At 45.1% G+C, this 143,826-nt stretch overlaps 7 protein-coding genes, 1 long non-coding RNA gene, 2 other non-coding genes and 4 pseudogenes across 12 annotated transcripts in view; 9 read left to right on the forward strand and 5 right to left on the reverse strand.

Annotated features, from left to right (window-relative positions):
- Window positions 1-10,327: 10,327 nt before the first annotated feature.
- Window positions 10,328-11,495, reverse strand: LOC136466168 (transcription termination factor MTERF4, chloroplastic-like; annotated as a pseudogene).
- Window positions 11,496-11,746: 251 nt separating this feature from the next.
- LOC136464548 (pentatricopeptide repeat-containing protein At1g73400, mitochondrial-like) lies at window positions 11,747-15,822 on the forward strand (annotated as a pseudogene).
- A 1,808-nt stretch (window positions 15,823-17,630) lies between these two features.
- On the forward strand, window positions 17,631-20,462 carry LOC136466169 (rRNA 2'-O-methyltransferase fibrillarin 2-like; annotated as a pseudogene).
- On the forward strand, window positions 18,131-18,205 carry LOC136468296 (small nucleolar RNA snoR60). Its single transcript, XR_010761811.1, has one exon. It is a non-coding gene; the product is annotated as a small nucleolar RNA snoR60 (small nucleolar RNA).
- On the forward strand, window positions 19,025-19,098 carry LOC136468298 (small nucleolar RNA snoR60). Its single transcript, XR_010761812.1, has one exon. It is a non-coding gene; the product is annotated as a small nucleolar RNA snoR60 (small nucleolar RNA).
- Window positions 20,463-36,696: 16,234 nt separating the features above from the next.
- LOC136467783 (F-box protein FBX14-like) lies at window positions 36,697-40,331 on the forward strand. Its single transcript, XM_066466568.1, has 3 exons — window positions 36,697-37,707; window positions 38,328-38,838; window positions 38,935-40,331. The coding sequence occupies exons 1-3, from the start codon at window positions 36,986-36,988 to the stop codon at window positions 39,694-39,696; spliced, it is 1,995 nt and encodes a 664-aa protein (XP_066322665.1). The 5' UTR covers window positions 36,697-36,985; the 3' UTR covers window positions 39,697-40,331.
- Window positions 40,332-49,092: 8,761 nt separating this feature from the next.
- LOC136464550 (SNW/SKI-interacting protein A-like) lies at window positions 49,093-51,311 on the reverse strand. The gene has a single exon (XM_066463495.1). It carries the CDS (start codon window positions 51,175-51,177, stop codon window positions 49,348-49,350), a length of 1,830 nt encoding a protein of 609 aa, XP_066319592.1. The 5' UTR covers window positions 51,178-51,311; the 3' UTR covers window positions 49,093-49,347.
- A 946-nt stretch (window positions 51,312-52,257) lies between these two features.
- LOC136466170 (L10-interacting MYB domain-containing protein-like) lies at window positions 52,258-53,142 on the forward strand (annotated as a pseudogene).
- Window positions 53,143-86,749: 33,607 nt separating this feature from the next.
- LOC136464551 (cyclin-D3-1-like) lies at window positions 86,750-89,320 on the reverse strand. The gene is made up of 6 exons (XM_066463496.1): window positions 88,687-89,320; window positions 88,411-88,497; window positions 88,221-88,319; window positions 87,923-88,124; window positions 87,657-87,778; window positions 86,750-87,490 (listed from the first exon to the last, which is right to left on the reverse strand). The coding sequence occupies exons 1-6, from the start codon at window positions 89,017-89,019 to the stop codon at window positions 87,257-87,259; spliced, it is 1,077 nt and encodes a 358-aa protein (XP_066319593.1). The 5' UTR covers window positions 89,020-89,320; the 3' UTR covers window positions 86,750-87,256.
- Window positions 89,321-116,804: 27,484 nt separating this feature from the next.
- LOC136464552 (uncharacterized) lies at window positions 116,805-118,447 on the forward strand. Its single transcript, XR_010761206.1, has 2 exons — window positions 116,805-117,323; window positions 117,405-118,447. It is a non-coding gene; the product is annotated as an uncharacterized lncRNA (long non-coding RNA).
- A 6,111-nt stretch (window positions 118,448-124,558) lies between these two features.
- Window positions 124,559-127,223, forward strand: LOC136464553 (protein CURVATURE THYLAKOID 1D, chloroplastic-like). 2 transcript variants are annotated; one of them, XM_066463498.1, is made up of 5 exons: window positions 124,559-124,820; window positions 124,897-125,126; window positions 126,511-126,615; window positions 126,703-126,804; window positions 126,909-127,223. In XM_066463498.1, the coding sequence occupies exons 1-5, from the start codon at window positions 124,574-124,576 to the stop codon at window positions 126,963-126,965; spliced, it is 741 nt and encodes a 246-aa protein (XP_066319595.1). In that variant the 5' UTR covers window positions 124,559-124,573; the 3' UTR covers window positions 126,966-127,223. The 2 variants fall into 2 exon arrangements, with proteins under 2 accessions (XP_066319595.1, XP_066319596.1); XM_066463499.1 differs by having other exon boundaries at window positions 126,703-126,774.
- A 744-nt stretch (window positions 127,224-127,967) lies between these two features.
- Window positions 127,968-131,439, reverse strand: LOC136464554 (protein FAR1-RELATED SEQUENCE 9-like). The gene is made up of 6 exons (XM_066463500.1): window positions 131,137-131,439; window positions 130,829-131,060; window positions 129,626-130,748; window positions 129,166-129,546; window positions 128,946-129,007; window positions 127,968-128,859 (listed from the first exon to the last, which is right to left on the reverse strand). The coding sequence occupies exons 3-6, from the start codon at window positions 129,843-129,845 to the stop codon at window positions 128,821-128,823; spliced, it is 702 nt and encodes a 233-aa protein (XP_066319597.1). The 5' UTR covers window positions 129,846-130,748; window positions 130,829-131,060; window positions 131,137-131,439; the 3' UTR covers window positions 127,968-128,820.
- Window positions 131,440-131,585: 146 nt separating this feature from the next.
- On the reverse strand, window positions 131,586-133,923 carry LOC136467784 (uncharacterized). Its single transcript, XM_066466569.1, has 5 exons — window positions 133,634-133,923; window positions 133,360-133,437; window positions 133,062-133,137; window positions 132,010-132,083; window positions 131,586-131,918 (listed from the first exon to the last, which is right to left on the reverse strand). The coding sequence occupies exons 1-5, from the start codon at window positions 133,724-133,726 to the stop codon at window positions 131,847-131,849; spliced, it is 393 nt and encodes a 130-aa protein (XP_066322666.1). The 5' UTR covers window positions 133,727-133,923; the 3' UTR covers window positions 131,586-131,846.
- A 4,676-nt stretch (window positions 133,924-138,599) lies between these two features.
- LOC136467785 (uncharacterized) overlaps window positions 138,600-143,826 on the forward strand; it is an 11,642-nt gene continuing 6,415 nt past the window's right edge. Inside the window, exons 1-10 of one of the 2 annotated variants that reach the window (XM_066466570.1) lie at window positions 138,600-138,796; window positions 138,953-139,041; window positions 139,166-139,864; window positions 140,880-141,058; window positions 141,160-141,234; window positions 141,321-141,455; window positions 142,511-142,629; window positions 142,817-143,113; window positions 143,185-143,272; window positions 143,461-143,566. In XM_066466570.1, the coding sequence (XP_066322667.1) occupies window positions 138,994-139,041; window positions 139,166-139,864; window positions 140,880-141,058; window positions 141,160-141,234; window positions 141,321-141,455; window positions 142,511-142,629; window positions 142,817-143,113; window positions 143,185-143,272; window positions 143,461-143,566 (1,746 nt within the window). In that variant the 5' untranslated portion in view covers window positions 138,600-138,796; window positions 138,953-138,993. The remainder of the gene's footprint in view (window positions 138,797-138,952; window positions 139,042-139,165; window positions 139,865-140,879; window positions 141,059-141,159; window positions 141,235-141,320; window positions 141,456-142,510; window positions 142,630-142,816; window positions 143,114-143,184; window positions 143,273-143,460; window positions 143,567-143,826) is intronic. The other variant, XM_066466571.1, reaches the window with a different exon arrangement.

The raw sequence follows: 143,826 nt of genomic DNA on the forward strand, positions 1-143,826 counted from the left end.
AAAACACGAGATGTGCAGATGCTATTTGTAATTTTGCATAGGAGCAGAAATGTAACCTGCAGGTAGAGATGTTTGAACAGAAGTTGAATTTTCTTCTCTGTATATATGCCCTTTACCAAGTTGTGCACACGTGCTTTACTTTCTAGCCCTGGTCCTTTCTGTTGGAATGCATTTTACTAGATTTGTCATGCGTTTTGCTTCAGAATTAGGGCTCTGCTGCGAACTAACATCGCCTTCATGTTTACCATGTTTTGAATACTTTAGTAGCATAGAGCGAATTTGATGGAGTGAATTCACATGCTCCACCTCAAAACGTACATGATTGATCAAAGTAAGAAATTGTGGGGGTATGGCCCTCGGTATACACAAGACAAGACATGGGCCGCATCATCAAAGGTGGCCCAGCCCATAAGATCAAGGCGTGCACAGCGCTGCTCGGCGTGCACCGTAAGATATTATATAGTACCAAATAGGATACTTTCCTTGTAATCCTATCCCTCTAGAGTATATAAGGAGAGGCAGGGGTCCCCTAGTGGACACGATCGATATATCTCAATTCAATACATCAGAACACAGAATGTAGGTATTACGTCATACTGACGGCTGAATCTGTCTAAATCTTGTGTCTTGGTGCTTGTATTACCATCTCGCTCCTGATCTCGCTCACCTCTACGACAAATCTACCATCGTGGGATACCGCTCGGTGCACTGCCGAACATCTTTTGTCGACAGTTGGTGCGCCAAGTAGGGGTGTGCGCTTGATCCATGGCGAGCCAGATGGACCTCAAATCAACAGCGCATTCTCGTCATCAATCTCGTGGAGATCCATGCCGGTCCACAATGATGATTCATCACTGGCTACATCAGCCCCTGTGACTACAAATTCGATCTCAGAACCGCCTCCGAGGTCACCTTCATCAATAACTCGCCGCCCGCTTCCTTGCTACTAGAGAAGGCGGATCAACAACGACGATCTGATCGCATCCATCGATCAGATCTATTGGAGGCTGCTCGGGAAACTCCAGGGGTTACGCCCCTACCTTTTGGGTTCACCAACGTCGCCGCCACCTTCCAAGATGCCCTAAGGGGCAAATTCATCAACTAGGTCAAAGACGTCCATCCTCTCGCCGACCAGATAGCGTCATACGCCGCCGACCAGTCATTCTGTCTAAAGCTAAGTCATGCTTTAATATTTTTCTAAATATTCTCCAATCTTCGTTAATCACCATGATGTTTCTCCGAGCTATTTTCTCCATATTTGCTCTCCAAACGATTTTCCGAACCCCCGAACAGTCTGTTGATGCTCGGACACCTCTAGAGACGGCCCTGTCTCTGGCTCCTCCCTACACGTGCACGAGCATCTGCCCTCTGCGTTATGGGTGGTCGGCAGCGGCTCCTTAGTGATGCATGTTCCTCCTACACGTGCATGGGCTTCGCGCTCCGCGTTATGGTTAACAAGCTAGCTAGGGCTAGAGACTTAGCTACACAGTAATTGTTCGGGCAGTTTATATTAAATACATCTTCACACCAACTAATCGCCAAGCTACTTACACTATTTCATCGCCATTGCTGATTTTTCTCCGGAGTTCATATATTTGTACATCATGTGCTACCCGTTCTACACATTTGTATTGCAGGATCATCGTCTAGGTGATCGGATCACCTGGTGCTCAGACTTCACCATCGATCAACTGGTCGGACCGCTTGGTCCATGGACTCCATCGCTAACCAGTTGATCGGACTGTTCGCCGGTCGCTTCTACTCAATGCTCACTTCACCGCCGATCAGTTGACCAGACTGTTCGTCGCTCGTGCTTCATCGCCAGATACGTCGGTTACTCCTCGACGCTCGGATTCTTCGTGCTCGAAGACTAAGTGGGCGCACTTCACCTTGCGAACATTGCTAGCGATGTCGGGACTCCTCGCTCCAAGGTGCTCAAACGTCGCCAACGACGCCGAGGACTTCTCGCTCCTCGGTGCTCGGTCATCGCCAATGACGCCAGGGACTCCTCGCTCCTCAATGCTCGGTCATCGCAAGCGACGCTAGGGACTCCTCGCTCCTCGGTGCTCGGACATCGCCAGTGACGCCGGGGACTCCTCTCTCCTTAGTGCTCGGACATCGCCCGCGACGTCGGGGACTCCTCGCTCCTCGGTGCTCGGTCATCGCCAGCGACATCGGGGACTTCTCGCTCCTCGGTGCTCGAACATCGCCAGCGATGCCGGGGACTCCTCGCTCTAAGATGCTCGATCATTGCCAGCGACGCCGGGGACTCCTCGCTTCTCGATGCTCAGACATCGCCAGCGACGCCGGGGGCTCCTCGCTCCTCGATGCTCGATCATCGCCAGTGACGTCGGGGACTCTTGGCTCCTCGGTGCTCGGACATCGCCAGCGACGCCGGGGACTCCTCGATGCTCGGACATCGCCAGCGACGTCGGGACTCCTCGCTCCTTGGTGCTCGGACATCGCCAGCAACGTCGGGGACTCCTCGGTGCTCGGTCATCGCCAGCGACGCCGGGAACTCCTCGCTCCTCGGTGCTCGGTCGTCGCTAGCGACGCCGGGAACTCCTTGCTCCTCGGTGCTCGGACATCGCCAGCGACACCGGGGACTCCTCCCTCCTCGGTGCTCTGACATCGCCAGCAACATCGGGGACTCCTCGCTCCTCGGTGCCTGGTCATCACCAGCGACGCCAGGGACTCCTCGGTGCTCGGTCATCGCCAGCGACGTCGGGGACTCCTCGCTCCACGATGCTTGGACATCGCCAGCGACACCGGGGACTCCTCGCTTCAAGGTGCTCGATCATCGCCAGCGACACCGAGGACTCCTTGCTCCTTGGTGCTCGGACATCGCCAGCGACGCTTTGGACTCCTCGCTCCTCGGTGCTCAATCATCTCCAGCGATGTCGGGGACTCCTCGGTGTTCGGACATCGCTAGCGACGTCAGGGACTCCTCGCTCCTTGGTGCTCGAACATCGCCAGCGACGTCGGGACTCCTCGCTCCTCGGTGCTCGGACATCGCCAGCTACGCCGGGGACTACTCGGTGCTCGGATCTTGCTACGTCTCATTGGTGTGCTATCAAGCTGCTCCATGTTGTTCGGATCAGGGTGCTAATCTTGGGCAGCACGTCTAGGGTCTTGATACGCGCATGTCATACGACGTCAGCAAGCTTTCAGACTTCTTTTTCTTTGACCCTGCTACAAGATTCATTCTTCATCTTCCAGTAGGCTCGGGACTAAGTGGACACACTTCATCTTACGGTGAATGTGTGCATTTCTCATCTCGTGGCTACGCCCGGGGACTGGCTGGCTGCTCGGTTGGTCTTCTACTTTCTGACCCTGGCACCACGTGACTACGTCACCTACTATCAGGCTCGGGGACTAGCTGTGGGGGGTATGGCCCCTGGTATCCACAAGACAATACATGGGCCGCACCATCAGAGGTGGCCCAGCCCACAAGATCAAGGCGTGCACGGCGCTGCTCGGCGCTGCTCGGCGTGCTCCGCAAGATATTGTATAGTACCAAATAAGCTACTTTCCTTGTAACCCTACCCCTCCAGAGTATATAAGAAGAGGCAGAGGTCCCCTAGTGGACACGATCGATACATCTCAATGCAATACATTAGAACACGGGATGTAGGTATTACGTCGTACTGACGACAGAACCTGTCTAAATCTTGTGTCTTGGTGTTTGTATTACCATCTCGCTCCTGATATCGCTCACCTCTACGATAAATCTACCATCGTGGGATACCCCTCGGTAGACTGCCGAGTATCTTTTGTCGATAGAAATACTGCTACTAAGTTCAGCTTGCTCTACATACGGTCGCAAGAAAGAGTTGTTCTTTGTTCAACCATATATGTGTAAGCTTGGATGGGATCCAAATGTTACAATGGCTGAACAATGTGTAAGTGAAGAAAGGCTGCAACCATCGTACGTCAGATACTCAATGTTCTGTGCTCATGGTCCAGAACGAAGCGGAAGTAACTTTGTTAGGTTATCTGTACTCGTCCACCTCTATTTTCATCTCTAAAAAGAAATATTTTATTTTACTTATCGAAATTCTCTACTCTATACCTATTTCTTCCGTACCCATGTTATCTCTATCTCATACTCTATACACACTATTTCATATTTTATTCCCCTCCCTCCCCCTTTCTCTCTCACCAACTCTCTCTCTCTACGCTACCGTGTATAGCTTGCGTGCTGCGCACGCTGAGAGTAGTGCTGCACTGTGCAGCCGGTACGCTACCGGCTACCACGCGCGGTGCCGGGCCGTTTGCAGGTCGCGGTGCGGAAAGCCTTAAAACTTTGTACTCATCTGCTTCTTCTTGCAAGATGGTTTGTTTAAAATTTCCAGTGCTGCCTGAAGTTGTACAGTATGACACCGATTAATACTTAATAGATGGTCTCAATAACAAATGCCAAATTCAGAGTTGATTAGCAAATGCCCGGATATTTCTTTTTCCTCCTCCAGAGTGTCAGCAGTTCCTATAGTCTACTAGAAAAAACTTGAGAGGTCGGCAGGAGAGAAGAAATGGATGTCCTTCTGCCTGACTTTTACGTGCATGCAGACGCAGTGCGAAACAAAAAAAGGGATCAACAATAAACCACACGAAGACGGGGGGAGGGGATGCATACGCTCTAGACGGAGACAGAAAGGCAGGCAGCAGGCAGCGAGCTGGTCAAACCGTTTCAGACAAGGGAGTTAATACAGCTGGTTACAAGTTTACAACACGGCGATGAACTGTTGAATCATGGAAACATGCAGTGAACTTCTTCTGCGGATAAATCATGGAAACATGCAGTGAACTTCTTCTGCGGATAAATCATGGAAGACTTTAAACTCTGGATGGTCCAAGGAATTGGCACTTGTGACAACAACCTACCAGTCGGTATATAGATTACTGCTTTGCTTTAGGATAGGAGGCAGTTTTCTCCCGTTTCAATTTCTCACCGTCATATATACTTTCTTTCTCTTTTTTTTTAATCTGCCCAGTGACATTCAGTTGTTTTGGTCTCTCTTGTCAACTAAATTTTTTCATACACTTATACTGTCATCTAGATATATTTACACTGGCTTATTACTATATTTACAATGATTTCTTCAGTGCAATTTATTGAACACAGTGGTGTAATTTGAGGATAATAAAAATATATGCCATTTTTTTTTAAAAAAAATTACAAATTATTTTTATGGATTGCAGATATTAGAGAAATATATGTCAAATATTTCACAAATTGTTCACCAATCTCAGAACAAATTATAAATTGTTCACAAAATTGCGGTGGGGTCCACCCTCCAACTTTCAGCCTGTTCGTTTGGCTGTGGCTTGTCGTAAACGATCGTAAATTTTCAGTCAAAACGGTATTTTTCTCTCACACAAACCAGCAAATAATACGAACCCGCCAACCGAACGGGCCGCTTATCCCCTCCCTTTCCTTCCCTTCCCCGTGAGCCGCACCCGTCGCGCCTCCTCGTCGCCGGGCACCGGCTATCCTCGTCGCCGGCCGCCGGCCCCGCGCGCCCCGTGCCGCGTCTGCTGGGTCCGCGCGCCCGCCATGGCTGGGGCCGCGAGCTCCGAGCCTGGCGGCGGACTGGGGGCGAAACTGGAGGCGGTGCAGGCAGGCAGCAGAAGGGCGGCGGCGTCGGAGTGTGGGCAGTGCGGTGCCGGGGAAGCGGAAGCCTGCGAGCGTCGGAGTGCGGGCGCTCCGGTGCCGGGGGAGCGGAAGGGGTTAAATACGGGGTAAACGCGGTTACGGGTAAATACGGGGTAAACTTGAGATTTTGCATGGCTGCATGCGTGGATGCTAAAAAATATCTCCTAATCACGCAACTCTCGAGGTTTTGCATCTGTTAATCATGCGGAATAGTATATGGCGTGGCTATTTCACGGCTTCACGCAACAAATATCTCATATTTTTTTATCTAGAAACTAGAAAAGCAAACAAGAAATAGATTTAAGTGAAACAAAACACATGAGGAAGATTGATAGACATGTCAGAGATTTCAATTTCGGTTTTTGATTTTTTTTTTGTCATCCTTGAAATCACTAAAATTAGAAAAAAAAATCATCATTTTATAGACCCAAGAAATATGGTTTTCCTAAAATTTATAGATCTAAACAAAACGAGATTTTTAGAAGAATATGCAACATAAATAATACAAATATGAGTAAGAATCATATATACACAATAAAGCATGCAAAGAAAACGGACCTTAGGCTCATTTACTTTGAATTTTGGTATTGGGTGTCCAACACAACTAAATTGGACTAATGAATTTGCAAGTAATTGATTTGTAGTTCAATAGGGTGCAAGACGTGACTTGGATGAAGGCAACACGATGATTTCATGAACAACACCTTATGCAAGACCCTAAAAGCATAATAGAGGATCCAAGATATCAAGCAAAGTCCAAGCACGAAGATATGAATCAAGCCGGACGTAAGATCGCGAAAAAATGAGCTTGACAGAGGTGACCGGACGAGGCCCATATAGCGACCGGACGCGTCCGATCAAGATGCTCGGCAACAGCAGGCGTCAGCAGCAGCGACCGGACGCTGAGGACTAAAAGTGACCGGACGCGACGATGGCATTGTTCATCATCTCGGCAACACATTCAACACTAACCGGACGCTGGCGGATAATCGACCGGACGCAGGAACTGCAGCGTCCGATCGAGTCCAGAGAGGTTCCAGAGCAGCGACAGCGTGACCAGACTTGTCCGATCAACAGTGACCGGACTCGGCGGTGTGTCCGATCAACATGCGCGCTCCAACGGTCGAGACGACCAGACGCGTCCGGTCAGTAGCAAAAAGCTGGGTTTCGCTCCTAACGGCTACTTTCTCGGTGGGGCTTATAAATAGACACCCAAACCGCCCAGTTGAGAAGTGTAGAGCTAAGGAAACATATCAAGGGTGTTCATACACCTTTTTATTTATCTTCACTTGCATAGTGCTTAGTGATTAGCGTAGGTGCTTTTGCGAAATGCTTAGGTTGATTAAACCACCGCTTATGCTTTGCTCTAGGTTTAGACCTAGTGTTTAGTGAGGTTTGCATATCTCTTACTACTCGGTGCTTGTGCGCACCATTATTGTACATCGGAGGGACTTGTAGTCTTGTGAGATCACACCAACTATGTTTGTGGTGTGGCCGCCACCGTGTACCGGAGAGAACAAAGCCCGCGACGTTTTGGCCGAAAGCTTGATAGTGAAGACGGCGGGGAGCGGTCTAGGAGAGGCTTGCCAGAAGGCACACCAGAGACCCACTTACGCGTGGGGAAGGCCTGGAGCTATCCACGAAGTTATCCGAGCAAGAGCTTGGCCCTTGCGAGGGATTCCTTGCGAGGGGCTCCAACGAGGACTAGGGGAAGCTTGCGTGCTTCTCGATACCTCGGTAAAAATACCAGAGTCGTCGACGGGAGTTTGCATATCTCTACCTTACTCTTTAGCTTCCGCATTTACATTGTTTGCATAACTTATTTTGCGGTAGAGATAGTAACACACTAGCAAAACCGTAGTTGCACATTTAGATAATTTATCTTTTTGCATTAGTTTTGCTAAGGTTAAAAAAAGAGGCTATAGTTAGAAGTAGAGTTTTAAGTTGCCTAATTCAGCCCTCTCTTAGACGTCACAGTCTCTTTCAAAATACATGCACTAAAAGTAATGTGAAATTTTGGACTTTTTTGCCACCCCCGAAATTTAGAAATTTTTGGCAAAATTTTGAACCCAGGGCATGCTAGCATTTAATGAAACGGTATACTCTACCAATTTGTATATTGTACCAGTTTCTTATTCATAATACTAGTATAGTACTAAATTCGTTCTAAATTATAGTCCGTTTGACCTTTTTTTATCATAAGTTTGATCACTCGTCTTATTTAAAAATTTGTGTAAAATATTACTTCTTTTGTTGTGGCTCGCTTTATTAACAAAAGTTCTTAAAAATTACTTAAGTTTGACTATGTTTGTACAATTATTTTTAATAACGAGAAGTTAAATTTGGGGTCAGAAAAGTCAAACGAACTATAATTTGAAAGTATTTAACAAACGCTCAAATGGGATCCTGACGAAAATAGTGGCGCCCTGTTCGTTTGGGCTAGTTTGACTTATAAGCCATGACTAAAAGTATTGTTGACTAGTTTGATGTGAGAGAAAAATACTATTTGTTGACTGATAAGTCATGACTTATAAGTGAGATACGAGCAAACGAACAAACTGTGGGTCGTAGATTTGCATGCACGCATGCATGGAGAACGACCCAGAGTTGGATAAGAATGATTGAAACAATTGTCTACTGACGAATCCACCACTAACCACATTAACTACTTTTGTTTTGAGATTCACAAAGTTCTTTAGTTAGGGAGTACCGGAGCAGAACTCTTTTCATGTGTACACGTGTATATATAGGACATGATCGATGCCGCTATGATGGGCACGTACAACAAAACGCTCCCAACATCCCTGTTCATATATTGGCAACATATGTATATCCTAGTTCCACTAAACTCTGCAAAATTTGCAGATTTAACTTGCACTCCCCCAAGCTTCGCACATTTAGAAATTAGAACCTTGACTTAACATGCACCATTCTCTAGTCCAGATGCCCCGCATCCACAGGACATCCTAAATAGTTCAAAACTCGATTCTTCCCATATTCAACCACAATTAAGCTTATCAGCCTGGCTTATCAGCCATGGTACAATATTTTTCTCTCATAACAAATCAGTGAGCGGTCTTTTTAGCCTAGCTTTTTAGCGAAGCGAACAGGGCACAAAATCGCTGTCAATCTCAAGACATGCATATGAATTCTGGCACTATCATAGCCTGCTTCGAGATACAGTGTTCGGCAAGAGAAGTCGTTTCTTAATTAGTGAGGGCACAAAATCCCTTTGGTCTCAACAAGGACCGAGGGATATGTATCAAGATGACACTTTTTTTTCTTGAACACGCAAAAAAATTGCGTATCATTTTCATTAAGGAGGATGGAGTTATAATTACAAGATGCCTTGCGGCTGGAGCAGAACATCAGAAGCGATTACATGAAAGTTGAACAATCATATGCTTAGCTAAGCGTTAGTCCTAGTTTCCTGGCGCTAAGCTAGCCAACCCGCGTTGGCACCTGCCTCAATCCAGCGCTGAGCCTCTGCATGTATGATCTGGATGTGGTTGAATGCCGTGCTTGCAGCTTCTCTGAAACACCGGGCATTCCTTTCTTTCCAGACGTACCAGGAGACCAACGCGAAGAGGGAATCCATTCCAGCCTTCTGCTCGTCGTTCCTTGTTGAGCGCAGCTGCCTCCACCACCAACAAGTGATGGTTGATTGCTTCTGCTACGGAAGGTTATCTCCGAGCGCTTGGTAGACATAGAACCAGACCTCCCGGGGTATCAAGATGACACTTAACTTTTAACTATAGTTTCAATATCTGCCTTTTCGTTGCCTCATGACAGTCTGAAGTATCTGTTTTCTATTTAAAAATGGCATAAAACTATGATCATTATCGTTTTCATGAGCATTAGTGGTTGGACTGCCGGATGTTCACATGTTTCATGTTTTTTAATTCGAGTCTGTCAGGCAGGAGTCTACTGACTACCAAAGGAGGCATAGCCAAATACCAAATAGCGATATCAACAAACATCCTAAAAATTCACCGAACAAGGACAAATAACCAACTCAATATATATTTCCATGATGAAAGAAACCAAAATTAAAATCGATGCCCAAGCAAAGAAAATGTTAGCAGTTTTCTACTGTAATGCACTGCACACTGCAGAAAGATTGAACTTAGTAATGGGGGATCAGTTTATAGACCTTAACAGAACAGCCAATCCAGTATGTTTTCACTTAGTTCGGATCATTAACCAAAACCAAAAATGAAATAACAGGAAATCCTATAAGGCTATAAGGATACATTCATTTCCCTGTTTTCGTACAACAAAGAGGAATAAGGGAGTTCACTGAGGAGGAATTCAAAGGTGTAAGAGTAACTAATTGACATAAAAGAGGGAGGTTATGCAAGAGTAAGAGTTGTATTCACCAAAAAAGCAAATCAAATTCCAACTAATGACAGTGAGGCCTTGGAATAAATATACTAAAATAGTGGTACTGAATTCATGCCGCAAAACTAGGTGTTCTTTTACAAGGATAAAGTAAATGCATCCACATATGAGATATCTATAGCTAATTTTATTTCAGCACACAAAGGAAGAACTAATTTTATTTCAGCACACAAAGACAGTATCTGTTGCAAGCATTGGTGTGCACCAAGGAACTGCACAATAGTTCGGCAAGAGGCTGTTCAAAGTACAGGCAGAGAAGACCTGGACCGACTAGCTTTGCCTTTGCTTTTCAGTATCCCTAGCATGCTGCTGCCAATGCACCTCATCTTCATGAGGCATTTTCCCAGCACAAGCAGTAGCATAAGCATCTACAAGCCCTGCAATACTCTTGTTGTAAGGATCAATAAACTTCTGGACAAATCTCTTCTCAGTTAAACAAAATAGTATTATAAAAGTCAATGTCTTCCTTCACAGGCCCCTTCGCCTTCAGAATCTTGATGAAATAATGCCTAGGCATCAGCCGCCTCTGCATGCTATAGCCGAGTATTGTTGGCCTATGCAAGATGTACTGAAGCTTCAACCCAACATCCACCTTTAGAAACTTCACTGTGCGACTCAGCTTGCCTTCTGATATCCTTAGAATTTGGGGTGACTTGCACACCATAAGGGCCAGCTCTGCCTCGGAGCATCCAAGAGTCGCCTTCATGACATCCATTTTTGCACCAATGGAGTTGGGACCAACGCAACAGACAGCCCACAGGGCCATCTTGAACATCCCTGTATTGCGCGGCACACCAAGCTTCTCAGCACATGCCACCCTTTCCCTGACATCCTCGGGCTTCATGCATATCAGCATCGCAAACTCCGGAACATTAGAGGCAGTTAGACCGCACTGCTATAGGAATGCTATGTTAGGCTTGACCACATCCTCAAGGTTCCGACCGAGGAGGATCGGATTGATCTTGATGGCGGAGTGCAGCAGATCGAAGCAACCCATGAAGGAGAGATAGAACTGGAGGCGGGGAATCATTTTGGGAGCGATGAAGATGTTGGGGATGATGGCAATGAGGCGGGAGATTTGGGGAGGGGATAGCCCAATGCTGATGAGCTGAGCGAAGCGAGGGGTTAGGGTTTTGTCCACCTTGTAGCAGAGGAGCCGCGGGTACCTGGCGATTCCGCCGGCAATGTCGTCTTTGGCGAGGCCGACGCCTGTGAGAAAGGCGAGGGCGGTGTCGGGTTTGACCGGAGACTTGAGATGGGTGAGCCCCTTGGAGGCCCTGCCCGATTGCGCTGGGGTGAGCCCGCAGGTGGTGACCAGGTATTCCTCAGCGACGATTCAGGCGGGAGACGTGGCGGTGGTGGCGGTAGAGAGGAGGCAGCGGTGGCGAGGGATTGCCGCGCGGATGGAGGACAGGAGATGATGTCGAAGGTGCAGCATCGCGACGGAACGCTGCCTCGCCGGGGAAGAGACGCGCGGACGGCGGGAGAGGTTTTGTCGGCCGGGCAAGTTGGTTTAGAGGGAGGTCATGGTGATAGGTTAGCCCCCGCGGTGGCTGTGGTTTGTGGGCGGGATGTCCAAATTGGTGGTGAACGGCCAACAGGTAGGCTCGTGTCAGGGGTGAAGATGCCGGCCGCTAGCGGGGGCTGCTGCTGCGGTGGCAGCGGTGGCGGGGGAGGGAGTGCCGGAGAGGAAAAAAAGGCTGGTGGGCCGTGTGAACGAAAACTCTCGGTCCACCTGCGCTTCGGTTTTGTCCCCGGCGAAGCCCATCCCCATCCTCGGCTGCCTCCAACCTCCATGATGAACCTCCCTTCCCGGCTCCGCCATCTCCGCCGCCTTCTCGCGGCCACGCCCTTGCCAACCCTCGCCGCCACACACTCCCCCAATCCGCCCTCCTTCCGACCGCTGCACCCCACCCGAATCCTGCCGCCGCGGTTCCATCTACCCAATCTCCCAGTGCGGCGGCTCTTCTCCGTGCACGCCATCCTCCCCACTCACCTCCAGGACGAGCGCTTCGCCACGCTCTCTGATAGGATCTATGATGACGTGATTAAGACGGGGGCGGAATCCAACGAGGGCACGTAGGCCGCGCTCGACGCGTTGGGCGCCGAGCTGACTACCCCCGCTCGTCGCCGACGTGCTGCACCGCCTCCGCTATGAGGAGAAGCTGGCGTCGTCGCCGACGTGCTGCACCGCCTCCGCTATGAGGAGAAGCTGGCGTTCCGGTTCTTCGCCTGGGCGTCCCACCAGGACGGGTACAGCCACGAACCGGCGACTTACAACGACATCATCGACATTCTCTCCGGCACGCGGTACAAGAGCCGCCAGTTCGGTGTCCTCTGCAACGTGCTCGATCACATGAAGCGCCATGGCACGAGGTTGGTGCCTGTTGAGGACCTGCTGGAGATCCTGCGCGCCTACACGGAGAAGCATCTCACGCACATGAGGAAGCTGGCCAAGAAGCGGCGGGTTCGGATGCGTACGCTGCCGGAGACTGACGCGCTCAACGTTCTGCTGGACGCGTTCTGCAAGTGTGGGATGGTCAAGGAAGCAGAGGCGGTGTTTGGCCGCATGAAGAGGAGGTTGCTGGGTAATGCAGAGACATACAGTATCCTGTTCTTTGGGTGGTGTCGGGCGAGGGACCCCAAGAAGGCCATGAAGGTGCTCGAGGAAATGATTCAGATGAAGCACACCCCGGAGAGTTTCACCTACATTGCAGCCATCGAATCTTTTTGCAGTGCTGGATTGGTGTCAGAGGCAAGGGAGCTGTTTGAGTTCATGAGGACTGAGGGGTCAACGATATCATCACCCACAGCCAAGACGTATTCGATTATGATTGTTGCGTTAGCAAAGGCTGACCGGATGGAGGAGTGTTTTGAACTGCTTTCAGATATGAGAAGTTGTGGCTGTATGCCTGATGTGACGACTTATAAAGATTTGATTGAAGGGATGTGCTTGGTGGGTAAACTGGATGCTGCTTATCGTGTGTTGGAGGAGATGGGGGAGAGCTGGATTTCCTCCTGACATTGTGACGTACAATTGCTTTCTTAATGTGCTTTGTAGTCTTCGAAAGGCTGATGATGCACTTGAACTCTGTGAGAGGATGATAGAGGCGCATTGTGAGCCCAGTGTTCATACCTATGATATGCTGATGGTGATGTTCTTGGAGATGGGAGAGGCACATAGAGCATTAGATATATGGCTTGAGATGGACACAAGGGGATGTCAACGTGCTATTGATACCTACGAGATAATGATCGATGGTCTCTTTGATTGCGGAAGAACAGAACATGCAACTGCTCTTCTAGATGAGGTGATAAACCGTGACATGAAACTTTCATACAAGAAGTTTGATGCTATAATGCTGAGGTTATCAGCTGTAGGCGACCTTGGCGCAATACATCGGTTGTCAGAGCATATGAGGAGATTTTACAATGTTGCGATGTCGAGACGATTTGCAATCACTCAGAAGAAGAAGAGCATAGGCCTGAGAAGGAAATGAGTGCCGTGGCAATTCCTGCTGCTGTTTCTTGTTACTGTGGATAATCAGGAGCTTATTCAAAGGTAATTGATGCTGTGTTTTCTCTGATTTTACTGCCAGCTATCCGTGGTAAATATATTAAAAATGTGCTTTGGATTGTGGTCTAGACATGGTATTTAATCTGTTCGTGCAATCTGCAGTGCATCTGAAGTGGCAAAACAAATAGCATATTTCAATCAAGTTCTTCTCTTATGGTATATCTTTTCCTAAACTTGCTGCCCTGTTCCTAAACTTGTTTGTTACCTTGACCTCTTCTCATCCCAAAACTAGTGCAATGCCTGCTAAGAATGCAGTGAAATTGTTTGTACAGAAATACCAATATGAAGTAGGATGCTTTTCTTTTACTATTTGAGACACTAATCTGGGTATGCCATTATTTATATCCTTAATCAGTAGTCCAATATGTGTTTTGCTTACCCTCTCTGATATAAAAATATAAGTGCTTTAGGACATTGAAAGAATTTACAAAGGTGAAACTTTGGCCATCATTTTCCTAAAAAAATATTTTATTTTGAAAGGCAAAATATATTATTATGAAATTTTTTAGCTATTCATTGTCAAACCTAAAAATGTTTGACTTCGGACAAACCTAAAACTACTTATTTTTATGACCGGAGAGAGTACTGAATAGGAAAACTTTTATCAGCGTGTTATAAGGATATTTTACAATTGATTTTACTGGACTGAGTTGAATTGGCTTAGTAGTTGGTTTCTTCAGGACACGGTGTTTTAAAGACGTGTCTGTTTGAATAATTGCTAGTAGCTAGGTGACTCAGTGAGTTCCTGTCACTGATTTTAAGACCTAATCTATGCTGAAAGAAGCACTGCGTTTTTTTATTGGTCACACATCCAGTTCGTCTTCACTAAAATGGGACGGGGTTCCACTTTATTTTGCTTCAAAGAGCATCTTTGTTCTATTAGTAGTGTGCTTTGCATGTAGAGGGTGACAATGACTAAAATTTGGTCGTTTTGACTGGTGGCTAAAGTTGAAGACCTTTTTTTTTAGGGAAAAGTTGAAGACCTAACTGTAATACATTTAGTGTGTGCACTGTAGCTGCATCAAAATTGTGGCTACACTGTCGAACTAAAGATTCCTAACTAGTAAATAGGTTCATGACTACAGCAATGACTTACCTTTTTTTTTTTGAGCTGGACTTCTAATATACAAGTTATAGTATCTAACTATCTATACTCAACACAACACACTCACACCACCACACACGCACACCCCTAGTGCCGAACCAAGAAATTTAGCACACCACTAATATCTGTGTAACACAGCCCAGGGCCCAGTTTGGATGACAAAAAATTTTGCAAAATGGCACTGTAGCAATTTTGTTGTTATTTGATAATTAGTGTCCAATCATAGTCTAATTAGGCTTAAAAGATTCGTCTCGTGGATTTCGTCTAAACTGTGTAATTAGTTTTATTTTTTATTTATATTTAATGCTTCATACATGCGTCTAAAGATTCGATGTGACGGAAAATCTTGAAAAATTTGGCAAAATAAAGTGAACTAAACGGGCTCCAGATTCGACCACTTGTGCGAGTAGGAAGATGGATAGTCGTTTTATACTCTCCAGCTTTCCTCGTGATGTGTAGGTAACAGGTATCGAGTATTTAGTAACTTGATTTTTAATTCTTTAGTGAAACCGTACATTATGCTTCATCGAGCTCAACTAAAGTTCAGGCTGGTGGTACTTCCATACTTGCAGGTGACGGCTACTGGTTATCAACAGACATCTCGGGGCATCGGGCGAAAGCCGCCAAAGGCATATGACCCGCATTGGCTTTGGCTCTCTCTCCTGTCCCTGGTCCATGTTCAGCTGCTGTAACCTAGTACTAGCTATCAAGGGCGCAAACTCAAAAGGCTGTGAGCCTGTGAGGTAGACCTAGGACGGCCATAGCTGTGTACCCTTTGCACCAGCTGAGAACCTGGAACGCACCATGCCAAGAACCCCTGGAATTGAGCTTCGGATCATCGGATGCCATCAAGCGAGCCCAGGTGAAATTCTCTGAAGTCGAGACCTCATGGCAGGGCCCGGCGGAGCGCTTCGGGGTTCGCGGGTTTTCATGAGTCCCGAGGTAAAATATGGCTGGCTCTGACGGAAAAGATCTCTCTCACGGTTCCTGTCCGGCCGTCCATGACGAAATTTTTTGGAAAATGGTACGGTAGCATTTTCGTTGTTATTTGGCAATTAGTGTTTAATCATAGTCTAATTAGGCTTAAAAGATTTGTCTCGTGAATTTCGTCTAAACTGTATAATTAATTTTATTTTTTATTTATATTTAATGCTTCATGCATGCGTTCAAAGATTTGATGTGACGGAAAATCTTAAAAAATTTTACAAAATTTTGAGAACTAAACAGGCACTTTCTTTTGGCAACCCCTGTCTTTGCCATAAGAATCTGTATGCCGAGCGATGCGACATGGAATTTCACAGGAACGGCATAAAATGGTTAGGAGTTTTATAGAAGAATAAATTCGTTTTTACAGGAAAAGTGTAGGAAATAGAAAAAAAAAACTCTTGCATTCCAAAGTGGTTCTATGGCATTTCGTTTTTTGGTAGGACATTTCCTTTCATGGACTCCCTCAGCTAGAAATGTAAAAGCTTTTCGTTAGAACAAGCTTTTGTCCTTTTGACCGATAAAGATCTTACTGGTATGTAGTAGCTTTCATGACATGAAATTGATGTTATTAGATTCATATTTTGAAGCTGTTAATGATTTATGTCTTGTATAAAACATAATATGCCACTAGAATAACTGTTAGTCAAAGGAATAAAATACAGTACGCTGTACTTTTATTTTTTCAGATGGAGTGTATTTTCTGCTGTAACCACAAACAAAAGAAAAGAAAAAGAAAAGACATATCGAGCGCTCTAGAGAAGGAAACATAATCAAGAAACACTTCTGTGTGGTTCACTTTTAGATGAAACAAGCAAGTAAAAAAAGACCCCAAACTAGGCAAACTAGGTGACTAGTGATTTTTATTAAGAAGAAAATATTCACCTATAAATTTAAGTAGAAGGGACTTAGAATCTTAGTGGTTGGTGCAGCTAGACTCACTTCATGAGTCAGGCAACTCAAACGATAACTATTCCGTCCACAGCTGCGACACCAAACCCGCTCACCCCGTCGGTCTGCCTCTGCGATCCTCGCCCGCTTTCCCCGCACGGTACATAAGGAAACCACCATCCCTGCGATTGCCCGGCCGCTTGCCTGCGCGCCCGGCACTGCGCCGCCGTGCACGTGCCGCAGCCGCTGCTCCCACAGCGGCCGCGCCCATGCGCCCACGAAGGCCGCGCCGCCGGGATCCACGACGACCGCGCCGCCGCCCTCGCCGGGATCCATCTTCCCTCCGTCCTCGCTCTGCCCTCGCACTTCTCAGGTCTGCGCTATCGCCCGCGCCATTGTCCTCGCCCGCACCGTCGCCCTCGCCGCGAGAAATTGGGCCGAGGCGCCTGCGACTAATCCTAACCCTATCTCCTCCGTGCAAGGAGCGCACCGCGCCGTCGTCCTCGCCGTGGGAGATTGGGCCGGGGCGCCTATCCGTGCTGCCACACGTCGCCGTCCCCGCCGTGCCATGCTGCTGCGTTGTCATCGCAAGGCCATCCCCGACCTGTGTCGGCGCCTCGCCCATCCTCGATCCGCACCCGACATTCCCTGCTTCTAGGACGGAGCATTGAGAAGAAGGTGCCGCCGCGCGCATGTCAGGTGCTTAGGTCTTCGTTGGACCCTTCGTCGGTGACGAGCACCCAACGGGTATGCTCACCCTTCTCCTCTCTTTATGCTGTGCGAGACCGAGCACCCGAACCCTATCGTCATCTATATTTAGATCTGATCTAATTACAAATGTATGCATGTATCCCTTTCAAAGATATCAGAGGTACATGTGCACGCTCAATGTCCTTTACTGGATCCGCAGCTGTGATTCTGTGTGCTTTGATTTAGTGGACTTGAATATGGTCGAAAGAGCGTGCCTGTGCAAAATGCTTTGCTGTGTCCGAAGGAGAAATGGAAAACCGAGAAAAATGGCTACAGAAAATGTGGCAAGTCCATGTTGCTTTATAATTGTAATAACCATACGTTATTCTGATATATTAAATATCCTAAAATTCCATTGTTCTTATCCTTTTATTCTTATTTATCTATAGGTGCCCAATTTTAACTAGATTGCGCTGCAATGTCTATGTATATTTGAAACGTAAATTCTCATTGTAATAGGGCAGCGTCAGGATAGCAGTATGTGCAAAGAGACAGTGAGGAGTGAGGAGTGAGGAGCGAGGAGCCACCTAGTGTTACATGAAATATATTGGTGTTTCCTATTTTCTCCTTTTATTATTGGATAGATATTGCTTGTGTGTACTATGAATGAGCTGGATATTACTTGTGTGTACTACGAATGAGCTGACCTGTTTTACATAGTCGACTGCCGCGTTTTCAATAATTCTGTATATTGTCAAAGGTCAACTCTTCTGTTTTTGTGTTATTTGTTTCTGTTATCTTGCGACAACATTCTGGGTTTGGAGCTTTGTAAATGATGATCTTACTCGGATTCCCCTTTAGGACATCTAAATGGATGATGCAAATTCGAGTTTCTGATGCCCTCATGCCCAAATGATATGTAGATTGTTTAGTTTCCCTTTCCATTTCTAGGATAAATTACTGGTCTGAATAATTGTAATGTCGTAGTTTCTTAAACTCATCCATTGAGATTCGGTCGTAGGACTGATTTATTTCTATTGTTTGATTGTTTGGGCATTATAGAATGACAATGGAACAAAGGTTGAATACAGGCTTTGGAACCCCTTCCGTTCCAAGTTGGCTGCTGCTGTGCTTGGTGGCATGGACAACATCTGGATTGTAAGTTGATTTGCTTATCTTGAATGTGCAAAAGTTCTATTTGCTTTCTTGTAAGTAGAATATGTGGCGATGTTATAGCTGACAATTTGTTAATACGTTTAGGCTCCTGGTACTCAGGTGCTGTATCTTGGTGCTGCTTCTGGCACAACTGTTTCTCATGTGTCTGATATTGTAGGACCGGTGAGCTCTCTATCACAAAAGTCTCTTACTGATTCTTGGCTTTGTTTAGTTTGTTGTCTTAAGAATTTGGATGCTGTTGCAGGATGGACTGGTCTATGTTGTTGAGTTCTCTCACAAGAGTGGAAGAGACCTCGTCAACATGGCAAAGAAGAGGACCAATGTGATCCCCATTATTGAGGATGCCAGGCACCCGATAAGGTACCGGATGCTGGTTGGCATGGTTGATGTGTATCTTCTATGATGTTGCACAGCCAGACCAGGTATTTCTACCATTTCCTTGCGGCCAGGTGTCTGAATCACTGGACTATCACATTGTTGAATTGAGTGTTGTTTACTTCCCTGCCTTTATGTTCTCTTGATTCTGATTTGGCAATATTGGGCGCAGCAAATGATGAGCATACTAGGATTCCCCGTCAGGACATCAATTGGATGATGCAGATTTGAGTTTCTGATGCCCGTTGTGCTCAATGCCAAACTTTTATCTCTATTACTTTTTTTTGCTATTTCCATTTTCTTTTCGCATTTTCATTTCTTCTATTTGCTTTCTTGATTATGTCACATTTGACGATCCAGCCCTTTTTTATGGTTCAGAATTCATGCTATAGCACATTACTTTTTATTGATTATTGATACATGTTTCTTGATAATCTTATTTGCTATGTTTGTCAACTTGGATTCATTATTTGGAGCCGGTAATGCCCTTCTATGTTAGAATCTTGAATCGGCTTTGTTTTTCACACATTTGTTATTGATCATAAGTTTCATCTTCTGTTTGTTGTCATCTGGTGCCAACTTTGTTGATTTTCTCAATTTATATAATTCCAACTGTGTATCTGATATTTAGGAATCACCTGCCTTTGCCCCGTTTGGACCATTATAGTTTAGAACAGTTTGTTGTTTGGTGGGTTTATAATACTAAATTTCAGTTTTGTTTTTGACATAGAACAGTAATATTGGCAACACTACCTTGATTTGTTCATGCAACTGTGCATTGTCTGGTGCTGTTCAATATGCAGTTAGAATGAATCTGGGGATCCATGGTTATATACTTATATACATACGATTTCTCTTAGCTACACATACACTAGAAATTTCGCAATGTGAGGCAACCCTTTCTGTTGGGGGAAGGAAAATTGTAACACGTGGTTTACAGCTTTTAAACGTTGCGTGATTGTGTTATCCTGCAGGCTAGGATCTTAGCCCTTAATGCTTCATACTTTTTGAAGAATGGTGGCCACTTTGTCATTTCAATTAAGGTACTTTGCAGCTACACAACCAGGAGTTGGTTTTTTCTCATGTTAAAATTCTGTATCATCAGTTTTAGATAGATAATCATGGTCTGCATTGATCTAAACAAGAACAAAATATTTTGCTCAAGCGAATTGTATTGACTCCACCCTGCCCGTTGAGGCCGTGTTTGCTGCTGAAGTGGAGAAGCTCAAGGTGGATCAGTTCAAGCCAACTCCTGGTGACCTTGGAGCCCTACGAGCGTGACCATGCCTGTGTTGTGGGTGGCTACAGGATGCCCAAGAAGCAGAAGGCTACCTCTTAGAGCGGAATCGGTGCTTGTCTTGCCTACCAAAGATGCTATGTTGTATTGCGGTGAAAGAAACTTTGAAGTATTAGGGTTTTATATAGCATCTACTATCTTGACAGACCTGCAGTGATGCTGGTTTAGCTGCAACTGTATCGGCTGTGAGGACCTAATGCAGTGTTGCTGGTTTAACAGCAGTTTTTTTTGGTTGATGCTAAACGTTTGAGCGATCAGCTTGGATTTGTTGCCCTTTGGTTTCCTTGTTACAGACTGAGTTATCTTTCCGGTCTGGGCATAACTTAGGATCCGAGTCGCAATCCTCAGCCTGCTCGAGGATTAAGAGCTGCCACAATGGCTCTTTTTAATCAAGAAGAAGGCACTAAACTCCACTCTAAGTCGGCATTTGATTCATAAAGAAGTGCAAGCTTATCTTTCGCGTATCATATGCATGAAGTGATGCGACAATTGAAGTTGATGTTTTAGTTTTGTATTTAAATTTAGAGTTATATTTTAACTATCTATCTTTCGTGAAGACTTATGTAATATTGATTGAAACATTATGATTACGGTATCTATTTTAGATAACAGTATCACACACGCTCATATATATGTTATCGTGGTATTATATGTTCCTGTTGCAACGCACAAGAAAAGAATGGCCACTGCTGGTGCTAAATTCGACTAATCTTATGTCTCCGGCTTTGAGTGAGCAACGGACGGCGGTGCAGAGTTCACACGCACACGCACCGGCTCAGCTCAAAAAAGCGTTGGCGTGACCTGTGTACGTGTACCTGACACGTTTGGTGCGACTGCGAGCCCCGGCCGGAGCCTCCGCCCGGCCAACCGTCTCGTGCCTGGTGGTCGTGGCCAGCACGGACGCACAGGCCCCGGCTAGAGCTCGCGGTGTGGCTGAACAGTGGCGGCCCGGGGCCCGGGTGCTCCGCATGATTGAGCACTCAACAGTGGCGCGTTGCATGACAGGAGAAGCCATGCTCTGCAATAATGCCTCACCTGTCACTGTATCTTTCAGCAGTTGGCCGTACGAGTAAAGACTTGAGACTATAGATGGCCAACGGGCCGGGCCAACCCGGCACGGCACGGGCCTGTGAAAGCATGGCCCGATAAGAGTCGGGCCGGCATGGCACGCTAGACCCCTGGGCCGTGCCTCACAGGGCCACGGGCCTAGCCTTCAGTCTGGGCATGGCCCTGCCGGGCCGGCTCGAGAAGCACGCCACGGCTAACGGGCCATGCCAGCCCAAGGCCCACTGAGAGAGAGGTGTGGAAGGGCAGGCAGGGGTAGCTACGCCTACGCGAGCCGCAAGGCAGCGGCCGACGGCACGCTCGCACCCGACAGGCCGCAACAGGACGAGGCCGCGTGGGGCTTGGGGGCGTGGAGGAGGCGCTCGAAGCTGCTGCACTTGAAGCTGACCGCCACTGCTTGATGCCGCCATGGAGGATCTATGGAGGTTCGCGAGTGCGACCGTGAGATCCGAGAGGGAGGAGCTAAGTGCGGTCGCATGGGAGGCGGAGCAGGGCCAGCGGTGCTGGGGCGTGGAGGAGGACAGGAGGCGCCGGGAGGAGGCAACGGGGGGCTAGATCCGGTCGCTCGAAGCCGGCTGCCGCGCTCGAGGCCGACGGCGGTGCATGGAGGAGGCCGCAGAGACGAGAGAGAGGCGGGGAAAGCGAGGCAAGCAGGCAGCTGCTTGAGCCGGATTCGACGGCCTCGCAGGCCACGACAGAGCACCCGAGGCACGGAGCCTAGGGCCGGCGCACTCGCTCCTGAGGCGCGGCCGCGAGGAGGGAAGGAGCCGGCAACGCCACCTGCCGGCGAGCGAAGGACGGGGGAGCAAAGTCGTGGGGGAGGGTTCACGGGGGAAGGCGGAGTGCGGCGCTGTCGGCGCAGAAGAGTGGGTGCGGCGCGACCGCGTGGGGAGGGGACTACGCGGGGCGGCGGGGAGGGGGAGGGGACTGCGTGGGGCGGTGAGGAGAGGGAGGGACTGCACGGGGCGAGCGGAGGGGGATGGGAAGGGAGTTAGGGTTCGGCACGCCGTGGGGGGAGGGGACTGCGCGGGATGGCGGGAAGGGGGGGAGGGGACTGCACGGGGCGAGCGGGGAGGGGACTGCATGGGCCGTCGGGGATGGGGCGTGGAGAGGCGGCAGGTCGGGCCGCTAGCGGGCCTCTGGTTCCGGAGCAGGCCGCGCCGTGCCGGCCCACGTGCGTGGGGTAAGGCCCAGACACGCCCCTGCTCCTGTGGGCCATGCTCGCCCGAACCCGCTAGCCGTCAGATCGGGCCGTGCTTGGGCCGGGCCAAAAAAACGAGCCTTGGGCCAGGCCGACGGGCTCGGGCTGCATGGCCAACTATACTCGAGACCTGGTTTTGAATGCTTCCTCCTCGGTCCAAAAGGACGTAGTTTTGGGCTAGGGACCTGTTAATTCTTTAAACAATCAATTAACTTTATAAAAATAATGTCAATATTTATGTCTTTAGATTAAAAATATATTTTATAATCAATCTCATTCGTTCTAGCTTTTTTAGGTACTGCCGTACCTAGATATATATTTCTAGATGTATAATATAATAAAATAAAAGTTATGTGTCTAGAAGTGTTGAACGGCACATAATTTAAATTGAAAGAGTAATATTTATCTAATATCATAAATGTTTGTACTTCTTTTATAGATTTGCTGATTATATTTAAAATTGTTTGATTCTTGGGAAACAAGAATTATATTAAACGGGGAAACAGACATGGTCCATGGATATGCTTTTCTGTGTTGAAAATGGAATACATCGGTGGAGTAGTATTGCTAAGCGGTTCTGAAAAAAAGAATAGTTAGATCTATACCATTACAAATATCGTGTTTTCGACCGATAAAAAAAATATCGTGTTTTCAAAATACGCTACTATTATTCATCATATAGGAACAATGTCATTATAATTTAGTGTCTATTTTAATCGTGTCATTTTACACGTTTCTAGCAAATAGCAACCCTAGACTCAAGTGCAGGCGTATGTATCCCACATATTTTTTTTCTATGGTAAAAAATACCCCATATATTCCTTTCCTCTCCATCTCATCCCCTTCATCTGCTCAGGAAACCATCTCCTTCCTTGCTTTCTTCTCATGGCTAAGCGACGGCCATGATCCCAACCATTACCGCTCTTTGTGGGTGGTTTCCTGCTACTTGTGAGCGCGTGGGGCAGCGAGGCATGGTAGGAACGAGGCTCGTGGAGTGGAGGCAGATGAGCTGGACGAGGCCAACGAGGTGCGAGGATATGATAGGCTTGATGAAAGGTCGAGATGACGACTAAAGGAGGATGAATAGTCATTTCTAAATTCTAATCACGTTGGCTAACCGAAACAACTGCAGAATTAAAACAATTGATCTAGCTAAGACTACATCCTTCTATCTATGTTCTCTAGCGCATTACAAAGATTCTAATTAAGCAACTAAGATGTCGGGCTAGCTAGAGCTCACCTAACAAATTCTAGAAGCAAGGTCACACAAACCTATGCCACTAGTACTTCAAGTAATGAGGGAGCTCCTACATATGCTAGTAAGCAAAAGCACAAAGCCACCTAAGCTCACTAGCAATGCTCAATAACAAGGCAACCAATGTCAAATTAGAAAGCGCAAATACTTAGCTACACAAACTAAGCAATGTGACTAATAAGGTTACACAAACCAAATTAGCCACGCAACGGAGCTACTTCTATGCTACATAATCTAGAAGGTAACTAGCAAGCTACACAAGCTAACTAATTACAAGAGCAACTACACAAACACAATATATATGAAAGTAATTACAAGCTTGTGTAATCAGGATGCAAACCAATGGGAATACAAGGATGACACGATATTTTTTCCGAGGTTCACATGCTTGCCAACACGCTAGTCCCCGTTCAGACAAGCTCCAAGGTTACCGCCGGTCCTCTTGCTAGTGGTGACCCGCAAGTCACACTGTCCCACATGGAGTGCTTACCACAAGCTCTAGCACTTGACCCCGTCGGACCACTTGTCGCCCTTTGCGTCTCACTTTACTAGAGTTGCTCTTCGCGGCTCCCGTAGGGCGAGCACAATGCCCCTCACAAAGCTCTTCTCTGGAGCACCACACAAGCTTCTTACGGGCTTCGACGGAGACCACCACCAAGCCGTCAAGGAGGTAGCAACCTTCAAGAGTAACAAGCACCACCGGCGTGCAACTCGATCACCTAGTGCCACTCGATGCAACATCACGATGCAATAGCATTAGAATCGCTCTCTCACATAATCGAATGATCACTATCAAACATATGTGAGATAGAGGGCTCCCAAGCACTCTCAAGCATGGACACAAAGGGCTCCCAAGCACTCTTAAGCATGGACACAAAGTTCCCCAAGGTGCTTAGCACCAGCCAAGGCTAAGACCACCTTCTATTTATAGCTCATGGACTAAAATAGCCATTACCCCTTCACTGTGCAAATTTAGGGACAACCGGAAGCGCAGTTCATTTGCATCGGACACATCCGGTCGCCTACGTCCAATCATAGCTGACCCACCACATCTCCCATTCAAACTAGCCGTTGCCGCCAATGGCTCTCTAACATGTCCGATCGGATGCGCTATTAGAAAACGACCGGACACTGAGCCATAGCGTCCGGTCGAGTCCACAGAGTTTCCTGGGCTGACCGGACGCGTTCGGTCACTCCGGACCGGACGCTGGAGACGCAGCGTCCGGTTGAGTTGAGAGAGCTCCTAGAGCCACTCTAGGCCGACCGGACGCTCCTAGTGTCCGATCAACTGTTACGCCAAACACCGACACTTGCTGATTCACACCGAACGCGTTCGGTCACTTCTGTCTGACAACCCGAAGTCTAGATAGAATACCGGACACGTTCGGTAGCCACACCGAACGCGTTTGGTCACTCTGTGACCAGCGCGACTAACTCTTTTTCTTCACCAACTTCTTCTCCTTTGCAAATGTGCCAACACCACCAAGTGTACACCATCATGTGTATGTGTGTTAGCATTTTCACAAACATTTTCTAAAGGATTAACCACTCAACTTGCCATGCCACTCAATCCTAGTGACGATGCAAAGTTAGATCACTTGAGTGGCACTAGATGACCGATATGCAAACAAGTTTGTCCCTCTTGATAGTACGGCCATATATCCTAAACTCGATCATCAACTTCTCTACACACCTATGACCAATGAAATAAAATACCCTAGGTTATACCTTTGCCTTGCGTATTCCATTCCATCTCCTCCATTTATTGATGCAACACATGCACCAACCAACCACCAAATGATATGATCCACTTCATATCATCACGTGACCGTATTGGTTCATCGATCTTGACTTCACTTGCTTTTCACCGTTGCCTTCGTCTATTGGCGCCAAGTCTTGCTCAAGCTTCACCGCCATGCGGTCCATCACTCCAAAGCCTCCGACTTGCCCTTCATGTTTGCACCGGTCCATCAAGCCAAGTCATGTCTTGATCTTCGCCACCTTGATCACATGACTCAATGTCATGTCTTATGTGCAATAAACTCCTTCATCATCACATGTGTAAGCTTTGCAACATCTCCGAGCCATTTCCACCTTCATGGCATATGTTGCTCACACACATGTACCTATGGACTAATCACATGTATATCTCATATAAACACAATTAGTTTATCTAGGTTGTCACTCAATTACTAAAACCACACAGGGACCTTTCACTTGATGGGATTGAATTTGTAGCGCATGAGGACGTAGGGGTAGGCGAGGCGGCAGATCTTATCGACCTTTAGGAGAATGGGTTCAAGGATGTCATGGTGGATGAGTTTGAATTGTGGGTTGCTGAGGTGGGGGTGTAACATTGTCCTTGTGTCCCATGAAGTTGTCGACGACGATGACGCTGTCATCATGGGCGAGGAGCTTGAGGAGGTACCGCCACGAGGGATTTTGCTGGTGGCGGTGGTAATGATATTGGTAGCGGAGGAGGGTCCGATGACAAAATGCGGGATGAGGTATATGTAGAGGAAGGAGAAGGATGAGGCTTAGGGGAAGCCAAGGAGGACGGATAAAATCAGCCCTGGGCGTTTGGGTTACCTGATTTTTGTTGGGTTGGGTAATGGAAAACACTACCTAAAATCTCGAGTACCTAAAAATTTAGGTTGGGGTATTCCTGAATTAGTCGTTTACAATACATAAGGGAGAAAATAGGAAATCCAAAAGGGAGGAGCAGGATGCCTAAATCAGGGAAGGTCACTATCGAGCGGGAGCATCATTGGGGCGCGACCACGCTCAGCCTCCTCCAGTGCCACACCTATGGCAGAACCACCTAATCTAATGCCTCCTAGGAGTACTTGTCTTTTATTAGACACTAAGTACTCAAGGGAGAACACTAAATTACTCAGTGCCATCGGGCACACCCTAAGGGAGAACTAGAAAATCCATATTTTTCTATCAGGATCACAAATGAGAGAATAAAACTTACATCATTATTAACCATTTCTTACATCACTTTACATGTAATATTAGAGTATAACATTTATTATTTAGCAGCGGAATCTAATCATATTATCAGAGTTATGAACAATTTAATTTAACAGCAGAATATAACATGTTAAATATCTAGTCATGACATGATGAACGCATTGATATATAAACTATAACATCAGATTATAAAACTTTTATTTAGAAAAAATTTAGTGAGAGTTATAAATGAAAACTATGATCGCAGTGTAAAGGAAATCCTCTCTGAGCCCACCAGAAGGAATCCACACACAAGAGTCAGCTCTAACATCCACTTATCACCTGCAACAGGGGGAAATAAAACCCTGAGTACTCAATTGTACTCAATAAGACTTACCCGATAGGAGAAAAGAAAAGACTCCAAGGATATGCAAGGCTATTTAGCTTGTGGGTTTATTACATCTGCAAGAAGCATTACTAAAAGTGTGTCCTTATATTTGATTTTTATTAGCAGTACATTAGTTCATTATCTAACCATTCTATATAAGCACATGTGCTACTTTTAAGCAGGTGGTAAGCAATCATATTTCCTTTTGCCATCTTTCATCTTCTAGTTTTTACTACGGTGCTAGACACAAAACAAGCCATACCGGATTGTCCGGCGATTCACGAATCAATGCCCCTAGCTAGGTAACCCGAAAACACACACCCCGCTTGTACCCCAGGCATAAGTAGGACCAACCCACTACCCTCATGTCATAGGGTTTAGGTCCCCATCCAAACTAGAACTCCAAGCCCCCGCTCCTAAGTCCCAAACTTAGTGCGGTGCAAGGACCTCCTAACCCCAAAACCACTATGACAGTCGGTCTAGAAAGAGTCGGAACACATGACAAGAGAGTAAGAAGTCTTCCAAGCACCCATACACAAGTATGTGCTCGGGATAATAAATCTATGACTTGCCTTGAGACTTATGCAACGACCGGTCCTTAACCGACATAGACAGAGAAAAATAGTGCAACCAAGCTATGTCCCGTTGCCCGCAGGACACAACCTCTTAAACCCACCAAAACTCAAACCATATCCCTGTCCGGTCACCATTTTTCCTTTCCACCATTTATATTTTTCCAAGTGATAATAATACAGTAATATATTTCCTATATCTCGCGAGTGACAGGTAATCACTCGACTTCTACCGGAGTCCTGTAGTATAGCAATCTACATGATCATGTCATACTAGTAAGACTCATAGGATAAAGATAGATATATGCAAGTGGGTTTCATTCAACTCCTTAAAACTTAATACACAAATATAATTTAAAGTGCAGAAAAGTAGGGGTTATGCACCGAGGCTTGCCTGGGTAAGATTTAATCAGAAGTTAGCTTTCCATCATGGCGACACGATCTCCAAAAGCACCATTCTCTAGCAACTCCCGATGACTCCACGATCCATCGACATCCCTATTATGATGTGTAATGTGATGCAATGCACAGACGTAATTAATCACTGCAATTGTGACTCGTAATATACGATTTACGCCTCTCAAGTTAACAAGCTAGTTCTAACGATGACCGTACTTAGGCTACATATTCATGTTGTCGAATAAGACGTTATTTCCAAACCAATGTTTTAGTTATAAAATTTAAAGGTGTTTCTTAATTTCATTCTATCGATTTAATCTTTGTTCGAAATAGAGCATCATTATCTATCTAGCAAACTAATTATTCTAGAGCTATAAAATTATAGTGAGCAGCTAATAATATTAGTAAGTTATTGTAAAATTTTTAGAGTTAATACTATCACCGATTTATCACGGAAATTCCTACAAGTTTACCTTTTAACAATATTAAGCATGTTAAAATAATTTGAGCAACCCTAAACATACCGAATCTATGCGAACAAAATACACTATTAGATAGATCATGATTTTAGGAACTCAACCAAATTGGTTTGGCATTTTTATGATTCTTCTATGATTTACTATGAATTTTACAAGTTTACCTTAAAAGCTAACTTAGAAACTACTCTACAAATCAAAACGGGCCGGCGTCACAACCTTGGCCCAACGACATGCGCGGGCGGTCTAGGCACGCAGGCGGTGGACGGCCCATAGGCACGTAGGCAGTCCAGCCCACGAGAACAGACCGGCCAGAGGCCTAGGTGGGGCGCGCGGCCCAGGCATAGGCAGGCGGCGTGGACCGGCCCAAGCAGGCGCGGTAGGCCGGCCCAGCTGGGGAACCCTAGGGCGCCATGAGCATTTTGTAAAAACATCCTCAGTCTTCTACCTATTTGGTACTATATTGTTCATATGAGTCATCCAATTCGTAGCAATCACCCTGGAAGCATTCATTCCTTACCCCGGGGTCTCTCTCGTCATCCTCAAAGCAGAGCACAGACGGAAATCACCGACCCGTGGTCAATCCCAGCCGAGGAAGGCACAATGGTGGTAGGAACCCACCGGTGAGGGGCATGGGAGCCCGCGCGACCATGGTCTGGACGCGGCAAGACCCGAACTAGCCCCCGACAGCCTGCCCACGTGAGCCGTGGAAGCGACAAGCCAGCAGTGGCGGCTCTAGCCGAACGGACGCCGACAACGGCGCTCCAATGCAGTGACTACGTAGCAGCGGCGTGCGCACGTGAGGAGGAAGGCACGGGCCGGGGCGGGGCACAGCTCGGCGGCCATGAGCGGCCACGGTAGGAAAGGTGGCACGGCGGCGAAGGAGGCGCTTGAGAGTGACGGCGCCGTGGAGCAGTAGGCCTAGCACGATCGAGGGGCCCGCTCTCGTAGAGAAACCGATGGCAGCAGGCGCAGCCATGGCACGATTGGAGACAGCGCTGCGGGGTAGCGAGCAGGGAGCAGGGAGCACTGGTGGCGTGCGGCAGCAGCGTGGGCTCGGGCGCATGGAAGGCAGCGCGTCGACCAAAAGGGTGGTCTGCTGTTGGGCTTGGAGACAGCAGGGCACCTGGTGCAGGGAGGGGCCGGTGCCGGCAGCGTGAGAGGAGGAGCGAGGAGGGGCACCGGTGCTCACGCGAAAGGCGACGTAGGGCAGCGGTCTAGAGTGGACCAGGGGCTCTCACGCGGGGAGGAGACGAAATGGCTCAGCGGTGGGGCACTGGCACGAGGCAAGCAGAGGAGGGGGCGGTGCCACGGAAGTTGCAGGGTGCTCGAGCGTGCGCGCAAGGAGGGGTGGGCGATGATGGCGCAGTCGGCAGGTGCTCACGCGTGGTACAGCTATGCGCAGCGACTGCGGCCTCTAGTGGTAGAAGCAAGCAGAGAGAGAGTAGAGGTGAGCGTGAGAGCGAGTGGGCATCCACAAGAAGCCGAGGGTAGGGAGCAGCAGCACGTGCGGCCACGACCGGAAGGATGAGAACGGGGTCTACGAGGATCGAACAAGATAAGAGTTGTTGGGCCTGGCGCACGTAGGGGTAGGGCAACGTGGCACGAGCAATTAAGACCAGCTCCGTCGGTGGTGGCCAGCAAAAATCACATACACGGCGACGAGGGCCCGACAACATAGCGCGACGCTCATCAACCGAAATTGATAGATTCCGAGCAAGGGGAACGCACTACCGGTGTCTAGCGGTAGAGCAAGGACGCGGGAGATCATTCATTAACGTGCGTGTCATATCGGCGAGGTAGGCAAGCTGAATGGCCCATGGTATCCTCATCATTATTTGTAAACCCAAAACATCACCTTGACACTCAAACAAGCGTACCAACATATTCACGATGTTCATATCTTGCTACTGATATGATTTTTTTGTTTATATTTTATATTATTTTAGCTTTCAAATATTCATTTTCTAAACAACTTTATGCATTAACAAGCACAACTAAAACTCTAAGGTTTTATTGTTTAGCCAATTTTTACTTTCAATAAATTTTGTTTATAAAAATTGTTTTTCCTGCTTAATCAAAAAAACAAGCCTTTCGCTATTTATTTGCTATTAGGTATTTTTACGCACTAGTCCATACGTCATACTAACTCGTAGAAATAAAACATCTAGGAACTAATTAACCCGTTGTTCATTATAATTCGCCAAAAGTGACACTATTAAATATAAGTTGAATTTTAAAATCCGAGAAAATCGTTTCAGAATTTTTAGGCCTAAATCTCGGTGTTAAACGAGCTTGTAACACTAGAGGTATTACAACACCACGGCCCACGGCACCATTGACCTCGCCTCCACATCAATGAACTCGCCTCCCGCACTGAATCAACGCCTCACACGTGCGCCACCTTTGAGCTACTGCCATGCCTCATGGCCCGTGAATCAAGGGTTGGATCAAGAATTATATTGGGAAATCAAGGGTTGGATCAAGAATTAGATTGGGGATAAGGATTAAGGAGAGAGAGAAAGAGAGAGATTGGGGTTGTGGGAGGGGACCTGGTGCCTGGCGGGTGGAGGTGCCATGCGAGTGTGGCTCCTTCTGAGTCTACGAGGGTTAGCAAGGGGTCAGATGGGAGTGGAAGCTATTTGTTAGGCTGGGCCATACATATCTTATTTCTTGGGCTTTATTTAAATCGGGTTGTTCGGGTACCGGAGATGCATACCCGAATTTCCCAAAATAAGTTTGGGTATCTAGATCTGTCACCCGAAGTAGGACCCGAATTTTCTGGTTCGGGTCTAGATATTTCGGGTTTGGGTATTGGGTATTGGGTTATGTGCCCAGTCTTAAATAAAAATGGCAATGTTTATATAGACAATAAATTATAATAATGTGGTTCAAAAAAAGTTTGCTACAGCGCTAGCTAAACCTTCACTGCTAGTGCCATCAGTGAGGAAGTTTATCTTAGATAACTGCTACACTATCTCGCCATAGTTTGACACACTTTTATCTTAGGCAAGTTTGATCAAGTTGACGAGTGTTTGGTTGGCAACTAAATTTTAGCAAATTTCTTTTAGGCTCCACGTGTCATAGAGCGTGGCTTCAAATTTTCTAGCCACACTTGCATAAGCTTAATTGTGGCAATCTATGGCTATGTATGCTAGTAGTAGCTACTAATAGCGAAGAAAGTGTTAAAAGTGAATGAAAATGAACAATGATTTAGGAACAATTATTTTTTCATTGATTTGTAAAGGGGATTATATACATTTGAGGGGGTGTCTCCAAGAGACAACCGTTCACCAAAGGACAGGCCCCTTGGTGATGAGATTAACTGCTATGCTAATCCTAATCCTAACTGCACATCTAATTGGATGAGATCATCGATGAATTGGTGTCTGTTGGCAGGCACCGTTTCATAACACTCTCCCTTGATCGAATTTTTTTTGAGATCAATGTAGCTGTATGCTTGGATTCCTCGAAAAACCCTATGGAAAAAATCTGAGGAATATGTATGTATAGATATGCTATAAAAACTCCTTTAAACCTTATAGAAAAATAAGGAGAAAATTGCATATATGAGTGTGATTTAAATAAATCATTATGTCATTGGTATCCCATTAAAAACTCCAGTGGAGAAAAAATATAGGAGATACGGCATATAGATTACTCCCCCAAAAACCATTTCAGGAAAAATATGAGGAGCAATATAAAGTGATATGTCGCTAAAACTCTTATAAAAACCTAGTGAGAAAATTAGGAGAAAATATGACGACATATTATTGGTATTGCCTCTTGGATAACTCACATGAAAAACCTTTTTCGGGGAAAACCCATGGTTGAGTTGTGAGGGCAATATGTGTCTTTGATATTTCCCACAAAAACCGCGGTGGAGAAAATTGGAAATATGACACATACTTATGTTAATATTACCTCATTAAAAACTTTAACAAGAAACTTTGTAAGTAAAACTTGTGAAAGAAAAGAGTATAATATGATGCTGATACATGTCAACATTTAGGAGATGTCTCCCTCTGATTCTGGCAAATCTCGAAGTCGCCGCATACCAATTCCATGTACCAATTTTTGAAACACAGAAGTTGGTAAGGACTTAGTAAATAGGTCAGCAAGATTATCACATGACTTGATTTGCAAGATGTTTATTTTCCCGCTTTCTTGTAATTCATGGGGATAAAACAGTTTAGGAACAATATGCTTAGTGATATTGCTCTTTATGTAACATGTTTGCATCTGTGTAACACAAGTGGAATTATTTTCATAGATAATTATAGGTGATTCAAATAAACCAATACCACATGACTGTTGTATGTGGTTAATCATTCTGCGAAGCCATACACATTCTCGTGATGCCTCGTATAGAGCAATAATTTCAGAATGATTAGTAGAGGTCGTTGTCAGAGTCTGCTTAGAAGACTTCCATGAAATAGTTGTATCTCCATGTAGGAATACAAATCCTGTTTGGGATTTTCCGTTATGAGGATCAGATAAGTAACCTGCATCAGTATAATCAATCATACTGGGATCATGATTTTTCTTGAAGAATAAACCAAGATCCTTTATGCCATTAAGGTATATGAGGATACACTTCGCTCCCGTCCAATGATGACGAGTTGGGTCCACACTATGCCTAGCTAGTAAGTTCACTACAAATGTGATATCAGGCCTGGTGCAATTTGTAAGATACATAAGTGCGCCAATGACACTGAGATATGGGATCTCTAGTCCCAATATCTTTTCCTCAATATCCCATGGTCTAAATGCATGTTTTCCTATTTCTAAGGAACGAACAACCATCAAAGTTTTATTAGGGTATGATTTATCCATATTGAATTTCTTCAATATTTTCTGGATATATGCTGATTGATGCACTAAAATCCCTGAAGGGCGGTGCTCAAGTTGTAAGCCTAGGCAATACTCGGTCTTACTCAAATCCTTCATCTCGAATTCCCTCTTTAGATGTTTGCGTGCTTCATCTATATCCTTTGGGCTGCCAATGATATTTAAATCATCAACATACACGGATATAATACAAAATCTCATTCGAGATTTTTTAATGAAAACACATGGGCAATCATCATTGTTAGTGTATCTTTTCTTTAGAAGGAATTTCCTCAGTCGGTTGTACCACATTCGTCCTGACTGTTTCAAGCCATATAATGATTTTTGTAGTTTTACACAATACATGTTGCGATTTATGTTTGGATTCAGAATTTGGATTCCATCGAGAACCTTCATGTATATGTCCGAATCAAGTGACCCATATAGATATGCTGTCACCACATCTATCAACTGCATAGATAGATGATTTTGAACTGCCAATGATATTAAGTATCAGAAAGTAATTCCACTCATTACTGGAGAATAGGTTTCATTGTAATCAATGTTGGGTCTCTGCGTGAACCCTTGTGCTACTAGCCTCGCTTTATATCTCACCACCTCATTGTTCTCGTTTCATTTCTGGACGAAAACCCATTTAAAGCCTACAGGAAAGACTTTGGAAGGTGTAGGTATTGCAGATGTGAATACCCCTCTTCTAGTGAGCGAAGCTATCTTAGCTTGAATTGCTTCTTTCCATTGAGCCCAGTTCGAGCGCTTTTGCACTCTGTCATGGTCTTTGGATCTGGATCATTGAGAAAGATTTCTGCAATTGCTGCGGAGAAGTACATGTCGACAACAGTAGTCTTACAATCGTATAATTCTCTAGAATCTATGTAACTGATGGAAATTTCTTTCACCCCATTATTTGACTCAACATTTCCCAAAACTATGGAGTCAGGGTGTTCCGATATCCTAGGATTAGAATTTGGATGCACCGTTGATCCGGGTTGTGGATTTGGTTCTGATGTTGAATTTTTATCCACTATTGGGCGTTTATCAACTTGAGGTTGGCTTAGATTAACTGATTTGGAGGATTTAGCCCTTGATATCCTCGGATGCTTACTTGTAGCATTATCCTTAGGAGTGGTCGTACTTCTTCCCCTCTTCTTTGAAAGTGGGAGTTGAATGGTTTTTATTGGTACTTCTACTCTTTCGGGCGCATTACGAGCAAGATAAGAGGATTTAGTGACACTCTTATAATCTGTAAATGCTTTTGGCAGGTTATTTGCAATATGTTGCAAGTTTATGATTTTCTGAACTTGTTGTTCAGTCTCTAGAGTACGTGGATCTGAGGGGGGAATGCCTTGGGCATTCCAAATGATTTCCTGGCATTCATTTTGGTACTTGAAATCTCTCCCTAATGCTGGGAAATTGTCCTCATTAAATATACAGTCAGCGTATCGAGCCGTGAATAAGTCCCCTATAAGAGGCTCGAGGTAGTTGATAATTGATGGAGATTGATATACCACATAGGTACCAAGTTTCCTATATGGGCCCATAGAAGTACGCTTAGGCAGTGAGATCGGTACGTATACAGCGCAACCGAATTTTCACAGATGGGAAATATTTGGCATATTCCCACATACTAATTGCAATGGGGAGACAACGTGATATGCAATTGGTCGCAATTGAATTAAGTCAGCAGCGTGTAAGACTGCATGACCCCAACATAAAGTTGGTAGGTTGCAATTTTGTAATAACGGTCTTACAATGAGTTTAATTCTCTTACTAAGAGATTCTGCTAAACCATTTTGTGTATGGACATATGGGACCAGTGACGAAGCCAGAAAAAATTTAGGAGAGGCTGAACAAAAGAATAGAGGCTTTTTTTATCTTCTTTTAACCTTAGCCCCTCCTACCTAATACATGTATGTATAAAATTTTAAGGGGGAACTTAGAAAAACTTCACGTGCTCAGGATGGGTAGGGGGGGGCTAAAGCCCCCGTAGCCCCACCGCTGGCTTCGTCCCTATATGGGACAGAGTGCTAAACTTGAATTCCCAAAGCCATACAATAATCGTTGAAAGTCTTTAAGGAAAATTCAGCAGCATTGTCCATTCGAATTGATTGCATTTGATGTTCAGGATGATGTGCTCTAAGTCTAATAACTTGAGCAATATTTTTTGCAAATGCATGGTTACGTGTGGACAAAAGACACATATGAGACCATCTAGTAGATGCATCTATTAGAACCATGAAGTACCTGAACGGTCCAGACGTTGGTTGTATGGGGCTACAAATATCTCCTCGAATGCGTTCAAGAAATTTTAGTGGCTCATTTTGGATCTTAACAGGCGATGGCCGTACGATCAATTTCCCTGTAGCGCATGAAGTGTACATAAAATCTGAAGATTTTGGGAATTTAGCAGTATTTAACTCATGACCTTTAGAATTGCTGATAATTTTTCGCATCATCACTATACCAGGATGGCCAAGGCGTTCATGCCAAATTTTGAATGTGTCAACATTCTAAAAAATTACCTTGTACGCAACATGCAGTACGGGTTTGATGTATGTGTAGTACAATCTGGATGGAAAAGAGGAAATTTTCTCAACAATTCGTTTGCCATATCCGCTATTTTTAGTAAGAAGGAGAATTTTCTCATTGTTGTCATCACGGGTTTCTATATGGAAACCATTTTGACGGATATCTCTATAACTTAACAATATACGCTTTGAATCGGGATACAATAATGCATACTCAATTGTAATTTGGGTACCCATGGGGAGTATAACAGTGGCACGACCAAAGCCAACTATTGTAGCATCGTGCCCGGCGATTGTCAAAACATTTTCTTGTTTTTTTTGTAAGAGTTTGAAAATATTTATTTTTTCTAAGTATAGAATTAGTGGTACCACTGTCCACTAGGCATAATTCCTTCCCTATCAGATTAACCCCCGTAGAAACGATGGGGGTTCAGGGGTGTCGTCGTCGTTCTCTTTCGCTTGTCCAGAAGAGCAAAAGTACCGATAACGTGTTAAAAGTGAATAAAAATGAACAATAATTTAGGAACAACTGCTTTTTCATTGATCTGTAAAGGGGATTATATATATTTGAGGGATGTCTACAAGAGACGACCGTTTACCAAAGAACAGGCCCATTGGTGATGAGATTAACTGCTATGCTAATCCTAATCTTAACTGCACATCTAATTAGATGAGATCATGGATGAATGGTTGTCTGGCAGGCACCGTTTCGTAACAGAAAGGCCGGTGCTTGCTGCCGAACAGCACCGGCGGGATGGGCGTAATAAGTACTCCCTTAATTACGAGCCTGACACAGAGAAGAAAGAAACAAGCCCATGCTATCACAGGGCTTCGTCTCTCCCCGAGCGTAGCGTAATGGCGTATCCTGCTGTTCCTTTCTCGGACGTCACCGGCCGCCGTTTGCGTCCGCTTTGATCTCCGTTCGTTTCTCTCCAGACGGAGAGGAGAGGAGAGCCCAAACCGAAAGCAGCCAAACAGAAGGAGGCCGAGACCGCGAGGGCGAGAGAATAAAAAGGAGGGGGCTTTCTTTCGATCGCTGCCTGCCTGCGCTGCGCTGCGTCCCAGCACCAGCAGTCCCAGTCCACCTTGCTCGCTCGCTCCCTCGCGCAGATCTAATCATTATTTAATCCTTTTTTCCAGTCTCACATGAGCACTCCCCACTCGCCCTCCACCTCCTCCGTCCCCCACCGCGCCTCCCCTCCCCAGATCCCTGCATCCCTAACCCTAGCTCCCACGGCGTCCTCTGCCTCGCCGTCCTCCTCCTCCGCGTCCGGCATGCGGGACGCGGCGGAGGACGACTCCGACTCGCCGCCGTCGCAGATGTCGGAGGACGACCCCGGCGGAGAGGGCGGCGGCGGGGACAGGTGGAAGCCGGATCTGAGGGGCGGCAACGGCGGGGGCGGGAGGTGGGCGCCGCCGGACCAGGTGCTGGAGAACGTGCTCGAGACCGTGCTCGAGTTCCTCACCGCCGCGCGGGACCGCAACGCCGCCTCGCTCGTCTGCCACTCCTGGTACCGCGCCGAGGCGCAGACGCGCCGCGAGCTCTTCATCGGCAACTGCTACGCCGTCTCGCCGCGACGCGCCGTCGAGCGCTTCGGAGGCCTGCGCGCCGTCGTGCTCAAGGGCAAGCCCCGCTTCGCGGACTTCAGCCTCGTGCCCTACGGCTGGGGCGCCTACGTCTCCCCCTGGGTGGCCGCTCTCGGGCCCGCGTACCCGCGCCTCGAGCGCATCTGCCTCAAGCGGATGACCGTCGCCGATGAAGACCTCGCACTCATCGCCAAGTCCTTCCCCTTCTTCAGGGAGCTCTCGCTCGTGTGCTGCGATGGCTTCAGCACGGTCGGGCTCGCCGTCATCGCCGAGCGCTGCCGGTACGTCGCCCTAGCACCCAGCTTTTGTATGTTTTGCTGCACACGGGCTGTGAATCTAAGCGGCCTTACGGTATCCAGAGGAGTATTTTACCAGCTTTCCTCGCTTTCGGAGGGTATCATACTGATACTATGCCATTCGTGCATTTGTTCAATCCTAGCTGCACCACGCAATTCCGCCTTATTTAATGTGCGCGCGCTTAGCCCTTTACGCTTTTCAGTTTTATTGGTCCGGCCGTGCCATGGATCAGAATCTGATGTCGCCAACCTTTTATGGACGTATTGGTTGGTTTCTGATCGCTACACGCCTTCCTGTGAAATTTACCAGTAAATCGATTATTTATTGTGCTCGACTTTCTAATCACCGGATAGTGACACCTGCTACTGTCACAGCCGAAACTTGCCATGGCAAGTACGCGGAATTCTGCTGCCAAAGTTCAATCTTATTACCCCTTAGGTCCTTGGCAGAACAGTCTCGTTAATTAATCGGTTACACTCAGGTTTGGGGTACTTCCAGTTGCACGCTGTCTGCTCTTCCTTATTGGGGAATAGGAGCACTAATAGCAGCATTTAAGTGTAGTACTGGTATCTCAAGCTCGCGGTTGGTGCTTTTGGTTTTGTAGGCATCTTCGCGTGCTGGATCTGATTGAAGATTACCTTGAGGATGAAGAGGACGAGCTGGTGGATTGGATCTCCAAGTTCTCAGAGTCCAACACCTCTCTGGAGTCACTTGTCTTCGACTGCGTCAGCGTCCCCTTCAACTTTGAGGCCCTGGAGGCACTTGTTGCACGCTCACCGGCTTTGCGCCGGTTGCGTGTCAACCACCATGTGTCAGTAGAGCAGCTGCGCCGTCTCATGGCAAGAGCGCCCCAGCTCACGCACTTTGGAACTGGTGCATTCCGATCTGAGGGTGCCCCCGATGGGGGTTTGGCTGTGACTGAGCTTGCTACATCTTTTGCTGCAGCCAGGTCTCTCGTTTGTCTATCTGGTTTCCGGGAGGTCAATCCACAATATCTCCCAGCGATCTACCCTGTTTGTGCCAAGCTCACCTCACTAAACTTCAGCTTTGCAAACCTAACCGCTGCAGAACTCAAGCCAGTTATTCGCAACTGCACCAATCTTCGCACTTTCTGGGTGAGCCACCTACCAGATTTTCGTTGATGCATATACCGGTTTTTATGTGCGCTGACAACTAAGATATAGGCATTGATGTTCAATTTGTTATTCTAGGTCCTTGATACTGTGGATGATGAAGGCCTACGTGCTGTGGCTGATACATGCTCTGATCTCCGTGAGCTGAGAGTTTTTCCTTTGGATCCCTCTGAAGATTCTGAGGGTTCAGTCTCAGATGTTGGTCTTCAGGCAATCTCAGAAGGCTGCCGGAAGCTAGAATCAATCCTCTACTTTTGCCAGCGGATGACAAATGAAGCAGTAATTGCTATGTCGAAGAACTGTCCTGAGCTTGTAGTGTTCCGCCTCTGTATTATGGGCCGCCACCGCCCTGACCGGATCACTGGGGATCCCATGGATGAAGGTTTTGGCGCAATTGTGATGAACTGCAAGAAACTCACCAGGCTTTCAGTCTCTGGCCTGCTTACTGATAAAGCCTTTGCATACATTGGAAAATATGGGAAGCTAATAAAGACCCTGTCTGTTGCCTTTGCTGGGAATAGTGACATGTCCCTCCAATATGTATTCGAGGGATGCACTAAGTTGCAGAAGCTTGAGGTCAGAGATAGCCCTTTCAGTGACAGGGGGTTGCTCTCAGGAATGAACTACTTCTACAATATGAGGTTCTTGTGGATGAACTCATGCAGGCTAACCATGAGGGGCTGTAAAGATGTAGCTCAGCAAATGCAAAATTTGGTGGTTGAAGTAATTAAGGACCACTCTGAAGATGAAGGGGAGGCTGAGATTGTTGACAAGTTGTACTTGTATCGGTCACTGGCAGGACCGAGGACTGACGCTCCGCCATTTGTTACCCTCTTGTAGGACTGCTATTGGAAGGACAGCCCTGCTGTACCCACGAACATGTTTGTTGTATTATTCCTTATCAAGTTTTGAGAGCCAATGAGGGATGCTTCCTGCGGATGATTTTCAAGTTGCTGCAGGAGCACTCCATGTAAATCAAGTAAGAAGCTGCCGATTATTCTTTCACTTGATCTGGCATGGCCAGCATACAGAGTCTAGGCAGTTGAGAAGCACATCCAGAGCGAGACATCTGATGGCCTCACGGCGCTAGTCTTACAGTATAGCAATGATGGGTAGTGACTGATTGCACAGGAACTGACTGCACACTGACTCCAGTCAGCAGGCTTCGGATGGTTCTTGGCACTCTAGTCTCCAGCTACTTGTATCTTGCCATTTTCCGTTTCATTTTTCTGCTCAGACCAAGGAATGGAAGTGCTGCCTATGTCCGAAGCTTCAATGCTCCACCGGCCATTACTTATGTTTTAGATGATCCAAAACTCGATTCTGCTATTTTTTTCTCCCTTTTTTTCATTGTTTTTAGCACTCATAGGTTATTTTTGTAGACGACCTGTAGACCATTATCCCTTTTCTTCGTCTCCACTCTCTGCTATTTTTAATCAAGAAGCTATTGGAGGAAATTTGGAATTTGATCGGCATTGCTTGGTTTTGCCCCCACTCTGGCTGTGCTTCTTGTCGACTTCACTGTTCCATTGCTTCCCATGATCATACTCCTATATGTCCTAGACCTCGACTGAGACGGCTCTATCGCTAAAATAAACGCCCGTAGCCTGTGTGTTGAAATTGTCATCATAACGATAGGCCCTACCAATGATTTGCTCTGATAGTGGTCGTCGTTGTTTCATGTAGAGCCTCACGACATCAACTGCCCAGTCTGCCCTGATGGCCGTCTGTTTTTATTCTGCTGCTTTTGCCCCCGGCGCCTTTCAGGATCCTGGAGGGGTCGTCATGGCAGAAGCCCCAACACCGCCACCAGCTGACTGGCTGAAGCTGAGAAAGGTAAACAGTAGCAGTAGTTTTCTAACTGATAGTGGTGGTGGGAGTTGGAGTTCCATTGCTGCATGCTGTTGTACACCCTGTTGAGCACCACCATCTTCTTCCATCTGCGTGCTAACCACTAACGTTGCGCTCCAAACCCTAACCCTAACCCTAACCCAGTCGTCACGAATAGTTAAACAAGGATGTGTTGTCTCTTTATCATGGACGAATTCGTTCTTTAGATCTCTGCTGTGCCTGTGCCATCCCGGCTGAGAGTGAGAGCGAGGCTGGCAAGCATGTGGTTTGTTTCCTGGGGTCACTGCACCTCGCATTTGTTTTCTCCAGGATCCAGTTCGATATGCCCGGTTTCTTTTCTTTTATATCATCAGCTGCATCTGGGGCGATCCACCGATCTAGATTGGGGGTTTTCTCTGAGGATTTGAGATCCCTGGCTGGGCTTTATAGATCTCAGGTTCTTTTAAGGGTTTTCCGGTATGATACCACGCCTTGTTTATGCCGCGCATCGTGTCTGTCATTAAGAGGTTGTCGGCTTCCTCACGACGCCGATTAGCCTTGTTTTGTTTCGCTTGTGAGTGCTTTGGGAGAGGCATCTGGTTTGGGAGAATCGGGCTGCCCAAGATACCCTTTCTTTCTTGCCGGCATGAAGCAGCTCGTCACGAACTTGCCTAGAAGGCTAGAACCGGCTACAGATGCGAGATGCCGTGTATGCGTGTGTGCCTAACCGTAAGGGAAGGAAGTTTGGTGCTTGGGATACTGTTAGCCTGTTTGGCAGTTTCCTGCTACAAACAAGTCCCGCGATGTCTTGCTTTTGGCGGTTTGGCCGGCTAGATCGCCAAAATGGTGCAACGTGCTCTGGTTGCTCAGCTTGGGTGCCATTTGTCGTTGTCGACGTGCTACTTCGGTCTCAGATTTCGATTGGCGTCGGCCAATGAAGCTTCAGTAAACGCCGAGGATGTTTGGCTTGGCGCGGCGGCATGCCTGGGTTCTGCATAAATCGAACAGAATTAAGTTGCTGTAGAAAAAAAAACTAATTTTTTTACAGGTGCTAGTGTAATAGTAATTGTAATGACTCATTAGGCCAGTCAATGTATCTACAAATACAAATGAATTTAGCGTATCGTTTATGTGTCTTTTTTATAACAGAATCATCTCACACGGAAGGAACATAATGGTTGCTAGTTGCGTACGAACAACGGGAATCCGATAGAACCCTACCATGGTGATTGGAACGTACGACGTCATCGATTCACCACGGTGGCTAGCCTTCAGTGGACTGGATTTCCTGTGACACAGTCACACAGTAGAGAGTTGCATTCATCCGTACTTTAGTTGCAGTCATAAGTGCTTCCCTCTCCATCCCTATCGCGGGATGCCAATCGGCGCGATTATCTCGGTAAGGCCGATGGGATTTCAGATAAATTTCGTAGGAAATGAGTGTTAATTAAGCAGAGCTAAGCCGTTACGCTGTGATTTGACTAGTCGGGGCCTCCGAAAGAGCACTTCGCAGATATGTACCAATCCATACATGTCATCAAGAAATCTTCAACTTTTCGAAGCACCGGATCGTCTGAACTCAGCGGTCATTTCGTTGGTCCTGTCAACTATATCCCCTATCTTCGATATAGGAGTATTGTACAGTCAGCCTTGCGACGTAACCTCAAGATTACATAAACACAAACGACGACTTTTTTTCTTGTCCACGTGAAATGAAATGAAACCCTTATCCAGAATTCTCTCCGGCTACTTTTCACTCTCCCAAGTCTCAACCCTCGATCAGTCAGTCAATCAACAACCAGACGGTAGGAAAACAGTGTAGGCCACGATCATTTTGTTGGTAAACCCTTTAAAGGTCTACCTGTTACAAGCCAAAAATAATCTTGGCTTCACCCTTGTTCGTCACCTTATCGCTGTCAAATCTGGACACCTCACACACAGGGGTGGCCATGATACTCACGGCTCGCGCCTGAATGCCGCAAAGCCTGAAAAACGTAGCAGCTCGCTGTCTTTCGCCTAGCAGTAGCATCTACCGAGAAAGATGACGAAAAAGAAAATACAGTGAGATCTTGGAACGGGACGAGCTCCCTAACCACGATAAAGGCCCATGCCACAAGCGAAGAAGCTGCCCACGTCCCAATCGCAATCGGCCACGCATCACTGCTCGCCGCTCACCAACGACAAAATTTCGCGCCCGAGTCTCGCAAGATCTCAGTGGCTTTTGACGAATTCTGAGGATGATCTGTGGCTTTCAGAATTGTGATTGCAGCGTCGAATTTCCGGCGGCGAGGCGACGGTCGTTGGATCGGCGCTTGTCGCGTTCAGATCGGAGGACCACGATTTTGCCAGGAGAAAAATGTTTTTCTTCTTGTTCAGCCTGTTTTTTTTACCGTGGTTTGTCGTAAACGATCGTAAATTTCCAGCCGAAACAGTATTTTTCTCTCACACAAACTAGCCAGCAGTACTTCTTCACGAACCAGCAACGATATTAACCAGCCAACCGAACAGGCTGAACCAGTCAACATCTGCTACAGTGTTTTACATGTACTTGAGTAGTGGCGATGCTGAAATCAGTCAACATCTGCTACAGTGTCGATCGATCCTATGCAATTCCTGTCCACTCCTTTGAAAAGCTTGTTTTGAAAGTGGCGGGATGAATATGCACAGTACAGTATAGCTCTTGTGATATATAGCTAGTCTCTGATTGGCGCCACCGTTGCTCCATCAGAGGTCGTGATCAAAGGATCCCTGGAACAATCAATCATGTGAAAAATATCTCGTGGTCGTGGCGCCAAAGGAGACGATTTCTTGTTGGGAAAACAGGCTTACTGTGTGTGATAAAAAAAAGTTCAGGGGTGGTTGATGTACGCAAATACGATAATGCTCCAATTAAGACATCCGGATCGACGGACGCCTCACTCTGCTCACTTCCGCATCCAATCCCTCGTTTCCTCCTCCCTTCCATGCTCGCGCCCCACCCCACCCCGACGCGCGGCCATGGCTGCCTCCCTAGCCGACGGCGGCACCCTCCCCCACCCCGGTGTCCTCACCCACCGGGAGCGTCCAAAGCTCGTGGATCCGGTGGCCTTCTCCCCTACCCGGTGAGATCCATAGAGGTGGCGTGGCAGTATTGCAGGGAGTGGGCCACCCCTCCTCACCCTGGTGCGGCGCCCTCCCCAACCCCAGCGGCGCTGAGCCAAGCCTGGTGCTGGTGGCGCTAGTGCTCGTCCGCAGCCGCTCACCGTCGTCTCCGACCCCGACGATCGGATTCGACCGGCTAAGTCTTCCCCTCCCCTATGTTGCATATGTATGTTTTAAGTGTTTTAGGCGTTTCAGATGTATGTTGCAATTGTTTAATATGGATGTTGCAAAAGTAGATCGGAGATGTTGCACATGTTGCATATGTTGTAATTATTTCAGAGGCATGTTGCAAGCGTATGTTTCGAGTGTTTCAGATGTTTCAGATGTGTGTTTTATCTGTGTTTTCCGGACGCATGTTGCAAGTGTATTTATCTGGATGTTGCATATATTTCACACATACGTTGCATGCATTTTATTTGGATGTAGCGTATGATTGCAATGGTTTCAAGTGTTTTAAGTTTTTTTTTCAAGTGATTCAAAAGCATGTTCCGAGTGTTTCAATTGTCTTCAGACGTATGTTCCAATTGTTGTATTTGGATGTTTCAAAAATAGATCTGGTATTGCATCTCTCCTCCCCACCTTCTGCTGCATTGTCTCGTGTGTCCTCCTTCCGGCGCCGGCAGGACATCCATACGATGTCGCGTCCGGGTCCTTCCGAATCGGAGGCGCCACGCCCTTCCCCCTCTTGTCGCTCGGGCGGCATGGGCCTTGCGTGGAGCGCGCGAAATGGAGTGTAGTGCGTGGCGTCCGTCCGTTCGTCCGGGCGCTAGCAATGTCGACACAAATATGTTCACGAAGAATTATTTGTTTTGTTTGTGATCTGGTTGTTGTTTGGCAGCACGTAAAGAGAAGCTTCCTTCCTTCCTCGCGGAAAAGTGGTAGGGAGAAGAAACAAAAACCGGCAGTGGAATTAGGTGCTCCTCGTCCTAAGGTGCTAGTCATTCTATCACAATTCACATGGCCGGTAGACTTGTAACATGGCAGGGGGCAGCAGATGAGGACAGAGCAAGCCACAGCGTTGATGGCACGAGGGGCTGCTGCCTTCTGACGATTGGAAAGCCAAGTCATCAGTCATCAGTCATCAGGCAGGCAGGCATGGGAGGTAATCACTGGCGCGCACCGATGCCTGCCCTTCGGCCACGCACGACACGTTACACACGTACTACGCCGCGCAGCGGCAGGGCAGGAGCGCGGCGCACGTTGCCGCCGCGGCCCGGTGACTCTGACCCGTCCCGCGATGGTGGCCGAGGCGGCCCTGGTCACGGTCGATCGGTTCATTTCACCGCTAGGGACCCGACCCGTCCGAGCCCCCCCGGCGCTGTGGCCGTGGTCCCGTCCGCCGTCCGTCTCCTCGTGCGCGAGCGAGCCGGCAGGGGGACGACGCGTCGAAACGCCGCGACCCTGGCGTCCACGAGTCGGCGAGGAGGCCGCGGCCCGCGGGGATCTGCCTGCCTGCCTGTGCCTGAGGTTGCGGCGGCGACCGAGCGATCACCGAATCCGGGGCGCGATCTTTGGACGTGCCCGGCGCACGTACGCGGCCCCTGGTTCGTGTGCCGGTTTTTTCCACGCCCTTCTTTAATTTCCATGGCTTTTTGCTTGCTTGACCTCCCCACGTAGGGAGGGATGAGGAGGACCGCGTAGATCCTCCTCGGCGCCTCGCGGTCGTCGTCTCTCTACCTCGCTCGCTCAAATCTTCTTGGGTTGGGTCCATTAGTCTCCTTCCTGATATGCGCCTCTTGACAATAACTGATGACAAGGACTGATACGATCACGACAAAATCCGCGTATGCATGCAATACGTTATGCGTAACGGTCCAACGGAATCGTTCATCTGTGTGGTAATAGGTAGGTACAATGTACAGACTATCCTGAATATTTCAAACTTTGATAAAGTTCGAAAACGAAGGAGCTGGGGCGACTGGTCGGCAGTGCTGAATTTGGCTGTCCTGGCTCCTGAGTCCTGAGAGATTATGAACACTGTCGACGCTGCTGGACTGCACAGTTTAAAGATAACGGATCGATGCGGCCAAAAGCGACGAGGGCGCAGTGGCGTCCTCGTGATCGGAAGCGAGATTGTTAGCATCCGAATCACAGCGAGCAAAGGAGCGAAGGAAACTGAGTGCAGGACAAATTGGGGCCGCCGAGGAGACGGCTCTGGGGTCGCACTGCCTCTATGCGAAATACTGGCCGATTACGCCCCCAAGGCCCAAAACCAACTTGTTCATGAATGAGATCGGAAATGCTATTGCGAAACGAAATATTCTTCTTCTCTCTTTCCGTTTCTTTTGGGTGGTGGCCACTAGTGAAATGTCACACTCGGTTCACAGAAGACTAGATTATGGATGGCAACAGGGATGTACCCGTCAGGTATCGCCGGAACGTTCTCTTCCCCGCTACAGAGAATTCATCCTGCCCCGTCCCCGTTAACTATCTCGGGTATAGATTCTTGCACATCCCCATACCCGTCGGGCATCGGTCGGGTAATAGATACCCGACGGGTACTGCATACCCGATAAACAAGGACACTTGAGTCACAGCTTTGCAATCAGAGACGTTTCTTCTTCACCCGGGTATAAGTGTCGGAGTCTCGGAGATGTCGAGGAGAAGGAGCGAGGTTGCGAGGAGGACGAACAAATGTGGCAGAGAGACCGAACTGAGGAAGCGAGGGACACGAGCGCTCGTGAGGCAGGCGTACTTGTGCTGCTGGCGGAGATGGTGAGAAAAAATTGAACTAGGGTTCCTAGAACACACAAACTATATATATGATTGATCAGATTTAAGCCAAAATACCTATGTTGAGCTTCTTTGGGCCTAATACTCGCATGACATCTCAAATAGTCGGGTTCCCCAACGGGTAATGGAGACGGGTAAACAGGGAACATTCCCGTACCCGCTATACCCGTCAGAGATGAATTCTTGCCCATTTAGATATCCACGGGTAAAGATACGATCCTATCCCCATTTCCTAATGAATCAAATACCCATCGAATATCGGGTATCAGGACCCGTTGCCATCTTGGGACTAGATTCCTGTCGAACAAGCAAAGCATAACCAAGTGCCAGGAAAATCCACGATGGGCCCGATAGTCTTCATCTTGGGACTAGATTCCTGTCGAACAAGCAAAGCATAACCAAGTGCCAGGAAAATCCACGATGGGCCCGATAGTCTTTTCTTCGAGGCGATTTGCTAGCCCATGTCAGACGAGAAGATGCCGGCCCATCTCGAAGCATAGTACAAACGGACTACGGAGGCAGGACTTTCTTTTTAATCGGAGCTCCATAGCTTGATTTTGGCATTGGCAGGATTAAAATCAGGATACCAAGGAACACTTACAGACCGAGGTGTCTTAGAAGAGCCCATCTCGAAACAACGTACCACGGAGGAAAGTTTTTCTTCATATAATCGGACATTCGGACCTTCATTGCTTAACTTTACAGGATTACAATCAGAAATTCAGAGTACAGATATTTTTGTACAGATCGGGGTACCCCTAACCATGGCACAAGAAGCTTGCTTCGCATACAGATGCGCACCCTTATATTACATGAGCGACTAGCAGAAGAAAGTTTATGATTTATAAAATTCCTGTTGAGCTCCATGGTCACCAAGGATTGCAAGGAGGATCTATTTGTTGGAAAACGCAGACTGTAGCGCAATAAAAACTCAGTTATCAAATCAAACAATAAAATAATAGATCTAATTTAACTATTTCGTCCAAAATTTTAGAGTACCCTTTGTTGCAAACTTAAACTTTGATCACAGGGTTCAGATGGCTCGTCCGCAAAGTGGACCAAGCAATCGTGCATACGAGATAAGAGTTGCATTCAGTAATTCACATGGGGAAATGGGTGTCCCAGAATTGCAGCCAACCAATAAATTAGTGTTTTTATCCCACGGCTTATTCGGCTTATCCCATATTCGGCTTGTTCGGCTTCTTTTTTCAGCCGGAACAGTGTTTTTCTCTCACAACAATTCAACCAGAACAATGTTTTTCAGCCAGTTTCAGCTAAAATTTTGCCAGCCGAACGAGGCAGTCTAAGACACATCTTCAGATCTTCCAAATTAGTGTTCATAAGGTCTATATCTGTTTGTACCTGCACGTGGAGCCAGCTGTTGGAGCAGCATTATTATCGCTGTCATCAAATTTGAAGCTGTGGAGAAAGAAAACATGTGTGCATACACGAGACTCTGCTCCAGTAAAATTTGAAGCTGTCATCAAATCTTATTGCAAGCGTGCAGAAACATATATACACTCTACTACAAGATAGCAGTAAGCAAAGTACGCTTTGCCTCGGTTTCAGTCATCTGTTGCTCATGCAAACAGCCAAGCAATGGCCATAGTAGTATAGCAACCTTCCATGCACTCATCGCACAGATGCTCAATTATCAGGAAATTTTAAATTTCTTTTAGAGAAACTAATGAAATTTTAACAATAAATATAGATCGAGCAACTTGATACAGCTCTGTATCAAAAACAAAAAATTATTGCCATAGAAAGGTTTGCTTCTTTGTAAATGAACAAATGTTTACATAAGAATTAGTACAAACGAGGACTCCAAAATTCACAAGGGCAAAAAATAACTAAAATTCAGTAAAAGCTACCTTGAATTATCATAACAGTGAAGTCATTTCTATACAGGCTGCTGGCTGTCACCCTCACAGAATTTGAACTATTGACAATTCCACCCTCAGAATTTTAACCATTGACAATTCATGGACATAAATCCACCCAATCATCTGTGGAATGAGTTAAGGACACTGCAGAAAAACTGAAAACTACCGTGAACCAAAAACTGGAGCATGAGGGACACTCCACACAAACCAAGCACATTGAACTAGGAAATGGAGTGACAGATAACCACAGTTCACATGACACAAAGCAAAATCTCATTGAGTACATCAGTGAACCATGAATATCATCCCCACAATAACAGCAGAAAGAAAGAATCTAATAGGCACCACCAAGAAATTCATAAACGGAATGAGCACCTGTGCAAGCGGTAGAGTCTTACCGCCTGTGACTGGAAGGTCCCGGGTTCGAGTCGCGGTCTCCTCGCATTGCACAGGCGCGGGTAAGGCTTGCCACTAACACCCTTCCCTAGACCCCGCACAGAGCGGGAGCTCTCTGCACTGGGTACGCCCTTTAAAGAGCACCTGTGCAGCAATTCCAGTACCATGGCAACAAATAGACACGTTGAGGCCATCCATATCCCAGAAGGGTAACCGATGAAATCATAGAGCCCAATAACATGTAACATAAAAATTGATGGAACATGTAAACAAAGTTCATAGATCCTATAATAATGAACAGATACAAGCATAGTACAGATACAAGCATAGTACATAGACACCATAGGATCCATATAGTACACTCTTTAGCACAACCATTGAAAGTAGGCACACGAGCTATAACAGCACAGGTGCCACACTCTTTCTTATCAGAGTTCAGCTTCTTATAACATCCTGCTAGAAGATATTTGAGAAAGCATTCAAAACCTGCAGAAGCAGAGCAAATTCCTCAGCGCCCCCTTTCAAAATTAATGCGGGACCTCCCAGATCCACCATCATAATCATCCCTCATTGAGGACCCACCACTCGCCTTCATGGTTCCTCCACCTCCGATCTTCTCCACAGCTTTCTTACCCTTCTTCACCTCAGTCAAGAACTGATCCAGACCGAATGGATCATTTTCTTCCTGCTTATCGAACTCCACAGGCCTGTCTCGCTTGCCAGTCCTCTCTGAAGCACCAGTAAATCCCTTGTCAGGCTTGAACCTCTCAGTCTTCATAACCTTCTCCAACTGCTCATCTGCATCACCATATACATCTGAATCCCCATCCTTCTTAGGCCTGTATAGTGTGGACATCGTGGACTGCGCTGTGAAGAGACCCTTAGAGTAGATGTTGTACTGATCATCTGTGGCAAAACCAGAGTCCATTCCCTTGTCCTGGTTGAACAGCCGCTGGTCATACATGACCTCACCACCTTTTGCACCACCAGTGCTTGCCATACCAAGAGCAATCTTCTCACTGATATCACGATCCCTGTCTCTAGTGATCTTACTCTTCTTGCCCATTGCAGCATCCTTGGCTTCCAGCCTCCTCTCCCTCTCCCTCTCACGTCTGCGCTCCTCACGGATTCTGTCACGCTCAATCCTTGCTTCCCTCTCTTCTCTAGTCTCCCTGCGCTGCTCACGTGGTTCACGTTGTTCACGAGGTTGCTCCATATTCATATCTTCGTCGACAGCCTCAACTGCTCCCCTGCCGCCACCAGCAGGCACACCTGATGGTGCAGGCGGGGCACCAGTCCTCTCCATACGTGCCCTTTGTGCAAGAGCCCTTAGTTCTTGCTCCTTCCTCTCCTTCTCCTTCAGCATAAGTTCCCTCTGAACCTTGGAGCGCATCTGCACTGCCTCCCTCGCCTTCTGCTCTGCCACATACAATGCTTCAGAAAGCTTTGCAAAGTTATCATTGATCTGCACCTCCTGCAGCCCCCTCCCATCAGCCGCCAACCTCTTATCAAGCGGAATCGTGTAACCCTTTGGATTTTTCCAATTTGAAATGCAAGGTGGGATCTTCCAATCCTGCTGATCCTTCACTGTAACCGGCCGTGGCGGCGAGTGCATCACTGGCACAGGTGGTGACCCAGACGCCCGGGGCACACGCTTGTGCTTGAACTTTGGTGGCTCAAGAGGATCCACTGCCATCTCTGACATCCTAATGATCCTCTCCTTTGCACCTGAATTGAAGGCCGCAGATTGCTGGGACGGCTTATACTTGATGAACTTGGACTCAGAATCATGAGTCGGCACATTCTTGGGCTGAGCTGCAGAGAGGCGGACGTTGACAACCTTCTCCAAGGCGGCCTTGGTCCGTTCAGTGGTCTCCTCGATCTTCTTCTGCTCCTCCTCGTCGTCGGACGTCGCCTGGGAATCGGCCGTGGCTATCTTCGGCACGAGGTCGCTATGCTTGGAGTAGACGATCTTTCCTGCGTTCTCCCCTTGCTTGACGACGGCGTCGAAGGCGACGCTGCCGTGCGCGTCGACGGTGAGCGCAAGGATCTTGGACCCGCCCTTATCGTCGCGGCGTCCCATGCCGAGCGGGTACTGCGCGACGTGGATCTCCGGGAAGGCGCCGCCATCCCCGAAGTCCTCCGGCCGTCGCGGCACGAACCCCGTTCGCTTTCCGTACGGCGGCACGGGCCGGGCGGCGGCTGCGGGCCTCGCTGTCTCGGCCGCCTGCGCCGACTCCCCGCCGTAACGCTCCTTGAACCAGGGGTCGCTGCTGTGGTCGTAGAAGGTGGACGCCGACGTCTTGGGCGCCGGTAGGAGATCCTTGAGCGTCGCCATGGAGGCGGCCGCGCGCGCGGCGCGTAAGATCTACGGCTAACTAGGGTTCCGGCGAGTAGCCTGGTGGGGATCGGGGGAATCGGCGAGAAGGAGAAGCTAGGGTTAGATTCTAAATTTGGGGAAAGTGATTAGGGTGTGACTAGGACGGTAGGACAAGGGCAAGGCGGCTACTGGCTGCGTTGGGCTGGGCTTTTTGCCGATTCGAAAAGGCCTGTTTCAGAAGGGAAACCGGTAAGCTCACAGCTAGGCCTGCTAATTTCCTAAAAAAAAAAAGCTAGGCCTGCTAATGGGGCGGGTCGAAGAAACGGGTTCCATGCGCTTGCGGGTCGGGTTGGGTTTATAGAGAAGGCTGGTTGGAGTGGGTCGGTGGAAAAAGACCCGTCGCGCAGCCTTCCGTGAGCCGTCATCCCGTGCTCGCCGTGAGTCCGTGACTGTCACAGGCTCCCACAGCTGACGCGTTCGCGTCGCTTCGTTGCCAGGCAAAACGCAGGGTAATCCCACCAAACGCCTGGCGTCGCGTTCGCTTCTGCTGACCGCGCACCGCCCAAAAGCCATCATTCAGTAGAGCCGCGGGACGCGGCTGTCCTCTCGCTTTCCCAAAACACCAGCTCCTCTCCCCTCCCGTGCGGCCGTGCCCCTGTCGACCTGCTCCGCCGCTAGGGTTAGCGCCGCCGGCGGCGGCTCCCAAGCGTCACCCCGCCCTGGGGCTGCGCCTCCCCGCAGCCGATACACCGACCCACCCCATGCGCCGCCGGCCCGCGCTCCCGAGGACGGTGGCTACACCCACGCCCGCAGGTCAGCCGCTTTCCTTCTTCAATTCCCCTCCGCAGATGCATATATATCTCGGCTTTCGCAATATTGGCTTTGTGTTATGAACGGATGTAATTATTAACTAATTTGTTGAGTAGCAGTACTAGAATAAGTTGAGATCAATCAATCATCAATAAAATAAAGTTTCAACCGAGTTGCAGTACATATCGATGGATATGATTTTTCTCATTGTGCAGCATGTGGGTTAATATTAATATCTCTATATGCCAACACGTTTTCATCTTCATATATGCCCATTGATATTTGTAGATGGAAAAGCCTCTAAAGGTTCAGGCAAAATGGGATGCTTTTGCTGCCAAAGTTTTCAACGACATTTGTGTGGAAGAAGTCCTCGCCAACAATAGACCACAACAGTGCCTGAATCGTGTAGGGTATGCTAATCTTTTAAGAAAGTTCCATGATCGTACTAAGAGGCCATATACAAAAGAGCAAATGAAGAACAGGTGGGATGCACTAAGAAAGAAATATAACCAATGGAAGACTCTAAACATTAGAGCTGCGGGATTGGGGAGGGATCCTATGACTGGATGTATCTCAGCTGGTGCGGATTGGTGGGCAGAACAAAATGCGGTGAGATGTAGTAATTGGCTCTTGTTTTGAGTATACATACAAGTAGTCATTTTTCATGAATTTGGTCTAATGAATGTTTTTATGTACTGTGTTTCTTTCAGGCTATACCAGGTTGTATAATTTTTGAAACTTCACCACTTGAGCATGAGGACTAGATGCAAATCATGTTTGAATCTATTAGAAGTGGTGATGGTGAGGGTGAGGTTTAGAGTGGTGGTGGGGGGTGACACACCAAAGCTTAGATCCACTGCAGATAAGCAGGTTGAGGAAAGAGCAGCTCATTATTCTCCCAAGGGAAACAATAAGAAGAAAAATTTTAGAGATCAAGATGAGATGAAGGCCCCAAGTAAAAATTGAGCAACTTCACAAGTGGTTGATCATGTTAGAGAAGAGATTGCTAATATGTTGTATCAAGTCATTGAGGATGGGGTGGAAGAAGGGAGTGATGAACACTACTATGCCACACACCTTCTTATGAAGAAAGAGTATCGTGATGTGTTCATTACTTTGAAGACACCAAATGGGAGATTGAATTGGCTAAGGAGGGCATGGAAGGATAGGTAGTGGTGTTGTCCAATTAAATAGTATTGTGCATAGGTGGTCGGTCCTTACTTTGTATCTGTTATCAGTATGTAATGTAATGTTGCTTTAGCTTTACCATGTATGGCTATATGGATTGCCTTAGTACAAATGTTTTCTTTATTTACTTTTGTTGGATCGTGTGGCAGATGATGATGAGTATGTCTAGTGCTTCAAGCGATACTGAAGCATGGTTGCATATATTGCTTTCATATTTTATGGGCTCTACTGGTATGAAGAAGGCAGGTCCTAGGAAAACTCCTGTCATGACTCGAATCCAGTGGACTGAGATCCAAACATAAGATCAAGTGAAGTGATATAGCATGTTCAAAATGAGAAGGCCATTTTCCTACACCTTCATGACACCCTAGGACATGATCATGGCTTGAGATCAAGTAGAGGAATTTGTATCAAGGAAGCCTTAATAATGTTTTTTTGGGTACGTGGTGCACCTCAATCTCAGTCAAGTGAAGAATCCACTCACTAGAACTTGTTAGCAGGAAGTTTGTAGAGGTACTTAAATCTGTTATGGGATTGGCTGTTGACTTTTTAAGGGCTAGATGATGGTTGTCTCTTTGGGTCTTGAGTACTATGATCTCCAAGTTTACATGAACAAAACATATGATTAATGACAACATAAAATTGCCACAGCCTTGTCGGTAGGGTTGGATAATGTGTTGGCTCAGCTCGTTTATGAACTCTCGCAAGCCAGGCAACAAAAAACACACAAAACATAATTTGTACATTTATCTAAGCTTTGGAAACAATAATAATGCAAAAACAACTCATCCATAAGTCTTAAATCAAACAAATAAATTAAACCACACTAACATATATAAATGCGACAAAACACCGAAGTACTACACCATACATCCATGGTTCATATTTCATATATCATACCATATATGATGCATCCATTAATGATTATCCATATATCCATTTAAACCAAAGTGATAGTGTCATAGTAAGCCCAGGTCTTCAAGGTCTAGGTCCAACCATCGATCAGCTACAAAGTGCAAGGCATCAAGTCATACATAAACTTTGGCTCGTTAAGCTCTCGAGGCAGCTCATGAGCTGGCTCATTAACTACATAAGTTGAAATGTTGATTCAACTTATTGAAAAATGTAAATGGTCTGAGTCGAGTCGACCCATTAATGAGTCGAGTCAAGCGAGCTATCGAGATGCTAGCTTTTCGTCCAACCCTACTATTTGGTCATAGAATTTGGAGTGAAGTCTCTGGAAATATTCAGCATCATTGATCACTAGGTAAAATAGTATCGATATACTCCATTGCACTGAGATGAGAAGGGCAGGTTTGGTGCAGTGGTGAGAGCTGGCTTACTGAGTCACCAAGTCATGGGATCGAAGCAGCCTCTTCGTAGATTTTACGGGAGGAGGTTTGCCTCGGTTTTTTCCTTCCTTGGACCCCACTCATGTGGGAGCCTCCGACACTAGATCTGCCCTATACTCCATTGCACTGAGCATAAGCAGACAAGTGACAGGACTTATAAAGCACATCTTAGTAGTAATGACAGTAAAAAAACATCTTAACAATGATCAACTTTCTAATCTAATCTCATGAGCCTGATCACTTTGCTGTATATGTCATTATAGCCTGTTAACATGGGGCTGCCTGGTTTAAATCGTGAACCTTGTCACGTTTATTTGTTGTACAAATGGCTCATCCAAACGTACTGTATAGCTCATCTCTAGCTTGGTACTTTTGTAGACTGCACCAGACTCCAAAGCACTATGCATTGACAACTATAGAGGCCACAATAGAGTCAGAGTTAGCGTAGGCTACCATCTCTATACAGCACTTACTGACAGTAAACATCTCTGATGACTTCAGTTGCACCACTCACGTGTCTCAGGCAGTTTTCATGAATCAATTGGAAACTAAGTCTCAGGCAGTTCTCATGAATCAATTGGAAACTAAGTATCTGTTGATACTACTCTCTCAAGTTAACCCTGTCTGGCTGTGTGTGTCTACCTGCCTTATGAACAACAAGTATATGCAATGAATTCTTTCAAGAAGCATGCCTTGCATCTCGCACATGCATTAGCCTTTTCCTTGCCTCTTCTAAACATCACTGAACTTAATTAGGCCCAAGTGCTGCAACTTCTAGAGCTAGCTAGTTAAGCTTTTGGTTGAAGCCCCCATTCAACTTTGTTTGCACCAAACATTCACTGAAGAGACTGGTGCTGAACTAAATCAACTCCCTACATTGCAATTGCTAGAACTGAATTGGTTTGTTCCTTAGACACTATAACATCCCATGATTCTATGTAATAGAGAAAAATCCCAACTTTTTAATTTTTTTGCTTGAATGTTTGTTGCATGTAAATGTTAGGTCAAACCTAAGTCAAATGTTTTCCCTTGCCACCCCAAATTCAAAATCCAAGTTTCAAAACTTTTTGCAACGAATTGCTTGTCATGAAGGTTGGCCACCTACGTGACAAGAGGTGTTTCCAAATAAAATGTTTTGGAGATAAATTAAAACCTTGGTTGAATTCGAGCCGCGCTCGAATTCAACATGCAACCTCTACATAATTTATTATTTCCTAAAACGAAAACCCTAATCCTCTCTTATCTTCTTCAAATTGAGTTTATAATGAATTGTGCACCATGTTTAGTCTAGATGCATGTGTGTTTTGGATCTTCTTTTGTTGTGCTTGGAGGTAGCCCCTTCTCTTAGAAAAACCTAGAGCTAAATAGGAAGACCTTTCCCTTTCCCTGAACCAATCTGGCCCAGCCACAACCGTTGCCTTGCTGCAGCCTACCTCGGCAGCAGCTTTGCTTGGCCTCAACCCCACAAAGCCGAGCAACCACGAGCAACTCCATCCTGTTAGCCCAACTAAGCACTAGTGAAAGGACCTAGGATGCCACCTAGTGGGGGATGAATAGGCGTTTCTGAAAATGAACACCTTTAAATGCAGAAACAATTAGTAAAGGACCAAATAAAGAGTAGTACCACCCCTCACAAGTTAGCCACAGAGTATATAAGGTATAAAGAGTATATCTAGAAGCAACAACACTGTAACACAAAGTTAGAACAGAGAATGAATATATTCGGCACAGGCAGGAAATACTGGACGTGTCTGGTAGGTATACCGAACGTGTCCGGTATGCACATGTTCTGCAGAACAGCCTGACATAGTGATCAATACCGGACGTGTTCGGTATCTATACTGGACGTGTTCAGTATACATAGTTTTAGTGGAACAACCCTAAACTTGCTTCTTTCAGTTTTAGTGTAACAAACGCGAATCACGAAATAGACAATATGCACAAGTGCTCAAGTGGTGGTTTGCTCTCCTTTTCAAATTCTCTCTTAACCCACAAATGGATTTTGCTATTTGGATCACACACTCACTAAGAGAGGGTTTGGGAGAGTTGGCAAGGCTCAAAAACGTGTATAGAAACCAGCATAATCAGCAGCCTCCAAAGATGAAGGCTTGGGGGTATTTATAGCCCCTTGGAAAAACTAGCCGTTTTATAGACGTTGCCATACCGAACAGCATACCGGACACGTCCGGTATGACTTACACTACCCAACGGTAACTAAGTTATAGTGACAATGTGAGGCGTCGGAACTCCCGATGAATGCCAGAACTCCTGACCGTCGGAACTCCCGACTCACGTCGGAACTGCCGACCCTCAGCATATTTGAAAACTCAGTAATTGAGTTGAAGTTTGTGAGGTGTTGAAACTCCCGATGCATGCCGAAACTTTTGACCGTCGGAACTCTCGACTCACGTCGGAACTCCTGGCCCTCAAGGTATTTGAAACTAGCCGTTTGCCTCTGGTCGTCCATAACCAAGACAGTGAACCATCTAAGTCAGTTAAGCATGAGACGTCGGAGCTCCCGACCTATGCCGGAACTCCCGACCGTCGAAACTTCCGACCCACATTGAAACTCCCGATGAATCAACCTGAGAACAATAAGAATTTTAACCTAGCTAGGCACATACCAGACACGTCCGGTATCAATACCGGATAGCCAGACCAGCAAAAACAGATTAGGTCTTTTATCTCTCAAACACTCAAAACTCACATGGGTTGGCTTGAGCACTTATGAAACATTATCTATCAACATGATGCGTCCCTCTTAATAGAACGTCATTCCTATTAACTCAAATTTAAAAGTATAACGAATTTAAGCCTTTTGAGTTGATCTCTTTCAACCGAAGCAGTGTATTCCAATCTTCATCAAGTGAGGGTGCCAACATGTTGATATTGATCTTTTCACTTGAGCATAGCCATCTTGAGCATGTGACTTGATTCCATTCATCAAATTTGAGTAATCTCAAATGTATCAAGTCACTTCCATCAAACACTTCAATAGTGATTTGATCATTCACATTAACATGACCGTCATAGCTTGATTAGTACTTCAACTAAATGCAAGTACTTCTTTCTTCACCCTAGCTAGGTTCTTTGGCCGCCAAGCCATCGCTTGCCCTTCACCCTTGCTTAGTACCTCGAAGCCTTTCCTTGCTATCTTCACCATCTCAAGACATCAAGTCACATCTTGTGTTGAATCAACCATTCATTTGTATTGTTATCTTTTTCATTTTAATTTAGCAAGCTTCAAATATAAGACTATTCCATATGTAATCCTTCATATCTCATTAATTAATTCTTACAAGCTTGCTTTCACACAGTACATGAAAATCCCACAATAAATAAGCCTTTGCATGAATTTCATTTGCATTGTTGTCTTGTGCTTGAACTAGATTGTTTATACAACAACATATCATTTTGGCTTTCATTAAGTACCTGTGAGATAACCTATTATATGTCCACACTTAGCAAATGGGTTAGACCTTTAATCACATTGTCATTCAATCATCCAAAACCCACTCAAGGGCTAGATGCACTTTCAATCTCCCTCTTTTTGATGATTGATGACAACTTAATTAAAACTTACAAAAGAATATAAACATTTAAGCTTTTGGGTTCAATGATTTATGAGAGTCTCCCCCTTAATATGTGCTTATGATTAAAATTCACAAAATGACCTCAAATGTTAATTTCACATACTAAAACATATAGGAGACTCCCCCTAAATCATTGCATCTGTGGGGTGCATGTGTGTGATAAGTAAAACCGTGATGCATATGACAAGATACATCACATAAGAATAAATATAAAGACATCACATCAAATATTTTTATTCTAGCATGCATAGTCCTTATGAAAATAAATATAACACATGTATGTCACACATAACACTCATTACACATTTTCTCAAGTCCACAAGCCACTAATATAATATAAATAAAGATCATGTCTCAAGAGATACATAAATAAAGCAAATAAAACTATCCTAAAGCTTTAATCAGTCTCTCTCCCTCTTTGTCATCTATCACCACAAAGGTCCATCAATGACATACTAAGGACAAAGAGGCTGCAAGCTGTCTCTGAAAGCTATGATTACTCATCATCATCTTCATCTCTACCAGCATCATCATCATCTGAGTGTGTAGCGCCGGCTGGACGAGAACCACCCGCACCATATGGGTCATAGAAGCTACCTGTGAGGTCACTCCACCAGTCTAAAGCATACTCGTCTATAGCACTGGGACGTGGCTGAGAGTGAGTAGGCACCCAAGCCTATAGTGGTAAAGCGACTGGGTGCTCTGGAGCCTATTGTTGCTGCTGTTGTCGTTGAAGGAACTTAGCAAACTTTGCGTCGTACCTGCCCTGCTGCTGCTCCTTAGTCTCAGGCTCACTAGCTGCCTTATCTAATAGTGGAGACCTAGGAGGATCAAGCTCAAGTCTAGAAGCAATTTGCTTCAAAGTCCGAGTATCCTTCCTCCTAGCCTCTCTCTCCTTCCGCTGATAGGTCCGTATGTCCTTGCACATCCCAAAGATAGCACTAAACATCTTGCGAATAGGAGACGAAGGACTGTGGTGATGTGAAGAAGAATGTGAAGGAGCATGTGGTAGAGGAGAAGCTCGTCCAGCTACTACACCACCTGTAGGTGAATCTGCCTCTAGTGCTGCTACTCCTCCTCCTGGTCCTACTGGAGGTACCCTAACCTTAGGCAAGTCTACAACAATCTTTAGAACCTTATGTACCTTATCATACTCAAAGGTATGCCCTATGACCTACTCAATCATGTGCTTGATGTAGGGAGCAAAACCACAGCCCTTGAGGGGCCTCTCTCCCACACTCCTAATCTCTAACCAAATAAAGTCAAACACACTAAATGGTTGAGCATCAGGTGCTATCCTGTGGAGCAAGTTCTTAGAATAATCTGCAATGTTGCCCTTGTCTCCACCCTTGCAGTCAATAGTCTTTCTAAACATCCTATCTAGGTATCTATAAGTTGGGTGAAGACCTAGAACCTTCCCCACTTCTCCTGTCTCACCTCCTGGTGGATACATGTAGGTGAGCTACTCAGGAGGTAACACCTGCTTGGTGTGGATCCTGTCTCTCTAGAGGTCCTCCTCTAAGAAGCCAATAAAAGCTATAAAGGCGTCGTAGTCAACATTGTACCACTAGCCTTCAAGCATCCAATGCATACGCCTTGGCTCCTCTTCCACAAATAGAGTGGCATAAAACTATGCAATGACTTTAGAGTTCTAATCATGCACAAACTCCATGAGCGTGTATACACCTGTGCACTGACAAGTGGCAATAGCATAGTCAACGGAGGACTTCCATAACTCTCTAATATGTTTCTAATCTATCCACTGAGACTTGGCTACCATAGGATTCCTAGCAAGTATCACACTAGTATAATAATCTAGATGGAACATAGTGTGAAAGCGATGATCATACTGAATCCTAGGTAAACCCCTAGGATCAACCTCCTCTGATCTCTTGCTCTCATAGTCATACCCTTTCCTTTGTAGTTGACTCTAACAATATAGTTGGATAAAATAGGAGCATGTACTTCAAGAAGGCCATAGTCCATGCCCTGACCTAGGTGGTGCACTAGCGGTGCCTGCTCCTCCTCCTCTATCTCCTCAGAGCTATCACCATCATCTGACTCTCTGTCTAAGTCTCTTTCAGTGCTCTTCCTTTTCCTATGCTCAAGTCTATAATCCACAATTTCATCACCAGAAGAGGGGCTGCTATCACCATCACCACCCTCTCTATACTGTGGAGCGCCCCTAGTGGCTCTAGAGGGTCTCCTGCTACTGCCCTGCTCCTGCTGACTGAATCTAGGATGCATATCCTACCTTGCCTTCTTGTGTTTCTCCAAAGCTGGATCATGCCTATGCTTGGATCTAGGCTCCTGTCTTTCGCTCATGACTGTTGTCCTATATCCAAAGATATGCAAGGAATTTTAGATACATGCCCAAACAATAGCTTATTTTAGTTGAAATATAGAAATAAGAATAATTATCCTATGCTTTGCAATCACCTCAACCAAACTAGGTCACAAGGTTCACAAAACATAATAGACAATCAAACTTAGTCCTATGAATTAACCATTGAGAAGATTGAAATAAGGGAGCAAAACCTGCTCTGCTGTCCCATACCGGACATACCGGACACGTCCGGTATGAGTAGACAGCAACCCTAACCAGGGTCCTTCGCTCAATCTTCAACCAGTCCAATCTAAACTCTGGGCATTACTTCTAGACAGGTAATGTAGCATCTCTACCGAAGGGATTTAAAAATCATGCCCTAACCACTTAGATCGGATGAGGTCCAGGATTAGGGTACCTTGAGAGAGTGAATGAAGATACTATTGGAAATCCAAGTCCCAGAGCCTTCGATCTTGATGCAAATCTCCTCCAATCCAATCTCCCTCTCTCCTTTTCATGAAGGAAACTTCAAATCGCCAATAAAGGTCAAGGAGAGGTAGCTAGGTTAGTAGGAAAAAGAAAAACCTAACTTGGCCAAAGGGGTACCAGACATTTTTATAATCCCGCTCATACCGGTATGCATACCGGACATGTCCGGTATTTGTGGGCTGGCGTTTCTTTTTCCAAATTTCATTCACTTAATTCCAATCCCCTTCTCTATTATTTCTTGATCCAAAACATGTATGTCCTTGATCCAAATAAGGTGTAATTACTTTTCTTATCCAAATGCCATGAATATCACTTCTCTTTTTCAAATATTTGGCATATATAGATTTTAATTACTTGAGAGAGAGATTATGAGACATAGTAGATTGTGGACTTAAGAAAGCCATGTCATGTGTGATTAGCCAATCAAACAATCAAGGAGAGCTATAATCATCACATGACAAGGCTAGGTCACAAAGACCAAGATTCAAATAGTTTTTCAAATTTACACCACCAACACATGCTAGTTATGGGTTTTGAAAAACATCTCTCCTATGTCACACAAATGCACATTCTAACATATAAAGGGCCTTAATGCACTTACAATGCATGTATATAAACACATACCTTTGCCTTGAGCCCACAAGAATTCCACTTATGATAGTCTTTATGTTGACCTTAATTGTCAAATAATCGTGCTAGACACGAAATCAATTTTTCATCCAAAGGACTACAAAGAATGCTAGATAAATTTGTTAGTCCACAATGGTGCAAAATAGAAACTTAGCTCCCCCTAAATAAATGCTTCAAGTAATTTGAATGACTTTCAACAAGCACTTTTATTCTATTAAGAAATTGGGAGCCAATTTTCCATTTTGACCATAAACCAAATAAATTGCCATATTTAAAATTGAGTTCAAGAGATGCTCACAATCCACTTAGATTTGATAAATCACAAGCTTCTGAGTAAGTTAAGGATATATGAAAATATATGAATCAAAGACTTAGTTGCAATTCAATTAGTGTTCTAGTTCCTGTAATACTAGACACGTCCGGTAGGTGCAGGACAGAAACGATTAATCCGCTGCTTATGATTCTTTGTTTAGCTCTATTATTTATTGTATACCTACATCTCAACAAATGTATTGCTCTACTAGAGAGCTATTAAAAGCACCATATGGCAAACATGATAATTATCAAGTAAAACTAATTAGCCACTTTCAATTTTTCACAAATATGTCTATTTGTGAGTCATTGAGCACAAAATAAATAAAGTGGCTATCCTATAAGGTTTAGGTACTTGTTACCAATGGTGAAGATGAAGTAAATGATATATTCATTAAATTATCTTTGGGTCAACCATATAAGATATTATGATAAGAATTGGTTGATAGATTGAGTGGATATTATCAATTTGCTTGCTCAACCACCCGAAGCCTTCATCTTATCACCAAGTACCTACATCATTAATCTAAGCACACTTTGGTACCCAACTCTTGTTGGGTCCTTTTTAGTTAGTCAACAAGTGCTTAGGCACCCAAATGGCTTTAGCACTAGTTTGTGGTGAACACATCACCTTGCTAGTGCTAACTCCATTTGTGGTCTTCCTAAGCTTATCATTATAAACAAATGTGTTCGGCTTAGGAGCGTTACCATTTGGGCATTCATAGCTTAGATGCCCCTTTCTTCTACAAGCATAGCATATGCGGCCTTTGTTTGCTCTATGCTTCTTTTGCTTGTATGGACATCTATCAACCTTGTGGCCCATCTTATTGCATCCATAGCATCTTCTTGCTGCAACTTGGGCTTTCTTTCTTGCCTATTTGTACATTGGGCATTTCTTGGTAGGATGCCCCAATTTCTTGCTCATGAGACAAGCACTTTGTCCATCACTTTTCTTTTGGTTGGCCAACTTGTTTGAGGCCTTTTGTTTGGCCACTTCACACTTGTCGGCCCAACTCTTATGTGGACATATTGCCCACTCATGTCCATATAATCCACAACCATAGCATAACCTTTTTCCATGTTTCTTGCTCCTGGTTGTATTGGCCTTACTTAAAATACGATTCTTTTGTTGGGTTTTGGAGAAAGCAAGGTTTGAACCCTTCTCAAGCTTCTTCACCATGTTATCACTGTTATCTTGAGAAGGTTGTGCTTTCTCCTTACCCTTCAACCGAATCACATCTTTCTTTAAACTTTTCACCTCTTCTTTGAGCTTTATGTTTTCTACAAGATTTAGCTCAATCGAAGATTAGCTTGCTTGGGGAGCACACTCATTAATACAAGAAATATTTAATTGAGATGGTGTACTAGTGAGTGAATGTGTAAGAGGTTGAGAAAATTTTACTGATGTGATCATAACCTCATGAGCCACCTCAAGCATGATGCTTGATTCTACTACTTCCTCATGAGAGCACTTTAGATGAATATAGTTTGCTTGTAGCACATTATACTTGCTTGATAGTTCATCTAGCCTTGCCTTGAGCTCAAAGTTTTCCTTCTCTAGTTGTGAAACACTAGAAGAGGAGCTAGTAACTAAAGCATGCTCAATTGATAATTTTTCATATCTTTCACTTAGAGCCTTTAGTTCTTCCATCTTGGAGATGAGAAACAATTCTTGCTTTTGAAGTGATTGCTCTTGCTTCTTAATTTCTTCTTCAAGCTCATCATTCTTTTCAACTATCTTCATGATGATGAACTTGTCTTTGCAGTTGAGATGATCAAGGATGTAGTTGTCTTCAACTTCAACATCACTCTCATCTTGATCATCTACTTGTGCTTTCTCCTTTTCTTGATCTTTCTTGTTACTCTTTTTTTTGCTTTTCTTGGCCATGAGACGCAAGTGATGAGTATCATGAGATACTGAGGTTGACTCATCACTTGGTCGCCACCGAGTTTGAGCATTGTTGCAAACAGCTACTTGCTGCTCTGCTGCCTCGGCCATACCAGACACGTCTAGTATGTGCAGGCAGACAGTAAGTCATGCGCTATTTGCACTTCTTGCTTTGGCTCGGCACTCTTGAGGTTTTGTGAGGCTTCTTTGCTACATGAAGACACAATGGACATACTTTCCATTGACTCGATCTCAAGTGCATCATCACATTTGGATTTTCCATATAAATCAAAAAGTCTAGTCCAAATGAGATGAGCACTCTCCGGAGGTGGTTGTCCATTGAAGATTGTCTCATCTTGAACCTCTACACTCAATATACTCAACATGACATTAATAGCTTGAGCATTGAGTTGCACGCATATCTCTTCCTATTTTGACAAATTTTTGTAGTTGCTCCAATCAACTATAGGAAGTGGTATGCTTGCATCCACAATATGCTCAACAAGAGGACTAATATCCCTAAAAGTATTGAGTATATGAATTGACTAAGGTAGAAAGTTAGAACCATCATTTTAGAGAAGCATCGACTCCAACTTGATAGGTGTTGACATCTTTTTCTCACGGCTGTGAAGCTTTAGATGAGAATCTTGCTCTGATACCAATTGAAAGGACCTAGGATGTCGCCTAGAGGGGGGGTGAATAGGCATTTCTAAAAATTAACATCTTTAAATGCGGAAACGATTAGTAAAGGAAACTCTAAATAAAGAGTAGTACCACCCCTCACAAGTTAGCCACAGAGTATACAAGGTATAAAGAGTATATCTAGAAGCAACAACACTGCAACACAAAGTTAGAACAGAGAATAAATATATTTAGCACAGGTAGGAAATACCAGATGTGTCCGGTAGGTATACCGGACGTGTTCGGTATGCACGTGTTTTGTAGAACAGCCTGACATAGTGATCAATACCGGACATATCCGGTATCTATACCGGACGTGTCCGGTATATACGGTTTTAGTGGAACAGCCCTAAACTTGCTTCTTTCGATTTCTAACTTCAAATCAAATTATTAGTACCTACTAGATATGACAATATACACAGATAACCTACATGAGAGCAAGAGCAACACAAATATCGAATGAAATGCAAATTGAGACACGATATTTGTTTTACCGAAGTTCGAACTCATTCGAGTCCTACTCTCTGTTGAGGGGGCTGCGAGCAACCCAGCGAAGGTCAGCCCTAGAGGATACCATGAAGGTCACTCTAGTCAGAGTCTTTTCCAACTCCTTTTCCTTCTTCCACTAGTTGATTCTGAGGCAGCGGAATCAACCGTTACAAATTTTTTGAGGCACACCACAATCTCTCGGGTGCTCTCCGGTGATGCCTAACCGTCTAGGACTGAAGAGTACAAGAGTAACAAATGTGAATCACGAAATAGACAATATGCACAAGTACTCAAGTGGTGGCTTGCTCTCTTTTTCAAATTCTCTCTTAACCCACAAATGGATTTTGCTATTTGGATCACACACTCACTAAGAGAGGGTTTGGGATAGTTCGCAAGGCTCAAAAACATATATAGAAACCAGCAGAATCAACAGCCTCCAAAGGTGGAGGCTTGGGGGTATTTATAGCCCCCTTAGAAAAACTAGTCATTTTATAGCCATTGCCATACCGAACTGGACATGTCCGGTATGACTTACACTGCTCCAACGATAACTAAGTTACAATGACAATGTGAGGTGTCGGAACTCCCGATGAATGCTAGAACTCCCGACCATCAAAACTCCCGACCCTCAGCATATTTGAAAACTCAGTAACTAAGTTGAAGTTTGTGAGGTGTTAGAACCCACGATGCATGCCAGAACTTCTGACCATCGGAACTCTAGACTCACATCAGAACTCCCGACCCTCAAGGTATTTGAAAAGTAGCCATTGGCCTCTGGTCATCCATACCGGACACGTTCGGTATGACTAGGACAGTGAACCATCTAAGTCAGTTAAGCGCAAGACATCGGAACTCCTAACCTATGCCAGAACTCCCAACCGTCGAAACTTCCAATGAACCAACCCGAGAACAATAAGAATTTTAACATGGCTAGGCACATACCGGACATGTCCGGTATTGCCAGACCAGCAAAAACAGATTAGGTCTTTTGTCTCTCAAATACTCAAAACTCACATGGGTTGGCTTGAGCACTTATGAAACATTATCTATCAACATGATGCATCTCTCTTAATAGAACAGTATTTCTATTAACTCAAATTTAAAAGTATAACGAATTTAAACCTTTTGAGTTGATCTCTTTCAACCGAAGCTGTGTATTCCAATCTTCATCAAGTGAGGGTGCCAACATGTTGATATTGATCTTTTCACTTGAGCGTAGCCATCTTGAGCACGTGACTTGATTCCATTCATCAAATTTGAGAATTCCCAAATGTATCAAGTCACTTCCATCAAACACTTCAATAGTGATTTGATCCTTCACGTTAACTTGACCATCATAGCTTGATTAGTACCTCAACTAAATGCAAGTACTTCCTTCTTCACCCTAGCTAGGTTCTTCGGCCGCCAAGCCATCGCTTGCCCTTCATCCTTGCTTAGTACCTCGAAGCCTTTCCTTGCTATCTTCACCATCTTAAGCCATCAAGTCACATCTTGTGTTGAATCAACCATTCATTTGTATTGTTATCTTTTTCATTTCAATTTAGCAAGCTTCAAATATGAGACCATTCCATATGCAATCCCTCATGTCTCATTAATTAATTCTTATGAGCTTGCTTTCACACAGTACATGGAAATCCCACAATAAATAAGCCTTTGCATGAATTCCATTTGCATTGTTGTCTTATGCTTGAACTAGATTGTTTATACAACAACACATCATTTTGGCTTTCATTAAGTACCTATGAGGTAACCTATTACCTATCCACACTTAGCAAACAGGTTAGACCTTTAATCACATTGTCATTCAATCATCCAAAACCCACTCAAGGGCTAGATGCACTTTCAACTAGCGAGCCCAGCCTCCTCTCCTTGGTGCAGGCCCAGCACGAGCACAGCCAAGCCCAGCTCCCCTCTCTGCCTCACATGAGCGGCACACATGCACAAAGAAGCCACCTCCGCTGCATTCTCCTGTACGGCCATCACCATGTCGGCCCCTCCTGCCAGCATCAAGGAAAGCTAGAAGATCATGCCTCCATTTCCCTTCCTTCACGTCACCATCACCTTCTATCTCTCGACTGCGCTCCCCTGCTTTTCCCTATAAAGCAGAGAGCAGCTCGCTAGCCAAATCGCTGTGCCTCAGATGCCCCTTGCGCCCACATCATCGGAGCCCCACGTTGCGCCAAGCCATGACCCATGCCGCAAATTTTGGACGAGCGCCTTGACCGCACCTAGACCAGTGCCACGACCCCTCTCGAGCCCTCTAGAAGCTTCCTGACCCCCTCACCTGCCCGTGCCATAGATGATGGCCATGTGTCTATGAGCACGTGACCCCAATGATCGCCACCATTTCCTGGACGCTCCCTACCCTCGTGAACCCTAGTGAACTGCCTCTAAGAGCTAGGCTGAGCCCTCGCCCTCGCCCTCGCCATCTCCCTCCTGTCCGCTGCCATAGAGTCCCTTCTTCCTCTCTGCCTTCTCCTCCTATCCAAGGATGCCATGGCCGAGATGCCCTGAGGCCACAGCACCACCATGGAGCTCTGGGTTTGCACCGATATAGGGTCGAGATGGTATACTAGAGGGGGGATGAAGAGTCCTTTCTAAAACTTAATTACATCAGCTAACCGAAATAAATACGGAATAAAAACTATCGGTCTAGCTAAGACTACACCCCTCTATATAAGTTCATAAGCACCTTATAAAGATCCTAATTAAGCAACAAAGGTACCAAGCTAGCTAGAGCTCACCCAATCAATTCTAGAGCAAGGTCACACAAACCTATGCACTAGTACTTTGTTAACCAGAGAGCTCCTATACATGCTAGTGATGCAAAAGCACAAAGCTCCTAAGCTCACTAGCAATGCTTAATAACAAGACTACAAAGCCAAATTAGAGAGCGCAAATCACTTAGCTACATAAACTAAGCAATGTGCCTAACAAGGTTACACAAACCAATTTAGTCACACAAGGGAGCTACTTCTATGCTGCACAAGCAAGAAGGTAATTAGCAAGCTACATAAGATAACTACAAGCTTGTGTAAGGGAATTGCAAACCAATGGGAAGACAAGGATGACATGGTGATTTTATCCTGAGGTTCACGTGCTTGCCAACACGCTAGTCCCCGTTGAGACAAGCTCCAAGGTTGTCACCGGTCCTCTTGCTAGTGGTGACCCGCAAGTCATACTCTCCCACGTGGAGTGCTTACCACAAGCTCTAGCACTTGACCTGGCCGAACCATTTATCGCCCTTCGCGTCTCGCTCTACTAGAGTTGCTCTTTGTGGCTCCCGTGGGGTGAGCACAATCCCCCTCACAATCTCTTCTCCGAAGCACCGCATAATCTTCTTTGTGTGCTTCGACAGAGACCACCACCAAGCCATCTAGGAGGTGACAACCTCCAAGAGTAACAAGCACCACTGGCTTGCAACTCGATCACCTAGTGCTACTCAATGCAATCTCACAATGCAACACACTAGGATCACTCACTCGCAATGGATTCGCACTTCTTGCAAACACAAGTGAGTTAGAGGCTTCTCAAACCAAGCACACACAAGGGCAACACATCCCTAAGGTGCTCAACCAGCCAAATGTCTGACCTCCACCTTTATTTATAGCCCCCAAGCCAAATAGAGATGTTGGAGCAAAGCTGCACTTTCTACGAGGGCACTAGACATGACGGTGTGGTCACCGGACATGGAGTGGCAGTGCCCCCCAATGGTTGAATCCAACAGCTAGTTTGACTAGCCGTGGTTATCAAACAGGCGGCGATGGCCTAGATAGGGGGTGGTGGTGCCACTGTGGCCAACACCCCAAAACTCTTCTCTCTAGAAAAATAGGGCGGTGCACCGCCGTCACCATGGCGGTGACCCCCTCACCTCAGCACCAAACTCACCACCCTCTAGAAAAAATGATGATGCCACCGGACAAGACCTGGCGGTGCACTGCCCAGCACATGGTGGTGTACACCATCACGTCTAGTGACAGCCCTTCTGTTGTTGCTCGAAACCAAGTCCAGGTGAGCACCGCCCTAGGGGTGGCGATGCCACTGGACAAGGTACGGCGGTGCCAGCTCTAACCCCTGCTCTCAGCCTCGACTAGCCGGTCACCGCCACTAGGGTGGCAGTGCACTAGATAGGGGGTGGCGGTACCCCTAGGGCAGCACCCCAAGCCTGGTTTTGCCTCCTTTCTTCAACTTTCGACTTCTCCTTTGCAAATATGCTAACACCACCAAGTGATCACCACCTTGTGCTCGTGTGTTAGCTTTTCACAATCATTTTTCCCAAAGGATTTGCACACTTTTTTCAATGCCACTCGATCCTAACACTTATACAAAGTTAGATCGCTCAAGTGGCACTAGATGACCAATATGCAAACAAGTTTCCTCCTCTTAATAGCATGGCCATCTATCCTAAACCCAGTCATGCACTTCTCTACATAACCTTTGACCGGTGAAATAAAATGCCCTACAAATATACCTTTGCCTTGCGCATTACATTGCATCTCCTCCATCATTGATGCAACACATGCACCAACCAATCACTAAATGAAATGATTCACTTCATATCATCATAGGATTGTATTGGTTCATCGATCTTGATCTCACTTGCTTTTCACCATTGCCTTCGTCCATCAGTGCCAAGTCTTGCTCAAGCTTCACCGCCACGCGGTCCATCGCTCCAAAGCCTCCAACTTGCCCTTCACGCTTGCAACTGGTCTATCAAGCCAAGTCTTGTCTTGATCTTCTCCACCTTAGTCACATGACTCAATGTCATGTCTCATATGCAATGAGCTACTTCATCACATGTGTGATCCTTGTAACAAATCCAAGCCATTTTACCTCCATGGAATGTATTACCCACACACATGTACCTATGGACTAATCACCTATGTATCTCATATTTAAACACACTAGTCCACCTATGTTGTCACTCAATTATCAAAACCAAACAAGGACCTTTCAATCTCCCCCTTTTTGGTAATTGATGACAACTCTATAAAGATATGGAAATTAAGCTCATTTCAAGCTAGCACTTCACACAAGTGTAAATTGCTAACTTGATTTGGATGTTATGCTACTTATCCAACATTTAAGCTCCATGTTAAAATTTGGATAAGCACCATAAAACCTGACTTGGTAATGATAACTCCCCCTACATGTGTACTCAAATGGTTTGGTTTCAAGTTTGCACACATGCATAAATATGAAATTTGTGGGAGTGTTACCACTACTAAGTGATGCTAAGGTGTGTAGAATAACGTTTGAAGCATGATACCAATCGGAGTTGCACTTTTAACACTATCCTTAGCATCGTGAGTAGCTAGACAACAAAAATGCTAGAAACCCCATGAGATCAACATTATAAGCAAGGTTCTAGTACCACGTGTAAAAACACAAGTCTAGCTACCATCCTATGCATGCTAGTTATCATTTCATCATTCAAGTTCTATAACTAGCATATAACACACAAGCAAGCATATAAAATTTAAAAACTTATGCAATGCAAGCAAGCACATGAATATGCACATCTCAAGAATGCAATTAATCAAAATTCATGAGCTTGCTCCCCTCCCTACTTGTGTGCTTCTCTTGTCCAAGAATTTTGATCATTCTCAATTCCTCAATGTTGCCCTCTCTTTGTCCATTGTCCATGTCCAAAACCCCAATTGTAATATATTTGTCTCAATCTCTCCCAAAGCTTTCATATCTTTGTACAATCTCTCCTCCTTTGTCATCAATTTCCATAAAAGACGTGCTTCTCATTGATGAAAAGGCTTGCATTGGGGTAGATGGTTGACACTTGAATCTTGTATTTTTTATGGACACTACCTCATATGTTGGAATAACACTATTTGTATAGCTCTTGAGATACCACACATAGGATCTTTGACCTTGATACTAATTGGTGGGACACCTCCCCCTATGTCATAGCATTGGTCATCCACTTGATAATCTTGATCTCTTATAAGTGAGGGATGCATTCTTCATTTGATGATCACTTAAAGTTGAGGATCACTTATGGAACCACCGTCTTGTATGATTGATACCACGTGTAGAAATGTGATACCATGTAAAAGAATTTACTAGCATGGAACCACTTTATGGATTTGTCAATAAACACCATTTTTTGAATATTCGCTATCTTCATGAGTACCACTTATAGGATATCACTTGTAAGGTGATCTAGACACCACTTGTGAATACCACTTGATGAATCAATTGAATCTAGATACCTCTTGAAACAACCAAACTAGATATCCATTTTTATTGTTGTCTTGTGCTTGTACTCTTGTTACTTATCATGAGCTTCTAGGTTGACTTGAACTAAAATGAGTTGCCTAAGTTTCTAAGTCCGGTTTGAACTAATGACAAGCTTCTTCACACCTCTTGTAAGGGTTATCTTACCAATGTTGTACTTATCACTTGTTAGCAATCCAAAATAGATCAAGTATTTGGGTTCACTAGCTCATGAATAAACTCATTAACATACCACTAGATCATTTAACCATTCAAGCAATAGTGGTAGGCTTATGAATTTAAATCTTCATTTGTCATACATGATCCTATTAGGCATGTACTATATGCACTAATCGCATACTAGTAAGGAATGAAAAATGATCATGCACATTACAATGATACCTTTGCTATCTTGGAGTAGAGGATAGTGAATAGATTCCAATTAAGCTCTGTAATAACAATATGAAGTCCAATTTATAGCTTGGTGAAGACCAGTCATCATAGATAGAGTCCATTCTTCACCCATATGAATTAAGAATCATTTAAGATCAAGAGCACTTTCTTGTTGTGGTTAGCTTGCTTCATCATTTGTCATCTTTACTTGTATGAGAGCATCAATGTGAGAATACCACTTAAAATATCATGACTAGCTCTCTTTTGGGTGTTGCTTGCTTTTCTTGATCAACTCTTTTGATTTCTTCAATTAAGCATCTCAAATGTACTTTAGATCACCACTTCCATGTTAGCCTTCTAAGTACCACACTTGGTTCACCTACACATAGGCGGTAAGCCCCTACACTAGGAAGAAGTGACCTCTCTCCAAAGAACCATTTTTGATACTCACTTGAAATAGATTGATTGATTGATCCAAATGATAGACTTAACTAGATGTATAACCCTGAATCATTCTTTAAGTCCGTTTCTTTCTACTCATTTAAGTCATTTTCTTTCTACTAAATGACCTCCAATTATCACTAGAACTTAAACTTTATCTTCATCTTGAGCTTGGTCTTAATCTTCAATTTGAGTACCAAATATGTGCCAAGTATACTCCACAATCAAATGACCTTGTTCTCTTTGCTTGTCATGCTTCTAGATCAATCACCAAACCTATGTACCTCAAACACTTGTAGACATGTTTCCAACTTGAGGACCTTTCAATCAAAGTGACTCTTGATCAATCCAACTATTGTCACTTTTCTGGCAGATTCTGTACCATTCAAAGAAAAATGCATATATCCCAATGTACCAACCCAAATGCCACAAAATTGGGTGGAGATGAGACTTACTAAGTTATCTAATATCTGTAAAAATTTGAGCTTCATTTGACTTCTAGATTGCTACCATATTTTAATTCATCCACCACTGCTACATGCTGAAAACTGCTGCAATATAGCTGACAAGATCTACTCCAAAACCGAAGCATCTCTTATCCAATTCTCATAAAATTTCTACAGTATTTTATACCATAAGTCTAGAGCATGCATACCAAATTTCAAGCCAATCCAATAAGATTTGATCACTCGAATTCAGACTTGATCTCAGTTAGCTTAGATTTTCAATAAATGACAGATTTCAACACATTGAGCTATCTATCTTCAGCTTGAACCAAACTTGAAATAGATTTGTTTGAATACTTTCACAAGACATAAATCCATTCAATACACTTATTAAATGTAATCTTATGAACTTATCCAATACAAATCAATCCAAACTTGATTACTAAGCATTTATCCATCCAAACATCTCATAGCAAGCAACATATGCATATATATCCAATTCAATCAACTCATATGCGCCCAAATGAATAAAATCAACTAGAAATATACCTTGGTTAGCTCATGATCATCAATAGCAAGCTTCAACTTAAATATGCAAACCACCAATTCCAAACAATCACCACAACTTGATAAATGACACTTGTATGGTGTAGCACTTGGACTTCACTCATTTTGACTTGGCATTGGGTTTGGATTAGCACTAGGCTTTAATGCTTGACTCAACATATGATGAACAATCAAGAATTCAATTGAATCAAGCCTTCAATACCGATTGTACCTACACACATTCATCTACTTTTTGATGGTACCCAAACTTGTTTTGGTCCTCTTAAGTTAGGTGCAATATACTTAGGCATAGCCTTAGTATGAATAGCGGAATGTTTTGCAATTCTAACCAATGAGGTACCATTGCCATCCTTTCTAAGCATAGAATCATCATCAATTGAAATATGTTTAGAAATGTGCCATGTGTTCTATTTCCTGGCATGAGTAGCACTCTCTCTTTAATTGAGCTTTCTCTTCCTTGCTCATGTGGTTCTCCTCATTGCCTTGCCTCTTATGAGTTGCTTGAGCTTTCTTCTCAAGCTTGGTAGGACACCGCAAGGCAAAGTGTACCGTATCTCCACACTTGAAGCACTAGATGTGAGCATAGACTTTCTTCTCATCTTTATTCTTGCTCGTCATCTTGGCATCTTGAGTTTGCATTGGATGCCTTGCTTTTCTACCCCTTCATGTTTTCTTCTTATTCTTCATCATCAAGTCACCACCATCTTCACGGTTGATCTTGATTTGCTCTTGGGGTGTCTTTTCTTGCTCAACTTATGGCTTTGGTTGATGCTTCATTTGTTGCTTCACCAATTGCTTGGTTGGGCACATAGAGGTGAGATGACCCCATGTGCGGTACTTGAAGCACTTGACATGCCTTAGCCTCTCTTCTTCTTTCTTCAACTTGAGCTTTTCTTTATTGGGGCAACCATTTACAAGATGTCCCACTTCATGACATTTGAAGCACATGAAATGAGAGAGCCTCTCCTTTTCTTGCTTCTTTTTATTTCGCCTTTGGTCATGCTCTTCTTGTTGAAGCCGACACCACACTTGTCACCATAGCTTTTTAAGTCTTCAACATGTGCTCAAAGATGACTCTTGAGTTGTAGAACCTCTCTAGCTTGTTGCTCAAATTCTTCACTTTATTTTTGAGCCCATTATTCTCCTTCAAAAGGTTAGCCTCACAAAACATAGAAGTAGAACAAGCATCTATATGCGAAGAACATGGCATAGCTAATAAATCATCATAAGAGGTGAATATATGCTTCTTGCCTACATAACAAGGGTTAGCAACAATATGTGATTGATCAATTGACCCATATGATAAATTCTTACTAGTTTTAGATTTTTTATTTGAAAGTTCTTTAGTGAGAAAAGCATGGTCTTGTACCAAATTATCATGAGTAACAGTAAGTTCCTCATGAGCCAATTTTAGCTCCTCATGTGAACAAGTAGTAACATAGAGTAGATACTTTTGTTGTTCACATGTATTCTTTAGAAAACAGTTTTCAATTTTCAATTTCTTGGTTTTAGCCATTTCTTTTTCTAAAGCTTTAATCATGCAACCATATCTATCTAGAAGCTCCTCATATGAATCAAGATCAATCACATTTACATTAGATACCTTAGTGTCACCTTGTGACCTAAAGCAAAGTGATGTAGTTAGAGAGCTTGAAGAAACATCACCCTCATAGCCCGAGCATGATCCATCATCATCACCATTAATCTTGTCAAGTGATCTTGTGATAGAATCATCATCATCATCACTTAACCATGAGGTGGAGCAATCTTCCACAATCACCAAATCGTGGTCATGCTGAACACTCATGCGCCTCCTCCTTGGGCTCATCCTCATCGTTGAAAACCGTCCCACGTTTCTCATTGAGATAACTCCAAATCTCATGGGTGGTCTTCACGTCAATAATCTCTCCAAATATTCTATCATCCAAAGATCTATATATGATGTTAGTAGCTTGGATGTCGAGATCTAGACATTTCTCTTGTGCTTGAGTTAGATTCTCTTCATTCAACACATGAGAAAAGCCTACATCTACTATCCACCACATTTGAGGGCAAATAAACTTAAAATTGCATATTATCTAATTTTTCCATCGTGCAAAGTGTGTGCCATAAAAATGTGCGAACAATCAACATCTAGCCCATAAGTCTCTATCCTCTTAGGTCGGTAAAGACCACAAATGAGAGACCTAGCTCCGATACGACATGTAGGGTCGAGAGGGCAGACTAGAGGGGAATGAATAGTCTTTTCTAAAACTTAATCATACCAGCTAACCGAAATAAATGTGGAATTAAAACTATCGGTCGAGCCAAGACTACACCCCTCTATCTAAGTTCACAAGCACCTAATAGAGATCCTAATTAGGCAACAAAGATGCTGGGCTAGCTAGAGCTCACCTAATTAATTCTAGAGCAAGGTCACATAAACCTATGCACTAGTACTTTGGCAACCGGGGAGCTCCTACACATATTAGCGATGCAAAAGCATAAAGCTCCTAAGCTCACTAGCAATGCTCAATAACAAGGCTACATAAGCCAAAGTAGAGAGCGCAAATCACTTAGTTATACAAACTGAGCAATGTGCCTAACAAGGTTACACAAACCAAATTAGTCACACAAGAGAGCTACTTCTATGCTACACAAGCAAGAAGGTAATTAGCAAGCTACACAAGCTAACTAATTACAAGAGCAACTACACAAGCACAATGAATGTGAAAGTAATTACGAGCTTGTGTAAGGGAATTGTAAACCAACAGGAAGACAAGGATGACACGGTGATTTTATCCTGAGGTTCACGTGCTTACCAACACGCTAGTCCCTGTTGAGACAAGCTCCAAGGTTGTCGTTGGTCCTCTTGCTAGGGGTGACCCGCAAGTCACACTCTCCCACGTGGAGTGCTTACCACAAGCTTTAGCACTTGACCCCGCCGGACCACTTGTCGCCCTTCGCGTCTTGCTCTACTAGAGTTGCTCTTCGTGGCTCCCGCGGGGTGAGCACAATCCCCCTCACAATCTCTTCTCCGGAGCACCGCACAATCTTCTTTGCGTGCTTCGACTGAGACCACCACCAAGCCATCTAGGAGGTGACAACCTCCAAGAGTAACAAGCACCACTGGCTTACAATTCGATCACCTAGTGCCACTCGATGCAATCTCACAATACAACACACTAGGATCACTCACTCGTAATGGATTCGCACTTCTTGCAAACACAAGCGAGTTAGAGGCTTCTCAAACCAAGCACACACAAGGGCAACACATCCCCAAGGTGCTCAACCAGCCAAATGTCCGAGCTCCACCTCTATTTATAGCCCCCAAGCCAAATAGAGCCGTTGGAGCAAAGCTGCACTTTCTGCAAGGGCACCAGACACGACGGTGTGGGCACCGGACATGGGGTGGTGGTGCCCTCCAACGGTCGAATCCAACGGCTAGTTTGACTAGCCGTGGTCATTGGACAGGCGGCGGCGGCCCGGACAGGGGGTGGCGGTGCCATCCCGGCCAACACCTCAAAAACCCTTCTCTCTGGAAAAATAGGGCAGTGCACCGCTGTCACCATGGCGATGACCCCATCGCCTCAACACCGAACTCACCATCCTCGAGGAAAAAATGGCGGTGCCACAGGATAACACATGGCGGTGCACCGCCTTGCACATGGCAGTGTACACCGTCATGTCCGGTGACAGTCCTTCTACTGCTGCTCAAAACCAAGTCTAGGTGGGCACTGCCCTAGGGGTGGCAGTGCCACCGGACAAGGTACGGCGGTGATAGCTCCAACCTATGCTCTCGGCCTCGACTAGCCGGTCGATGCACCGGATAGGGGGTGGCAGTGCCCCTAGGGCAGCACCCTAAGCCCGTTTTTTCCTCTTTTCTTCAACTTTTGACTTCTACTTTGCAAATGTGCTAACACCACCAAGTGATCAACACCTTGTGCTCGTGTGTTAGCTTTTCACAATCATTTTTTTCAAAGGATTAGCACTCTTTTCTCAACGCCACTCGATCCTAACATGTATGCAAAGTTAGATCGCTCAAGTGGCACTAGATGACCGATATGCAAACAAGTTTGTTCCTCTTAATAGTACAACCATCTATCCTAAACCTGGTCATGCACTTCTCTACACAACCTTTGACCGGTGAAATAAAATGCCCTACAAATATACCTTTGCCTTACGCATTCCATTCCATCTCCTCCATCATTGACGCAACACATGCACCAACCAATCACCAAATGAAATGATCCATTTCATATGATCACGTGGCCGTATTGGTCCATCGATCTTGACCTCACTTGATTTTCACCGTTGCCTTCGTCCATCGGCGCGAAGTCTTGCTCAAGCTTCACTGCCATGCGGTCCGTCGCTCCAAAGCCTCCAACTTGTTCTTCACGCTTGCAACCAGTCCATCAAACGAAGTCTTGTCTTGATCTTCTTCACCTTAGTCACATGACTCAATGTCATGTCTCATATGCAATGAGCTCCCTCATCATATGTGTGATCCTTGTAACAAATCAAGCCATTTTACCTCCATGGCATGTATTGCTCGCACACATAAACTTATAGACTAATCACCTGTGTATCTCACATTTAAACACATTAGTTCACCTTGATTGTCACTTAATTACCAAAATCAAACAAAGACCTTTCAACCGAGCTCCGCTGTTCTTCGCAACCGCGCCGCGGGCACAATCACTGAGTGACCTTGCCGTCAAGCCCGCAACGTCGGACGCGTCGTCGAGCCGTGTGACTGCAAGGACTCCATGGCCTCGCCAAGCCCCGTCGCGTGGAGACCTCGTAGCCACGGTTCCGCATCAAGCCCCGGCGTCATCACCACGTCGAGCCACCCGCCAGAGCTGCCATCCAACGCCTGTCCATCTCGGCCTTCACAAGCTGATGGTGAGCCTCCTCTTACCCAAGGTCTCGCCTTTAGCTGCCATCGTCACTGAACCGGCTCAAGCCACCGCCTTTGGTGCAGGTACGACCTCGTAGAGCCACCTCGCCACACCGACGCCCTGACCCGGCGCCGCCGCGGAGCCCACGACCACGGTGCCTGAGACCCGGTGCCGTGCCCCGCGACGTCGCGCACGGGGAGGTAGCCGAGCATGGCTCCCACTGTGTTGCCGCTCAGGCTCTCCCCAAGGACGCCGATGCGGCCATCTCCCTTCACCAGAGCGAGCGACGACCACCTGCACCGTCGCGGCCACGTTCCAGCAGCCTCGACATCACTGCGACCCGCATAGCGCCCTCGGCATCACGACTCCGACAACCTCACGGACCACCTGGAGCGCCCTGATCCGCGCCACCACCGCACGGTCTGCCTGCACCGAGCCCAACCAGCACCAGGCGATCTGCCTCCCTCGAGCCCACCGGTGAGCCTCAAGCGCCCAAGCTCGTTCCTTTAGCCGAGTTCGTCGTCCTATGCCTGTTCTGACCTTCAACGCCGGCTCTGTTTGCCACACGCACAGCGTGGCATCTCTGCCGCCGTTGGCCACCCATGGTTGCAGCTGTCCGCCGAGACACATGCACAGCCACCGACACCTAGTGCCTTGCCACCTGTCGCACGAGCCATGCACTTCACGGTCATCCGCCCGCCACTACCATATGGCCGCAGCGGCGCCGTCACGGCTCGACGCCACGGAGGCGTCTCGCACCTCGGTCGTGCAGGCACAGCGCACCCACGTGTGAGCACTCGAAAGCCCAGACCCTTGCCTTCCCTAGTTGCCTACTTGCCTGACTGCCAATCTTGTCCTTTGTTTCAGCGCGTTCTCCCTTGAGGTCCAGGGAACCGCCGCAGCCGACGCACGCGGCCACGCTCTCGCACGCGCCGCCATGGTGCCAGCGCACGCACACAGAGGCCCCGGTGCCTTAGCACGCCACGGCATAGACACCTGGACAACACTGATGGTCACTAGGGACACGAACACCAGCACGGCGGAGCCACATCGCTCGTGCCCGTCGTGGCCTCACCGCCACCACATACATGCCGGCGCGCGAGCGCCTGGGAACGGCACCATCGCACACTCATCACAGATGCGCACAGCAGAACCCGCGGTGAGCCACAGCGTTGCCGGTGAGGTTTCGCTGGCAAAGCTGCCGCCTTTCCTCCTTCCGGCTCACTTCTTCCCAAGACCTACTTATAATCTATAACCACAAAATTGCATCTACTATATTCTATAACAAGGCTTCTTAAATCAAAACCTCTGAATATTGATCTTATGTCGGCAACCATCTGCAATTTGCTGAACAAATCTACCAATTTTTTTATCTGTTGCCACATAATTCTTCCAACTTGAACTTGTACACCTATATTTACTGAACCTTGATCTTGTGCAGATCATCGAACTATAGCGCACTTTCTATGCCTGCAACAATACTACAAGACCACTCTTTCTTCAACTGAAACATGAGCTGTTCTTCAAGCATAGTTTGCCTCTACTGAATTGTACTGCTTGAATCACCTACACTGCATGAGCTGCTCTTCTAGCATCAACACTTCGGCCAGTTCCCCTTCTATCTTGCTTCTCCTACACTGATATCTCCACGTCGGCGAGCAGCAGCACTTAGCAAAATAAACCAAAACCCAAGGTCTCACCATTCAAAGCGGCCATGGCGAACAATCTTAGGCAGCGCACAACGTCGAACCTCCTCGACGTGTCGTGACATCACCCTTTTGGATGGATGATGGCGTATGTTGTGTGGTAGATGGCCCGATGGAAGTGGATGGCAGAGCTGTGTCGGACGGCGGCGACGGCATGATTATGTGGTGGAAATGGAGGCCAGCAGCAGCAGCCTGGAGCGATGTATGGAGATGAAAGCGTGTGTGTTACTCTATGGAAGAGTAAACACCTTTTATAAGCAGCGGTCAGGGCACCCTTCGGAGAGTTTGGAAATTGGAGCTCGGCGCCACCTCTCGTCTGTTGATGATGAACGAGCGAAAAGCACGGACGCGCGGCCGCTGTTTCATCCTCTCTCTCTCTCTTTTTTTTTTTTGATTGAAAATTGATCTCACCCGAAGCACGTATCCCCTCAGCTTTAGTTGCTGCACCACGCCGATAGCACCGTGCACCGCTCGAGTCTATGTGAAAAGTGTTCCTTGCGCGAGTTAACCTGCCTAGTTAGTCACGCATGTGATGACTGAGACTATCGGTCGCGCCACGTGGCCCTAATGTAACTAAAAGGGTTAATTAATTCTTGAAATTTAATTTGGGGCACGGACGCGCGGCCGCTGTTTCAGTGCGCGTTTTGATGTATCTCCTCTTGCCATATTTTAAGTCTAATCTCAACCAAGTCAACTTATTTAAGATTCTCGACTTAAAAATTCTATCTAGTGAGAGTAAACCTCTTGTGCATACCAAATGTTCTCAACTTAAAATCCCGTAAGATGCATACCTTAGAACTACCCCCCCCCCCCCCCCCCCCCCCCCCCCCCAACAGTATGACTAAAGAAAAAACAAACCCCTAATACATTCTGCATTCTACATCAAATGTCCCCCTACCAGTCTACCACCAAGCTTATAGTAGTTGACCCTATAGAGTTTAGCCTTCACGAAAATTCTTTGTACGATATGGTTCGTCAATCCAAACATCTTTGGGGTGACAACAATGTGGCCTTTGCTTGTGACTTAATCAATGTGATGATCTGCTGCAAAATACATGTTAGCCACAAAAACTTGTGCTGATCATCAATCACTAAAACTCCACTGCTGAAATTGGGGCCTAGATGCGTTCAATATTTTGTCCTCTCTCATTGCCATGAAACCCATCGAATTCAAGGGCGAAGCCCAGTTAAAGGCTATGGGTGCAGCTGCACCCCCAGAAAACGAAATGAAATTGTTACCACCATATCTTGGCCCTTTACGCACCCCCCTGGCCCAACATACTACACCCCCCACAGCTCAGACAACACAGATAAAAGCTCAATTGAGATTGGCAACCAATTTTCAAAGAACTACCCACAGGCCACAAGTCTGCAACCCCGTTCTTCCCCTCCACTATTGGCCTTGTCTCCGACGGCGTCGCTCTGCCTACCCCATCGGGTGCCGGCTAATTGTTAGCTTTTAACTGCGTGGTGAATTGGTTTGTTGGTTGCTCCATAGCTTAACCCCTTTGTGCTTAGTTGTTGTAGGATCTTTTGCCTTTCCAATCAGTGATTCAACGCTTCACGACAATGAAAGTATGGAGATTAGATGATTTAGAAGATTGAATGTAGACTGTAGAGTATTGTATAACTGATTTTAATTCATTGAATAATTATTTAAAAAATAAAAATTAAGTTTTTGTTCACATTTTTTGGTAGTTGAATTAACATACATGTTAAGTACTCCTTTTCCAAATTAAAGGATATTTTGGTTTTTCTAGATACATAACTTTTACTATGCATAAAGAATTCTAGATATACACTATGTCTAGAATCTAGATACATAGTAAAATTAATGTATCTAGAAAAGCCAAAATGTCTTATAATTTTGAATGGAGGTAGTAAATGTTTATTTTGTATATTTTAACTCACTTTTATTAGCGTTATACCAAGTTAGCAATCAATATTATCAATGGGCTTCTTCATTTTAATAGATGTTTTTATCACTTCTTTATCTCACAACCCCCTCTGTTTTACTCTAGCTTCGCCACTGATCGAATTTGAGCCACTATCATTGAAATCAACATAAAAGGTTATGTTATGCAAACTCGTAGACTAGGAACATGAGAAATAAGCGACTCGGTGAGCTTAAAGCTACGGTAGAGAACATTTTGAGATGGCACGGCGTAAAGCATGATTAGGTGGGGATGCAAACGCATTGTTGTCAGATTTATCTATTACCATGAGGGAAATCGAGTTCTAACATTGATTAAATCATATACATGTTTTTATCAGTGTAGGAGTTTTACTTTTTTCCTATATCTTTTGATATAGGATTAACGTGGTAGTTTTTAGCCCTCATGAGCGAAAGAGATTCTCCTTTTTTTTACTTAGTTGGTGGTACCCTAAATTTTATTTAGGTGTTCTCTTGCATATAGAATTCAAATTACACTATTTATGTAAATTTAATTTCTAAAATTTATCTACCAATCATTATTATATAGGATATTTATTTATGTATTTTTATTTACAATTTATTTGGAGATCAAACTAATTGTTTTACATGGGATCTTTATTTAGATATTTTGTTTCCAAAGTTTATGGAATAAAATTATTGTTTTCCCTTAATTTATTATTTCAAATTGACTGTTTATTAATTATACTAGGCATAGACTCTTTAGTTTAATCTAAAGAGCATCGTAATATCCTATGGTGTAGTTTTTTTATTTTTTAATTAATCTCGTAATTTCTAAAACCTTTCAACGAACAATTTAATTTGTTTGAAGCTATTGAAACAGTCCAAGCCTACGATCCAAACGATCACCAAGGTCTCGCAAGCTAGGTATATTCTTTCCATGACTACTCACTGTAGAGTTCTCTTAGTATTTTTAAATAGTAATAAAACACTATCACTAGTCATAGCACATGAAAATCTTCACTAGGACGCATTTAGTAGGAAAAGTTTATACTAAATGTTGAATGCTAAAATACTAGGAGGCCCCACATCACTAGGAGAAGTTGCAGATTCTGGTTGTGACTTGAACTAAGTGTGGCTTAGCTAGTTCTAGATCCCTCATAATAGAACATATCCACTTAGGTGTAAGTCTTCATCAACATGGGCGATTGCATTTTTGACTAATTACTATTCTAGTGGTTTGACATATCTGCCGATAACGAAACACATGTCAGCTTCATTAATTTCAATATCTATCATCGTAGTCTTTTGAATGCATTCATAGGGAATTAGCCATGGTATACAATTTGGTGCGGGTGAAGCTAGAAGCGAATTAACCCTTTGGACCCAGCTCTGTTCGGCTGGTCTATAAGCCGCCTGTGCTGATTTGTATGACTGATTTGTTGAGAGAGAAAAATATTGTACCATGACTGATAAGCAGGCTTATAATGTCAGACGGACAGAGCCCCAGGTGTGAAGTACTGTATACATGATTTTGTTGGAATATAAGTTGAACATGAGGTTGTTTAAAGGCCAAACAAAAGAACTAATGCCACGGCACTAGGTGACTTAAACATGGCTGTCGCTACTGTTGGTGCGCCTTTGTATAGGCCAAACAAAAGAGTTTTTTCTGAACCAATGAAAAAGAAATTTTTGCTGGGATTCGCTCCAAATGTGCCTGCCCGCCCGCCTAATCCAACCTTCCCGGCCGGTTCCCGCCATAGACCAGTCGCCGTGGCGTTTCGCTCGCAGAAACCCGCGAATCCGCAGCGCGAAACCCAGATTTCGAACGAAGCAGCACGGGCGCACGGCAGATCAGATCGCGCGGCATCTCCGGATCCGCGGCGATTGCGCTCGCGCGTGGCCGCGTGCACGTTATCCCGTCACGCAGACACGTACGGCACGCAGTTGAAAACGGGCGGGCCTTCCATCGGAGGTTTTCAGGTGGGTACGGTGGTGCTGTGCCTGTGCGCGGTGGGCTGGGGCCGTGGCTGCGCCGGCGTCGTCGACCGGACGCCCTGCCTCCTCGCTCCGAACAGCTCCAGATCTGTCTTTTCCCATGATTGATACGAGATGCATCGCAGCACAACAGCAGAGATTTACGGCCTGTTCGCTGGAGGTTGGAGCCAGGGTTTCTTTGCCTCACTGACTCTGTTAACACGCCCTGGGATAGTAGAAAGCAGGAGCCGATCCGCTGAATCCGTGAAGCCTGACAAGATTCCGAGGGCCACGGGCACGCCGGCAGCGGCGCCGCTTGTGACGCATGGCAGGGTCTGTATTGCACCAGGAGGGATGCCCGTGCCCGTGCGTACGCCGTCCAAACACACCATTGAATTCCGTTGGCTTCATGTGTACGGAGTGTACCGGACCGGAGCCTGGACCTGCCATGCCAATGGTGTGGTATGGTTGTGGTCACCAGCAGGCAGCGGGCAGCAAATTTACTTTTTAGACAAGCCGTCCGCGGCGACCCGCAATTCACGCTGTAGGGGAACGGGACGGACAGCAGAGACGCCACAGCGTAATGTCCACACCGAACTGAGCTCACGACTCCTCTTATTTACTACTGTAGTCATCTGATGAAGCGATGATGCTGATGGTGTTGTAAACTCGTACACATTACTGCCATGGCACAGTGTACCCGCACATGCCTCTGCGGCCGCAGCTGTGCGTGCGCCCACGCAGATCATCAGAGAAATGCTCGTTTACAACACCATCAGCATTATCAGAGGCAGCAGGTCAGGACGGGTGTTTCAGCGCTGAGCCTCTGAAGTCTGAACCGATCTCTGAAGGTGCTGTTAGCGAGTCAAAGAAGCGCACCAGGGCCAAGGGCCAAGCGGTGCGTGACAACGAGGCGCGGGAGCAGCATGATCGAGCTGCTGCTGGCCAGGCGGGGGCGAGGCGATCGATCGAGATCCAGGGCGACAAGCTAATGCGCAGCGCTCGATTTGGCTTTTGGTAGGGCGACAAGCGAATGCAGCCACGCTGCAGGTGGTAGCAACCAGGCATGGGAGCGCCTAATGAGGAGGTCCAGGTCGTCCAGGTCCAGCCCAGCCACGGAGGCACCGCCACTACTGACTGCTCACCTTGCCTGCCGGTGCCGGCAATGCGATGCGAGGTCCACGAAACTGGGGATGAGGGGGGCTCATCATGATCTTCCATTGCTCGAGTCGATAACGGAATCATGATAAGCTACTCCGCTCCAGTCAGTCAGGCCATGGAGCAGAGCAGGGCAGAGCAGAAGCAGATCGCTCGGAATGTGCCTTCTCGCTCCTTCGATTGACCAATGATCATGGCTTGCAAGTTGCAGGATCAGCTAGTGCCCGGAGGCAGAGACCGGTCTGGATTCAGAGAAAGTATTTTTGGCTCGTTGCAGTCTTGCAGACATGATTAAAGTATGTGTTTCACTTGCCTTTATGAGTTTATGGTTAGAAATTTTTCCATATAAAAGGAAACAGCACATTTGGAACAAACCTTCTGTATCTGCAATAAACATTTGAAATGTACTCTACATTTGGCATAGATAAAATGCAATGCACATTTCTCTCAGATATGAAATGATCGTACTACGTATCAATCAACATAACAAAAAGAATAAAATGGAATCAGGAACATAACTTTCATGCACTTTTAAAATAAAGCATATATAACTGCGATCCAGATTTGTAGCTTTCCACTTGCTCTTGGGAAAGCAAGCAACGGAAGGAAAGGAACTATAATACTGACCGATCTGAGCCTTTCCCATTTGCTCCCACAAGGAGCCCATCAGAAAAAGCGGTTGATTGAGGAAACAGCAACTGGCAGTAACCGGTTGATATACAATCATTTTACTAGTTATCCTTCCCCATTTACTCCTCTTACCTCCTCCTCCGTATATGAGGTAAGGTCACCTCCTATTCTATGAGGTGTGAGGAAGGAAGAACCCTAATTGAAAGCTCATGTGCAGAGCTTGTCTGAATTTGGTTGGGATTTGCTTTTGTCCAGCAAATGTCAAACAGGAGCTTGTCGGCATGACCGGGCCAGTGTGTTGTTGGATCTATAGCAATAGCTGCAAGCTGGTCCGGACATTTGGCTGGGACTGTCGCAGAAACTGTGATCATATTGACCCGCAGTGGTCAGTGCTGCCACCAATAGGTATTCAGCACCAGCAGACTGTAGTGTACACTTACTACAGTCTACACTACAGCATACCGTTACCTGGTAAAGCAGAAGTATGCGTTCGAGTTATCTATTGGTTACGATGTACAAGAAAATTCTGGTTACGATCTACAATTCTCACACACAGGCTAATTCTTGCTCCCATTTCTATTTAAACAGGAAACAGGTTGCAGCAAGTTATGCAATTCTGCCGTGCAGAGGAATCTTGTGCACTAGTACACAGATAGTGTCATACGGATGTGTATATCAGTTGTTCAGTGCTATGAAAAACTGAGGTCCAGGCAAGCCATGCACTGGTGGTACATGGTAGAAAGTAATAATACAGCTACATTGCCGGTAGAGAACAACTGCCAGTTCAAGCAACAGTCGTACTTGACATCATAGCTAGGCGACAGTGACCACCCAGGAGGCCAGGACCAGGTTTCCAGAAACCCAATTGGCCCTTCGGGGGTTTCCAGTCATTGGCCAGTTAGTAAAGGTTTTTCAAAACTCATGTAAATGGTGCAATAGTGATAAGGGTCACATGAATGCATCTGTGGCAGACACAGTCGATGGATACAAAAAAAGGTTAAATGGCAAAAACAAAACAATCGAAATTCTAGCCAAAATATGCTTGACCGCAGAGACAGTAGGTGGATCTCAGTTTTGTTTACAGATGGAACTCTAGTTGATAATCAGATACTGCAAAGTCCAAGCACACTACAATGTTCTGCGGCAAGAAGATTCTTCTAGGGGTTTTGCAAGCAGCTCTAAGGTTTATCAGCACTACTAATCTACCATTGTTAGGGTTCACCAGCAATGATCTAATGAAATACTATCCCCAAGCAGATGCAAATAATTAAGGGACAGGATCCCATTATGCTCCCCAATTTGATCACATAATTTACTAACCTAGCAGCTGCAACCTTGAAATGTGATCAATTTAAAATTCTCGTTTCTTTTAAAGAATGCTTGCGACCCAGATTGATAAATAGAATGGATAAGACAGGCTGAGTAGCAATCAAGGATAATCAATGAAGGTACATTGGACATAATCAACTAATGGCCCAATGCAAACAAAATGGAATGCCAAAAACCATATTATCATCAACAAAATCATAGCTCATCATTAAGAAAAGAAAATATATATCTGTAGTTCATGAAATATATCAAATTGTTCTATTCCTCTGCCGCATCCGTCTTTGGATTCTTTTCATTCGACAAATGTTCAATGCCCAAGGCAATCCTTGCCTAAAGTTCATTGCGAATTGAAGGAGCAAAAGTACAAAATGGTACGAGAGAGCTCTCATCTCTACAGCGTATGTAAATTCCTTGTTCCCTCTCTACCTACACCAGCATCCCTGGACTCTAGGGTCTTGAATTCCCCTTACGGATGTCAATTGCATGAACTGGCTTGCAGCACTGGCTCACAGGACGCTGCTTGTTATTTTTTTTCTTTATGAACCAAGTAGTGTGCATGTTTTGTTGTTCCATTGAGCAACTACTTGACTAAACCATAATCCTCAGGGCGGCCAAACTAAATATAAGATGATTGAACCAATCAAAAACTCCTAGAGCGGTGAGGAGCACACCTGAAGCATACCACAATTAGAGTAGGCGCCTAGTAATCCTTCTCCTCTTGCTTGTCGAAGAACTATGGTAACATACTGCAGGAGATCCAACAGTAGCATCATCGCTTTGTTGACTCAGACAGGCAGCAGCATCCAGTACACCAATGGGGCTTTGTGGCACAGAGGAAATTGATGATCCAGCAGACTTTAAGACAATGCTTCCCATAGTAATCTTCTCTTGAATCATTTCATGGCATCTTAAAACCCTCTCCTAAAACACATTAATGGTGTTTTAGACTAGTTTGGAAAAAATTTGAGCAAGCTTTAATGGTTTAATGGTAAGCAAAACATGGATAAACAAGTTTGCGCTCAGAGGCTACCATCCAATTATAAGTGCCATATGGTTTAGTAGGAACATTGAGCTCTGAAATTATTACCTTGTTCAAATACTTGCAACTACTAGCAGCTCTCTCAATTACAGAACTTCTGCATTCCCCCATCGCAGCAAGAGCGACACTGGCAGCAATCTCTGAGGGTCTGAATACCACAAATTCAGCACCTGCAGACCCAATTGTCAGACTTTAGGAATTGATTGCTGCCAAATTGAGAATTTTTGTATACCATTTTTTATGAAACGAATTTTTCTTTTTGTATACCAATCAATAAGGTCAGGAATCATATCTGACTGAATCCTATATTGTACCTTTAGCAGTGCTCAAGACAAGATCGGAAGAGCGAGAGCGTGCGAGCAAGGAGGGTGCACCATGATCACTCAACTTATGAAGAAAATGTTCAACAAATGAGCAAGCAGTAACAGCATGCATCCTCCACTTTAAGGTTCTTAGCACATGAAGCTCCATCCTTCTTATGGTCCTTCCCTCAAAAACAAACTTTGTCTCAGCTACCTGCCACACAAAGTCGAAAATTACTTGCTGGAAAAGACAAACAAAACATCACAATGTATGTGCAGGCAAGTGATGGGATCCATTGCACTGACTCACCTGCAAATCCAAGGGGAGTGGCACAAAAGTCTCTTCCATTTTCGAAGCCAAAGACAAGCATGCCACTGCCAAGAGCTGAGTCATCCAAGCTCTGTCTTCCTGCCATGATTTGGAATTGGATCTTCCTCCCATCAGCACTATGTAATTTGAGTAGGACTGTTTCCAGTGATACTAAAATTGCAAGACTTACAGGAAACTCATACGTGGAGAGGAATCTATCGAGGTAGTTCACAGACAAAACTGCAGTCAACGGTGCGAAATTGTAATGCTCAATGACCTATCCAGCAAAAAAGATGCGGATTCAGTGAGCTTTGATGCTGATTTATGTTGGAAGAGATACCGATGAACATCAATCAAGTCAAGAACCACGATGAACTCTAAAAAAGAGACCTTTAAGCAAATCCGCGAGTCACATCTCACTAACATCGCAGAGAAAGGATCTCATAGATCGATTAAGTGAACTCACCTTCCAAATCCAATCGACGGCGTCCTTCCTGACGGCGGCCAAATCCAGGTCCCCATGCCGTCGCTGAAGCTTCTGGGGGTATCCCTCCGCGGGCATGTGCTCCACCTCCCTCTCCACGAGCGAAGCAACGCAGTCATCCGAGAGCAAGGGGAGCTCCGTCAGGAACCCGTCGACGGCGACCCCGGTGGCGGCGGCGGCGGCGACGGTGTCGCGCGGCGGCGTAGCGGCGGCCGCCCAAGAGGACTCCTCCCCCTCCTCGTCCAGGCCGAGAACAGCAGCGTTGTCCTCCGCGCACAGCAGCACGGAGGCGGCGCAGTCATAGCCCGGCACCATGCTTGCCACGCCACCTACTTGCCAAAAACAGCACGAATGCAGGACTGGAGCAGCGAGCAATCAATACACCAGCGAAGCTCTCTCTCCCCTTCCCCTTCTCGCGAGCTGACTGGTATGGCTTCTGGATTTGCTACTCCTCCCCCTCCCTGCTCTCCCTCCCTCTTCCTCTTCTTGATTTATTCAGATAATATAGATAGAAAAAAGGTAAATGTTTTTTTGCCTTTTTTTTTCTAATTGTGTTCTTCTCAGGTGGAGAGGAGAGAGGGGCGAGACAGAGGGGGGTGGGAGGAGGAGGACGCCGGCCAGGCCACTGCAGTGTGGGAAACAGGATAAATGGAGAGCAGGGTTTATGTAGGGCGGCCAGGCGCTGTGCCTGGTGATGGTGGAGCGTATTTTGGATAGAGGTGAGGGGTTTTCTGTAAAATATGCCTGCGGCTTCTTTGGGTTTGTTTTGTTTTTGGCATTTTCTAGGAGAGTTTTTCGGCGTGTTCGCTGGTTGGTTTTTGGCTGGTTTGGGTTGGCTGATGCTAGTTTATTGTGAGAGAAAAATACTGTTGACTGGTTGATTTAGGCTGGCTAAAACCAACAAGCGAACAGGCTGTTTGGAGCGCGATCCTTTGCGCGCACAACACTGGATCGTGTTTTGCGTGAGGGGTGTCGCAGGGGCAAAGGCTTTTTCCGTTATCATCACTGGGGCCTTGTTTAGATGCCATCCAAATTCTAAGTTTTTTCACTCTCTCTCTATCACATCAATTTTTAGCCGCTTACATGGAATATTAAATATAGGTAAAAAAATAATTAATTACACAGTTTAGTTGGAAATCACGAGATGAATCTTTTGAGTCTAGTTGGTCCATGATTAAACAATATTTACCAAATAAGATGAAAGTGGTACTATTCATCGGGTTTACTTTTTTTTTTACAAAGTGAACGAGGCCTAGGTTAATGTTTATACCAGTGAAATCGATGCAGGGTGCGTTAGCATTAAAGAGAAATCTAGTACAGTAGTAAACAAAACTTGTTGAGAAAATTATATGTGGCCTGTTCGTTGGTTGGTTTCTGGGTTGATTTGAGCTGGCCGGTGCTGGTTTGTTGTAAGAAAAAAATACTGTTGACTGACTGATTTGAGCTGGCTGAAATCAACGAACGAACAGGCTATGAACTCTTGACAAAATCTGAATCTAATAGTAGTTCATTTAATTGTTGATTTACCCAGGCGCCATTAAGATCGCGTTTGGATGGCATCCGAAGCTTGCTGCACCGTCTGCGTCGCATTTTTTGCGCTCGTTTGGATCGCAGCTGCACCTTCGGCATGCCGCAGCCCTGCCACCCTCTTCTCGTTCATTTTGATGCCAACATCTACCGTAAGTCCGACGCCCAAAATTAACGCCGTATTTTTTGCGCGAGCGAAGCTCATGCGTGGTATGCTGGCGGCAGCCAAAGCGCCCTAAATCGTCTGAGGGAGCGTTTAGTTCGGCCAATTTTAGAGGTGTAAACTTTATATAGTAAAAGATTCTTCACTGTAGCATTTTGTTTGTATTTGTAAATTATTGTTCAAACATTGACTAATTAGGCTCAAAAGATTCGTCTCGCAAAGTTAAAGCAAACTGTGCAATTAGTTTTTGATTTTGTCTATATTTAGTACTCCATGCATATACCGCAAATTTGATGTGATGGGAAATCTTTTTTTTACATAGTACCAAAGTTGGGAGTTTGAGGAAACTAAACAAGGGCTGAATTGGACAGCGAATTAAAAAATTTAATGGTTCCAGTTCAACCCAAGCATTCAGTTGTAATGACAGAACTTGACCTTAGATTCCACATGAATTGGATGGGATCTAAAGCTCTGATTCGAGGCCTGATTGATTGATGGCCAAAACTTGAGTGTCAAAATTTAGACAGGCCAAGGTTTTATCCGCTATTTGATTCGCTACCAGGACTTGCTCTTTTTTAGGCAAACCCCACCTGGCTATTTGATTTATTCTTTGGTAAAAATACTGCCCAGCTTCGGGGAATTTTAGCTGCTTTTGGTTCTGCTTACAGCCGTTGTGGTTGCGGCTAGCAGTTTTATATACAGTAGCTACTAGTCATAGGCCATGTTCCTTTGTCTTTTACTTTTCTCCCACAACAAATCAGTAAACAGTACTTTTAACCATGGTTTTCTAGCAAAGCGAACGGGGCCATAAGCCGCAGCCGCTGCTTGGGCCTGTATGGTTGGAGACCTGTGTGACTTGCTTGGCAAAAAGTGCTGCCTAGAAGTTGCCTGTAAAGCTGATGAGTTTTGCCTGGTGAGACAAGGTCAGAGAAAGTCTGTTTGGTTGGATGCCTGTGCCTGAGAATGCTTATGCGAGTGAAATTTTACTTTTTTTTTATTGTTTGTATATGAGAAAGTCTGTTTGGTTGATGCATGTGCCTGAGAATACTTATGCGAGTGAAATTTTACTTTTTTATTGTTTGTATATGATTAATGGACGCTATTATTGTGTGTTTATTAAATAAATAACTTAAGTTAATTATCTATTCTTTGTTAAAATATTAATTTAAATTTTTTTTCCAATGACAGATCTCTATATGTATTTAATTATAGTAGAAAGAGATAAGTAAAGACAAAAAAATATTTTTGTGTTTAGACAATAAAAAATTGTCGCTACGTGACTCCTATTCCATTAGCTAATCACGATGATTAGGCAAGACAACACTCATGCCAGAGCCAGGCGCTCAGTTTCGAATTACACTATAATATTTTTCTATACAAATATACAATAATTTATGGTATCTTATATACTATGTTAGCGTTTATACATGAAAAAAGGGGGTCTTATGGAATTAATCAAGTGACCATTAATATAATAAAGATACTTTACGTGTTTAGACCAGGCAAACTACGCAGCCTGAGCCAGGCGGACGTTTTCCATCGCCTGGGCGTACGCATGGCTGCCTCAGTCAGTCAAGCTCTCGGGGCTTCATCCAAACACTGCACAGGCAGTTTTCAGGCGAGGTCCTAGCCAGGCATCTTGCGTCCATGTTCGTATCCAAACAGGCCCCTTGTCCAAGCCGGAGGTCCAAGCCGGCCCGTTATGCTGGTGCCTTCTCCGGTTCTCACAAAACAAAATCGGCAAGGCACCGCCGGCGACCAACCCGACGACCACCGGCGGCGACCTCCTCGCGCCGCCTCACCTGCCGCAGCCCGCCCCGCCTAGCCGCTCGGCAACGCACGCAAGGCATTCCTACCAGCAGGATCCGGAGGGAGACGAGCGGAAAGCAACGCTCCGTCGAGGTCGGAATCTCACGAAAATGGCGACGCCGCTTGCCCTCCCTAAGTTGCGCCGCCCGACCACCCTGAGAAGCGCCCACACCGCAGCCTTATCCGGAAGAGAAACGAGATGAGGTTACCCCTGCCCCGGCGAGGTGACGTCAGGCCGATTCTGACAATTCGGAGCCGCGCCAGATCTCCGCCCGCCCTCGCAGGCACGGGCTCTGTGAGCGGCTCGCCCCCACCTCTCGCCTGCTCGATCTGCGCCGCCGTACCTCGTCCGATCTCCACCTTCTTCCACGATTTCAGTGGCAGCAAAGCTCACTGGCAACCGAGGAACGGAAACTCGGAGAAAGAAGGATCGGTGTAGATTAAGTACCCCAGACGGCCAGACAGCTTAGGCCACGGCGGCGCTAGGAGGATCTCAGGCCGGCCTTAGTGGCTCTAGCCGCAGGGACGCGCGTGCACGGGCGTCGGGCAACAGGCCGCCCACGAGAGCGGCGCGAGGAAGAAGATGGCCCGAGGACAAGAAGAGCGGCGCGAGGAAGAAGATCATTTCGCATACAGACACGCTGGCATGCCTATGTGTCACGAAATCTGGCCAAAAGTTATACCCAGACAGCAGGTGGGGTTTGGGAGGTGAGAAATGAGTTGTGGGAATGGGATACGAGGAGAACGTTATACCCAAACCCATGTTTGCATATTGAGAAACGCTCATGCTGTATGATCGGAATGGGAATGGGATACGAGGAGAACGTTATCCTAGCGATGGGAATGGGATTGGGTGGGAAATGACGGTTTCTTGCTTGCCTCGTGTCTCCTCCAGTCTCCACAAAGCACGTATTGATCTCTTCGGTCTGCCTATCGGAGTTGATTTAAGTTATAATTATTGTTCCCAAATTTATTATCCACAAGCGCTAGAATTGAAATCATGAACCAAATCTATCTCTATATGAAGCATAAATTTTGTTGACCTAATCCAAACCGAGCTTAAATGTGCAGCGTCGCCTTGGTCCACAGCCGGCGGCAAGGGTCTCGGTGCACCAGCGCCTCGGCCAGCGGCGCGGGGCATCGGTGCCTGACACTTCTCGGAAGCGTACACGGACCGCGCATGTGCCTCGACAGGGGCCCAGTGTCGACGTCGATGGGTTCCAGATTGTTAAAAGTCGTCGTCGCCGGCGCTGCCTGGGGAGAACGGCCCCCAAACGCCACCACCCCTTCCCACCGAAGCTCGTGGGTCTCTGCTTCAAGTGCCTCACATACGACCACAATCGCCGCTCAGTGTCGTTCCCCATCCCGCTGCTTCCGCTACCGGGGTACCGGCCATCAGGCCAGGGCGTGGTAGCGAGGCCCTTCGCCCGCGTGCAAGCCTTCGTCCTCCTAGGCACATCGCCCCCGCGGGGGTGCCAAGGCACGTTGCCCCGCTGGTCCAAGGCGACCCAGCTTGTCACCAGGAGGTTGTGACGCACCAGGCCAGGCGCCGACACCGTCATCGCCTCGTCATGTGCAGCAGCTGACCATGCCATCATCGTCGCCGCAACAGTACCACAACAACAGCCTGCTGCTATCACCACCTCTGGGTGACACTGATAGTCGTCCCAAGATCGAGGTCTTCGTTGTCCCGAAGAACACGGAGCTCGCCGCATCTGGAACGGACTTTTCCCTTGTTCTTATCGCGCTCGTTGGTGGGAATCGGCTAGCTGTCTCGCCGACGGAGTTTCGGGCGCACCTTGCCTCGACGTGCGGCCAGCGTCTATGCCTGGCTCGAGGGCAACTTTGCATGCGAGCGTCAGCCGGATGGTCGCCCTAGCTGAAGGGTTGAGATGGCGACTAGAGGAGGGTGAATAGTCTTTTCTAAAACTTAATCGCGTCGGCTAACCGATACAAATGCGGAATTAAAACTATCGGTCTAGCCAAGACTATACCCCACTATATATGCTCACTAGCACCTTGCAAAGATAACAATTATGCAACAAAGGTGCCGGGCTAGTTAGAGCTCTCCTAACCAATTCTAGAAGCAAGGTCACACAAACCTATGCCGCTAGTACTTTAAGCAATAAGGGAGCTCCTACACTTGCTAGTAAGCAAAAGCACAAAGCTAACTAAGCTCACTAGCAATGCTCAATAACAAGGCGACCAATGCCAAATTAGAGAGCGCAATTACTTAGCTACACAAACTAAGTAATGTGACTAACAAGGTTACACAAACCAAATTAGCCACGCAAGGGAGCTACTTCTATGCTACGCTACACAAGCATGAAGGTAACTAGCAAGCTACACAAGCTAACTAATTAAAAAAGCAACAACACAAGCTTAATGTATATGAAAGTAAACGCAAGCTTGTGTAACGGGGATACAAACCAACGGGAAGAACAAGGTTGACACGATGATTTTTCTCCCGAGGTTCACGTGTTTGCCAACATGCTAGTCCCCGTTGTGTCGACCGCTCACTTGGTGGTTCGGCGGCTAATTAGCATCACCCGCTAAGCCCGCACGTCAGGTGCCGCAAGAACCTACCCCTTGAGTGAGGGTAGCTCAATGACACGCTTTACTAAAGTTGCTCTTCGCGACTCCCGCGGGGCGAGCACAAGTGCCCCTCACAAGCACTTCTTCGGAGCGCCGCACAAGCTTCTTGCGTGCTTCGACGGAGACCACCACCAAGCCATCTAGGAGGTGGCAACCTCCAAGAGTAATAAGCACCACCGGCTTGCAACTCGATCACCTAGTGCCACTCGATGCAACCTCACGATGCAATCGCACTAGAATCGCTCACTTACATAATCGAATGATCGCTATCAAGTATGTGTGAGATGGAGGGCTCCTAAGCACTCTCAAGCATGGACACAAAGTCCCCCCAAGGTGCTCCACCCAGCCATGGCCGAAGGCCACTTCTATTTATAGCCCCAAGGGCTAAACTAGCCGTTACCCCTTCACTGGGCAACGGTCGGGCCGACCGGACGCTCCGGTCGTGTTGACCAGACGCTGGACCTCAGCATCCGGTCGCCCGCAGACGGCCACGTGTCCCGGTTCCAACGGTCACTTGACTTGACCAGACGCAGCAACTTTCAACTGACCGGACGCTGAACCCCCAGCGTCCGGTCATTTCTAGTAAGGTACCGACCTCGACCGGACGCGTCCGGTCACACTTGATCAGACACAGCCAGCGTTCAGTCACACTCTAGCTTCTGTGTCATCGTACGTCAACCTAACCGGACGCAGCCTGCTAGCATCCGATGCATTCAGATCCAGCGTCCAGTCAGTTGATCGATGCCAGCATCTTCGCGATCAACTCGTTTTCACTTCTAACTTCTTCACCCTTGCTCCAATGTGCTAACCACCAAGAATTTGCATCCAACGCAGTAGAAAATAGGTATTCCATTTTCCCGAAAGCGCTAAATCCCGCCGAGCTTGCGAGGCGGGAGGGAGAGAGGGACCCAAACCCATCTCACCCCTGCAAACACCACCTCCTTTATAAATGTGCCAACATCACCAAGTGTACACCACCATGTGTATGTGTGTTAGCTTTTCACAATCATTTCCCAAAGGATGTTAGCCACTCAACTTGCCACGCCACTCGATCCTAGCGACGATGCAAAGTTAGATCACTCGAGTGACACTAGATGACCGATATGCAAACAAGTTTGCCCCTCTTGATAGTACGGCCATCTATCCTAAACCTGGTCATAAACTTCTCTACACACCTATGACCAGTGAAATAAAATGCCCTAGGTTATACCTTTGCCTTGCGCATTCCATTCCATCTCTTCCAATGTCGATGCAACACATGCACCAACACGATCAACAATGATATGATCCACTTCATATCATCACGTGATCATATTGGTTCATTGATCTTGACTTTACTTGCTCTTCACCGTTGCCATCGTCCATCGGCGCCAAGTCTTGCTCAAGCTTCACCGCTACGCGGTCCATCACTCCAAAGCCTTCGACTTGCCCTTCTGAAGGGTCGAGATGGCGACTAGAGGGGGGGTGAATAGTCTTTTCTAAAACTTAATCACGTTGGCTAACCGATACAAATGCGGAATTAAAACTATTGGTCTAGCCAAGACTATACCCCACTATATATGTTCACTAGCACCTTGCAAAGATAACAATTATGCAACAAAGGTGCCGGGCTAGTTAGAGCTCTCCTAAACAATTCTAAGAGCAAGGTTACACAAACCTATGCCACTAGTACTTTAAGCAACAAGGAAGCTCCTACACATGCTAGTAAGCAAAAGTACAAAGCTAACTAAGCTTACTAGCAATGCTCAATAACAAGGTAACCAATGTCTAATTAGAGAGCGCAAATACTTAGCTACACAAACTAAGCAATGTGACTAACAAGGTTACTAAAACCAAATTAGCCACGCAAGAGAGCTACTTCTATGCTACATAAGCAAGAAGGTAATTAGCAAGCTACACAAGCTATCTAATTACAAGAGCAACTACACAAGCTTAATATATATAAAAGTAATTGCAAGCTTGTGTAATGGGGATGCAAACCAACGGGAAGAACAAGGTTGACACGATGATTTTTCTTCGAGGTTCACGTGTTTGCCAACACGCTAGTCCCCGTTGTGTCGACCGCTCACTTGGTGGTTCAACAGCTAATTAGCATCACCCGCTAAGCCCGTACGTCAGACGCCACAAGAACCTACCCCTTGAGTGAGGGTAGCTCAATGACACGCTTTACTAAAATTGCTCTTCGCGGCTCCCGCGGGGCGAGCACAATGCCCCTCACAAGCACTTCTCCGGAGCGTCGCACAAGCTTCTTGCGGGCTTCGACGGAGACCACCACCAAGCCATCTAGGAGGTGGCAACCTCCAAGAGTAACAAGCACCACCAGCTTGCAACTTGATCACCTAGTGCCACTCGATGCAACCTCACGATACAATCGCACTAGAATCGCTCACTCACACAATCGAATGATCGCTATCAAGTATATGTGTGATGGAGGGCTCCCAAGCACTCTCAAGCATGGACACAAAGTCCTCCAAGGTGCTCCACTCCAGCCATGGCCGAAGGCCACTTCTATTTATAGCCCCAAGGGCTAAACTAGCCGTTACCCCTTCACTGGGCAACGGTCGAGCCGACCGGACGCTCCGGTCGTGTTGACCGGACGCTGGACCTCAGCGTCCGGTCGCCCATAGACGACCACGTGTCCTGATTCCAATGGTCACTTGACCTGACCGAACGCAGCAGCTTCAACTGACCGGATGCTAGACCCTCAGCGTCTGGTCGTTTCCAGTAAGCTCCCGAGCATGACCGGACACATCTGGTCGAACGTGATCGGACGTAGCCCCAGCATCCGGTCACTCTCCAGCTACTGGTACACTCCACGTCAGTACGACCGGACATAGGCAGGCAGCGTCCGATGCTTTTGGATCCAGCGTCCGGTCACATGACCGACGCTGGCATCTCCTCCATTCTCTTCACCCTTGCTCAAGTGTGCTAACCATAAGAATTTGCATCCGGCGCAATAGAAAGTAGGCATTCCATTTTCCCGAAAGCGCCGAATCCCACCGAGCTTGCGAGGTGGGAGGGAGAGAGGGACCTAAAACCCATCTCATCCCTGCAAACACCACCTCCTTTGTAAATGTGCCAACACCACTAAGTGTACACCACCATGTGTATGTGTGTTAGCATTTTCACAATCATTTCCCAAAGGATGTTAGCCACTCAACTTGCCACGCCACTCGATCCTAGCGACAATGCAAAGTTAGATCACTTGAGTGGCACTAGATGACCGATATGCAAATAAGTTTGCCCCTCTTGATAGTACGGCTATCTATCCTAAACCCGGTCATAAACTTCTCTACACACCTATGACCGATAAAATGAAATGCCCTAGGTTATACCTTTGCCTTACGCATTCCATTCCATCTCCTTCAATGTCGATGCAACACATGCACCAACACGATCAACAATGATATGATTCACTTCATATCATCACGTGATTATATTGGTTCATCGATCTTGGCTTCACTTGCTTTTCACTGTTGCCTCTATCCATCGGTGCCAAGTATTGCTCAAGCTTCACCGCCATGCGGTCCATCGCTCCAAAGCCTCAGACTTGCCCTTCACGCTTGCAACCGGTCCATCAAGCCAAGTCTTATCTTGATCTTCTCCACCTTGATCACATGACTCAATGTCATGTCTCATGTGCAATAAGCTCCTTCATCATCACATGTGTGAGCTTTGCAACATCTCCAAGCCATTTTCACCTTCATGGCATATGTTGCTCACACACATGTACCTGTGGACTAATCACCTGTGTATCTCACATAAACACAATTAGTCCACCTGGTTTGTCACTCAATTACCAAAACCAAACAAGGACCTTTCACCTTCACGCTTGCAACCGGTCCATCAAGCCAAGTCTTGTCTTGATCTTCTTCACCTTGATCACATGACTCAATGTCATGTCTCATGTGCATTTAAGCTCCTTCATTATCACATGTGTGAGCTTTGCAATATCTCCAAGCCATTTTCACCTTCATGGCATATATTGCTCACACATATGTACCTGTGGACTAATCATCTGTGTATCTCACATAAACACAATTAGTCCACCTAAGTTGTCACTCAATTACCAAAACCAAACAAGGACCTTTCACTAGCTCGTCATGCAAGGTAGTTGGTCTCGAGGCTGAGGTGGACCTGGTGCTGTGGAGTCGGCCGAGGCAAGTGCCACCGGCAGTCGACTCGATGCTGGACCCAATGTTGGTTGAAGTGGCAATCCAAGCTCTGCCCCAAACCGTCGCTCCACTTCAGAACCAGGACATGGGGACATGGCCACCTTCGTGGTCGACGATCCTAGCGATGTCTAGCCGGTCTTGACTTCGCACAGGGAAATGGAGATGCTGGGCGTGCCGAGGGACTCCTCGAGCGATGACGACGCGGGTTGGCCAGCGTCGTCGGGGCCTGTACCACCTACGCTTCAGGAAACGCTGGAGGTGTGACTTTGCCTTCCGTTGCAGACGCCCCTCATCCACGGGCCGCCTAGGCTGCGTAGGCCTAGGACGCTGGTCTCCATTCTGTCGCTGCGGCGCAGTGACCGCCTTGATGCGAAACCACATGAGGCGGACTGCACCAAGCAGGCTCAGTGCGTGCTCATGCAGAAGCTGGGAGTCGTAGCAAGCTCGCCCAACATCGACTCTGAGACGGTGCGCAAGTACAAATCAACCTTCTAGGCATCGTTATCAGCCTTCGAGCAGGAGGTGTTGCAGCTTCTTTTTGGTGGGGAATTTGACTCGTTGGCCATGAACTTGGATATAGTCGGGATCGACGAGGTTGGAGGTGTATCCTTGTCTTAGTCACAAAATAGTATCTTGTGTAATCACAGCCTCGTACGAGAAGTGTGAGAGGTGCGGGCTGTAGGTTTCGGTAATCTTTGGATTACTGTAACTCGACAGTTTTGTAACAAAATTTTCTACTCCTCCTTAATGAAAAACGTGCTAAGGCACCATCTAAAAAAATATAATCTCTAATTCATATGTCAAGAGAAGTGTATTCATATTAGTAATGGTTCAAGTTGTTTTCAAGCATTGTGATAACAAATAATCAAAGCACAAGCATGTCCGACATCAGATTTTGATTTTGCTCCGTTTTAGTTATGTTCATTTAAACATATTACCTACCATAGAAAATAATGGGCACATTTCACTTTTTCCATATTCTTTGATGTGTATATATATTTGAACGTTGATATATTATATAATGTGTTATTAAATCCTCCAAATTTATAGGAATTTCTAAATGTTTTCAATAAACACAAATCTACATAACATTGTGCATGGTTACAAATCCAATAATTTAAAACTTAATTTTTTTATTAAATCTCGATGCCCTTTTTGGAACACAAGATTTTAAAAGGAATCATGCAGGAACTTTATAAGAATCAGTTTAATTTCATAGGAAAAACACAGAAACATGAAATTTTTCTCACATTCCAAACGGACCCTGAGTTTTTTTTTCAAATAAAGAGAAGTTTTCAGCTTCAACTCCTTTTTACAAAAGTGTCTCCCATACAGGGGAATTTGGATTAAAAATTATTTTGAAAATAAAAAGGCCATCCATTTAGCTGAACAAATGTAATGCCTTGACTCGAATAGGAGGCCACATAAATTATAGACTTCGATTGTTGCTCGGTAAGTTGCAACCCAGACTATAACCGTAGCTAATATGTCGCCTTGAGTAAGACATGCGAAAAAAAAAAGATTTTTGGATTTATTTATTAAAACGAATCATTCCTAGTTAGCCATATCAACCTACAAATGGCTACAACATGTATTGTAACAATGTGTTTTGTTTTTGTCCATCTTGTTTTGACCAATTACTAGATTAGTCGTTAATTTTGGTTGATACTTCAATACTCAAAACTAAATAAGTGGCACGTTGTAGAAAATTAGCATAATGACATTAAAAACAAGTGATGAATAGATTCTAACCTATGGTAAATTTCATAACTTCTACTAAATCTTGAGTATATATGTTGTTTGGCTGCTTCCCTTTTGCGGATAATTTTCACTCTGTATTAATAGTACTCCATCTATTCTAAATTGCCGTTCTGGCTTTTCTAGATACATAATTTTATATAGTTTTATTATGTATCTTAGTATACACTATGTCTAGATACATAGCTTTTACTATATATCAAGAAAAAGCCAAAAATAACTTATAAATTAGAAAAGATGGAGTATATGTTAGTATCCTGTGGATCATACTTAGCGGTTCTCACGGGCCCCTTTGGAACACCGGGATTTTTTTTCCTATTACCATGTTTTTCCTCTAAAAAATGAAGTGGTCTCCGTAAGATTTCTACGTCTCAAAGAGCACTAAATGTGATGCCAATGACATGGTCAGTGCACCAGCATTGTTAGTCTGTTAAAAAAATTGTTCTTTATTATATCAAAATTTAAAAATGCCATCAACCATGAAACAATGATTATTTTCTTCCAAATCAATTTCATTTTTTGCATTTGAAACGTCTTTCTTCCTGGCATCTCTGTAGAAGTCTCCGCACCACAACGGTTATAATGGAACCTGCGTAATCAGGATCCATAATTTAGAAGAACAGTAAGCCCATCCGCGCAAGAACATCGGAAGCCAGACAGGAAACGCTACGGTGGTCAATCCCCAGCCAGCCAGCCTGGATCCACAATTTGAAGAACTGTCCAAGTAGTATAAGAAAAATGGTATGAACATGTACCTAATTTTGAAGAACTGTAAGGACATCTTGCAAAAATGGCATTTACTAGTACACGTAGGAAAGCGCCTCGGTGGCACCGTCCTTCCAGTCGCCAGGTGGCACGTGGAAAGCCGGGTGGGGGCATGTGGTCCGATGGGCAGCCCGGCTCATGAACCCAACCCGTCCTGGCCCAAGAAGCCGGGTTTATCGAGCCGAGCTTCGGCTCCTTCAGCTTCGAGCTCCGTCAGGCAACTGCTCCTGCTGCTGCTTGCCAGCCGAGCATCGGCTCCTCCATTTTCTCCTGGCGATTGCTCCTGCTCCTGGCTTCTCCTGGCGATTGCTCCTGCTCCTGCTCCTGCTCCTGGTTTCTCCTGGCGATTGCTCCTGCTCCTGGCTTCTCGCCACCCTGCTCTTGCTGGCGACTGCAAAAGGACATGTGACACGCTTCGTCCTGGCAGTGGCAGTAATTCACACCGAGATGGCGAGATGGGTGAAAGGAACCTTCCTTTCTCCGAGGGGCGCTGCCGGTGCTGGGGAAGCCCGTTTGGCTGGCCGGGACCAGCAAATTGCCGGGTTTTAGGATGTGGTATGATGTGCTCGTCGTGGAGAACTGTCCACGACTCCACATCCCTTCTTTTTCATCAATCGTTCTCCGTCTTGTTTAACCATGTAATCTAAATAAATGTTAGGCTTTATTAATGCAACCTTTTCTAGCGTATATATAGAAAGGATAAATATAATCAAACGAATTGTCCTGACAGTAAGTTCTTTTTGGTTCAATTTATGCAAACTATGTTTTTATTAACATGTACTCCCTCCGTCACAAAATAAGTATCGCTATGGCATTTGTGCCAATCAAATTTTTTTAAGTCTTACTAGGTTTGTAGAAAATATTAACAACACTTATATCTTTAAATAAGTTTATTACAAAAATAGATTCAACGATCATTGTTTCTTCTAAAAATTGTGTTTCACGTTGAATTTTTGTATACTTGATAATAGCAAATATATAGGAGTGTTCGGTTGTAAGCTAATTTTTACCAACCTAAAATATGGGCGTGTTCAAGAGATTTCACTTACAACTGGTTTGATGCCAAAATTTTGGCAATAACTTCAAAAAATATTAGCAAGCCAATTTTTTTCTCTTATATTGGCTGCAAACCAAGTACCAACATTATTATCTCTTATCAAAATATATATTGATTTGCCCTAATATTGGTGTACCCTTATTTTGGCTTGCGCTACGATTGGTATCGTAAATTTTGGTCTTTAACCAAGAAGGCTCGTACTTTTCTCGAAACACCGTACAGACGCAACTGTGGCTGCACAGCTACGCAGCACCGCTTGCTGAGGGCAGACCCGTAGAAGTGCGCAGGGCCATGAAGGCGGAATCGGCTGATAACCGGGCTTGGATGTGGCAATGCCGGCATGTTTAGACCTTCAAACAAAGCTTTGTCTTGTCTTGTTCAGCGAGGCTGTACAGGAGGCCTATACATTTTAGGGACTGCTTGGATGCCTTGCCAGCTATTATACTACTTTACCTAACGAGAGATCAAAACTAAACAGGTAATCGGATCTTGAGCGAGCTTGCCTCGTAGCCTTTGTTGGCAAAATTTTACCTTGCTACTTTGAGAGAGCGAATTTAGCTTGCCCCGGATGGCAAGGCAAGTCTTGCTCAACCAGGGCAGGCGAGACAAGACACTTTAAGAACCGATCGATCTCTTAGTTATTGAGCTAGTTGTATTGAAGCTTGTGCTGGTGTTTGGATCTAGGGACTAAAGTTCAGTAGATGTACCATCGGGTATTTGGATACTAATTAGAAAGACTAAACATGAGCATAATTAGGCTTAATAGATTTGTCTCGTAAATTAGTCTTAATCTGTGCAATTAATTTTATAATTAGTCTACATTTAATATTCTAAATTAGTGTCAAACATTCGATGTGATAGGGACTAAATTTTAGTAGGAGAACCAAACACCCCGAAAAATATCCTTGCTAGCCTCGTTAGCTAATCTGGCTCGCTCTTGTGGGCAAGGCGAGGCTTGCTCTTGCTGGTAAGGCAGAGCAAAGCTAGCCTCTGAACCAAACTGACCCGCTGCGTTCTTTGTGGAGAACTGTACACGGTCCCTCGTTATTCATCATCTCATAGGTCGCGTGTTCGCTTCTTGATTTAAGCCTTTTTTTTTAACTGCGGCAGCGGCAGTACAGCACATCGGCTCGGCAACCCAATAATCATTTTTTTAACTGCTAGCCTGGCTTTAGCGGCTTGCTGCTGGCTGCTTGGACGGCTCGGCTGCTGCAGCTGCACCCGCAGCACAGCCTGCTGAATTCTCCGTCTCTGAATATCATGGATGGCTACCGTCTCTAAATATGCGACTGCTCGGTCATAGCGTAGAAAAGTTTCAATTTATGTAGACTATAGCCTAGAAATATGATAGTAGTAGTATAGTACATAGGCCTTGTTCGGCTGCTTGTAAAAGCAGTTGCTGCTGGCTGTCAGCATAGTGGCGGCTGCAAAGACCAGCTACCGATCAGGCTTCAGGAGATCATAATTAATCAGCACATAAAACACTATTAGTATCCACTTGCAACCCTACGTACCAAGTTGCTGTCCACATGTAAATACTCTCTCTTCCAAAATAATAAGTAGATTCTGATTAAGTAAAAATCATATAAATTTGATTTTGACCATTATATTCTCTTATAAATATGTTGGCATTTGCTAGAGAATCAATGAGCCTAATTGGTTGGCTTACAAAATTTGTCAAACCAAAGATTTGGTAAGTCATAATTTTGGCTATTATTTGGTTGGCTATTAAAATTTGCCAACCTCTCACATTTGGCTTGCCAAATCCATGGCAACTTTTTTACCTAACTTTGGTTTGACAAATCTTTGGCATGGCAAATTTTGGTCGCAAACCAATTAGGCCCAATATCACCTCGGAGCACTTTAATACAAATTTTATATCTAAACCTTGTACATGATCAAATTAATTGTTATTTAATTTTTGCAAAGTCTATATATATATATATATATAAGGCTATTCTGCAGCTGGCCATAGAACAACTTATTCTATAGCCACCTTGATTTACGATAATATTTGTACCAATTTACGATAACATGAATATGCATTTACGATACTCGTGTTACTACAACTCACGGTGATATTTACGATAATGTTATAGTGAATCACTTAGTAAGGAGTTACTGTAATCTCATAAATTAGCATGGTAATTATCGTAACTCAAAGTGGTCATATAATAAGTTATTCTATGGCCAGCTGCAGAAAAGTAGTTTGATTATCATTTTGGTACATAGGAAAGTTAAACAGATAGTATACAAATTTGTAAGTGGAAAAGGAATGGTTTCATGCAATAAAAGACACCACTATGCTGTGATATGTTGTTTTTCTCTTTTCTCCTTGTGAGCAGCGGTTGGAGTTGAACTTATGTGGAAGAGCATTAGGGGGGTGTTTGAATTCAGGGAATAAAGTTTAGTCCCTGTCACATTGAATGTTTAGATGTCAATTAGGAGGACTAAACATGAAGTAATTATAAAACTAATTACATAAGCCGTGACTAATTCGCGAGACGAATTTAAAGCCTAACTAATCCATGATTAGCATATGTTTATTGTAGCATCACGTTCACTAATCATTGACTAATTAGGCTTAATAGATTCATCTCGTGAATTAGTCATGATTTATACAATTAGTTTTATAATTAATCTATACTAGGTAGCGTGCTCGTGCGTTGCTACAGGACAACTAAATTTTTTGTACTAAAAACACACGGATCGTACGATAAGATAACAATACTGTTAAATTAAATACTGATGTTAAAGTGACATTTAATTCAAAAAGCAAAGTTCGTGAAATTAACACAGTCACAGAGAGCGCGGCGTCGCAGGCTCACAAACTCTACTGTATAGACTTTTTCGTGATATGGCTAAGATAATATTTTATATCGGCAGAAAGAATTCTCCGATATCCATTTCTTTCATGTGCCAATAAATCCATGAATAAGTTCCGCTGCATCTCCATATAATCATGTACACACAGGTTCGAGTATATATGTAAATATTAGTGCATGTCACATGGATAATACTGCGTGTCTTAAAAAATCTCTCATAAAATTTTAAAACAAAGTATGTTATACTCACCGTATAAATATGTGTGGTTTTAGGACTATTCCACACAGACATATATTGTAGAATAAGGTATCCACTTGAGTATATATTCCAAGATGTTGAATTAGGTGTTGTAATTCTTAATTTCGACATATTTTTCAGGTCAAGACAACCAATAGAGACACTTTTCTTAGTGGTGCATAATTTTATGGTGCACCTTGTAGAGTCGAGATGGCGGACTAGAGGGAGGGTGAATAGTCATTTCTAAAATTAATCGCGTAGGCTAACCAAAACGAGTATGGAATTAAAACAATCGATCTAACTAAGACTACACCCCTCTATCAATGTTCTCTAGCACCTAACAAAGATATTAATTAAGTAACTAAGGTGTCGGGCTATTTAGAGCTCACCTAATTAATTCTAAAAGCAAGGTCACACAAACCTATGCCACTAGTACTTTAAGCAATAAGGGAGCTCCTACACATGCTAGTAAGCAAAAGCACAAGGCCAACTAAGCTCACAAGCAATGCTCAATAACAAGGCAACCAATGCCAAATTAGAGAGCACAAATACTTAGCTACACAAACTAAGTAATGTGACTAACAATGTTACACAAACTAAATTAGCCACGCAAGGGAGCTACTTCCATGCTACACAAGCAAGAAGGTAACTAGTGAGCTACATAAGCTAACTAATTACAAGAGCAACTACACAAGCACAATGTATAAAAAGTAATTACAAGCTTATGTAAGGAGATTGTAAACCAACGGGAAGAACAAGGTTGACACGGTGATTTTCTTCCGAGGTTCACGTGCTTGCCAGCACGCTACGTCCCTATTGTGTCGACCGCTCACTTGGTGGTTCGGTGGCTAATTGGCATCACTCGCCAAGCCCATACGTCGGGCACCATAAGAACCTACCCCGAAAGTGAGGGTAGCTCAATGACACGCTCAACTAGAGTTGCTCTTCGCGGCTCCCGTAGGGCGAGCACAATGTCCCTCACAAAACTCTTCTCTGGAGCAACGCACAAGCTTCTTGTGGGCTTCGATGGAGACCACCACCAAGCCATCTAGGAGGTGGCAACCTCCAAGAGTAACAAGCACCACCGGTTTGCAACTCGATCACCTAGTGCCACTCGATGCAACCTCACGATGCATCACACTAGAATCGCTCCCTCACGCAATCAAATGATCACTATCAACCATATATGAGATGGAGGGCTCCTAAGCACTCTCAAACATGGACACAAAGTCCTCCGAGGTGCTCAGCACCAGCCATGGCCGAGACACCCTTCTATTTATAGCTCCACGGACTAAACTAGCCGTTACCCCTTCACTAGGCATTTTCCGGGTTGATCGGACGCGCCGATCATATCGACCGGACGTAGGAACTCAGCGTCCAGTCAATGGATGCTCGCCACGTATCGCCACCGTTCAACCTCAGTCGCTTGATCTCAACGGTCAAGTGATGACCGGATGCAGCAGCGCAAAGTGACCGGACGTAGCAACCCCAGCGTCCGGTCGTTTCTAGTAAGGTACCAATCGTGACCGGACGTATCCGGTCGGTCATGATCAGACGCAGCATCAGCGTCCGGTCCTTCTCTACCTTCTTTGTGTCGCCTACATCATTGTACGTCAGCTTGACCGAACGCACCCTGTCAGTGTCCGGTCACTTTCAGCGCCAGTGTTCGGTCGAAGACCAATGCCTGCATGCTCTCTGCCGCCACTGATCGGACGCAGGACCCCAGCGTCCGGTCACCACGTGACCAGCGTTCGGTCTATTCTATGAGACCCTGTCTTTTCTGTATAGGGCGCCGGTGGCACCATCGGACTGTCCGCACTCTATGGGCGGACACTCCGCCGGTGGAGTTTCTAACCCTTCTCGCATCCGTTTCATCGCTGAGTTGATTCACATCAACTCCAACTTCATCTCCTTTATAAATGTGCCAACACCACCAAGTGCACACCACCATGTGTATGTGTGTTAGCATTTTCACTATCATTTTTCAAAGGATTAGCCACTCAACTTGCCATGCCACTCAATTCTAGCGATGATGCAAAGTTAGATCACTCGAGTGGCACTAGATGACCGATATGTAAATAAGTTTGCCCCTCTTGATAGTACGGCCATTTATCCTAAACCTAGTCATAAACTTCTCTACACACCTATGACCGGTGAAATAAAATGCCCTAGGTTATACATTTGCCTTGCGCATTCCATTCCATCTCCTCCAATGTCAATGCAACACATGCACCAACACGATCAACAATGATATGATTCACTTCATATCATCACATGATTATATTGGTTCATCGATCTTGACTTCACTTGCTTTTTACCGTTGCCTTCGTCCATCGGCGCCAAGTCTTGCTTAAGCTTCACCGCCACGCGGTCCATCGTTCCAAAGCCTCTGACTTACCCTTCATGCTTGCAACCAGTCCATCAAGCCAAGTCTTGTCTTGATCTTCTCCACCTTGATCACATGACTCAATGTCATGTCTCATTTGCAATGAGCTCCTTCATCATTACATGTGTGAGCTTTACAACATTTCCAATCCATTTTCACCTTCATGTCATACGTTGCTCATACACATATACCTGTGGACTAATCACGTGTGTATCTCACATAAACACAATTAGTCCACCTAGGTTGTCACTCAATTACCAAAACCACACAAGGACCTTTCATACCTCTTGACTATCGGAGTAAGGACAAGCTAGCACTACAAAGGCTCAGAAAAGCTGCTGAGAAGGCCAAGGTTGAGTTTTCATCCACTATGCATACTACAACATATGTCCCCGTTTATCATTGCCGATGCTTTTGATGCAAAGCAATTCAACATTATCATGATCAGATATATGTTTGAGTCTCTTATGAGCAATCTTATAGAGGGACTCTCATCCTTTATGTGATCTACCTCAAGGATATTGGTAGGACGATGGACCCATATTGGAATATCGCACCAAAAAGTGTCCACGTTTTGTCCACGATTTATTTCCCATGAATACATATGGGTACTATGATAACACTAACTACACCAAATGAAAGATTAGAGAGAATTTGCATTGCCTACAGAAAAATTTATTTATTAAGTTCTTTGGATTCTATAGGTAGTTTTGAAATATCTGTTTGCATGTCTTACCTCGCACATATGCATAGATTAGAAATATGGGAGAGTAATTACTACCGAATGATGCTAAGATGTATAGAATAAACCTTTAAAGTGAGATATCAATCGAAGTTGCACCTTTAAGTTCATCCTTAGCACCATGGTTAGCTAGATAACACTTGGAAAAATAAAAAGCACTAGATACCTCATGAGATCAACATTAAAAGCAAGGTACTAGTATTACTTGAAAAACATACCAAGTGTCTAGCTATCATCCTATGCATGCTAGTTTTCATTTCATCAATCAAATTTTACAACTAGCATACATCACACAAGTATGCATATTGAATTTAAGAACTTATGCAATGCATGCAAGCACATGAATATGCACATATCAAATGCAATCAATCAAAGTTCATGAGCTTGCTCCCCCTATTTGTGTGCTTCTCTTGTCCAAGAATTTTGATCCATCTCTTTTCTTCAATGTTGCTCCCTCTTTGTTCATGTCTATATCCAACCTCTACTTCTTTGTTTTAATCTCTCCCAAAGCTTTTATATCTACAATCTCTCCCCCTTTGTCATCAATTTCCATAAAAGGTGTGCTTCTCATTGATACAATAGATGGTTGAGGCTTGAATTTTGCATTTTTTATGGACATCACTTGATTGTTGGAATGACACCACTTGTAGATATCACTTGTAACTTGTGCCACTTGTATCTTGTGTAGGGCTTTTTGAGATACCACACATAGGATCTTTGATCTTGATATCAATTGTGGGACACCTCCCCCTATGTGATAGCATGGGTCATCCATTCAATACACTTGAGCTCTTGTAGGTGAGGAATGCATTCTTCATTTGATGATCACTTAAAATTGAGGATCACTTGTGGAACCATCGTCTTGCATGATTGATACCACGTGTAGATATGACACCACTTGAAAGAATTTTCTAGCATGGAACCACTTGTTGGATTTGTCAATTTTGACCATTTCTTGAACATTTGCTATCTTCATGAGTACCACTTATAGGATATTACTTGTGGGTTGATCTAGACATTACTTGTGATTTTTTTGATGAAATACTTGAGTCTAGATACCACTTAGAACAAATAAACTATATATCCATTTGCATTGTTGTCTTGTGCTTGTACTCTTATCACTATCATGAGCTTCTAAGTTGACTTGAACTAAATTGATTTGCCTAAGCTTTCAAGTCCGATTTGAACCAATAATAAGCTTCTTCACACCTCTTGTAAGGGTTATCTTGCCAATATTGTACTTGTCACTTGTTGATAATCCAAATTAAATCAAGTACTTGGGTTTACTTAGCTCATGAACAAATTCATATACTAACCACTAGATCAATTAATCATTCAAGCAATAGTGGTAGGCTATGAATGTAAACATTTCATTTGTTATGCATGATCCTATGAAGTATGTACTATATGCACTAACCACATACTAGTAAGGGATGAAATGATCATGCACATTATAATGATACATTTGCTATGTTGGAGTAGAGGATAGTCACATAGATTCTAATTTATTACTCTAATAGCAATGTGAAGTCCAATTATAAGCTTGGTGAAGACCAATAGATACCATTTTAAATTCTATTCTTCACCCATATGAAATGAATACCACTTATGATCAAGTGCACTTACTTATTGTGGTTGGCTTGCTTCATCTTTTAATCAATGCTTGCATGAGAGCATTAATGCGAGAATACCACTTGAAATATCACGATTAGCTCTTTTTTTGGGTGTTGCTTGCTTTTCTTAATTAATCCTTTTGATTACTTCAACTAAGCATCTTAAATGTCCCTCGGATCACCACTTCTATGTTAACCTTCCAAGTACCACACTTGGTTTACCTACTCATAGGCGGCAAGCCCCTACACTAGGGAGAAGTGACCTCTCTCCAAAAAACTATTCTTGATACTCACTTGAAATAACTTGATTGATTGATCCAAGTGATGGACTTAACTTGATGAGTAACATTGATTCCTTCTTTAAGTTCTTTTCTTTTTACTTGCTTAAGTCCTTTTCTTTCTACCAAATGATTTTCAATAGTCACTAGAACTTAAACTTCATCTTCATCTTGAGTTTGATCTTGATCTTCCAATTTGAGTACCGAATGTGTGCAAAGTACACTCTACAAACAAATGGCCTTGTACTCTTTGCTTGTCATGTTTAAAGATCATCATAATACCAAACTTAGGTGCCTCAATTATGTATAAACATGTTTCCAATTTGAGGACCTTTCAATCAAAGCGACTCTAGATCAATCCAATATTTATCGCTTTTCTGACAGATTTTGTACTCTTTAAAGAAATAAGCATATCTCCCAAAGTACAAATCTAAATACCACGAAATTTGGTGGAGGTGTGCATCACTAAGTTATCTAGCAGCTGTAAAAATTTTAGCTTCATTTGGCTTCTATATTACTACCATATTTCAATTCTTCCACCACTGCTACATGCTAAAAACTGCTGCACTATAGCTGACAAGATCCACTCCAAAACCGAAGCATTTCTTATCCAAGTATCATGAAAATTGTACAACATCTTATACCATAAGTCTAGAGCATTTACACCAATTTTTATACCAATCCAATAAGTTTTGATCACTCAAACATGGCTAAGATCACAGCTAGCTCAGATTTTACAATATATGATAGATTTCAACAATTGAGCTATACTTCATCAAATATGAATCAAACTTAAAACTAACTTGTTTGAATACTTCCATAAGATATATATCTATTCAAACCACTTACTAAATATCATCTTATGAACTTATCCAACACAAATCAATCCAAACTTGACTACTAATCAATTATCCATTCAATCATCTCATAGCAAGCAACATTGCATATTTATCCAATTCAATCAACTCATATGCACCCGAATGAAATGATCAACAAGAGATATACCTTGGCTAGCTCATGATCGTCCAACTAGCAAGCTTCAACTCAATTATTTGCAAGTCAACAAATATATCCAATGAATTACCAACAACTTGAATTATAGCACTTGTACGTTGATAGCACTAGGACTTCACTTAATTTTCACTTGGTATCGGGTTTGATCATCACTTAGCAATACTTGGCTCAACTACATGATCAACAAGATGAATATCATTTGAACCAAGTCTCTAATGCTGATGGTACCTACAAATAATTATCCACTTTTTGATGGTATCCAAACAACTTTGGGTCCTCTCAAGTTAGGTGCAACATACTTAGGCATAGCCTTAGTATGAATAGCGGGATGTTTTGCAATAGCAACCATAGAGGTACCATTACTACCCTTCCTAAGCATAGAATCATTATCAACAATTAAAATAGACTTAGAAATATTACCTAGGGGACATGAATGTGTCATGTGTCTCCTTTTCCGGTATGAGTAGCACTTTCTCTTTGATTGAGCCTTCTCTTCCTTGCTCATGTGGTGTTTCTCATTGCCTTGCCTCTCATGGATTGCTCGAGTCTTCTTCTCAAGCTTGGCAGGACACTTAGAGACAAAGTGTCCCATACTTCCACACTTGAAGCACTTGATGTGAGCATAATCTTTCTTCTCATCTTCATTCTTGCTCATTATCTTAGCATCTTGAGTTTGTATTGGATGCCTTGCCTTTTCACCCCTTCTTGTTTTCTTCTTCTTTATTATCAAATCACCACCATCTTCATGGTTGATCTTGATTTGCTCTTGGGGTGTCTTCTCTTGCTCAACTTGTGCCTTTGGTTGAGGCTCTTCTAGTTGCTTCACCAATTGCTTGGTTGGGCATATTGAGGTAAGGTGACCCCAAGTGCGGCACTTGAAACACTTCACATGCTTGAGCCTCTCTTCTTCTTTTATCTTCTTAAGCTTCTCAATGTTAGGGCAACCATTTGCAAGGTGTCCCGCTTCATGACACCGGTAGCACATGGTATGAGAAAGCTTTCTTTGTTGTAGCTTCTTCATCTTTCTTTCTCTCTTTCTTTCACCCTTTGTCATTTTCTTCTTGAAGCCAAGGCCACATTTATCACCATAGTTTCTTTGAGTCTTCAACATGTGCTCAAAGGTGACTTTTGAGTTGTAGCACCTCTCTAACTTATTGCTCAAATTCTTCACTTCATTTTTGAGCTTATTGTTCTCCTTCAAAAAGTTAGTCTTACAAGACATAAAAGTAGAACAAGCATCTATATGCGAAGAACATGTCAAAGCTAATAAATCATCACAAGAGGTGGATACATGCTTCTTGCCTACATCACAAGGGTTAGCAACAATATGTGATTGATCAATTGATCCATGTGATGAGCTCTCACTAGTTTTGTTTTTTCCATTAGAAATCTCCATAGTGAGAAAAGCATGGTCTTGTACCAAGTTATCATGAACAACATTAAGTTCCTCATGAGCCAATTTTAGCTCCTTATGTGAACAAGTAGTAACATAAAGTAGATGCTTTTGTTGTTCACATGTGTTCTTTAGAAAATAGTTTTTATTTTTCAATTTCTCAGTTTTAGCCATATCTTTTTCTAAACCTTTGATCGTGCAACCATATCTATCTAGAAGCTCCTCATATGAATCAAGATCAATCACATTTGTATTAGATACCTTAGTGTCACCTTGTGACATGAAGCAATGTGATGTAGTTGGAGAGCTTGAAGAAACATCACTCTCATACCCCGAGCATGATCCATCATTATCACCATCAAGTGTGCATGGAGTAGCATCATCATTGGCATCACTTGTGGCATCATCATCAATCTTGTCAAGTGATCTTGTGATACGATGCTCACCATCTGTCGCCACCATTCAACCTCAGTCACTTGATCTCAACGGTCAAGTGATGACCGGACGCAGCAGCACAAAGTAACCAGGCGCAGCAACCCTACCATCCGGTTGTTTCCAGTAAGGTACCAGTCACGACCGGACGTGTCCGGTCGGTCACGATCGGACGCAGCATTAGTGTTCGGTCCTTCTCCACCTTCTCTGTGTCGCCTACGTCACAGTACGTCAGCCTGACCGGACGCACCCTACCAGCGTCCGGTCACTTTTAGCGCTAGCGTCCGGTTGAAGACCAACGCCAGCACGCTCTCTGCCACTATTGACCGGACTTAGGACCCCAGCATCCGGTCACCACGTGACCAGCGTCCGGTCCATTCTGTGAGACCCTATCTTTTCTGTATAGGGCACTAGTGGCACCGTCGAACTGTCCGCACTCTACGGGTGGACACTCCGCCGGTGGAGTTTCTAACCCTTCTCGCCTCCGTTTCATCGTCGAGTTGATTCACATCAACTCCAACTTCATCTCCTTTATAAATGTGACAACACCACCAAGTGCACACCACCATATGTATGTGTGTTAGCATTTTCACAATCATTTTCTAAAGGATTAGCCACTCAACTTGCCACGCCACTCAATCCTAGCGACGATGCAAAGTTAGATTACTCGAGTGGCACTAGATGACCGATATGTAAATAAGTTTGTCCCTCTTGATAGTACGGCCGTCTATCCTAAATCTGGTCATAAACTTCTCTACACACCTATGACCGATGAAATAAAATGCCCTAGGTTATACCTTTGCCTTGCGCATTCTATTCCATCTCCTCCAATGTTGATGCAACACATGCACCAACATGATCAACAATGATATGATTCACTCCATATCATCACGTGATCATATTGGTTCATCGATCTTGACTTCACTTGCTTTTCACCGTTGCCTTCGTCCACCGGCGCCAAGTCTTGCTTAAGCTTCACCGCCACATGGTCCATCGCTCCAAAGCCTCTGACTTACCCTTCACGCTTGCAACCGGTCCATCAAGCCAAGTCTTGTCTTGATCTTCTCCACCTTGATCACATGACTCAATGTCATGTCTCATTTGTAATGAGCTCCTTCATCATCACATGTGTGAGCTTTGCAACATCTCTAAGCTATTTTCACCTTCATGTCATACGTTGCTCACACACATATACCTGTGGACTAATCACGTGTGTATCTCACATAAACACAATTAGTCCACCTAGGTTGTCACTCAATTACCAAAACCACACAAGGACCTTTCACACCTCTTGACTATCTGAGTAAGGATAAGCTAGCACTGCAAAGGCTCAGAAAAGCTACTGAGAAAGCTAAGGTTGAGTTTTCGTCCACTATGCATACTACAACCTATGTCCCCATTTATCATTGCTGATGCTTTTGATGCAAAGCAATTCAACATTATCATGATCAGATATAAGTTTGAGTTTCTTGTGAGCAATCTTATAGATGGACTCTCATCCTTTATATGATCTGCCTCAAGGATATTGGCAGGACAATGGACCCATGTTGGAATGTCGCACCAAAAAGTATTCACGTTTTGTCCACGATTTATTTCCCATGAATACATATGGGTACTATGATAACACTAACTACACCAAATGAAAGATTAGAGAGAATTTGTATTGCCTACAGAAGGATTTATTTATTAAGTTCTTTGGATTCTACAGGTAGTTTTGAAATATCTGTTTGCATGTCTTACCTCGTATCCTAATTCAAAATTTTATAGTTTAATTAGAATATGGGAAAATAATTCAAAATGAACAGACCCAAGGGCAATTTCAGCAAGAAACAGCAAGCGAGGGCGATGGAACACGTGAGCGTGAAACCAAATGAAAGGAGGAAAAAGCTGTCCCTTTTGCAAATGCAAAGATGGGAGGTAATTAAATATAGGCAGATTTAACAAGGTTCTTAGAAATGCAAAGATGTTTTTTTTATCTTAATTCTCTTTCCTTCTGTGTTAATTCTCTTTTCTTTTGCTCGTTGCCATGTATGCTGGTGCATGCAAACATGCAATGTGTATATGGATAGCACAATAATTTTTTACTTCCTATTTTGCCGTGATTCATCTATCACATGACAGGTAATATTCAATCAAGGAGAATCGCACCAAAGGACGCAGCATGTGGGAGATGTCGTGGGATCACAGGCGTGGGCAGACGGACGAATCAAAACAAATGTCACACCAAAAAATATCCACACTTTGTTCTTTTTAGTTGTAGAAGATTTAATACTCTTAATTAGTATCAAACTTCCGTTATGATAGGGACTAAAGTTTAGTAACTATCCAAAGCATATTTTTTAGTTGACCTCAAGTCTTTCCGGATGCACCAACATTTTGTCCTTTTCTTTTAAAAAAATTATTTCACACATTTTGAAGTAGGTTTGCCATCGGCTAGAAAAAACTAGTATAGAGTTATCTAACATTACTTAGGCCATGTTCATTTCTCTTATAATCCATACTTTTCAGCTTGTTTTTTCAGTCGGAAACAGTGTTTTTCTCTCACACCAAATCAGTCGGAAGAGCGTTTTTGCTTGTTTTTTCAGCGAAGCGAACGGGGCCCAGTGTGGTTAACCAAACACATGCTGGCGACACTAGTCTAGTTATTTATTCTTCTAAAAAATGTATTCGTTGAATTTTTGTTACTTGATAATAGCAAAATATACACCATCATTTTATATTTTTTAAAAAATTGTCTCTGTGATTGTTTTTTTTTTCTTTTTGCTCGTGTAGGTGGTGTCTTCGAGCAAACCAACCTAGAAACTAGGATGATTTCTATGTTTATTAATTAGGGTATAAACAAAGCGAAATAGTAACATGGTATTGAAATTAAAAAAAATAAAAATAGTTTCTTAGATAAGAAACTATTCTACACGAAAACCAAGTATAAATAGATGTGATAGTTAAATGATAGGACAAAAAGATATGTGATTGGACAAAAAATTATTTTGATAAGACCATCTATTGGGAATAAAGTTTATACATGTAATGTTTATATGACTTGGCAAGTAGAAAAAAACTATCTCACTGTTTTTAAGTTGGAATTGCCCTTTTAACTTTGGCACACGGGTGCATGCCCATTGATGTTTTCCACTTGACCTCAAGTGTCTTTTAGCCAACATTCTTATTAAACTATTATTACTGTCCACTGTTTTAGGTAGTTTGAGGAATTGTTGCAATTAAATAAAAATCTATAAAATAAGGCTAGGGCAACACAAAGTCGTCCCAGGCAAAAATCCTAGTAAATCTCTTAATGCGCCACAACAGCCTAAGTGTGATAATACCAAAAAAGAGCCACTAGGCCTTATATATATCGTGAGAAATTACCAGGTGCATTTCACAGGAAGGGACATGAAGAAAGGTGCATCTCAGTGGGGAATCAGGTACCCGGAAAAGGCACGTGGTAGACGGAAGTTTCTCGCAATGGCGACGAAAAAAAAAAACAGTGGCATCAAGTGGGTGCCAAAAGAAAAGGTGAAACCATTTCCACCTCCACTCCCATTGTTTTTCTGTGCAGCGCCAACGGGAGACGGTGGCATGTTTGCTCCGACTTGGGAGTTTGCAGTACAGGGCTTTGCCAGCTTTGCCTGGAAGCGGAATAGCGGATCATGATGACAGCATAGCGGGTGCAAATTTGTCGCCGGGAGGAACTGGACGGTCCATGAATCGTTTTGCACGTAGCACTTGCTAGGACGCAGATTCTTCTTGGCTCCTGGGAATTCCGAATTCTCGACGATTCCGCGCAGATTTTCCTCCAGGCGACAGTACGAAATGCGTACGCTACACTCACGTTCTGCAGACGCGGCAAAGGTAGAACTTTCGCTATTACCATCTACAGTAGCTTTTCATTTGCTAGTACTTTCGCTGTTGTTTATTGACGAAATCGTGCAGTGCCCATCTCTGCCCGTCCCATCATCTCCTGCTCCACGATTAATCAAGTAATTTATTTCGAACAATTGTCCTCTGATCGGTACGCTTCCCTTGATCGTATTGACCAGCTGTGCAGTGCTTAAATTCCTCTTTGTATATAAAAGCAGTAGAAGCAGCAGCCAATGCCAGCCGTGTTGCCCATCGCAGCCAGCGATCCAACAGCGCACGCGCTGCAGAAGCTCTCGCGGATTTCCAGCGTCGCGTGCGTCCACGGAGATCCCGACCGACGGGTGGAGGCCGCCGCGCGCTGAGCAGGCGAAGCGGAGGAAATGGTGCTGCCGGCCATCGCCGTCGTCGTCGCCTCGTCGGGACAGGCAGACAGGGCGGGGGGAGTTGCAGCTCTGCCGGTGCAATTCGGAAAATGGCCACACCATTGAGGAAAAGGAAACGAGGAGTCGCTGCCGGTCTTGGCCCGTTCGATCGGCACGAGGCAGCGTCGCCATCCGTTGGATCGCCGCCCTGCATGGACCCGCCTGTTCAATTCGGATCAAGCTGAGTGTGAACTCCGACAGGAGTTTGATGGGTGGGTGGCTGCGAGCTTTGATGGACGCATCGGTCGTTCCACTCGAGGCAACGGCATGGCATGGAAGGCAGGCAGGGGCAGGGCGACCAACCACGGCCTCGGGGTGAGTCGGGGTCGCTCTCCCGCGGCATGCAAAGTGGAAGGCATGCACGCTCCGTTCTGTTGGTGCCGTGCCGTGCCATGCGAGCAGGTCAGCAGGGCTCCGCCCCGGTGGCTATATAGGCTGTAGCACTATGGCATCAGCCATGGCCGCGGACCACCAGATTAGTAGCTAGTAGCCATCATTGAACGCGATCGAAGCTGGCCCTGCTGCCCCTGGGCGTTCCGTCACTTGTGACTTGTCACCTTGGTTCGGTGGACGTCTCTCTCTGCCCCGCTGTTGTCTCGATCGATTAATTGGCTGTAACATCTATCAGTCTTGCAAAACTCCATCTGCAAAGGAATAAAATCCTGGGCGACTAAGCTCGGCTCCACTCTGAAAGATATTCTTCTTGGCCTGTTCGTTTATTTTACTTTAATTAATATAATAAAACACCTTTCATGGACCATCTAGAACGACCACACCACCGAATAAGATTGTCTTATGTGAGAGTGATAAGCACCAAGAGAAGTAATAATTAAAGCGGCCGGTATATTTTCCGTGGCGAGAAACCGTCGTGTAAAGATCATTACAGAACCAGTAAACGAGGGAAACCAATATATTGACATGAGAGTGATGTCATATTTTAGGGGCATTTGTTCAATAGTAGCCGATAAGAGCAATCCCCATTTCTTTTCATGATTTCCAACAACGAGGGAGACCAACACTTTCTAGACATGATGCAGTTTTATCCGACAACAATCTTAGAAACGATTCACGTGAGAACTGAGAAGTAGGGCAGCACGCAATTCAGATTTCAAATAATGCATTTGATTATTTATATAGCTAGCTAGCCGATAGAGCAATCCGCCTTTTTCTTAACGTGTCTTTGTCCGCCACGATAATTTCCAGATCCTCATTCTCATTGTGAATGTGTAATGATTCCACAACGTTTTGGTGTGGAATGCATTCGTAGCCGCCCTCGGATTCCCCCGCTCCTGGACATGTCATGTTGCTCTCAAATTCGTGCGATCGTGCCCATTTTCCGCGGATTTAATAGGGGTACGCGATCGCGCACTAGTCCACGAGACGGAGGACGTTGTTTCCATTCGGTTGACTAGCGCCAAGCTAGCCAGCACTGCAGGCCTGGTGTCCCCATGTTGGAGTGTAAATTGTCCCTGTCCGCCCGCCCGGCGATCGATCGAGTCATCGAGTTATAACATCTTTATCATATACAATAATTCCCATTCCCCGATCTGGTCTGGTCTCGGTGGCGATGGAGGTAAGGACTTAGATGGAGGATAGCATAGCGTGCACCGGATCGAGGGACACCTAGCATGGAGTTGGTGCCCGAAACAAAAGTAATCATCCATCGCTTTTGCACTGTTGGTCCGGAAGCATATGATACCCCAGCCCTGCTGGCCACGTATGCACGTACGCCTCCACGTCGATCGCCGGCCCCGGCGAGTTTGGGAGCACACATATATTATGTGAGTAGATAGATAGAACCCATCATCATCCGGGCCGGCCGCTCGATCGGCCCCGATCCATCGCGGCCGATCGCCATATATCCCGGGGGCGGCTGCGGCTCCGATCGGATCGGCAGGGCGATGGACGTGGGTGCGTGGGTGTCATCGCACCGCAGACATCGCTCTCCGTCGACCACCTGCTTCCGTACGATCATGGAGCCGCGTAAAAGGCTTTTTCACCCTGCAGCTCTGCTCCGATCCTGATCTTACGAGCTGTCTGTCAGCTTCACACTCCCTGGAGTAGAATCAAAGCAAGGCTTATGGACGGCCGGCACACTGGAGGAGCTCAAAGGCTAGCATGCTGCGTGCGTGGAAGATGATGGTCTTGATCATTTCATCACTCCCCTCCCTACCGGCCCTTCTTTTCTTTTCAGGAAAATATAAAGATCGCCGATCGCTGCAAGGGACGACGGCTATCATTTCTTCACATTGCCCTCTTGCTCCTTCGGTAGATCTACATCCAACGTACTACTACTCACCTGCGTGCGTGCACGACGCGGCAGATCGATCGATCCGCTCAACGGCCGGCCGGGTCATCAGTGATCCATCCGCACATCGATGGACGATCCATCGGTCGATCTAAAGACGACGCGCGTGGGTAGCGTTACGTTTATCAGAAGCTTTGGAACGTCTAGCTGGCTAGCTGTTCCCCAGTACGTGGCGCGGATCGCTAGACGCAACGGGTAACAGAGTCCAATCCGCAGATCTAAAGCGGCAGGACCCAGGAGCCTTAGAACATGCCGCGGGTACGTAAGTGCTGCCGTGATCGATCTGCCTGCTCGGCCTCATTCCCCTCCACTCCACTCCACTCCACGCCGCGCGCGCGCGCACAACACATGCGGTGCTTTTGTTTTTGTTTCGCCAGCATCCGAGAGGCAAGTGGCAGTGGGTGGATGCTTCGAATCTGATCCCCCCTCATCCCCGGCCCGAACGTGCCATGCACAGTGCCTGCTGCGATCGCGCATGCATGCACAGGTTTATTACCTCTATAGGCTAACTGGCTAAGAACCGACATCGCGTAGGGGGAAAAAATAATCCTGCCCTTGTTAAAAGGGGCTGAAACCCAAGCAGCTGATGGCCTCCACAAGGGGCTCTCGAGTAAACGCCAGGGCGAGGACAGCGGCACAGGGGCGGCAGCATGCCAACATGCGCGTTGTCCCCGGCCCCCCAGATTTGCAGAGTCAGATCTCCACCAACTAGCTCACCTCGCGATCGATCGACCACACCACATACCAGACGCATGATGAGGGTGCCGTCGCCCGTCTCGATGGTGGTGGTGGTATTAGTATATAAAGAAGCGTATCGCACCGACGAATGGTGGCGAGCAGGCGAGGCCACGCAGAAAATTGGCCGCCGGGCCGGTGCGACTCGGTTCCTCTTGGTGCATGCGTGGTCGCTCGTGCCCGGCCAAAGCAAAAGAGGCAAAGGGATCGGCAGGTATCCCTAGACCCAAGTCAGATTCTAACTGCGTCTCTGCTGCCCCGCACCCGCACGGTTGGAGGCGAGCGAGGACCACACCACCACCACACGGCTCGTCCAGGCCCGTTCGGCTCGACCCTTGCCGTCCGTGCGCCTGGGCGGTGGGCGGTGGCGGGCATCGCCACCGTACGTGTGCTAGCTAGCTGGTCCGTCGCTAAGCCCGACGAAGACGAGAATACATTAGCTTATCCTAGCTCCCAAGTCCCATGCATCGTTAATTAAGGGAGGCAACGATCTTTTCGCGTGCAACTGAACTAACTAAGGTAAAGTAGGATAGATTATGACCGCGCATTGTAAATTAATTTGACCGGTAGAGACCCAACAAGCCGCGACAGCAGAGCAGAGCTCCAATCGCCGTGCGTGTTCATTTGCGCAGCACGGTGCATGAGCGCCCGCGAACCATTGTGCTCTGCAGCGAGATGCATGGGGCGGCGATCTGGACGCTGTTAGATTGATCTCCACCGAGCTCGGTCCAACGACCGAGTCGGATCATGACTCGTGCTCTGATCGGGGATGCCCAGCTGTACTACTGACTGGTGGGCTCCTATCACGCAGCGCTATAAATAGGAGGTGGGGGCTGGAGGGCTCATGACACGAGGTTCGCTGCCACCCACAGCTCTACCGGTGTCGCCACTGGATCTCGTTGCCCCTGCTCTCGTCGGACACCGCGAGCGTGACATCTACACCCGCCGGACTCCACCAACACTCCACGCCACCGACGACATGGCTTCCACCTTCGCCAAGCCCGCTGATAGTCGTTACCCTTACCACTCTCTCTGGTTTGTGCTCTAGGATGATCTACATACTTATTTATCCCGAATTGAAAGAACACACCCGCTAGATCTATGCCTAGACGGTCTTAAGAGCCAACAGACGCCGGATTTGAATGCATGCGCCGACCGCCGCCGGCCGTCTGTCTTCATTGCCCACCGCCGAGCCGCCCCCGATGGGCCAGCACGTACGCCCACCTCCGATCCGGCCATGCATGCGTGCAGTGGCGCGGGCACGCGCTGCCACGCTCCGGGTCCGGGCCGGACCATCCTAGCGTATCTTCTCATTCACTCCTCGCACCACCATCTTCTAGGCCTAGCAGCTCGGCGCCATCCGCGCCACTGCGGCGACGCGTATGCACCCACTGATCGGACAGGGGCATACGTACTGTACTTGCCGGTGGTCTCTCTACACAGTTACGGAGTGGCAGAGCGCGGACCAAAAGGGTCTCTCTCTGTGTGGCACGGGGATGTCACGTGAGGGAATAGCGATTCACAAGAGGGAGGGGCCGTCTCTCCCTCGCGAGATCGGAGGCCTTTTGTGCCCGTGGCTACCGCGATTCGCTTGGTTACCCGCGAAACATAGCCATGGTGGGCACACCGGCACATCCTCTGGTAAACTGTAGATTATACTCACAACACCGGTACGTATACTAGCTGCTAGCATTACGGATTTGCGGTTGCGGGGGTATGCCGAGTGCGTGCGCCGCCACGGATCATGAGGCGCGTCGTGCGTGGCGGACGGATCGGTCAAGCGCCAAGCGACCATCGGGGCGCGAGTAAACAAACGCCCTAGCCGCCCACGAGGACACGGCAGGCCGATCGCTGCAGCCATGTGCATGTGCTAGATAACAGCCAGTACCCCAGTAGCATCGCGGCCGGCCGGCCGTGCCTGCCGTCGAGAAAAAGAAAACCTATATTCGGTAGAGGGATGGCCATTTGGGGAAAAGAACTGCCATATATAAGCTTACAAAACTTGCCACAGTAGCTTATTAAAACAGGAGTGAGTGATGTCATATATACATCATCAAATACTGGGCCGATTTAACAGAAGGGCACACCATCCAGCCGCGCGTGGGCCGACTTATTTTGGAAGCCCAGTGCACCGGAAGATTCACCAGACAGGGTCTGCATACATGGGCCTAATTTGTGCCACATTGTCATTGGGCCAATGATCCCCCCCCCCCCCCCCCCCCCCCCCCCCCCCCCCCCCCCCAAAAAAAAAACTTGTAAATTCTCAAAATCATTCAATGCCTGTTTGAATTGGTTTTGACTTTTTTGTGTACAAAATTTAGTAAAATACTTGATAAGCCTATTAATCCAAAATGTCTTCCAAAATTTATGAGAAAACACCCTAGCGATATTTTGGAATACAACGAATCCAAAAAGTATTTAGAGGCTGCGAATATATCTTTAGAAACTTTCAAATATTAAATTTAGCTATAGGAAAATAGAAAATATATCATTAAAATTCTAGAAATTTCCAAAACATTTCTAATTGATGCCTAGCGTGTATGAAAACTGTCCACAACAAAACACCATAAGACACAATTGGAACAAATGCATAGCGTCATGAACACATTTCATCACTAATATATGTTGTATTCATGCTAGCCGCATCTCATATTTTTGCGGCGCAAAATTTTTAGAATACATTTAGACATTGACTAGAATGCTTTGGAAATTTTAGATTTTTTAAGAAAATTTTCTTATTTTCTTAGAGATAAATATATTTTTGAAGCTTTTAGATATATTTTCACGAGCTCTAAATATTGTACTTGGATTTGTCATATGCCAATCCATCTATGATTTTTTCAGCTTTTTTAGAATGTTAGAGATATTTTATGTGGTTTAAACATCTTGTCAAGTATTTACCTTTTAACTATAAAAAAGACAAAACCTTCTTTAAAACCACTTTAACCTAGGACAGGGAGGTAACTTGAGTGATTTTAATAGTTCAGAGGTAAGATGTCTATTTTAAAATTTAATAAAAAATCAGACTACCGAATGGTTTAAAGAGGGGAAATGGATAGTGGTTCACGATCTCTTGTGGCCGAAAACGCTAGAATACGAGTAAAGGAAAACAAATTCATGGCGTCCAATGAACACATGGCCAAAGATTTCGTTCTATCATATTATCCTTTTCTATCTACATGGAATTATGGATGCCACAGTGAACAAGCACCGACGAAAGAAAAGAGAATAAAGAAGCGGTGATTCGTTCCTCTTTCCGTCTTTCCCTTTGGAGGAAATAAAAAAAAAATGCAAAACCACACAGGACATGACGGGCCCCCGGAACAGGAGAGAAGCGAAAGCGAAAGCACCACCTGTCGTCCAACCACCAAAGCAAAGCATACGAAGAATCGGCTTGGCCCCAGAAAAGCACAGGCCCAGCCGTCGGATGTCACACAAACTGCCGAGCGGTCGTCGGGCGAGCAGGACACAGGACTGCAGGCCCTCGTTTACTTGGCCCGATTCGGCGGCGGCAGTTTCACTGTAGCCACACTGTAGCTACCGTGTTGTTTTGTTTTTATTTGGTAATAATTGCCCGATCGTTGCCTAATTAGGCTTAAAACGTTCGTCTCGTAAAGTACAACCAAACTGTACAATTAATTTTTTATTTCGTCAGTACTCTATATATGTACCACAAATTTAATGTGACGGAAAATCTTCTTTTTACGTAGTGTCAAAATAGGTAATTCGGTGGAACTAAACACACCCCAAGTTGGTGGTGCACACGTCATGCACTCATGCAGTACAGCGCCAGGGAGCCACCAGCCCAGAATCACCCTCATCCTCCAACCTCCACTCCTCGCGGCTCACAGAAACCTCAAAACCCAACCAGGCCGGCGTCCACAGAAAGAGGAGAGCAGAGAGAGTGGGAGATCATGGAGCTCTGCGTCTCTACCACCGCCTCCGTCCGCGCCACCGCCGCGCCCCGCCGTGGCACGTCTGCTTCCACCGCCCTTCCGCTCCACCGCCGCATCCCAACTCGAGGTACGCCCTGGCCCATCCCTCGCTCTGTATCTGACACGCTGTCTTTGTCTTGCTTGCTCTGATGTTTTCACTTCAGGCTGGCGTTGCGCCAGTGCGGCCGTGCCTGACCCGGTGCCCTCCGAAGGGCCCGCCTCCGCCAACTACACCGTCGTCGTCACGGAGAAGCCCGACACGCCTGCCGACGACAAGGTCGAGGAGGTTAGCGCCGCGCCTAGTGGCTCCGCGGAGGCGCCTGTAGCAGAACTGGTGTCGTCGGAGGCGTCCCCGTCCCCGGATGACGGCCGTCTGGATGAGATACTAAGCAAGGTATCGCCGTGCTGCTGACACGTTACCTGCTTTGGCGCTTTGCTGTTCAGGGTCCCAGGCTCCCAGCAAAGCTTTGTTTGCCTTTCGATTCCGCCGCGTGCCACCCTTTGAATGCTACAGTGATTAGCTCTTATGTGGAAATAAACCAAACTGAAATGTTTTTTCAATCTTATTAAATGAGTCCTGCAGAAAGACAATGGGCTCAATTTGACAATATAACTACAGCTGAGCAAAATAGCAACTGTTGTCCTTGGCTCCTTGCTGTAATAGTAAGAGTGCATTAACCTTTCCAGACTTTGCTGTAAGGCAGTCTACAAAATAAAGAGAACCACCTAGGAAAATATAACATCCGCAAATGCTGTTTTGATTGGGCCAATTAATCACATTATTTCCTACTTCGTGATCATGGTCATGATGGGGAATTTTGAGGCCCGGAACAAAAATTTGGGCCCCGTTACAAGTTGAGGAAAAATATATATTATTCTCTTAGCATTATGTCTTGCCAAAAACAAATATTTGAACTTTTGCAATATTAACTAGCATGATACGTTAGTTTTTACTTAAACTGTGCTATCCTTCTGCAATGAGATGGGAGTTAATTTCTTGGGGAATTTTTTTTTAAAGGACGGCAAAAGCTTTGCCGCAATTTTTATTAGATGGGGAAAAGACAAAAAAAGGTTTTAGTACAAAAACAGCTATTGTTGCGGCGATTGTTGACTGAAAGGTTAAAATGAGAGTGAGAGATATGCCTTCTTGCGACTCTATGGTGGGTATTAATTGGAGGTAGGGATAATGCATAAGCCTTAGGAGTTGATTGGCCGTGGGATGAAAAAGACTTTTTTATTGCTAACTTATTTGTTATCCATCTAATTTGTTGATTAGTACTAATACAAAGTATAGTAGTTAAAAAAAATAGGGGCCCAAGGATTTTGGAGGCCCTGAGTAAATGCACACCCTGCACATGCTTGCCGTATGGGCCTTTTCGTGATGTATATTGTACATCTAACTATCATTTATTGTTTTATATCACCATCTTACCTGTAGAGCTTGTGAATTAATAAGCTGAGTGATTAAGCTCTAGTTTAACCCTTAACATTTGCAGAACTCTAGAACTCCAAAGGCACAACATGTTATGAAATTACGAATATCTTAGGTTTGTTGCTCCAGATTATGCCAGACCTATCATGCTATGGCATACTTTATTTTGGTAATGCTTTGATTATTTTTAAAATAAAAAAGATACTACATGTATTGTCTTAATGTCATGATTCTATAGCAGCTTTCATATGAGAAGATAATTTATTTTTCAGATACAAACTTTGTCTTGGATGAGTTATTCATTGCCATCTTGTTGCTTACTTAATACCGTGCCTATATTTTCCAGTTGAACATTGAAGTGACTCCGACTTTAATCCTCACTGGATCTGCTGCCTTTGTTGCTTTATGGGTCCTATCTTCTGTTGTTGCTGCAATTGATTCAGTCCCCCTGGTACAGAAGTTATAGTATGCCTTCATGAAATCTGCACTTAGTTTTAATACCAAATGTTCACTAACCTGCTTGGCTGACTCGTAACAGCTCCCAAAATTGCTGGAATTAGTAGGAACTGGTTACTCAATTTGGTTCATCACACGATATCTCCTTTTCAAGGTACATCTTTTTTCGATGGAACTTTTCAAGGTACATCTGAATCACCCTATAAAACTGCCCCGATTGTACATATTTCTTTGTGTTCTCAGTGACCTGAAGACCGGTTTCCTTTTTCAAATTTTCTATATATGCAGGAAAGCAGAGATGACCTGTTTGTAAAGTTTGAAGATCTCATACAGAGGATTATTTGATCTATCTTCGATCTTTTGCCACGTGTTTAGGCATTACAGCCAGCTTATTATTAGGTTTTCTCCCTTTCTTTTCAAATATTACTGAAGGGGTAAAGAAGGTCGTGTATCTAAATTTTCTCCATAGGTCTGTTATCAGACTTCTCAAGTTTGGCTAGTGTGCTTCTTCAGGCTAGTGTGGATGTTTTTTACTCAATCCTATGTGTATACTGTCAAGTAAAGCTTTAAAAAGATGAATCGATCAGTATGTTCTCACTCTTATGCAAGTTTTGAAGTCCTATTTGCTACTGTCCAGTAAACATTTCAGATACCATATGTTAAGCTCGAGCCTTCTGTGAGACTGATGGAGCTGCAGCTCAAGTTAGCTGACTTTCAACGATGCTATTCCTTTCTTTTTTGAAATCCTCTTTTACAAGAGCATCTCCGAGAGTTCCTAAACCCCTTTCTAATCCATGATTTTTAGCGAGATGAGAAAAAAACCCCTCTAACAACTCATAATCCATCTTTCTAACCTTTTAGAACTTGGGAAAAGTCTTCCTAATCTTCTCTCTCCCGCGCGTGTTTATCGGCCAATCTAAAGGTGGAAGGACGTGGAAAGAATAAAGAGTAGGAAATAGTTCCTGATGCAAATGTACCAGAGAAAAAGAATATATAAAAGTGGTTAGGATAATTTAGAAACAATATATGATTTCTGATGTAAAATTGTCTTCTACATTTTAGGAGTGGATTATTTAAAACTCTTGGATGGTCTTCTTTATTCCTTTCAATATTTTTTTTAGAAGTCCGTAAAATTTCATGATTTTATGAAGAAAAATATTAAGTACTCTTGGAGATGGAAAAAAATTTACAGTCGAGCTGCAGCCCAAATCCCGTGCATTGCCACGCGTCCGCCCCCACCAGCCGACGGAACAGCGAGCCGTTTCCTGCAGCGAGCCCGCAACCAGCGCATCGGCTTAAAAAAAGGGTAATTAGCAAGCTAGCCAGAGTATCGGCTCAAAAAACAGATCGAGTCTATCTGTTCGTAGTCCTCGACGAAACCAGCGCCGCCGCCTCTTCCGCCACTGTCGCCGCCGCCGCAAGACGAGCTGCATCCCCCTTCCTCCCGGCCCTAGCTATTTCGTGTACCTGTGCCATAGCTTCCCTATACTTCTGCAGTTCTGCTATCTGACGCTTCAACATGGGTCAGGGAAGTTGAGATGAATTTACAGGATGCGCCTCCATCAGCTAATGATTTTTCTGATGCTCCATCAGTGCTTGAGCTTGTGCAAGTAGTACATAGTCTTGAATTTGCAGGATACTCCACTAGCTACTGAATTTCATGGATACTGCAGTGCTTGTGCAAGCAGAAGTTAGTTTGAAAGCGAATGGTCAGCACTACGTTACAGTGATGGAGTTCTGGAATGAAGTGGCCTTCACTTGGTGTTTCCTAGGCTAAGATGTAATTCTTAAGGTTGTAAGCTGACTGATATGAGCTGGTGTGCAGGAGCAGAGCGAAATATTTCTTTTGTTGAACCATGTAATACAACATCTGTGTACTCAAATTTACTTTGCATAGTGAAATGTATGAGGCAAGGCAAGATTTTTCCTGGGGTTCAACTTATGGATGTTTAGGTAGTATCTGAAGGTAAATCACCAAAATAATGAAACAGAAAATTACAATCTTATGGTTCAATAAAAAATTATAAAAATATGACTACTACACAACTGATTAATGATTTGGTGCTTCGTCAAAATGTAATTTTCGAGTAGTCGAGGCATCTTGATGAAGTCCAATTAGAAGATCAGTATATCCTCCTTGCACAGAACTAGTAGAAGGAGCAACCATTGTTGGAAAGTCACTGGTCATATTGCTCTGGAATTATGGAATGTTAGCACCAATACTTGAAGGAAAATAGGCCTGTCCATAAATATATGAAATTGTTCAGAAGAAATGCAAGTGCTTGAATTATTGAAATATTAAAGAGCCCAGGTCATTTGTCTTACAGTGAACTGGCTTGGGTTTTGTCCAACTTGTGTCTCGTTTGTTGCATCCTTTGGATCTTCTCCTACACATTACGAATATCAATAAAAGCCAAAAAAAAATGAGATGAGATAAAAAATAATTTTGAATGGTAGCACTACCTTTCTTTTTCTTAGCAGTGTTTGTCTTCTCCCCTTTCTTCCCTTTTTTATTTTCTAATACATCTGTTCTTTTTTTTTTTACCTTTTATCACCTCAGGCACTCTTATTGACACTTTACCTTTCAGTACGTCTCCAATGTCATCATTAGCACTTTCAGAAACCCCAGAAACCTTTTCTGATCTCTGGCTTATTGCTTCATCTGCTTCCCTGTCCAACTTATCTATAGCTTTCTCATACTCATCAAGCAGTTCTTTTGAAATAGAACGTTTCAATGCAACAGATGTCGCCTTTCTAGAGATATGGGCAGCTTGCATTTTTAAAGTTTCATTCTCATTTATTTGTTTCTTCTCACAATAAAAACCATTTTTTGCATATTTTGTCCATCTGCTTGTTATATATTGAGGTGGCAAGATAAAAACTTCGTTGATATTGAAGACTCGGAGAGCATGCTTGCACAATAAACCTGACAAACATGATCAATATTTATTAGTACAATATATTATGAACTCATGTCAATTAAAATCAGTGGACCATGTACATACCAGTGCATTCGTACTTTTTGCAAGAACACGTTATGGTCATATCCTTGGAGTTGAAGACGACTGTTGCTTCATCTTGAAATTTCATAGGGATCACCGTGTAAGTCATAATTGTCCCCTTAGATTGTAGCAGTTTGCATGAGACAAAAAATTGCTGCTTGAATTCCTCCTCAAACTCTGAATAAATATTTCTCGTATATGATTTAGTAGCAGTCTTCAACATATAGGGATGAAAACGGATCGGATACGGACGGATATCACCGATATTACATTTGTTTTCATATTTCTGTCCAAATTCGGATTCGAATACGGATAGTGCCAACTATGTCGGATAGGATACGATTGGATATCGACATCATAAATATGCGATTTGAGTATTCGGATACGGTTACGGTATCGGATGTTGGATATCCGGACTCGGATACGGACAGATGTCAACCCCTCTAAACGGATTTGGTTTCGAATACGGTCGGAAAATATCCGTACCGTTTTCATCCCTATCAACATAGGTAAATCTGGGATATAAGTAACTGGAGTAGAGTTTCTTGACTTATGGTCTTCATCCAACTCATTGTCACGGAGACTCTTGGCACAATTCTCACATTCTTCAAGGAGTTCAGAAAGACACAGTTTTCTACGGAACCTTTTCTCTGCTCCTCCATACCACTGCTTGAAAAATTCATATACTTCAGCTGGCTATATTCCAGCTTTTCTTATTTGACTAATTATATGTTTATCGGCTTCTTCGATGCGTCGATGAGACCTCAACTTGTGTACCTTATTTAGACTAGCAAGATGATGATTATGATCAAGTACAACCTTTTGCACTATCCAAACCCCCTCTCGACTAACACTAAATTGAACACGAGCATCACACACACGTCCTTCAACTAGCATTTTCTTTCGAAGTGTCATGTGATGAATGATTACCTCGTTGTCCTTGGTTACTGCAGACTATGTATTTCTGATAAATAGTGCCATCTACTCTCCGTCTTGTGTAGCTCTTTCTAATACTAAACCCAGTATTCCTAGCATAGGAGTTGTACATCTCGTATGCATCATTCTCAGATTTAAACGCCATTCCTACTTCAGGCACTTTTAATGTTTCATTATGTTCTTTATCCACCTAGATTACAAAAGGGAAAAAAATTGAAGGTTCCAAATGACATACATGTAGTAAGAAAAATAGGCAAAGGCTCTAGTTACCTGGTCAGTTGGCTCAGGTGGCGTAACCTCGGGTGCCATGTCTTCAAGAATCTCAGAGGCCGACATGGTTGAATTTGGCGGCATCGCCGTCATAGTTGAGGACATGGAAACATCAGGGACATGCTCGCCGTTCTCCTCATGTGCATCTAATGGTGTGGAGTAGATGTGGAGTTGGAGTTCTCCATGGATGCTGCCAATAGTAGATGCAATGCAAAACTTGAACGAATGGCACCTGCAAGGAGATCATTATTGCACGATCAGGTTTGGACGTCGCAGTTATTGTTGTCCTCACCGGCGGTAAGGAAGACCTGGCCGTGGCCGTCGATGAAGGTCGTCTTCGCGGGAACGCACGCAGACGCGAGGAGGAAGCGACGGCGCCTGGATCGGACCCCACGAGGCCACGACGCTCTAATTTGACGTAGGCTCGGGCGCTCGGTTTCAATCAGCGTTGTTGCGGCTCCGCGCGCGATGCATCAAGATTCGCCAGAAGGACGGTGGCAACCATACGGGCGGTGCTGCACGGGAGTTGGGCTGCAGCTCGACTGCAGAGAATTTTTTTTCGCTTGGAGATGCTCTAATGTAGCAAACACATCCCTAAAAAAGGGAACATTTGTACTTTTTGTCATGTACAGGGTGCAGTATCAAGTATACCCTTTGAACTATAACCAGAAAAAGTTTAATATGTTAATGAGGTTGTAGATATACTAGTTTCCGGGGAAGGAGCATGATACCACTCTGTTTTCCGTAGACATTCAAATTCACTTAACGTCAACATAAAGCGCCAAGACTGCAGATGGGTTACATACAAGGAGCAGCGGGAACATATCTGCCTCTTTCATTCAACAACAGCTGATCGACAAATAAAAATCAACTCTGTTGGGGGATGAACTCAAGTTGTCAATCTTTGGCTTTCAAACGTGGCACTGCTGCACTATATCATTTTCAGATCAATGCTATTTTACAATTAGAGATTCTCCAAGACTGCAGATGGGTGCAAACTGTGGACCCCTGAGCGTGTTCACCATACTGAGTACCTTATGCCAAGACCATTGCAGGTAAGTATTAGCCCCTTGTGCCGGTTCAGGTAGTCCTGAAATTGTTGGCAAACCAAAAAAAAAAAGGGTGTGAGAACCATTGCACGACGAGATAACAACAGAGAAGAATAGTTGCTTAATGCTTACCACTACATTCTGATCTTGAACATATTGAATGCCTTTCTTGTCATACTCTTGCCTTTTTGCAGGATTACTCAGAACTGTAAAGAAATGCTGGGGCTTCAGAAACAATAGCACAAGATCAAGATGTATCATAATAGACCATGATATGTCTTCCCTTATAGAATGGAAAGTAATGTGCTCAACTGCTCAAGTGTGATGACCAACTATCAACTATGGATACGTTTATACCTCATATCTGCCTACAAATCTAATGCACGGTTTCACAGCCTTCTAATAAACTATCCAAGATAATTGCAAGAAGCAAGCAACGAATATTTCCTCCAAAATGAGCACAGAAGTGTTGTCAAGCTAGTGAGCTAGGAGTCGAGGACAGTACACTGCTGGCTGAAGCTGTTGCAAACAATAAATATAATAGGCATTTTTTGTTTAGATTTATGGGAGCCATTGCGTCCTATCTCTTGTACAAGGGCATATTCTTAGTCTTGGAGCAGTTCAGCAGCAGCATCTACAACAGAGACTTCGCTTGCTTCATAGCCAAAGAAGCACTGACTAGCATTCATGGTTATATTACAACCTGATTTGGTACTTCTTAACTATCGTAAGGCTTTCAGATGTCGCGCCATCACCAAGGGACAAGAATCAGAGCATCTATGACTATATGTGCCAAAGTCTGAGTGCTGATACCTAAATTGTTTGCTACTCCTTAACAATTCTCAAGGCTTTAGTGAGTCTTAGGAAATACTATACTCCTAAAAGTACCATAAAATTGAGAATAGTTTAGCATAATATGTGACAGTGATGGCTGAGGAACCATGGCCATATATCTCACAGTTATGTGTAGGCACATTAGCGTACACTAACATCCAGTCTGGTATGGCACTTCGTTACTTCTTAACTCTATAACTATAAGGTTATATACATGAAAACACAAAGGTGAAACGATGCTGCTTGAATTCAATTCGGGGACACTAACAATGGCTTATGCAATACATGAATAGGACCACAACTTTTTCTCCTGCTAACAATTTGCTTCCTGGCCAACTAATCAAGCTCACCTTGGTATGCCTCGTTAATTTCCTGAAATTTGGAGGTTGAATTTTCTTCGCCCTGCTTCTTATCAGGGTGCCATTTCTATACAACAAAAGAAAACAAATAAAAGGATCAATAGTTGTCTATTGGGGGCGAAAGCAATACAAAAGATTTCCATCAGCAGAATATAGTATCGTCAATGAAGTGGAACGTGAAGGAGGATACCACTTCAGGTAACTAAGTTTGCATAGGAACACTGAACTACAAAATTAAAGAATAGTATAGTCATGTTGTTGGCATAGAGATTTTGGATCAGACACTAACCAGTGCAAGCCGGATATAGCTGGACCTGATTGTCTCCTCCGACGCATTGTAGTCTACTTCCAGTATCTTGTAGTAATCCTGCACACACAATTGCGCAATTAGCATATAACACGGTACCTAACAACCCTAGGCGCGAGAAAGGGGAGGAAATGGAACTCGATTCTCCATGACATGGCCTCTAAATTCCAGGCGGCCCGGGTGGCACCGTGGCCGAATCGGGGGGACAACTGGGGCGGGGTAGCGCCCTCGTGGCGCTCGCGCGGTCGCGCCTCACCTTGGGCTTGGCAAGGAGGGAGATGAAGTCGAAGTCGACGGGGGTCTCCTCCCGCGGCGCCTCCCCACCGCCGCCCTCCCACTCCCACCACATCCCTCACCGTAGGACTGGGTCCTCGCTCCGCCACCGCGGGGGATTGCTCTTCCTTCCGACGCACCGATTCTTTTTCAGGGGTAGGTTCGGTTCCTTCCCGGAGATGTCAGTGGCGCTGGCGGTGACGCCGTAGCTTGGTGGATTCTGTGGGCTGGACGGGAGAAGCTCCGAGATTTTTTTTCCCCCGCAACTCTGTTTTGTTTCATTAAGGGACCGGAGCAAATGAAAAAAAAAAGAGTCCACATTACCTACCTTAATTTTCATGAAAATCCATTTTTTTCTCTCTAAATTCCAAAACCAGGCAAAATTTCTTCCTTAACTTTTAAAACCATTCATCTTACCTTCCTAACCCCTGTTATAAGCAATTTTGAAGACGATTTTATCTTTATCTTTTTATTTATTTTGGCTAAATCTTTGAAAAAGCATAGTAAATCATAGAAAAATCATAAAATAGAAAATTCAATTTTTTTTAGACTCCACATGAGTAGATCTACACAGTAAACATATAATATTGCATGCTATAGTACAAAGTTTTTACTGTGGTTTTCGATCTATAATTTTCTGTAATTAATTAGAATAATTCATAGCTGCAGTTTTTATGATTCAATTATGATAAAAAATTTTATGGTGAATTAATTATTGTATGATTGAAGTGTTGTAAAAATTTCATACTCATTTGATGATGTATGGCGGACTCTTTTCGGAAGACTTGACACGATCGACGCGGCCTGGCCAGGGACTTTTCTTAGGCCGAGCCTAGCAACAACTGCTTGGCTGGGCCTTCTGTATTTGAAGAGTTTTGGGCCTGGTAGACTGACATACCTCTGAGGGCCGGACCATTAGCCAACCGAACTTGCTTGGCTAATCTCTTCAGTTGCAGCGGAGTCGACAGAGAAAAAAATTAAAAAAAAAACATGCATGAACGTGGCTTGTTCGGGATGATTAGTCTACTGCAGTGTGTCAACACTGGATCGCGGTCGACCAACCCAGTTTGAAACTTCGAATTAAAGTTGTGTTAGCGCTACGCGCACCTCGCACCACCGTGCACTCAACTAAAATATTACGTACTAGGACTAGTAGTACTATAATAACACGGCAAAAAAAAAAAAACTCTAAACTAGAAATCAGTTCCTGAACATCAGCTTTCCCTCGCGTGTAAAGTGGCCAAGCCCACCGGGATGATAAGCAATCGCTGCCCGCATTCGGAATTTCGGATGGAAGGCCCCGTCGTCCACGGGACCTGCCGTGTAATCTGGATGCCAGCTCTGCTTTGCAAACCCACCCCCCCCCCCAACCCAACCCACCCACCCACCCACTTGCTACTACTGGTAAGAGCGTGTTTAGTTTCCACCTAAAATTTAAAAAAGTGTTATAGTATCCATCATATCGAATCTTGCGATACATACATGGAGCATTAAATGTAGATGAAAAAAAACTAATTGCACAGTTTGGTTGGAAATTGCGAGACGAACGTTTTGAGCCTAATGAGTCTACGATTGAACACTATTTGTCAAATAAAAACGAAAGTGCTACAGTAACCCCAATTTCCAAATTTAAGCAATGCTCTAAACAACAACAATGCAGAGACGACCGTAGTTCCGTCAGACACATCGACAAAGGCCCTGTTTGAATACTCTGGCACAGCTAGAGGTTAGAGTTAGTTTCTAGCTCAGGACTAGCTCTGAACTAACTCTAGTCTAAGAGATGTTTGGATACAAGGGTTAAAATGATAATAAATGTGCTTTCTAAATCATTGGTGCGGGTAAAAGTAGAGAGAAAACAGTGGACCCCACCTCAAATAGCTCCAACTAGCCCAAATAATCACCTCTTTGGGGGGATAGTTTTTTAAAATGGGCTAGTTACGAATAACTCACTCTAGTCCTCCTGTTTGGCTACTTTAGAGCTAGTTAAGCTCTAACTAGTCTAAACTAGCTCTAACCCATAGATCCAAACTGGGTCAAAGGGAGAAGGAGAAGGGGCATCCAATCCGATGCAGGTCCGTCCGCGATCCGTCCGTCCGTCTGTCCCCAGCCTGACATTCCGTAGTGCTGGGCGAAATTGCTTCACATGCACGTGCAGTTTTCACACCGCGCAGTGACCGAGGTCGGTCAAGGAAAAAGCACTTGTTTAATTCCCAACTTTAATACTATAAAAAAAAAATCTCGTCACATCAAATTTGCAGTACTAAAAGTAGACGAAATTAAAAACTAATTACACAGTTTAGTTGTACTTTGCGAGACGAACATTTTGAACCTAATTAGTCAACGGTTGAATAATTATTACCAAATCCAAACAAAATGCTACAATAAAAAAAATCTAGCACTACGTAAACTTTGCGCGTCCAAATTCCGGCCAATTAAACGCGCCCTAAAAACACTCAGTACTCAGCAGCAGGTCACAGGTACAGGCGTTCTACTGCCAGCTTTGCCCCTCGGAGCCGGAGGAGAGCATCCTTTACGTGAGCGTCGAGTACGGGAGAGACGACACGCATGGCATGCGCCGTGCCAGCACCACCCACCGGATGACCGCACCGTTTCTTGTCTAATCCGACCAAACCGGCGCCCTTTTCCTCGTCGCACTCAAGCAAAAAAATGCTAGCCCGCTCCGTGGCTCACACAATGACAAGCGAAAAAAAAAACGTTTCCTAAAACTTGGAAGATTCAACCAAAGATGACACTGGGGATAACTCTGCGTGTTTATTTGCAGTCACCGTAGGAAAGAAGGAAGGCTCATGGAGATAGGGATATGTTAACAGCTTGACAATCGTTCTACTGAAATCCTCCGCAGTTAATTTACCTGTGTTTTTGCTATCTATAGAGAAGGTCTGATGTTTATTAAAGTTACTAATGACAAATGCACCCATGTAAGCGCGTGTTTAGTTCCCACCCTAAATTTCCAAAAAGTGCTACAGTAGCCATCACATCGAATCTTGCGATACATGCATGGAACATTAAATGTAGACGAAAAAAAATTAATTACACAGTTTGGTTGAAAATTGCGAGACAAACGTTTTGAGCCTAATTAGTTCATGATTGAACACTATTTGACAAATAAAAACGAAAGTGCTACAGTAGCCCAAATTCCTAAATTCAGGGAACTAAACACGCGCTAATGATCAATGTATTTTTTGGATTCTATATTATCTGCGTGTCTAGAATCCTAGCAAGAAAATATTCCTCGTTTTTAGGTAATTAAAGTGGAATTGACGAGTAATATATAAAAATAATAGGAGTCAATTACAGAATAACTGATTCCGGATGGTGTGATGGGAATTGGCAAAGGCCTTGGTTAGTTGGGCACCAAGTTGGCGCCGGCCGAATTTGCCATGCACTGTAGCTACAGTACTTGTTTGTTTTTATTTTGTAATAATTGTCCAAACATTGACTAATTAGGCTTAAAACGTTCGTCTCGCAAAGTACAACCAAACTGTGTAATTAGTTTTTAATTTCATCTACATTTAGTACTCCATGTATGTACCGTAAATTTGATATGACGGAAAATCTTCTTTTTACATAGTGTCAAATTCTGGAATTTGGAGGAACTAAACACCACCCCCACCCCCCACCCCCCACCCCCACAAAGCACTTCTGCACATCATCCCGGCCCCACATGTGCGCCATTCCTGCAAGAAAAGCGAGCTGGAGCCTGGAATGGAAGCGACGCACTGTCAGTGGCAGGACCGCTCCCCGCACGCTGCAATTCCTGAGTGCCGGTTTAGTTCTAAAATTTTGTAAAATTTGTTAAGATTTCTCGTCACATCGAATCTTTGAATGTATGCATAAAGTATTAAATATAAGTAAAAAATAAAACTAATTACATAGTTTAGACGAAATTCACGAGACGAATCTTTTAAACCTAATTAAACTATAATTAAACACTCATGGTCAAATAACAACAAAAATACTATAATATCATTTTCAAAAAAAATTGACCAACTAACCCAGGCCTACGAAGCACCGGGGCCAAAACTGCCTTTAGACCACGTGATAAGCATAGGGTCATGACTCCTTCGACCACGCCGTTTGAAAAAGATACCGACACGCGGGCCCCCACGGCTCCCCATGCGCCGCCCCAGACACCGAACACGCGCTGTACCGTCCTCGATGCCCGCCACGCGTAGTAGCCCTGCCGAATCGAACGGAGCAGCGTGCGATGCGGGAGGGGAAGCGGGGCCCGGGGAGGCGAGCGTTCCCACCGGCCGGTCCACACTCCACAGTCCACACCCCCACCCACTCCACTGGGCCACTCCACGGCGCGGCTCTTGCGCACCACCGCCACGAGCCCACGACGTCCCGGCCACCACTAACGTTTGGACCGTTACGGGAGGGCCCCCGTCCCGCGACGTCGTCAACGCTGCTCCGCTCGGTCGGTGAACGCAGCTGAGTCCAAGCCACTCTCCCGTTGTGGTTTACTCCTACGGGGGAAGGCTTATGTAACGGAAAGAAAAGAAACGGACGGCCAAAAGAGAATGGGCCAGCTATCGTTGGGGCGTTTTTTGCATAACCCCTCCTGGTCTTGCTTGCATAACTTAAGGACGGTTACTGCACCCGTGCACCGAGTATAATAACAAAAGATAGTAAAAAAGCTGCGTGGTAAATCGGCAACGTTATTCTCGAATCAATTGTTTCCTTTTTACGCCGATGATATGCTTCTATTATTTTTTCTAGTGAAGGGCTTAACCTCGTTTAGTCGTTTTCTTCCAAGGGAAGGAACGACCGAACGATATACATCTATGCTGCTATTACGGTAATACCGCGCCAACAGAGGGGTTAACTGCAAATTCGTCCGTCCCTTTCCTGTTTTTCGAAGGCAGTGGGGGTTTAGTAATTTTTCTAGTACGGCCATGAGCTAATAAATAAACTCGTCTTGTCCCTTTCTTCTTCCTGTTCGGCTCCCCCTTCCCCCGTCGCCCACTCCCGTACACTCCGTTGCGCTCCACGCTCCACGCTCCCATCGCTGTCGCCCACCGCGCTGCTCGCAGAGTTCGTCCCGACGTTCGTCCGAAGAAATTCAAATCCGGGCGCTCGCGTCACTCCCAGCGACGAATCTGCGTGTCGACTCGGCTCCAAGGTAAGCATTTTCCCCTGCACGATTCGGCTCCCATTCCCCCTGAATTCCTCCTGTGTTCAAATCTGCGGCTGTGAGAATTTTTCCGACGATTTTTCGGGTGTGGAGATCACCCGCATTTGGTGCGGCTGGTTCGGGTTTTTTTCTGATTTTTGCTAGATTTGTTCGTCCGTTTCAGTCGGAACCTGCATGCGCTCGCCATGTTCACGGATGGGCTAGATCGCGACGCCCTCAAGTGGGTGCGGGAGGTGAGCGAGCTCGCGGCGCCGCCGAACCCTAGCTGGTTTTAGCTGCTGCGGCCTCGGGTTCCCGTTCTCTGATGCGTGTTTTTTTCTGTCCATGGTGGTGTTTGTTGGTGGAATGCGTCTGCAGGGCCAGGGAGCGGCGGCGCTGCATAGCCACGACCGGATGGACGCGCTCCGTGCCGTGCGCGGCGCGGCCGGCCGCGGCGGGCTTGGCATGCCGACGCCGGAGAAGTTCCGGAGCGGCCACATGCCGCGCGGCGCGACGGTGCCGCTGTCACGCTCCTCGCTGCGCAGCGACGACGGCAGCGCCGCCTCGGGATCCGACATGGACGAGTCGTCGGACAACGATGAGATTGAGGTCTGCAGCGGCAGGTACTCGGTCGACTCGTCACCCCGCCGCGACGACGTGGCCCGACGCACGGCCGTGCCCCTCTACCGCTACGCCACCATGCCTGGGCAGCAGAACTACTACTCTACTGATGATGGTTACTCGGACTTGAGCTCTTCTCGAGACACAGCACTGCCAAGAGCTAAGGCACAGCCGATGGGGCGGCCCCAGGCACGGGTTGTTGAGTATGCTGATGAGGAGTACTCGGACTCTCCAGGCACCTCCGAATTTTCTAGCCAGGTGGAAGGACAGAGCAATGGTGTGACCTCCAAGGGTGGGTATGCATCAGAGTACTCCCATACTGGTCCAGCCCGAAGAGAAGTGAACAATTTGGTTCCTAAGAATCGTGCAGCAGCTGCAGAGAGGATGCGATACCAACATGACAGCCATTCTGCTCATGTCCCCATTCGAGAGGATGTGAAATCAACACGTAAATTGGTTAGTTTTCTTTGTTTATTTACAAGGAATTTCCATTCATCTACCCCCCACTTTTTCCATGTGATAGCACCATCTGTAAGTTCCATTTTGTTTCAAGTTGGGGTTGCATTTAAATGTGTGGGAATATGGTAAGTATAAAATTATGCTCAACGTTATTCCTGTTTGAATATGATAATTGTGAAAGCATCACATAGTTGTCGATAAATTTTTCATATTTACCCAGAAATATTTTTGAAGCCCAAATGTTCAAAGTAATAGTTATTTACATGGATCTGAGACAGTATGTGTTTTAACTTTGAAATGGTTTGACAAATATTCTAGTTATAATTGATCAATCGATTCTTCAGACACAATTTTCTGCAAACATGACTGGTTCAGTGAGTTATCTTGGGTTCCATGGCTAAATGTCTATATTGGAGTAATCCCATTCCCATTCCCATGTCTATGTAAGCCACTCCTGATTCTGCTGAAGGATAACACACTTATGCATTTAGTTTACTAGGATAATGGTCTCGATGATTCATGGAGGAAATTTGCCTCTGAATGATCCAGAAGGAATTGAGTTCTTCTTCCTTTTTTTTCATTTATTGATATGGAATGTTTAAGTAGCATAAGCACTAAGTCTCAACTGACTGAAATGGCTATTTCTCTGGTTCTAGTCAATGTGTACTATGGAACCCAAAGTTGCTATTAAAATTTTGGATGCCTCTGGAACATACCTTGATTCTTGACATTTCTTACTGGGTTCTGATGTCCTCTAAAGAAAACAGCTAAATCATTTTTGTAAGATCATTAAAATAGCAGGTTATATTGTCATGTTTCTTGCTTTTTTTTTTGAATTTTTTTTTTGCTCTCTCTTTCAGCAATGACATTATTCATCATCCTAGAAAATGAACTTGCAGTTATAGCACTGAATGCTTCTTAGTTCTTACATGGTCCTATGTGGTGATTGCACTAGTTTCTTGGTGTGACTTTCTTAAAGATGTTCAAGTTTGATGATTTGTTTTATGTACAGAATGGGTTGTCTGATGTTCCCAGCGCACCGCCAATAAATGATTATGACCAGGACCATCATCCAGTTACTCATGATGATACTCGGCCTTGTGACAATTCAAATTTCACCAATGGCTTATCTGCCAAAAAAGATCACCAAGAAGTCAATGGAGGAGCTAACTTAGCTGACAAAAATGACAGGTAGCCTCTATAAGATGTCTTAACATAACATTTTTATTTAATGAAATGAAATGTTTCATTTTGCTTATCCATCCTTCTGGTTATTTTTTCCTGCTATGTAGGAGCACTTCGAATGCAGGACCCACAAGCAAGCCATCTAGCTCGATTCCTGTTCGAGTCCCAACCTTTCATGCCAGGTATTTTTTTTATTATTAAACAAGTGTTTAAGTGACAGCAGTGGTCTATAATCACTTCTAAACACATTTCTTGAAACATTTTACAGTCTGCAAGGGCCCTGGTATTCTGTACTTGCTTATGATGCTTGTGTCCGCCTTTGCCTTCATGCATGGGCTAGAGGCTGTATGGAAGCTCCTGTTTTTCTGGAAAATGAATGCACGCTCTTGAGAAATACATTCAGGTAAGTTAACTCTTGCACATAATTGAAGATAGGCACTAAAACCAAACTATAAGGACTGCACTAGATATTGTATCTGCACCATGCTCGCTGCCTCTAACAACTGTCAGTTCTGTCTGTGATGAGGAATTGAGGATAGCCATTACTTTGTGTTTTGCATTTATAGGGTCAGGTGGCAGCACCTAAAAAAAACCGCAATTGTGCAATGTAGGAACATGTCTATTCTATTATTCTTCTTGGTTATAGCTGCTGCTGTCCACTATGATATGGGATTTTCTTTTCATTAATTCACCATGAAATGATATTGACTGTTGAGGCACATCGTGTGTTTTTTGTTCAAGGTCAACTATACCAAAAATCGTTAGGTGTGTAAATCCTACCTGTGTTCTATATAACCATGGCTATCAAAATCATTCGGCTTGCATGATCCTCCATACACTGGCTGTCTTGGTAGTCCCCTGGTGTGACTTTTTTCTCAGTGTGCATGGGGATGTCTTCTGACTTCCTTCACTAATTCTTTTGATAACAATGCATTAGTTAGTTTAAATCTATTCTGTAAGCAAAATACATCTCTAAAATTAAGTTAGTTGGTTAAATTTGAAAAATGTAACCGACGGTTACTATTGGATATTGTAAAGAACATAAGATATTAAATCACTCAAAGGCCCCGTTCGCTTGGAGGAATTCTGGAGGAATCTGTGAGAGGAAAACACTGTTCCATATGAAAAAAGAAGCGGATCAAGCCGGGTTTAAGGGCACGCGAACGGGGCCAAAGTAGTTTCTTTGAATATCTACATAAATCTACATATGCATTTTGAAACAACACAGTGCAATGATCTTAAGAATAGCAAATTTTAGCAAGGCCCCAAATATTATTACTTAAAAATGCTAACTTTGGCTTCCACATTCAACATGCTATAAACCTTTTTGTGTACTTCATTCACAAGCTTATGAGTTATTCATCGCTCATGCTGGTTGTTCGACATATCTTCTTTTGTCACACTTTTATTTGATGTGACACTTGAGTAAGCCTTGACATTCTTGAATGTTTCATTTAGCTTGCAAAATGTCTTGTTACAATCGGAAGAGGAGCTTATGTCGAAGCGTGCATCAGAGCTAGTTAGCGAAGGGGCTGCATCAAAGCCCAAGAAAACAATAGGCAAAATGAAGGTTCAAGGTACAAAACACATACATCTTTTCCATTTGAATACCGTATCTGCTGCTATTTTCTGTTTATTATTGATGAAGATATCTAGGAAATTAGTGCATCCTATTGGTTGTTGGACTGTTGCATGTGCTCAGTTTGGACTAATACAAAAAATGCCTTTAGGGATTAACCTAACTTAATACTATTCTGTTTGCAGTTCGCAAAGTTCGGATGTCTGTAGATATGCCTTCTGGTTGCAACTTTTCATCTCTGCCAATGGTGAAATTGGATTCTGTCCGGTACCGTTTATCCAATGTACAATCCACACTTTCATCAGGATGGGAGTCTGTACGTAGAGTTCGAGTTCTACCACAGCTTCCTGCTAACAGTTCGTTCTCAAAGCACAGCTTAGCATACATGCAAGCAAGTGCTCAGTATATCAAGCAGGTATCCGGCCTGTTAAAGGTCGGTGTAACTACTCTGCGGAGCAGTTCAGCATATGAAGCACCACAAGGTTAACATGCTTTATTTCTCCCATAGACTTCAGCCTCTTGACTTGGTCTCATATATTTTTTCTTGCCTCAGAAACATACTCCTGCCAGTTGAGGCTTAAAAGTTCACCTGAAGATGATGTGGTACCTATGCAGCCAGGATCTGGTGAAACACATGTCTTGTATGTCCAAGAGAAATTCCTAAAATAACATCTTATTTTATAATAGCTATATTACCATTAATTCATTTGCTCTAAATACTACACTCAGTTTGTTATATATTTGTTCAAACTTATATTTGTTCAAACTTACTTTTGTAAGAAAAAAAAGCTTAATCTTAGCAAACCTGACTATCTATGTCATATTTCAGCTTTCCCGATAGCCTGGGAGATGATTTGATCATCGATGTGTCTGATTCAAAGGGAATGTCCTGTGGTCGTGTTGTTGCCCAAGTTGCTACAATGGCTGAGGATCCTGTAAGATTTTATGAACCATTTTGCTACTTGTTTGTCGAAGTTATTTAACAAAAAGGATTCTTGTTAGTACCTGAGCTATTGCCCAGTTGATTGATTCTGTTATTATGAATCTGTTAGTCCCTGGTTCAATCCTGGATCAACAAAGGAATTCCTACCAGATCTAGCTCCCTAAGTAAAAATTGTTGCCTCTCGCATGTGAAGCCACAATGGAAATGTGCCGTACTCAATCACCTATGGGGCCATGGATGCTCCTGTCGATC

Source organism: Miscanthus floridulus, chromosome 7 (assembly GCF_019320115.1).
Source record: "Miscanthus floridulus cultivar M001 chromosome 7, ASM1932011v1, whole genome shotgun sequence".
Classification (NCBI taxonomy): Eukaryota; Viridiplantae; Streptophyta; class Magnoliopsida; order Poales; family Poaceae; genus Miscanthus; species Miscanthus floridulus.

Bases quoted from the DNA above. Each gene is read 5' to 3' on its own strand.
- LOC136467784 (XM_066466569.1), bottom strand. From the start codon at position 133,726: ATGTGGTGGGAGTGGGAGGGCGGCGGTGGGGAGGCGCCGCGGGAGGAG. The intron at 132,084-133,061 runs GTGAGCTTGATT...ATTTCTTTACAG, and splicing joins AATTAACGAGGCATACCAAG to TTCTGAGTAATCCTGCAAAA. The intron at 131,919-132,009 runs GTAAGCATTAAG...CAACAATTTCAG, and splicing joins TTCAAGATCAGAATGTAGTG to GACTACCTGAACCGGCACAA.
- LOC136467783 (XM_066466568.1), top strand. From the start codon at position 36,986: ATGAGCACTCCCCACTCGCCCTCCACCTCCTCCGTCCCCCACCGCGCC. The intron at 37,708-38,327 runs GTACGTCGCCCT...TTGGTTTTGTAG, and splicing joins GTCATCGCCGAGCGCTGCCG to GCATCTTCGCGTGCTGGATC. The intron at 38,839-38,934 runs GTGAGCCACCTA...TTGTTATTCTAG, and splicing joins CCAATCTTCGCACTTTCTGG to GTCCTTGATACTGTGGATGA.
- LOC136464553 (XM_066463498.1), top strand. From the start codon at position 124,574: ATGCAGTACAGCGCCAGGGAGCCACCAGCCCAGAATCACCCTCATCCT. The intron at 124,821-124,896 runs GTACGCCCTGGC...TTTTCACTTCAG, and splicing joins CCGCCGCATCCCAACTCGAG to GCTGGCGTTGCGCCAGTGCG. The intron at 126,805-126,908 runs GTACATCTGAAT...CTATATATGCAG, and splicing joins TTTCGATGGAACTTTTCAAG to GAAAGCAGAGATGACCTGTT.
- LOC136464550 (XM_066463495.1), bottom strand. From the start codon at position 51,177: ATGGCGACGCTCAAGGATCTCCTACCGGCGCCCAAGACGTCGGCGTCC.
- LOC136464551 (XM_066463496.1), bottom strand. From the start codon at position 89,019: ATGGTGCCGGGCTATGACTGCGCCGCCTCCGTGCTGCTGTGCGCGGAG. The intron at 88,498-88,686 runs GTGAGTTCACTT...TTTGCTGGATAG, and splicing joins CCGTCGATTGGATTTGGAAG to GTCATTGAGCATTACAATTT. The intron at 87,779-87,922 runs GTACAATATAGG...TTGGGTCTGCAG, and splicing joins TGTCTTGAGCACTGCTAAAG to GTGCTGAATTTGTGGTATTC.
- LOC136464554 (XM_066463500.1), bottom strand. From the start codon at position 129,845: ATGTTGAAGACTGCTACTAAATCATATACGAGAAATATTTATTCAGAG. The intron at 129,547-129,625 runs GTATGTACATGG...CATGTTTGTCAG, and splicing joins CAAAAAGTACGAATGCACTG to GTTTATTGTGCAAGCATGCT. The intron at 128,860-128,945 runs GTAAGACAAATG...ATTTATGGACAG, and splicing joins AAAACCCAAGCCAGTTCACT to GCCTATTTTCCTTCAAGTAT.